At 39.5% G+C, this 107,135-nt stretch overlaps 7 protein-coding genes and 1 long non-coding RNA gene across 12 annotated transcripts; 5 read left to right on the top strand and 3 right to left on the bottom strand.

Moving 5' to 3' along the window:
- Positions 1–4,384: 4,384 nt before the first annotated feature.
- LOC124261606 (polyunsaturated fatty acid 5-lipoxygenase-like) lies at positions 4,385–28,211 on the top strand. The gene is made up of 13 exons (XM_046695949.1): positions 4,385–4,963; positions 5,955–5,999; positions 6,385–6,503; positions 8,628–8,725; positions 10,385–10,520; positions 14,122–14,217; positions 15,155–15,251; positions 16,281–16,398; positions 20,233–20,324; positions 24,810–24,870; positions 26,651–26,756; positions 27,364–27,455; positions 28,109–28,211. Exons 4-12 carry the CDS (start codon positions 8,691–8,693, stop codon positions 27,409–27,411), a joined length of 789 nt encoding a protein of 262 aa, XP_046551905.1. The 5' UTR covers positions 4,385–4,963; positions 5,955–5,999; positions 6,385–6,503; positions 8,628–8,690; the 3' UTR covers positions 27,412–27,455; positions 28,109–28,211.
- LOC124261712 (allene oxide synthase-lipoxygenase protein-like) lies at positions 4,478–6,507 on the top strand. Its single transcript, XM_046696058.1, has 2 exons — positions 4,478–4,963; positions 6,385–6,507. The coding sequence occupies exons 1-2, from the start codon at positions 4,478–4,480 to the stop codon at positions 6,505–6,507; spliced, it is 609 nt and encodes a 202-aa protein (XP_046552014.1).
- Positions 27,417–31,094, top strand: LOC124261696 (polyunsaturated fatty acid lipoxygenase ALOX12-like). The gene is made up of 4 exons (XM_046696051.1): positions 27,417–27,455; positions 28,109–28,282; positions 29,710–29,876; positions 30,998–31,094. Exons 1-4 carry the CDS (start codon positions 27,417–27,419, stop codon positions 31,092–31,094), a joined length of 477 nt encoding a protein of 158 aa, XP_046552007.1.
- A 4,357-nt stretch (positions 31,095–35,451) lies between these two features.
- LOC124261589 (lateral signaling target protein 2 homolog) lies at positions 35,452–45,693 on the bottom strand. Of its 3 annotated transcripts, none has more exons than XM_046695920.1 (10): positions 44,947–45,693; positions 44,005–44,106; positions 43,017–43,076; positions 41,966–42,028; positions 40,987–41,016; positions 40,119–40,208; positions 38,625–38,702; positions 37,532–37,657; positions 36,982–37,088; positions 35,452–35,854 (listed from the first exon to the last, which is right to left on the bottom strand). In XM_046695920.1, exons 1-10 carry the CDS (start codon positions 45,506–45,508, stop codon positions 35,735–35,737), a joined length of 1,338 nt encoding a protein of 445 aa, XP_046551876.1. In that variant the 5' UTR covers positions 45,509–45,693; the 3' UTR covers positions 35,452–35,734. The 3 variants fall into 3 exon arrangements, with proteins under 3 accessions (XP_046551876.1, XP_046551884.1, XP_046551893.1); XM_046695928.1 differs by having other exon boundaries at positions 36,982–37,082; positions 44,947–45,692; XM_046695937.1 differs by lacking the exon at positions 40,119–40,208.
- Positions 45,694–47,744: 2,051 nt separating this feature from the next.
- On the top strand, positions 47,745–60,130 carry LOC124261617. Of its 3 annotated transcripts, none has more exons than XR_006894378.1 (5): positions 47,745–47,805; positions 54,186–54,309; positions 56,480–56,584; positions 57,896–57,943; positions 59,491–60,125. XR_006894378.1 is itself a non-coding variant. In XM_046695958.1 (3 exons), exons 1-3 carry the CDS (start codon positions 56,557–56,559, stop codon positions 60,045–60,047), a joined length of 633 nt encoding a protein of 210 aa, XP_046551914.1. In that variant the 5' UTR covers positions 56,453–56,556; the 3' UTR covers positions 60,048–60,130. The 3 variants fall into 3 exon arrangements, 1 of the variants encoding a protein (XP_046551914.1); XR_006894377.1 differs by having other exon boundaries at positions 56,450–56,584; XM_046695958.1 differs by lacking the exons at positions 47,745–47,805; positions 54,186–54,309 and having other exon boundaries at positions 56,453–56,584; positions 59,491–60,130.
- A 2,195-nt stretch (positions 60,131–62,325) lies between these two features.
- LOC124261689 lies at positions 62,326–63,918 on the top strand. Its single transcript, XM_046696043.1, has 3 exons — positions 62,326–62,703; positions 62,893–63,372; positions 63,694–63,918. Exons 1-3 carry the CDS (start codon positions 62,341–62,343, stop codon positions 63,916–63,918), a joined length of 1,068 nt encoding a protein of 355 aa, XP_046551999.1. The 5' UTR covers positions 62,326–62,340.
- Positions 63,919–93,503: 29,585 nt separating this feature from the next.
- On the bottom strand, positions 93,504–104,435 carry LOC124261680. The gene is made up of 13 exons (XM_046696031.1): positions 104,423–104,435; positions 102,717–102,839; positions 102,368–102,502; positions 102,137–102,250; positions 100,822–100,929; positions 99,985–100,083; positions 99,488–99,598; positions 98,806–98,925; positions 98,057–98,182; positions 97,362–97,442; positions 95,879–95,974; positions 94,760–94,855; positions 93,504–93,652 (listed from the first exon to the last, which is right to left on the bottom strand). Exons 2-13 carry the CDS (start codon positions 102,805–102,807, stop codon positions 93,504–93,506), a joined length of 1,326 nt encoding a protein of 441 aa, XP_046551987.1. The 5' UTR covers positions 102,808–102,839; positions 104,423–104,435.
- A 43-nt stretch (positions 104,436–104,478) lies between these two features.
- Positions 104,479–106,724, bottom strand: LOC124261752. Its single transcript, XR_006894414.1, has 3 exons — positions 106,622–106,724; positions 104,760–104,831; positions 104,479–104,515 (listed from the first exon to the last, which is right to left on the bottom strand). It is a non-coding gene; the product is annotated as an uncharacterized LOC124261752 (long non-coding RNA).
- Between the last annotated feature and the right edge of the window lie 411 nt (positions 106,725–107,135).

The raw sequence follows: 107,135 nt of genomic DNA, 5'->3' as shown, positions 1-107,135 counted from the left end.
GATGGTGTATTAGTAGATGTTGGATGTCGTGGGGGGTGGTGTTGTGATAGATGGTGTATTGGTAGATGTTGGTGTCGTGGGAGGTTGTGTTGTGGTAGATGGTGTATTGGTAGATGTTGGTGTTGTGATGGTGTCATGGGAGGTGGTGTTGTGGTGGATGGTGTAGTGGTAATGTTGGTGTTGTAATGGTGTCGTGGGTGGTTGCGTTGTGGTATTTAGTGTATTGGTACATGTTGGTGTCGTGGGAGGTGGTGTTGTGATAGATGGTGTATTGGTAGATGTTGTTGTTGTGATGGTGTCGTGGGAGGTTGCGTTGTGGTATTTGGTGTATTGGTACATGTTGGTGTTGTGATGGTGTCGTGGGAGGTTGTGTTGTCATAGATGGTGTATTGGTAGATGTTGGTGTTGTGATGGTGTCGGGGGGTGGTGTTGTGGTATTTGGTGTATTGGTGTAGATGTTGGTGTTGTGATGGTGTCGTGGGAGGTGGTGTTGTGGTAGATGGTGTATTGTTACATGTTGGTGTTGTGATAGATGGTGTATTGGTACATGTTGGTGTTGTGATGGTGTCGTGGGGGGTGGTGTTGTGATAGATGGTGTATTAGTAGATGTTGGTGTCGTGGGAGGTGGAATTGTGATAGATGGTGTATTGGTACATGTTGGTGTTGTGATGGTGTCGTGGGGGGTGGTGTTGTGATAGATGGTGTATTGGTGTAGATGTTGGTGTTGTGATGGTGTCGTGGGAGGTGGTGTTGTGGTAGATGGTGTATTGGTACATGTTGGTGTTGTGATAGATGGTGTATTGGTACATGTTGGTGTTGTGATGGTGTCGTGGGAGGTGGTGTTGTGGTAGATGGTGTATTGGTACATGTTGGTGTTGTGATGGTGTCGTGGGTGGTGGTGTTGTGATAGATGGTGTATTGGTAGATGTTGGTGTTGTGATGGTGTCGTGGGAGGTGGTGTTGTGGTAGATGGTGTATTGGTACATGTTGGTGTTGTGATGGTGTCGTGGGAGGTGGTGTTGTGGATAGATGGTGTATTGGTACATGTTGGTGTTGTGATGGTGTCGTGGGGGTGGTGTTGTGATAGATGGTGTATTGGTGTAGATGTTGGTGTTGTGATGGTGTCATTGGAGGTGGTGTTGTGATAGATGGTGTATTGGTACATGTTGGTGTTGTGATGGTGTCGTGGGAGGTGGTGTTGTGGTAGATGGTGTATTGGTACATGTTGGTGTTGTGATGGTGTCGTGGGGGTGTTGTGATAGATGGTGTATTGGTAGATGTTGGTGTTGTGATGGTGTCGTGGGAGGTGGTGTTGTGGTAGATGGTGTATTGGTACATGTTGGTGTTGTGATGGTGTCGTGGGAAGTGGTGTTGTGATAGATGGTGTATTGGTAGATGTTGGTGTTGTGATGGTGTCGTGGGAAGTGGTGTGGTGGTAGATGGCGTAGTGGTAATGTTGGTGTTGTGATGGTGTCGTGGGAGGTGGTGTTGTGGTAGATGGTGTAGTGGTAATGTTGGTGTTGTGATGGTGTCGTGGGAGGTTGTGTTGTGATGGTGTAGTGGGAGGTGGTGTTGTGGTTGATGAAGACGGCTCATCGACAGGCGGGAGGCTGTCAAGAATAAGATATCGATGATGAAGTGGTAAGGGCTGTAGATGCGGTGTAGTTTGGGTGCAGTTGCTATGTAGTTGGGGTCGTTTTGGTGTAGTCGGCGGTGTTGGAGCGGGAGGAGGTGTTTGAGAGAGAATGACTTCCTCCACATCTGTAAATATAGCAGTTGAAAAAGATATTTCGGATGACAAGCGATTGATCGGTAACAAATACAGAAATAGTGCAATACATTCATCCTTTATAGACATTCTAGTAATGGAGGGATAGCTAATAGTTCCATGAATTGCTAATTATCGCAAACAGTTTCTTTATTCCGCTAATGCTTTTTATCATGCTTTTTCCACTCCCATAGTAGCTGTAACTTTATGTTCATTGTATGACAAAACAAAACAAATCAGAAAATGCAAATCTTTTTACATATATACATGGATGTCAGCCTATATGTATATAAGCTGTGTTGTCGTGTATTTTCGGTGAAATACACTCTTCAAAAGAGAAAACACACGAGATGATGAGAATGCTGATTTTGTTCAGTCGTGTACTGCAATGTTTCTTACATGCTCGTTAACTGGTGTCATAAACAAACGCAAATCTTTGAACGTTTGTAGTTTTATCAAGCAATTTGATAAGAGAAAATGTCATGGAAAGATATGCATGAGCAATTTGTGAGAATCATGTGACAATGACTGAAAGAGATCACTGTGGCGGTGGGGTAGCCTAGTGGTTAAAGCGTTCGCTCGTCACGCAGAAGACCCGGGTTCGATTCCCCACATGGGCACATTTCTGGTGTCCACCGCCGTGATATTGCTGGAATATTTCTACAAGTGGCGAAAAATTACACTCACTCACTCACAGACCCACTCACTCACTCACTCACAGACCCACTCACTCACTCACAGACTCACTAACTCAAACGTCACTGAGCAATTGCCGACTTACTGAAGTGGGAAAATGCCTGTCGTATCATCGCCTGTAAGAATACAGATGTGATACTGTTACTGCGCTGTACAGAGATTCATGGTCCCCTATCTTTATCGTAAGGGGCGACTAAAGTCGTCTTTGTTGAGAGCGTGCCATCGTATTGCAACACCGAAACGTCACATCTATTGCAATACAGATGTCTATCCATCAAAAGTGGTCCTCTCCATCATACCATCTTCTAAATGCCACTTTAAGAAGGTTGGACCGTTGTTTACAATATCAATCACAGGAGTGTCTGCTCCATACTTGACAATGCACATGCTGAGTGGGGCGTTCAAACACACAAAACCAAAATACGAAGTGACAGGAATAACAATGTGTGTATCTTGACGTGACATACGTGAATAACAAATGTGTGTATCTTGACGTGACATACGTGAATAACAATGTGTGTGTCTGGACGTGACATACGTGAATAACAAATGTGTGCATCTTGACGTGACATACGTGAATAACAAATGTGTGCTCCTTGACGTGACATACGTGAATAACAAATGTGTGTATCTTGACGTGGTATACGTGAATAACAAATGTGTGTATCTTGACGTGACATACGTGAATAACAAATAACAAATGTGTATCTTGTGTATCTTGACGTGACATACGTGAATAACAATGTGTGTATCTTGACGTGACATACGTGAATAACAATGTGTGTATCTTGACGTGACATACGTGAATAACAAATGTGTGCTCCTTGACGTGACATACGTGAATAACAAATGTGTGTATCTTGACGTGACATACGTGAATAACAAATGTGTGTATCTTGACGTGACATACGTGAATAACAAATGTGTGTATCTTGACGTGACATACGTGAATAACAAATGTGTGCATCTTGACGTAAATAACAAATGTGTGCATCTTGACGTGACATACATGAATAACAAATGTGTGCATCTTGACGTGACATACGTGAATAACAAATGTGTGCATCTTGACGTGACATACGTGAATAACAAATGTGTGCATCTTGACGTGACATACCTGAATAACAAAACTTAAGTGTTTTTTATAGAACATTCAGTCAACGTGCTTTACAAACAAACAATATGTAAGAACCTCCACGAGGCTCATAGATGTACGCAAACTGAAACACATAAAAACATTGTCGTGCCTAATGGATATCGCCACTCACTAACTCACTTGTTGACAACACAGTTAAGCAATGTAAATGTGTAATGTTAACACAGAATTGATATATTCAGGACCCGCGAAAATCCGGATTAGAATTGATCTCAGCAACCCATGCTTGTAAGAGGCGACTAACGGGAACGTGTGATCAGACGTGGTTGTCATTGTATGCCAATTGCGTAGATCGATGCTCATGCTGTTGATCACTGGATTGTGTGGCCCAGACTCGATTATTTACAGACCGCCGCCATATAGCTGAAATATTGCTGAGTGCAGCATTAAACAACGAACCAAGCAATAGATTCAGAAACCTATTAACATCCCACTTTGAGGACACGTACATACATATGGAAATGTATTCATCAACATTCTAGTATTGATTAACAGTTATACAGTCCGTCAAACGGAGCTATCGCCTGATGAGATCGCCTGATGCAAATATCAGCTTCAACCCCTACGCGTTTGTATTTATGCTTATATTCAACCTTGCAAATTTATTGACAGCGTATTATTCAATTTATTTCACATATACCTACCTCTTGATACATAGTCATTGCTGCCTGTGTGACATTTTAAGAAATAAAATCCATATATTCACCACGCTTAGGTAGCTTCTAACAGCAGGTGAATAGAAGCACAATACCACCGGTCGACAGATGGCAGTAGTCTCCCACCACGCTCCATCACAGCACCAGGAGACTTTGCGAGCTGCGCTGGAGTTGACGTCGGTGTGAGCGCCGTCAAGGAAGATGGGGAACAACCAAGGTAGTCATATCATTGTCACTGCGAAGACCGGGGACAGGAAATGTGCAGGTACAAATGCTTGTGTGTGGTTTGTAGCAAAGGATGAAGAAGGAAATTCTTCGGATGAGGTCAAATTGAATCAGCTCTTCGAATCGAATTTTGATCGCGGAAAAAAGGATGTGTTCGAACTTTCGAAGAGTAAATTCGCGGCCTTGACCTCTCCCGTTGACCGGATCGAGATTTGGCGAGACTACACAGGACTGACAAGTACTTGGTTTCTTGAGACGGTTATTATTGAGGACCCGGATTACAATGTCGAATACACGTTTCCTGTGTTCAGATGGATTCGACCGAGTTATAGATACGTCATACACCAGTATGATACGTCACTTCCGCAAGATGACGTCAATACTGAACAACGGGAGGTGGAACTGGAGGAGACCAGAAGAGCCTACAAATTGTCCACTGCCGACACCACACTGCCCATTCAGGTAAACTACAGGAGAGGCTGGTTTGTGTTCCATTGGTAACTCGGGTTAGAATTCAGCAAGCCATGTGTGTGGTAAGCGGCGACTAACAGGATCGGGTGGTCAGGCTCGCTGACTTGCTTGACACATGTCATTGGATTGTCTGGTCCAGACTCCATTATTTACAGACCGCCGCCATATAGCTGGAATATTGTTGAGTGCGGCGTAAAACTAACCTCACTCACTCACTCACTGTTAGCTAAACACTGATATGCAATGGTACTGAGTCACTTAAGGGCACTGTTACATTATGATGTTGATTATGGAATGGATGGCAATTAGAATAACACCCTATATTTGAAACAAACGTGAATACGTGATAAACATAACATGCATGCATGTTTAGATTTATAAGATGAAGATGATCGTCATCATCATCAATATAACTATGATGAATACAACGGTGACGAAATGACAAATGTGAAAGCTATTATGAAGTAATCGTTATCATGAAGATACTAACAATTGACGTGAGTACTGTGAGATTTGCAATAATGATGATTATGATAATAATGATTCAGGAAAGGCATACTAAATATGCGGACCTCGATTTTGAAATGTCTTGCTTGCATCCCAAGTACACTGTCGTCAGGCTCCCCATTGTTCTCGGTGCCCTTGGTTTGGTACCTCCTGATCTCTTGGCGCAGATCAGGAGTGTCCGGGTTCTCCAACGGGTACACAGCCCTTCTGACACTCTGAGTAATGGAGAAGGCTGCAGTGTTGGGGAGTCTACATATTCTCCGGAAAGTTCTTGGTGGGTTCCATTAGGCAGCGTTTCCTGGGAGAAGTTCATCGCTGTCTGGGCTGCGTGTAAAGGGGGCAAGGGCCCTGATGATGAGCCTTTAAAATACCAGCCTGACTGTGCCAGGATCACCCGACCCCGCTCTGCTGCATATTATCTTTAATCTGTAAAACATAATAATAATGACGATGATGACGACGACGTCCATTACAGGTGGCACAGGTTCCCGATGATGAAGCCTTCCCCGATGATTTCAAGGTGTGTTTATATTATGTAACAGTACAACTGGCACTATACTAACTGTCTAAGCATGCATAATTACCATCTGTCGAGGAGAGTACGATAGTAGTATACATGTCTCTTCAAATAGTCATGATAATCAAGATAATCAAACATGGATAATTCGGTAAATACAAAAACATTTTCTGCTTTCCGAACTAGCTTATCAGTTCGGTATTTAATCAGCTTTCAACAGCTGACTGCATCTATTACTAAGTTATGTTTCCGATTTCGGTAAAGTACTTTCGACAAAAGCCATTTTAGACGATACATTTCATAGATACATGTAAAACAATTCCCTGTTCACATTACAAACACTGTCTTTCGGTCAGTCCACCGATTAAATAAACTTCACTGTATTCAGCGTTGCAGCGTGGTGGAGTTGGTGGAGACACGGGCGCAGCAGCTGAAGAAGGACGAGTGGACGTGCCTGCAGGATATAGGGGGGGGATTTATGCCAGTGAGGAATTCTACATCCCCAAGGTGATACTCCGTCTTGTTACTCCATGTCAGTCTGTGAGGGTTCATGACATGACAAAGGGAGATTACTGGAAATAATTGCTTAGTGTTCATATCTATTGGATGTGTAACAAGTTATATTTGCATAGATCAGTTTTGGTATATGTTCCTGCATTCAAAGCTGCCACAGATGTTTTCAGATATAGTTTTGTATCACTTGGGATGTCCGCAGTAACCAACAGCTGCTCGTAGGACTGCACGGTATTACCGGTATACCGGTATATCGCACTACGCTTTTCAACGATACGTATAATAATTGCAATATTTATTCTGAGAACCGGTATATTGGGTAAAAACGTATATGAAGTTTTTGTGATTATCTTTATGGTTTAAATTAATACTACACAGACATTAATATACAACCAATGTTTTCCTTCATTATTCAATGACAAAACGGCATACTGTAATACTATACTGACTGAATGACTGACTGAGTTTGGTTTTACGCCGCTTTTAGCAATATTCCAGCAACATCACGGCGGGGGACACCAGAAATGGGCTTCACACATTGTACACATGTAATACTTTAAATTGTATAAAAAAGACAATAGTATCCCTGACTATCGAACCTGATTTTGAGAGAACCATAACATATATGTTTAGGTACTTAGAATGTAGAAAATAGGATCAACATGTACAAGTAGTGGCACTCACTGTCAAACACGTAGCTCCCAATAACGCAATACGTATCGCAATACTGGTACCTCATTCGCAATGTTTTGCAATACGTTTATTTGCCAGTACACAGCCCTAGTTGCTCAGAGCTGGAACTGGAAGTAATAGTATTGGTATAATACAACACGAGATCCGACTGTTTCCACAGCTCAGCAGGACCATACATATACATATCATCCTGGGTGTTGTATAACTAAACATTTGTATGAAAGCTTTGAAATTAACTTCCATCGCTGTCAATGATTATGTCTTTACCATAGGACGTACATCAATTGAGAGCACACACGTTGTAACATTATATTCATTTTGCGTTTAACTATAAGCCGAAATGTGAAAGTATAACATATCTGATGAATGTCCTGCTTTGAACTGTCGCTGGAATTATTCACATATAGGAGTTGACAGAGGGAATATGTCCCGTTTATCATGTCACGTCACCCGCTGTTGCCGATCATATATCAACATTTCACTTCAGGCATTCTGCTACAAAACGTTTTCAGCCACACCGCAGGCCATTTGTAATTTGATTCCGCCTTTAAATGAGTCATTTAGAGCTTAAGGACGTGTTTTAAAAAATGTTCAGGCTCAGAAGCATACACATTAGTTTTGCTTTTGACAAAAGAATATGCATATTAGTGCATGTTGTATATCCTAGGAACAGCAACACAAACACACTAGACAACAGTAGCAACATTCACCTACATCGATCGTATGATGCATATTTAAATATTTGTATCAATCATGCTTCGAAACAACCGTTATGGTGCCATGTATTTTCACAGCTGCTATACCACATATTTTCATGTGATGTTACATACACAATTCATTAACAGAAACACACTTGGTTCAATCGTCTGTGGCTGTACCGTTAACGTGCCAGAATTCTTGGAAAGCTTTTTCCGAATTTTAGATTCATTCTGGTTATGATGCTGGGTTATTTTGATTCCCATACCATTGTCCGTGGTGTTGACCAACGTCTAATAACCCGTGAAGATCCGGGTTAGAATTGATCTTCAGTAACCCATGCTTGTCGTGAGAGGCTTCTAAAGGGATCGGGTGGTCAGGCTCGCTGACTTGGTTGACACATGTCATCGGTTCCCAATTGCGCAGATCGATGCTCAAGCTGTTGATCACTGGATTGTGTGGTCCAGACTCGATTATTTACAGACCGCCGCCATACAGCTGGAACATTGCTGAGTGCGGCGTAAACTCACTTACTCAGCAACCAATCCACTGTGTTCACCAAATACTAACAGCCTGCAACTTGTTTCGAGATTCCCTCAGAAAAAAAGGTCACATCGTGAAATGGATGAATCGTATTCCAACAACAGTAAGCTGAAGTCCATTCATTCATTCCATGATCCATCCATTCATCCATAAAATCATTCTTTCTTTGTTCTGTATGGTCTTCAGTGTCAACTGTTCTGGCAAGAAGACTGGTGCTTTGGTTATCAACGACTTAACGGTGTCAACCCGATGCTCATCAAACTCTGCTCGGAAATCCCTAAAAAGTAAGTGTTGTTGTAGTACCTGTGGCGGTGTGTTATATCTGTCATTCACTGAATCCAGGGTGAGGGTAACTGTGCTAGTTCTGTGCCAGTGTATATGCCCACACTTTGAAAATAGAACTGTATCGATATTCTAGACACACACAAGTCTCGTGACCTCGTTCTCCAATAAGGCGAACCTATTCGCCTAATGCACCGCAATTCGCTGTTCGGTCTGAAATGAGCCAAAATGATAATGGGTCCCAGCTGACATAATATACTCATAGAAACGAATAAGTGAACACATGAAAGTACATGTGTTCCTTTATTTATTTCTAGAAGTTCACTCACAGTGCATACCTTGTGAAGAAACCTAGAAAAGAATAAGGTACACTTGTACTTTTATGTGTTCCCTTATTTGTTTCCATGAGTATATATCCAAGATGGTCAGCACCATACAGTCACACTCGTGGCTATCTCCCCAAGCTGTCTTCATGAATGGTTGTTTGTTGTGTAACGACAGACTCAGCAATATTCCAGCTATATGGTGATTATACATGAGTGAGTGAGTATGGTTTTACGCCGCATTCAGCACTATTCCAGCAATAGCACGACGGGTGACACAGGAAATAGTCTTCACACATAGTACCCATGTGGGAAATCGTACCTGAGTCTTCAGCATGAAGAGCGAATGCTATTCCACCGCCCTTCGTGATTTCTGAAATACTGTTCAAAGATGTTAAACCAAACACTAACTCTGTTAATGTGATCGTATAAGATCCACTAAAATTTCTTATCGGCCCCATCATATTATACCAGCATTCTTTCCTTTCCTTTGGGATACATATACAAGGGGTGAATTAAAAGTTTGAGCTTCACTACAAATGATGAGTAGTGCATATTTGCAGTTTTATGTATATTGCCTCCCACCCTTCAGACTGCATGTGCACTAAGGTGTGACTGAGTATACTCAGTTGATGAAAATCGACAAACTGGTTACCCTGTTGTCATCAAGTATCCCCAACACCCGACCAATGATTATATTATGCTGATGGGCGTAGTCAACTGAGAATATCAAGCCCATGGAAAACTCGCCCACTGTGCATGTGTCGCTCTGACAGGATGATACAACCGTGAGGAAGTCTGTTGTATCCGTATCTCCAACAGATGACTCTGGCTTTGAACTCATGCAACATCATCCGTACTCGCTAGATTCGGCATCATCAGTCTCTGACTCTTGTAATTATTATGAGGAGGACTTCAGTTGTGTTCTGGAGGATAACAACCCTATGGCGACATTCTATACACCCAAGCACACATGTCAAAAACTGCATCAACGCAGTCCCACATAGGCTCAGAACTTCAGTCACCCCTCGATAGTCGATATATGTCAAATTGTCCCAAGGATGTAGGTTAATTGAGGTTTATAAATAACGCCTAAACACTAACAATCAACACCAGATGTTAATGACAGAGGAATGGGTGTGCAGATAAAACAGTTTTACATACGTGGTGTTGATTTGGTGACTTTTATTGTGATTGTTTAAATAACACGCCGTTGTAGCTTTCCTTGAACGTATGTCACGTATCTCCAGGTTACTATCTATTATCGGATGTTTTTGTTCTGTTTCCAGATATCAGTTATTATTACTGTATTTTAATTATCATGATTGTTTTCCCCAGATTTGCAGTTTCTGACAGTATGATAAAGCCCTTCCTGGAGGGACAGTCGGTGAAGACGGCTCTCAAGAACAATAAACTGTTCATCTGTGACCTAGAGATCCTGAAGGACCTTGTCATTCCCAATGAAGAGTTGACCGTAAGAACATACGTTGTACTTATACTTTGCTGTGATAGATATTATGAAACATTACATATTATGACATGCGGTGAACAAATCACCGTTTCTTATCAATTGATCCATTAAATCATCTCTGAAGACGCACATAGGTTATAGTCTGTTTGCAGTGAAAACGTACCGATGAATTTCACTTTAAACTAAAATGTAAATCAAATTAAGAAATTAAGTGAAAATTTAGAATAAAATTCTGAGATTTAAATGGTCAGTTGGCAAGGTAAAATTATGAGGATTCGCAATCTTAATTTCATCTTATTCGAGTTACTTTTTTGTTTAATTGACATTCATTGGTACGTTTTCAGTGCAAACAGACTATACTTCAAACCAATTCTCATCCTGACTGCACGTACACCTGGTATCATCACTATTCCACAGCGATGCATACACACATGTTCATTACATAGTGCGAATTTCACAATAGACAATCGAGACTTGTATGAATGTGGAAAGTTTTTGTTGCTTTTATTCAGACGTGTCTGTCTATGTATAATTCTCTGTTATATAGCTATATATAAAATTATAGGTTTTTTTTACATCTATCGATCTAGGAATTTTCCAATCGTTTCATTCATCCGTTGTGTTTGTGCATTTTCTTCACGTTTTTGTGGCCTGTGTTACTATCTATCCTTTTGACAGACATGTCGTTGTATCAACATGTCCATGTTTTAGCAATATGCCTGCAATATTGCTGAGAAGATCAACCTTTTCACTGATCAAATATGTTTTAAAGTGTCGATTCACGATTCAAAAATGTTATAATAATTCATTCAGTTTTGTGATTTTCATGTCAAATTTGCAAATGATCAAAGACATTTGTCAATAGTTGATAAGTCTTTAATTTTTACCGTTATGGCACTAAACAGGGTATCAAGGAAGTATTGTTAATGGTGGGCATGGGTTGCCACATACTGGTCACCACGAACTGTTAACGGTTAGCTGTAACGGTATGTGCGGGTCGTGTTGACATTGAAACAATATTGATACTTATTCATCTCACTCTCACTCCGAACATGTGACAGGTAATTAAAACCAGAGGTATAAACGTTTCCCAAAGCTATTAATATGGATCAATATCATAGTGTGGCTGCATGAAAGGTTTCTGATCAATATATAGAGTGGTCTATATATTTAGATTCATCAAATGACTTAAGTTCGAAGATCTGCATCGCTTGGGGCTTTCCGTCCACATGGAACTGTCAAAGCCTTAGACGATGTGAATGCTGTTGCAGTAACAATTATTGTTAAACCCAACCTACCCACTAAACTAGATAGGCATTTGTAGGCTACGCTGGTGCTGGGTTTGGTTTCTTTGTTTCGCCAGTTATATTCGGGCACTTGGCGTAATTTCCACAGACATACATGTTAGTTTAGTGTAGCATAAATAATTTTCATGAATTTAATTTCCGTAAGATCCAAGTCAAATTTTGCACATTTGTGAGGAATCACCTTACCTACAATCAAATACTTTCTGTTTAATTTTCCGTTGCTTATTTATCGAATGGCAACCATTCACCCAACATATGTACAGTGCCGTGAACTCTTTTAGCATGGCGGCCAATGGGATTATGCATTTGTGGAACCATACTTAAGTTGTTAATTGTGATGTCATCAGTAAAATAGTGGTCTGAAAAGTGAAATGAAATTATGCGTGATTTCACATTTGCCTGTCAAATTTTACAAAGATCCATCCTAAACTCACTTCCTGAAAAATATTTATGCTTCACTGAAATAGTCTATGGAAATTACGTCAAGTGGCCCAATATAACTGGCACGAGTCTGTATATGGCGGCGGTCTGTAAATAATCGAGTCTGGGCCAGACAATCCAGCGACCGACATCACAAGCATCGATCTACGCAATTGGGATACGATGACATGTGTCAAGTCAGCGAGCATGACCACCCGTTCCCGTTAGTCGCCTCTTACGACAAGCATGGGTTGCTGAAGACCAATTCTACCCGGATTTTCACGGGTTCCCTGGTGTAAGACGTATTGCAACAACATTGGCTTCAACCAGGTAGCAGCCTAATCTGGCTTCACGCTAGCCGTCCACATTCCTGTATGCAATTGATTCAAATATTACGGCAGGTACATATTCATGTGTACACATATGTCAACTTGTCACACATGACATTACGGCAACGTCTTGACACACGTGGTCATCGACAACGGGGAAATCATACGAAATATATTGGTAACACGTTTTAACGACAGAAAATAACATTTATTTCTTTATATATAAACTAAATAAATATTCTTTTAATCGGTTATAACATTTTAACATCTATTTGGCCAAAAGGATATTGAAACATATTAAGCTGACTCGTAGATTTTCAACTGCTATATTGTTCAGTACAGATCGATGGTGTTATTTTTGTCAAGCAAGTAATCAACAGCTGGATAGGACATATGTATATAGCTGAAGGTTACACACACAGAGGTTAACAAACAAACACATTGATGGAGATATGGTAGTCTAGCATCCCAGCAATGAAACCTTGGAACGAAATGTGTCATAACAAGATACTGCTTGGTCTATAATCTAAATGCTAATATAAACCATTTACGCTTCATTGAACGTACATTAATAGTATTATGCATGCATGACCGACTCCATACTCTCGGTGTTATGATTTCGTTTCATAAATTCATACTCGACCATTCTCCACAGTTCCCACGTACTTAACCTTCGCAACCAGCTTTCATAATTATTATTCTTTTGACGGATGCGACATATTATAATTACGCCATAACCTATTCATTCTACTCAGTTTTCAAATTCCTGACCACATAATCCATGTATTATCAGATGGTACAGCCGTCTTTGTGCTTGTATTGATCATCGCTGTCCTTAGCTTAGTCATACGGTTTGTATGGTGTTTTGGTCACAACTGGCAATGGTCTCCTATTGTTATCAAATATTCCACATCTGTCATTTCAAAAGAATTGTTATGATAAAGTAGGGATATATGACGGTCACAAACTACACTGAATCCAATTTATTTGCTGGGATCTCTGTAGAAAAGTCTTTAAATTATGGATAATTAGTCATCATGTGTAAGCTAGTAAAGACTCTGTTAACAGAAACCTCGTTAATATGGACCATTTGAGCTTCCCTTGCTTAATTAAACTATACTATGGTTAGCCCTTTCGGTGTCATAAACGGTCACGTCCGGGTTGTTTAAGATTCTTTACGTGTAATGGCAGACTATATATAGCTAAATATTCAGGTAAAAGTTCTCAACCGCAGTCGCTTTTGGACAATCTGCCATAATAGAAACATTTGGTCATCATGTTTGTCAACTCCAGCGAACAACCATTCCCTATTATCCACCAAAATAGATTCTATTCGGCATAAAAGCCAAATTTTAATCAGGAAATTAAATAAGTAGGTCACTAAAAATCATTTATGTCATCAGTTGTAAGAAAAAGGGTAAGCATGTCTTGCCTCACCTGAAGCAATCACACAATTTGCACAGGAAAGTAAGTGTTTGTTTCCGGACTCACGGTCGTAACTGATATAACTGATATCTTTGAGTTAATGTGACTTTCTTTATGTTTTAGATCTGTGCCCCAATAGCGCTGTTCTACCTGGACAAGAGGAACACTCTCGTGCCCATTGCTATCCAGCTGTTCCAAGAACGCAGTGACGATAACCCGGTAAACTGTTTCCACTACCAATAATGATCACATGTTACCTGAAGTTAAATGAGATGTCTACGGTTCTGGACTTCCTCATATATACTCATGCCAATAACGGTTGTCACCCCCTTAAATCTTTTTAATTGGAGAGGGTGTGAGGTGGGGTGGGGTGGGTAGGGGGTGACAACCATTATTGGCATGAGTATATAACATTTATCTGTATCTGGTGTGTTTGTGTGTGTGGGGTGTGTGTGTGTGTGTTGGGTGTGTGTGTGTCATTAAATATGTTTAACATTATGCTTAGAAACTATGGGTTGGGGAGGGGGGTCATTGATTTTGATGAACATCCCCATCTTGCTGATCTGTTTCTTTATGCATGTAAAAAGGAATTTAGTTTTGCAGGGACACAGTTGTAGACACAGTTGTAGACACATTTTGTAGATACACACGTGAAGGTAGACTAAGGTAAACACAGTTTGTTCATAAATATATCAGTAGGTACAAATATGTTAGACACAGTTGACGAAGCACATGAAAACACAGTAGTTACTAGTTTGTATGTATTTACACGCTGCAGAATCACACAGAGTTGTGGAGAGACACAAATATAGGGAAGCTCATATAGATACAGGTACACAACTGAAGACACATATGAATGTAGACACTGTCATTCTGTAGGTACAAGCCATGTCTTTAGATACAGTTCAACTTATGTTCAACAGGACGACTATGGTCCCCGAACTAGTAACCTTGATTTAAAGTTGAATAAATTCCCTGCGTTGAGTGGGCAGTTTGTGATTGGAGTGATGTTTGGGTATGTATGATTACACGGTCATTGATTAGCTTCTGGGATGTACAGTCACCTCGTAGCAAACTGTTTGTTATTATCATTATGACCTCTGTCTGGAGGCTGGAGACTGTTGAGATAACGCGGATTACCTGCATCTTTGTCCAGGTGTTCCTGCCTTCCGATGACCAGTACACCTGGCTGCTGGCCAAACTGTGGTACAACAACGCCGAGGCCAACCACCATCTTGCCGTCACTTACATCGGTACGTCAGCTGCAGCATGTGTAGCATCAGTAACATCATCCCACGTCATCAATTCCAGCACCAGCGTTAAACAATCCCAGCACCATTACCGTTGTTAACACCAATCACCATTCATCAACACCATCACCTTCACCATCACTAACACCATCATTAACAGTAATATCAGCACCAACACCATCATTCATTTCAATAACAAAAAAACTGTATAAATGGGAGCGTCTTTCTCAACAATTGAAGTATTGGTGATAGGTAGTTAAATAAATATAAATCTGAAATAAGGCCATATTTGTTGTATAGTAAGATACCCGTCATTAGGGAAGTAACTTGTGTTTAGTTTTCACCTCAACTATACGTCGATAAATTAGACATGGCGGAGAGCTTGTAACACATCTGTTCCTGTAAGTAATATAACCCTTGGATATCAAATGGGGACACTGGCGTGCATCGATGCGTCTTATTATATTTTAAAAAATAAATATATAATAAACCTCTAAAACAGATTTGTTTCCACAATCACAACAGACTGAACATGGCTTTTCTAGTAACACACCGTCTACCAAAAATCTTTATGGTCTCGTGCTCACCAAAACGTCTGAACAGTTTTCATGTCACAGGAAATGAGTGACAACTGATACAGATTACCAACAGAAGTGCATTAATTGTGTATTCGCCTGTGCCACTGCTTAAACATTTACATCCCGTTTCGAAACACCTTGATCGACCTTGAAATATATATATTTCAGAAGAGCACCAGAAAGGTTTGTTTAAATAATCGTTGCAAACAAATAGCAGCTCAACGTTTCAATACTTAAACTTTTTTTTCCTTTTTGTTTTGTAAACATTAATATTGCGAGTAGGCTTTTGGTTAGAACTGTTTTGTTTGCTTGCTATCAACGTATTGGGATAAAAACAATCTGATATGTTTTCCATTTCAACAAATGTCACTGTCCCGAATCCGTGAAGTATGTGGCCTAACATAAAATGTCCTAGAACGTTGGTGTATTGAATGTATCATGTATTTTCTTTCAGGCACAGCTTGTCTCCTCACTGAGAGTGTTGGTCTGTCCATGCATCGCCATCTGTCCATCTCGCATCCTCTGTTCAAGATGCTGGCGCCATACTTCACCAACATCATGGCTGCAAACAGGTGAGGCGCAAACCTCATACAACATCTTATATATAACCGTGAGCATCATGGCTGCATACAGGTGATGCAAACCTCATACAACATTTTATATATAACCGTGAACATCATGGCTGCAAACAGGTGATGCAAACCTCATACAACATTTTATATATAATCGTGAACATCATGGCTGCATACAGGTGATGCAAACATCATGCTACATTTTATATATAACCGTGAACATCATGGCTGCAAACAGGTGATTCAAACCTCATACAACATTTTATATATAATCGTGAGCATCATGGCTGCATACAGGTGATGCAACATACAACATTTTATATATAATCGTGAACATCATGGCTGCAAACAGGTGAGGCGCAAACCTCATACAACATTTTATATATAATCGTGAGCATCATGGCTGCATACAGGTGATTCAAACCTCATACAACATTTTTATATAATCGTGAGCACCATGGCTGCAAACAGATGATGCAAACCTCATACAACATTTTATATATAATCGTGAGCATCATGGCTGCATACAGGTGATGCAAACCTCATACAACATTTTATATATAATCGTGAGCATCATGGCTGCATACAGGTGATGCAAACCTCATACAACATTTTATATATAATCGTGAGCATCATGGCTGCAAACAGGTGATGCAAACCTCATACAACATTTTAAATATAATCGTGAGCATCATGGCTGCATACAGGTGATGCAAACCTCATACAACATTTTATATATAATCGTGAGCATCATGGCTGCATACAGGTGATGCAAACCTCATACACCATTTTATATATAATTGTGAACATCATGGCTGCATACAGGTGATGCAAACATCATGCTACATTTTATATATAATCGTGAACAGCATGGCTGCATACAGGTGATGCATTCCTCATACAACATTTTATATATAATCGTGAGCATCATGGCTGCATACAGGTGATGCAAACCTCATACAACATTTTATATATAATCGTGAGCATCATGGCTGCATACAGGTGATGCAAACCTCATACACCATTTTATATATAATCGTGAGCATCATGGCTGCATACAGGTGATGCAAACATCATGCTACATTTTATATATAATCGTGAGCATCATGGCTGCATACAGGTGATGCAAACATCATACAACATTTTATATATAATCGTGAGCATCATGGCTGCATACAGGTGATGCAAACCTCATACAACATTTTATATATAATCGTGAGCATCATGGCTGCATACAGGTGATGCAAACCTCATACAACATTTTATATATAATCGTGAGCATCATGGCTGCATACAGGTGATGCAAACATCATGCTACATTTTATATATAATCGTGAGCATCATGGCTGCATACAGGTGATGCAAACATCATACAACATTTTATATATAATCGTGAGCATCATGGCTGCATACAGGTGATGCAAACCTCATACAACATTTTATATGTAATCGTGAGCATCATGGCTGCATACAGGTGATGCAAACCTCATACACCATTTTATATATAATCGTGAGCATCATGGCTGCATACAGGTGATGCAAACATCATGCTACATTTTATATATAATCGTGAGCATCATGGCTGCATACAGGTGATGCAAACCTCATACAACATTTTATATATAATCGTGAGCATCATGGCTGCATACAGGTGATGCAAACCTCATACAACATTTTATATGTAATCGTGAGCATCATGGCTGCAAACAGGTGATACAAACCTCATACAACATTTTACATATAATCGTGAGCATCATGGCTGCATACAGGTGATGCAAACCTCATACAACATTTTACATATAATCGTGAGCATCATGGTTGCATACAGGTGATGCAAACCTCATGTAACATTTTACATATAATCGTGAACATCATGGCTGCAAGCAGGTGATACAAAGCTCATGCAACATCTTATATGTAATGAACATCATACATCGTATTCATAATTAATGTGATCTAAAAATATGGGCTTTCTAGTTTAGATAGTGGTCATATGGGCTTTCACGCCGCTTTTAGCAATATTCCAGCATCAGTGGTCATTAAGGGTGGGTGAGTTAGTTTCACGCCGCTTTAACCACTAGCAATATTCCAACAACATCACGGCGGAATCTGGACATACCAGAAATGGTGATTCTAACAAATCAACAGAATTTCTCAATTCACCAACAACAATTGTACCCATTTTGGGTGGAATCGAACCACACCGAATGTCTTCGAATTCGGCGTGACAAGCGAACGCTTTAACCACTAGACTACCCCCATGATGGCATGTTCGCGTTCGTGTTCAAATTCAGTATAGCTTCCTCTGAAAGCCAGGTAACCTCGTGGTAATATCCATTAAACTCGCCCCATAGTGTCCCCAGAAACAGGATCGAGGACGATGTGGTAGGTGAGTGAGTTTGAATTTTGCAATTTACTTTTTGGGTTTCTCACATATATATCCAAAAAAAAGTCAGTTGTGATGTTGTATAGCCAGCAAAAGTAAATCGTTATGTGTTTCGATCGCATTGTTCACGCATACTGAACGTCTAAATCATCTACATTGTAAAGATAACGAGTCCGATATTTGCGTTATGCATTCGCTTGTCGGTTCGAAACCACCTGTTGCCGGAGAATAATTAAGTGAGACATTGTCTGCCTGGAGGGAATTTTCATAAATGATGATCAATTACTATTATTATTTTTTTTGAAGATAGGAAAATAATGTTTTTATGGTGTTTATCTTAATCGAATTATTAGTAACTTGTCGTAACTTATGTTTGTGTTATCTTGTGCGAATTTATCGATTCGATATTGTGACTTAAAGCGACACAGGCATATTTGTAACTGTGTCGCATGAAGGAAAACTTTTAGCCGCATTTGTATACGTCGGACCGGGTGTTTGTGGGGTGGGTACCGGGTGTTTGTGGGATGGGTACCGGGTGTCGTGTTCTACTGTATGACATGTGCAATGTAAATGTGGTTCCTTAATGCTCAACAGAGACGTCCAGTGAGAGAAGTTTTTATTTAACTACAAGAAATGTCTTCTTTTCTTATGATCATCTCTCTAAACAACAATTAACTGGACACTTCCCCCGTGTAATACTGCCATTCCCGAAGAGTCTACTCTAATGCGACGTTCAGATAATCTGTTACCGATGAATTATCCATGTTAGCAAAAAAACATTTAGTGGTTATTTAGAGAATACTGCACCCGTGAAGGTCCGGGTTAGAATTGATCTTCACTAACCCATGCTTGTCCTAAGAGGCGACTTACGGGATCGGGTGATCAGGCCCGCGGGCTTGGTTGACGGATGTCATCGGTTCCCAGTAGTGCAGATCGATGCTCATGCTGTTTATCACTAGATTATCTGGTCCAGACTTGATTACATACAGACCGCCGCCATATAGCGGGAATATTGCTGAGTGCGGCGTAAAACTAAACTCACTCAGTCGAGAATTGTGTCATACTTGTCATAAAGCAATGTTATGCCACTCTCTAACCAGCGGGGACCTAGGTGACTCAGCTGTCTAAGCCTATTCGCTGTGCAGAGTTACCCCCGTTGGTCAGGCCAGGAACCTATGATCAGGGGCCCGATTACGTTCCTTCGTCTGTCACAATCACAGCATGCTCGTGGGTTTCATCAAAGTAGTAAACAGCTCAGACCTTCTGTACTTCGGGCTTTCTTCCAACAATAAGCAGACACGCTCTCGTGTTACTGGAATACTGCCAAAAGCGGCTTAACCGGTTGGGCTATTTAACAGTTCAGCCCCACCCCACCCCCATCCCCAGTAAAATATGTTCATCCTCCCTCCCCACAATGGATTACGATTATTTGCATCTTTCCTTCACAGTGACATCATGCAGAACCTCCTGGCAGATGAGGGCGTGGTCGACAAGGTGGCAACAATCGGTGCCCGGGGGTCAAGAAGGTCATCAGGAAATCGTGAGTGTTCTGTAGCCATAAAGTTGTCTTGTGTTCTCCACCACTGACCCTGTCGTGTCTATAAGCTGTTCACACATCAGGTCATACGTCTGTGATTGAGTTTGCTCCAGTTTAAATTTATGTGGTTATTACAATTTTTATAATATACCCAAATATTTGTAGTTTGCATTTCACCTGCGGAGCTATTAAACTTTTGTTAAAAACGAAATTTGATGGTTGGCGGAAGTGTCCTGATATTTGGTGAAGAAGGGTTAACACAAGTAAATTTTTAAACGTACAAGATCAGTGTTTGCCCTTACAGGGACGTTTACAGCTTTTAAAGAAAGGGGTACAAAGGGGGTGCACACATCCTTTTCACGCGAGTTTCAATGGTCATTAAATAAATTTTCAGGACAAAAAGGGGGTGCGCACCCATGCACAACCACCACCACACACCCTTTCTAGGTCCCCCTATGCCTAACCCTGAAACGCTGCTGGCCCTGAGGACCCAGAACCATAACAAGTTGTGGGTCTAGATCACAATGTGTAGGCCTATATTTTAGCTGCTGAATCAGTAATTCCCAGCAAACAAAGCCATAAGGACCCGCGGAAAACCACCGACGTTCATTTCGAACGCTGTACACGATTCGAGATTTGATATGTATATCCAGTTGACTTTAAAGTAGAGCTTGAAAGTTGGAATACGGAATGTGTACAACACATCATGTAACGATAGTGAGCGACGTTTGCTTAAATGTAGTTCACTAGGAAGGATAAATAACATTAAGTCAACATACAGTGTAAGTCTGATGCATGTACAATTGTAAAACGCAGTTTAAACAAACTATTTTGTATTGAGTATGTTCAAGAACTCGGAAATGCTTACAATTCAACACGTTAATGTATTTTCAACTCGTTTGAATAATTCCTTTGTTCATACATGAAATAAAGTAACAGCTGTTTTCATAAATTCAAAGCAGGACAATGTTATTCATTGACTAATGCTTTTTAAAATGAATTCATAACTTGTAGTTTTTGTAACAGTAAATTGAAAGTACACATGAGCAAACAAACACTGCTGTTCAATACGTCGACATCTGCGACCGTTCGAGAAACAACGGTTTACACACAAGGTGATGATGCATAAACAGTGAGCTTGTGACACAAAGAGTAATGTGTTATGCCATGTTAGTTTTAGAAGTGACTATTGCTTAACGCTGCGATTTTGCAACTATAAGCGGCGACCATGTTGGTTTTAGTTTCAGCACACTTCGCTGTAAAGAAGACAGAACTATAACTTATCTTAACCTTTGCCATTTTCATCATGTTTGTCAGTAGTGAAAGAATCATACAGACATGCATATACAACATCTATGCATTGTATTAAAACATGGGAAATGTTATTCACCGCTTGGGACTGACATATAATATTCTCATTTTAAACACAAATAAATCATGTATTGTTTTCAGACAAAATTTTGTTCTGCTTTATGGGCACCTTTCTCTTTGATTCCCTATGGAGTCTTTTTTGACAAAGTTGTATCATGTAATATCTTTGACAAACCCTTGTTATAGTACTATCACAAAACAGTTCCTTAACAGTTAGTCATTTAAAAGACAATGGTTCACTGTATTTCCTGACGAAACACTTCTTTTGCAATATGCATTACCCACTATATGATTCCATACAGTGTAATCTGTTCTTAAAGTAATAGCATCATGTAGAATTGTCTGACGAAACACGCACGTTTTTGTTTTATTCAACGCTTATTGCATAATTCTATATAAAACAGATTTTTAACACAAACGTAACGTGTGTTATTTTCTGACGAAGGACATATATTTTTTCAAACCAAAGCGACAAAACCCTTTTTCACAGCCATAAGAAACCTTTGTTAAAAGGAAAGCCGATTGTCCGATTCAGACTATATCATGAGCATCTGATTGCATGTTAAAATGACAGGATCATATCTACCGCAGAATATTGTTTGTATTGACTGCTTAACTGCGTCATACCAAAATCACAATATGATAATGTTAAATGCTCATTTTCCTGAATATGGATTTCGGGGTATCTAAAAACCCTAAAAAGTCTAAACGGTGCCCCGGCTGATAATACTTTTTCAAGGAATACAGTTATAGAATGTATGGGTTAACATTGGTTTAATTTGTTTTGGAAATAATTAACAAACGTAGGGGTATCCCCATGTGCACCGAACATACAGAACATATGTATTTTGATTAAGTCTTTCCTGGATGTAGATACAAATTGTTGTTGTCTAATTGTTTGTCCCCATCTGTTTACCCGTGAAGATCCGTGGTTAGGATTGATCTTCAGTAACCCATGCTTGTCGACTAACGGGATCGGGTTGTCAGGCTCGCTGACTTGGTTGACAAGTGTCATCGTATCCCAATTCCGTAGATCGATGCTCATGATGTTGATCACAGGGTTATGTGGTCCAGACTCAGTTATTTACAACCCGCGTCATATAGCTGGAATATTGCTGAGTGCGGCGTAAACTAAACTCATTCACTCATTCCGCACCTGTTTGGTTATCCGACAATTGCAAATGTTCAGTTGATTGCCCTTCAATACCTCCAGGGGCGGTGGTGTAGCCTAGTGGTTAAGGCGTTCGCTCGTCACGCCGAAGAACCGGGTTCGATTCCCCGCAAGGGTACAATGTGTGAAGCCCATTTTTGTTCCTCGCCGTGATATTGCTGGACTATTGCTAAAAGCGGCGTAAAACCAAACTCACTCCCTTCAATACCTCCATTACATAACTCAGCTAGACATCCAGACTGCATTTCGATTTATCTGTGTCACGCATGGACACAATTATGAATGTGTGATGCGCCTCGTTAAATTCTAACAAAGTTCGAAATCGACAACACGCGCATAAAATCCGTTTGTAAAGAGACGGATGAATTGCAAAAATACTAAACATCAATACGGTAACAAAATCTTTGTTATTTTCATACACATCACTGGAAAATGTTTACACAGACTGAGTATATGTCGTTGTTGGCTGACAAGGTGCGCTATTCAGCTTACGTGGACAAGATGATTTTGAAGGTGTATGATTTCAATCAATGGGAAGGAGAATGAAGGAAACCAATTATGCCACTAACAAATACTTGAACGAACGTCTAAAGTTTTTAATATGTCTTCTAACAAGCTGACATATGCCCGTCACTAGAACTCCAGAAAGCAGGCTAGGCAGGTGGAGAAATTATCAAAACAAAGTAGGGATGAGAAATAAGACGTTTTTCTGAAAAATAATTTAGTCGGGCATGCAGTTCTTTAACTGTATTCAGAAAAAAGTACACGCCACGCTGGCTCTTGAAAGAAATACCTTGAAACTAAATACAGCAAAGCCTTCTATCAAATTAACAAATCAGTGCGCAGCTAAACATATTAATTTACAGCGAATCCTTTAAATATAAAAACATAGGAGGAAAATAGCCCACTGCATTCAGAAAAAAGTAACTTTCACTCTAACTGTTGAAGTAATACCTTGAAACTTTGAAACCAGATACAGCAAATACGCCTGTATATATGAATGTAGGAGGAAAATAGCCTAGTGGATGAAGCGTCCGCACGTAACGCCAATGCCCTAGTTCTGTTCCCACGTCTAGGTGAAATGTATGAACTCAATTCCGAGAGGCCACATTTGCTAAGAACCACAAGAACCACCCCACAAGAACACACTCGAGCTACCTCACAAAAACAGCAGTATTACCAATTATACTATTGTTAATAAATATAACTTCTAAATAACAGGAATAAGTTTCACATTCCCGTCCCGCACATATTAGTTCTCACCAGTCAACATAGTCTGGTGTCCCAGTTTAGAAATTGGGTATGTGTTAATAAATCATAGAAAAAGAATATCTGTGTTCTAATGTTTACAGTTGATTTGATTTCATACATCAGAGAGACTTAACACATGAAACAGTCAGTTCCGTCTCTTGCCTCTGTAACGAATGCAATGGTTTAATTATCACTCTTGGTGATGATGATGATGATGATGATGATGATGATGATGATGATGATTTGAAAATTTTTGTGCACTTTCCTACGTGATGCGTTTGTCGCAATGCTTGTCGTAAAAGGCGACTAACGGGATCGGGTGGTCAGACTCGCTGACGTCGTTGATGAATGTGATCGTATCCCAATTGCGTAGATCGATGTTCATGATGTCAATCACTGGATTGTCTGGTCCAGATTCGATTATTCACAAACCGCTGTTATATAGCTGGAATATTGCTGAGTGTGGTGTTAAACAGAGTGGTGGACTTTGAGAACGTTTTTGTTTGTTTTTAAATTCATTTTATTAGTACTACGTGTTACAATAGAGAAGAAAGTATTGTTTATGTATTATGTTGAAACTTCCCATAGGATACTGCGATTTGGTTGAAAAATGGACGCATTTCATAATATACCCGATCACCAGCTGTTTTCATGTGAAGGAACCCAACGTGACTGTAGTTACATTTCTCTTCCAGACTTGAGTCATGGCGCTTTAATGTCAACAGCTGTCTCCCAGAAGACGTCGTTAAAAGAGGGGTAGGTAGGGCGACCACATAACGATGAAAGTAGCTGACTTAAATAGTCACATCGATGTACATAAGATGATTAATCGATAACATATCTTGTGTTATGTCCACATGTAATGGGTCGCTCTGTCGCCCAGTTTCAGTGTTACATCTTCGATCTTATTGAGAAAGACTGGTTTTACAGTCTGCATCTATTGCGCTTCATATGTGAAACTCCTTGTACGTTACGTGTAAATATCTGTAAATGAAATTTGATGTGATGCACTCAGTGTCGTGGTGTTCGATAAACGCCTGTTCGTTATCGATTTGAATTGTTAGTGGTTCGATAATAAAGCCTTGTAAACAGGGTGTTATAAACGGAGATATATGTAAACGTGTTCGTGAGAAAGGTTGAATGCGGCACTAATCTGAAGTTTGTTCTCTTAACGTTGACAATGACAGTACATGACTGCATTTAAAGCTTGTATTTGTCGTAAATCTACCTTCAAGTACACGAAGTGAATCGGTGTATGGGTTTGTGACTGAATGTGTGGAGGCGTCTTTGTGAGTCAGAGGCTGAGTGTGTGAACTGGTGTGTGAATGTGTGGGGGTGTCTTTGTGAGTCAGAGGCTGAGTGTGGACTGATGTGTGGAGGTGTATTTGTGAGTCATAGGCTGAGTATGTGGACTTGTGTGTGAATGTATGGAGGTGTCAGTGAGTCATAGGGGGGTGGGGTGGACAGGTGTGTGGAGGTGTCTTTGTGAGTCATAGGCTGAGAGTGTGGACTTGTGTGTGGAGGTGTCTTTGTGAGTCATAGGCTTTGTGTGTGGACTTGTGTGTGGAGGTGTATTTGTGAGTCATAGGCTTTGTGTGTGGACTTGTGTGTGGAGGTGTCGGTGAGTCATAGGGGGGTGGGGTGGACAGGTGTGTGGAGGTGTCTTTGTGAGTCATAGGCTGAGTGTGTGGACTGGTGTGTGGTGGTGTCTTTGTGAGTCATAGGCTGAGTGTGTGGACTGGTGTGTGGAGGTGTCTTTGTGAGTCATAGGCTGAGTGTGTGGACTGATTTCCGATGTTAAATTCATACATGATATCAATGATAAAAAAAGTCCTAGATATGTGTTTAATTGAGTATGTGAAATTAATTGGTTATTTACAAAAGCCTGCTTCTCCTAATTTTAATTTTCTAATGGGTAACGCAGCCTTGTGGCTAATGGAGGCACTGGTCCGATTTGCCACTTGGTAAAATTGAAGCCAATATCTCGAGTCTCCGCTATGATGTTGCTGTAATATTGTTGAGAGCGGCATAAAATCATACTCACTCACTCTAACTCCTCCTCCTTAACACATTTCGATCTGACAGGACAGAACAACGCGTCATAAACCGCCATCCATGAGTGTATAGGCATAAATGGAACCACCATTAATACTCTGGCGGTGGTGTGGGGGGGTACGTGGAGGGGAGGGAATTTTATTTGGAGACTATTTGTTAAGGTACAGCGGCAAAACCATTTTCATTTAAAAACATGAGCCTAAATTACAAATTAAAAAGAAATCTAGCATCAGCGTATTGTTTGAGACAGAATTTCTGGGGTTTTGTTCAACAGTCCAAGACATTGACATTTTTTATCAAACATATTCTCGGAAACCCCAAACATTTGTACCCCCTGTCCTTCCTATACAGCTGACCCATCTCTCAGAATATCATATGATCGATCTTCAATATTTTAACTCCAGTTGTAAGAGCCATTGCTGAATTTATGCTGAAATACAGATGCAGGGTGTTGATCTTACTTTGTGTGTACGACCCACAGGTGTCCGACATCCGCGTCCTCCCCAACTACAACTACCGTGACGACGGCATGCTGCTCTACTACGCCATACAGAACTACGTCATCAAGTACACCATGGTATACTACGGTACGATACCGTCACCTCAACGTTAACCACAGCAACCAATGGTGGTCGTAAGAGGCCACCAATAGATCGGGTGATCGGGCAATGTCGTGCCATCGAGTCCTGACGGCGAGGGTCGTTGCTCACAATATCGACCTCTGAATTATCTGGTCCAAGTTCGAATATATTAAACTGCCGTTGTTGAAACAATAAACGATATCATTTTGAGCATCCATTCTCCTTCGAATACGTTCAGAATACTCTCAATGCAGCCAGTATGCAGTAAGAATACTTAGAATGCGGTTAGAATACGCTTCAAATACCGTTCGATATTTTCCCTCTACGAATGTACCTCGAAATTTTTTAACATGTTCAAAACATTCGGGCATGTTACAAGAATTGGCCCGAATAGTTGAAATGCTTTCGGAGTGCAGTAAGAAGTTTTAGAATGAAGTTTGATATTCCAGGAATTCTCATTCTGACAGCATTCCGGCTCATTCCGCGTCAAGTGTAAAGTGGGCAAGTGTAAAGGGACGTAAAGATGCAAAGTATTAAGCTTCTCTTCAATGAGAATAAACGTTTCAGTAAACATGTGTATGTATATGATCAAACTGATCTTTTTCGCTTCCAGCTGACCCCGACAGCATCCAGAACGATACAGAACTACAGAACTGGCTGAAGGAAATGGCCACCTGCAAGGAAGATGGCGGCATGGGGATAGAGGTGAGATATCAAACCGTCAAAGCACGTCAATAGCAATCAGGTGAGGTGTAGAGTACGCGACTGTATCACTTTTCTTCAGCATTCAGTACGATACAGCTCCACATGCTAATGCAGAAACTCGCCATTATGAAGGTCAACAATATACCAATGGCTGGATTAAGTCGCGCACAGCACGAATGTGTAAACAGCACGTTGTCATCAACCTTAGGTTAACGATACAGGAGTTCCTCAAGGTAGTGTTTTACCACCGGTATTGTTCATGCTACATATGGGTGTGACTCCACTGGATCTCATATAATTAAATTCACCCATGACGCTGATATTAACATGACTAATGAGCAGCTCAGAGGGCCACTTTCGGCTTAAGATTCAGACTGGCGCAAAAATAATCATCTGACTATTAATGTTAAGAAAACTAAGTGACGTGTCAACCAAGTCGCCTTAACGCGAATACCTGAAACTAAAAAGTCGCCTTAACACGAATACCCCGCCTGACCACCCGATCCTGTAAAACGTCTATTGCGACAAACTGAACACCAATTCTTACCCGGATCATCACGGATAATTTAATTATGATATATTTTATTACTATACATTTATGTAAATATTGACAAGGTCATATCATCCAATCCAGCATGGTTTGTTGACTGCAGGGTCTACCTGGTGACGGTAGTGTGTGTAAACCGGAACAGCTTCAAGATCTGGTCACGTCAATCATCTTCACGTGCACTGCGCAGCAAGCGGCAGTTGGCGGGGCTATGTATGATTCGTACGGCTTCCCACCCAACTACCCACTGAAGCTAAGCGGCGCACCCCCAGCCGATAAGGTATTGCTTCGGAAGTGTAATATTTTTCTCCCTGTTCATTAATATCATAATGGTACTTAACATGAGTTCAGTCTTTATAGTAATAACCAATCCCATCTAACTAAAGAGGCTGAAGAAAACTGTAGGATTAAGATAAATTATGAAAAAATGTGCATGTGAGAAAACAGAACTTTTACACGAAAAGAACGGGGTTGTTATATAGCGTAATTGGATTTTTTTTTATACTTTTAGAGGATCCATTAACTTCTTTCAACTCTTGATATTCTGTTTTACCATCTGGAGCAAGACATCACTTTTTGAAAGTTGAATCCATTCCTTCCAAGACCTGTTGTTATTCCAGTCACTGTATCACTTAAAACAAGGTTAAATCCTAGTGTTTTGAAACCTTTTACCCAATATTTGATTCGTTTTCCTTTTAACCCCTTTACTGCTCTTAAAGTCGTGTGTTCCATGTGTGTTAAAATGTGTATTTGTATTGGTTTGGGTTAAATCCCCTTCATCTAGTATATGAGTGAGTAGTGAGTGAGTTAAGATTTTAGTCAAATGGGCAGTGTTTCATCACTATTTGAGAGTGATTCATGCTTATCATATGAATTGTACAATGCAGTCAACTATTAGCAGAGATGTCCGATGTTGTTCCCTGTTCAGGCTTGTAAAATGTCTTGTAAGAGGTTTGTTGAGGTTGGCAGTTGACTTGCCTTTGCGTGTGTTTGTTACGAATGTTGCTGCTCCGGCGAGATATGCTCACATTTTCGCGAACGCCTTGTTGTCTTGTGGTTATATATGGACATATGCTTGTGGTAAAGGCCGAAGCCGGATACACGACTCTGCTTTTGGCAAAGATCTCTTATGAAATATGGAACGGATTATGTCGATCATGTTATGCCCTTTGTCGCTTTTATTCATCTTCTGTTGGCATGCGTTGTTGCGCCACACGAGTTCAAATCCCCAGATGTGTATAACGCCTGAAGCCTATTCATGAACGTAAAACCGATGCAACCAGCACAAGATTATTCTCATGTTAGAGCATGTACTTTTTATTGACTTCGTATTTTGCTCAACTAAGCTTTTTTAAGGTTACACAACCGATACCACCACCAAGCTATTGCAGAAATTTCATAGAAGACATACGGTCTATAATTTGCTAAATATTACTCGTTGCTTGTCAGTATGATTCGAGATACTATTCCACTATTCTGAGTTTCACTCTCACTCTCACTTTTGTTATTAACAAAAGTGTGTATGGTGGATGCTTCACATAGAGCAGGACCTGTCGACCCTATTTTCGAACCTCTGGTGTCAGCACACATTTTCAGTGATCCATTTATAGACATTTCATCACTGCCTGTTACTACTGCTGGAATATTGGTTGATGTTGATGTTTCAAAACGTATGCATACATAATTATTATATTGGTCACTTGCTAGACGCCCCATGAGGAGTCGGACGTCTTGAACGCCCTGCAGACCGACACCAACTGGGATCAGGGCGTGGCACTGGCGCAAGTCCTGTCGGACACAGTCAACAAGGGGATTCTGGGAGATAGGGACTCCATGTACTTGTATGACCCACGGGCTGCAGACATACACACAAGGTATTTGACTACTTCGGCGGTCTTTTAATTTTAGTTATGGTCAAGGGGTTATTGGGTACATACGATAACCTCGTTCGTGGTGTCTCAAGGGCATCAACTGTGTGCCGATAGCACCAAGTACCCATCACTCATGGCTGGTTTATTTGCACGACGCATACTGAGACTGATCAAAAGTGGATCAGGAACCAGGGGCGTAGCTACCATGTTTTGTTTTTAAAAAAACGGGCTTACACACGTTGTTTGCTAAAAAAATCTTTTTTCAAATTCTTGCCAAAAATACATACAATCCCGTTATCAGAACAATTTAAAAAATGGTAATCCCTATATGAATCATATTGACTACAATTAATGGCAGACTGCTCTCAGTTCTCCTTATGACTTCAAAATGATAAGAAAACAACATTTGGAAGTGATTAAAATCATTAAACGTCAAACGATAACACTGCAGGTGTTATAAAAAATGAAAGTTGGGCAAGCCCTCAATACTATCTAAACATAAAACTTTGCAACCTATCGGGCCACATTCATGAGACACCGGTTTGAACAAGGACCTGAAGGCTTTCCGAACTTGATGGAGATATTATTTATACGTTCATATATATGTTCTTCCATGAATGTGGCAAACGCCCGATCCTCATATGCCAATCAGAGGTTTCAAAGGAATTTCACTTATGAGTAAAACCTTCGATTTGTAGTAAAGTACTTCTTTCTCAGTCATAGTCGGTAGCCATGTGAACAAAATCATAAGCACAATGAGCTTGCTGTTACAACAATATTTACTAATTAAATTCAAGAATAGGTTTAAACGGTTGCATGGTGCTAAATTTAACATTTGACACCACATGATGATGTGCCTTCGAATTCAGTTGGTTAAAATTACGTTTAGCGCAAACATATACAAAAGCATAAACTAGTACATACCAGACATGAGCTCACATGCTTGTGGTATGTTATGGTCCACGTTGACCGGCATATCTGACAAGGTGTTTATAATGAATACAGTCCCAGGAAGGGCAGTTGTTGTTTGGGGAGATGATGAAAGGGAGACAACTCTGTGTAGTCTTGTAAACAAATCATCTTGTAACCATTATACTTAGTCTAGCATATTTGTCTGTTTACAGATTCGTCGCCGAGCTTGACGAAATCGGAAAAGTAATCAGAGATCGGAATTCATCTCGTGACCACTGCTACCACTATCTGATTCCGTGCACTATCTGATGTGTGCGTAGGTATGTTGGTCTCTGCGCATGCGGGAGAATGAGTTTGATGTGTCACATGATCTAGTGAAAACAACCGAAGGCTGAATACCGAATGGTTATATTAATTCTGGAATATTGCTGTAAGCTTAGAAAGTGACCGTTGTATATAAATTCAGTATCCCATATAAGTAAAGGAATGGATAAACAATTATTACAAGATGATAACAATAAATTAAATGTGTCTCACTATGACTGTGCATATAACATCGGTTACTGGCTATTTCGTCTGACTAATCATATCCATATACATTATTATTCCAAGATAGGAAATTGTGCTATATTTTTACTCTGTATATTGTACATATTTTACAAATAATTGTGATTATACAAATATAGATTTCTAATCTGCTACACTTCAATATCTTTGCACCTTTGTTCTGTTTGAAAATATATTGCATGTTTATAAAGGAAATGGTTTAATTGGGCAATACAAGTCGTTACCTGTGCCCACCAAGTTTACAGAAGTATCATTGGCAACTGATGGAATTTCCAGTGCAGAACAAAGTCTTTTTCGTATTATTGGTGAAAAATAAAGCGATACGAAAGATGCGAGACGAATATGCCTGTTCCGATATCCCCTTACACAAATCCAGAATTCTGGCGATTTCATAATTTCCACGTGATTTTCCACTTAATTCCCGCGAATGAATCTGGTGTATCCATCCGCATTTGTTCTGTCAATTCCGTGTAGATAACGTTTCACTGATACACTCACAAAATTACCACATTGGTATTTATTTTTGTATGTCGTCTTGATCAGCACACAAATTAATACAGTCCCAAGAACTTATTCTTTCAGTCCCCATCGGGCGGTCATGCTCACTGACCTGGTTGACACTTGTCATCGTACCCCAATCGCGGAGAACGATGCTCATGATGTTGATCTCTGGATGTTCTTGTTCAGACTCGATTATTGGCAAACCGCCGCCATATAGCTGTAAAATTGCTGAGTGCGGCGTTAAACAACAAACAAACAAATCTATGGTCTTCATACTGAAATAACATGTCTGTGAAAAAGGGTAAATGATTTGAGATTGAAATAGAAACACTGAACCCCCATCCTATATTTCCCGAACATCTTTCCATATTCCTAGTGTCATTCTGGAGCGGTGGGGTAGCCTAGTGGTTAAAGCGTTGGCTCGTTACGCCAAAGGGACCGGGTTCGATTCCACACATGGGTACAATGTGTGAAACCCATTTCTGGTGTCCCCCGCCGATATTGCTGGAATATTGCTAAAAGCGGCGTAAAACACAACTCACTCACTCACTAGTGTCATTCTATATACAACACAAGCTATGGGATCTCCTTGGAAGATTATATGTCATCGTTCTGATATTTTCTCCGTCATTACCGATATTTTATGAACGTATCACTCTAGAAATCCGTACTTTGTGTTTATTTCCATTCGGTTTCAAGGTTTAATTGTTGATTTTGACCTGTATTGTATCCTGTTTGCGTTCTGTTTACCTAGAGTAATGACTAACATGTTTAATGTATTTTTGTTGCTCAAGTAAATAAATAATTGTTCCGAAACAATCAAGTCCTACTTGTTTTTGTTAGTGTACATTTGACCGGGGTAAGTGCACGCACTTGATGTTTCACAACTGGGGTAACACGGCTGTACAGAGTGGGTGAGTGAGTGGGTTCGACGCCGTAAATGTTTCAGATATATCACCTAGGGATATCTGAATGTAAGACGCAAAGCCAACGGCGGTACACTATTGAAGCCACAGGAGGAGGTATGAGGTAGATAAACCAAGAAACACAATATAATCAGGATTCGAACGCGACTAGACCGACATCTTTCGAGATCATTACTATACTGCCGGGACGTCACGTCACGTCGCAGCGGGAAAATGGCTGCCACACGCTGCTATTCTGCAATGGCCAGCTGTTTCTCTCCATCGAGACAACATTGTGAAGTTGTATGAGGTGAAATTGGGTTTTACGTCGTGCTTGAGAATATTTCGCTCATATGACGACGTGCATGCGTGTGCATGTGTATGTGCGGCTGCTTGTACTAGCCCAGACTTAAGCTGGTTTTATAGTGCTAGCCCACTGAGATACCATGCCGCAGAGAAGCATGAATACCCCACTCAGACACATTATACTGACTCCGAGCCGATCAGTCCTTGTTGTACCCATTAATGCCGAGCGCCAGGCAGGGACCAACAAGTACCATATTTTAACCTCTTTTGGTATATCGCGGTCGGGGATCGAACCCGCGACTCTCCGCTCTCCGGACGCTCTAACCACTACACCACGGAGGCGGTCGAAGTTTTATGAACGAATGGTAGTTGTTGTTCAGTTCAGTAAATTTCAACAACAAACCTTGAGGCAAATGAATTATGGTAAACATAAAACGTCCTGTTGCTGTTAAGAGGAGTTTGATGAACGCTTGAAAGTGCGTAACGTATCTGGTGACATATTTCAAGACACATAATTTGGTATAAAGAAACAAAATACAACACAAAATATGACGTTCAGGGCTACACATAAATATTTATTAGACTGACTGACTGAGTTTAGTTTTACGCCGCTTTTAGCAATATTCCAGCAACATCACGGCGGGGGACACCAGAAATGGGCTTCACACATATTTATTAGAATACTGTGGCAAATTAGAACATTTCAGACAGCTGTAAATAGACAAATTGATCAACAAAAGGTGTACTGACTGAAATACACACTGTCGAAGACAAACGAAAAATCACATAACAGCATTGTGTGGGATTAACAGACGTTTCTTGTACCCTTCCTACGAAGTGATTGTGATATGTTTTTATTTATGTCCACCTTTGTTGTAGTTCCAATGTAACAGAATGTTAAAAGATCGTGTAAATATTTTTATAACTTCACAAAGACGTCAGATGATGTTAATGTGCAAGTTTAGTGGAGAATGAACCATATGTAATGGACAATGTATAAATCAAAACTCTTTTACGGACGCTTCAAACCAGTATTTCGAACATGTGGAGTGCATACCAATTACGAAATTACCCAGTTGCATTAAATATTACATTTCCTTGTTACTAATGCATTTGCTGCTGTATACACCAACCTGATAAAGTTGTTTACATATAATTACTGTGAAACTGAAACGCATACCTAAATCAATGAAAGCGAAGGTGACGGTCACACAATAATAAACAGATATTGAGCATATTTGGAACGGTAAATTGTATTTCATACATTCATACATTCTCAAGAAACATCAGTGATCATTCGAATGTACTACTTACTCTATGCAAGCCATAAGTTGTGCCTCTTGTACACGCATTTGGGAGATTGGCTCCCAACCCGAAACCCAATAAGACCATGCGGTCTGGCCCATCACTTTTTATCTCACTCCCCGAGAGTTTCAAAACAACTAACACACGGAAAAGAAAAGAAGCGTAAGTAAAATGTGAAAAAGAACAGAGATGAGAATGGGAAACAGAACACACCCCCCGATGATATTTATACTGAATATCATTACACATATATATATATACCAAATTAAGATAAACTCATGAGAATATGAATCTTTAACGTTAACTCAAATGTTCCGGAACATGTTAAATTAGTCTTTCACTAATTCTGATCAGATGTCAACAATATCAAAGATTCACTGCTGCTCTGCTGGCAACAGCAGAGTTAACTCGGTGATTGGCGGAGTATAGGTTATTGGTTTTCCATCTCTCATGGTTCGCATAACTTGACAGACTTTCCCATCATCGCTAGGTAGAGCAGTAACTGACAGACAGACAGACAAAATAGTTTATTTTTGTGTCACGTGAATGTACATGTCAAAAAATGGCAACGGTAAAAAGACATAGAAAAATACAGACACCGGGCCAGATGGCCAATGAGACAGTGCACACTAGACAATATGTGCATAAAATGTATAAAATATAAGATTAAAACATTAAGGAGTAACTACAACACCCAGTCTCCACTGATTTCGATGTAGGTTCTTGTCACTAAGAAGAATAACGTCTCCATCTTGGACATTTCTCTCAGGACTTCTCCACTTTCTTCTGGGTTGTAACGTATGCAAATACTCCACTTTCCATTTGTGCCAAAACGCATCAGCTAAAGATTTCACTTGTTGCCACTGAGACTTGTATAAATGTTTCAAGTCATGAACTGGTGTTAGGTTGCCAATACCTGATACTGAGTCAGTCTTGTGAGTTAGAAGAACTGATGGACTGACGATTGTTGGAGATTCTGGATCAGTTGACACGATTGGGCGACTGTTTACAATCGCAGATACTTCTGCCATCAGAGTGGTAAACATGTCATGAGTGAGCCTGTGATGATACATCAAATCTAGAACAATTAAGGATGTATTACAAGAATGGTATACCTTTAGCATTATACATTACTGCAATATTTGCTTTGCCGCTTTGTGTGTGCCGGAGATTAAAGGTCGAGGTCAGCAGGATTTACAAAGAGTGTCAGTCACAAAACTTCTGTGCCTTTTTGTCGGGCATTGTCAGGATATCTTGTATCATGATCACTTTGACCTAATCTGATAGTGGATAGTTCTTGGAAAGATCTGGATACGCGACACAATATCTTGTCCTTCCGATATGTCTGTTGACTTCGGTCTGTATTCAGACAATTCTCAAGTATTCAGTTGACGGTTCCGTGTAGCAAGCCTTACATACCTTCTCCGAATTTTCTGTTGTTAAGCACGTCTTGCACACAACGAAACCGCATTTTCGACAGTGGTGCTGCATTGGGAAAAATGATAAATTACATGTCAAACATTCCAAGAAATATTTTATATTTTAATAAGTCATCATTGGATGGATAAGGACGAAATATGCATACCTGAATTTATTGAGACAGAAATATCATTAAACGGCTGTTTATCGGAACTTGCATGGAGGTAAAAAAGATTGATACAAAATAAAAAATTAATAGTAAATGTTTTCGGGTTAAACAGAACCATGAACTGATCGATCTAATTACAAATCAGTCAGAGGGAAGATGTGATAATGAGTGTAACCCAGCAGCACAGGTTCAAGATGGTGATTACACAACTGCAAATTGGTTGTACTATATCTGCTGAAACACTTTGGGAACGCACTGTTGTTTACAGTAACAACTAATTGGAAGCCTATGTGGAAGTAGGAACACTACTGCAATGATGCATGCCTTCGGGCATCACTACCATATAACAATTCATGTTTTCAGTCAGTTCTCGGAAGATTATTTCACATTGTGTGTTTTTACTGTGCGAGGGCGGTGAGATAGCCTAGTGGTTAAAGCGTTCGCTCGTCACGCTAACGTCCCGGGTTCGATTCCCCACATGGGCACAATGTGTGAAGCCCATTTCTGGTGTCCCCCCGCAGGGATATTGCTGGGATATTGCTAAAAGCAGCGTAAACCTCACTCACTCATTCACTTTTACAGTGGTAAGTATATGCTGATATTTGATCACAGTCATTGTGATTCCAGTTGGGGTGGATGCTAAGGATGAATCAGGTTGAACACACTTTCCAAATCGTGGAGAGAAAACGAAACATATCAGAATGGAGTTTAATGCACACTGACAAAATCCAGTTATTGACTGAAACCTATGATCGTAGTTTGGAAAAGAATCGAATTATATGTATAGGTTTGTCAGCACCACACCACCCTCTAACGTCAAGACCACGAGCAACATATTTACATGAATACTGTCCACAGAAGCGTTAAAATAAACCTATTAATTTATCGACTCACGAACTAACAAACCCACTCGTACAATATATGGCGTGTGGACAGGCTAACGATACTGGCCTGATGGTGAAGAGATTGCTGTTAAATTTGTCTTAATAGCGTTATAAATTTATATGTCAAGATGTGTACTTACTTTTCGTTTAAAAACAGTAAACTTGACGTAACACTGCATGCACCGAGGAGCCTGGTCGTCCGGCACCGATACTGGATCCGTTCTCCTTCTCGTATCCGATTCTGACCCTGGTAGATGAACGCAGTTAGTAAATTAGGAAGCATACAACTTTGAAGATTACACCTTTTTGCTTATAGCCTAGTGGAACGTTTCGGTGTAGATCCTTACACTGTTTCAAGATAAAAGGGACTACAACCAAGTGATGAAGGCGACGAAGCTAAAAAACAGGAGGAATTAAGTAGCAAAAACATGCTGGTTGGGTGCTGTGATAGTTTACAGCTTGGTAAATTCTTCGTAGGCCGTATGTAGTAACCTTGGTCTCTGTTGATCAAGGGCTTGTGGCGGCGAATTTCGAGAACTAGAACTTCACGAAAAGAAACCATTTGAAGTCATCGAAATTCGCCGCCACAAACCCTGTGATCAACAGAGACCTAGGGTACTACATACCATTGCAAATGCGGTTTTGCTGAACATTTAAGATGATATTGTTCGGCGAGTCAGCTGTACGTACTTTTATCTGTATCAGAAGTGTCATCAATCGGTGCATTTTTCTCTTCATCTTCCTTGGTGCTGGACAGCAAACTGTGGATGTCTTTAACACACCGGTTAAGCTCGGCCGTGAACTTGGGATATGAATCTGTTCGATCAATCAATAACGGAGATCTTCAATGATAATCAGTGATAATCAATTGCATTTAATAAGCACTGAGACGGATTACCGGCGTCACATAGCCTTTTTGTATGTGACCCGTGAAGGTCCGGGTTAGAATTGATCTTCAGTAACCCATGCTTGTCGTAAGAGGCGACTAAAGGGACCTGGTGGTCAGGCTCGATGACACATGTCATCGGTTCCCAATTGCGCAGATCGATGCCCATGCTGTTGATCACTGGGTTGTTTAGTCCAGACTCGATTATTTACAGACCGCCGCCATATAGCTGGAATATTGCTGAGTGCGGCATAAAACTAAACTCACTCACTCACCCACCTTTTTGTATGTTATGGCAAGCATTAAAGTTACTCAATAATGACAAATAGAACACTTTCGGGATGCCTGGATGGGGCGGACTTGGTAAGGATTACGACTATTATATGTTATTGAGTTCAAAAGAGTGTATTCTTTCAACTCCATTAGAAAAACGACATCAGTCTCAAATGGATTCCACAGGACGTACAGTCCGTTTGAGTTTTCAATGATGATAGTTTCTTAAACAACTTTTTTGGTAGAGTCCGGAAAATTTTCAAATATAAAAAAAGCTGTTGGGTATTAGTAAATGATAAACATGTGTACTATTTATATTTATGTGGCAATTTTGTACAATGATAAAATTTGCAATTCATCGGTCCGTTTCTGACTCAAACGGACTGTAATAGGCAAACTGGGGACATTTTCTTTCAAGATCAATTGAGATTATTGGCGTTAATGGTTTATGTTTACCTTAGTTTACTAATTTTCTAAATAATTCTTGAAATCAGTTCCGGTTGAAAATATATAAAAATATGGGATATTCCGATTGCAAACTAATTTATCACCCATCACCGAATTGAAGGACAATTTACGTGAAAATATTGGGCCACTGTATATATAAAAACATGACATACGAACTTTCATCTTCAAAGCGGAATGGTAGGTCTTCGTCGACATGATCAGCATCAGCATTGAATGAATCATTGATGGAAGCGTCTGAAATAAGGAGCCTTATTTGATTCAAGTACGGCGGTGGGTAGGCTAGTGGTTAAAGCGTTGGTTAGCAACGCCGAAAACCCTGTTCGATTCCCCACATGGGAACAATATGTGAAGTCCACTTCTGGTTTTGCTGGAATATTGCTAAAAGCGGCGTAAAACCACAATCACTCACTCATTTAAGTAGTCATGACGCTAAAGTGTACATCCAAACTTAAAGGGAAACAAAGAGAAACACGTGTCAGTTTGTCTCTAGGCCTATTTGGTCCACTTATGATATATGTTTTTTCATCCATCGATCGACAGGTGTCGCTTTGCAGTGTGCAGCGACAATAGTCAGAAGACCAATTAGTCGAATTTATAACCCATATTAGGTATATTTAGTGAGTGAGTTTAGTTTTACGCCACGCTCAGCCTAATTCCAGCTTTATGGCGTCAGTCTATAAAAAATCGAGTCTGGACCAGACAATCCAGTGATCAACAGCATGAGCATCGATTTCGGATACGACGATATGTGTCAACCAGGTCAGTGAGCCCAACCATCCGAACCCTTTAGTCGCCTCTTGCGACAAGCATGGGTTGCTGAAGACCAATTCTAACCCGGATCTTCACGGGTTAGGCATATTTAGAATTCTCAAAGAATATATTTCATTATTTTTAGACTTGGAATGTTGTTGACAGTATGGCAGCAGTATGTACTGTTGTCTACTGGGAACAGTGGATGGTAAAAGAATAACATGAATCAAATATTTAATTTTGTAAGATGGAAGACGCAATATTGAATAAATATTGCAATAAAGCTCATACTGAATATGTACATCCAGGACGATTTCTATTATGAAATTTTCCACGTCAGTCCAAGTACAGACATTTTAACCTGAGATAATACCTTTTAAAGTAGTAAAAATGAGACAGTTTGTCAATGTAATGATGGCAGTCATTAACGGAAGGACTTATTTACAAAATGCAATCTGGCATCTTTAATAATCTATTAATCCAAATATTCGAGTTATAACTGCAATGTATTGCCCGTTGTGTTTCTATCAATATAATTTCAGCATACAAATTACTTGTCTAAACTTACCAAGTTACCTTTTGTTTTTTGGTATTGAACATTGAGTGAGTGAGTTTAGTTTTACGCTGCGCTCAGCAATATTTCAGCTATTTATTTGTTTGTTGCTTAACGCTGCAATCTGCAGCTATTTGGTGGCAGTTTGTAAATAATCGAATCTGGACCAGACAATGTAGTGATCAACAGCATGAGCATCGATCTACGCAATTGGGAACCGATGACATGTGTCAACCAAGTCAGCGAGCCTGACCACCCGATCCCCTTAGTCGCCTCTCACGACAAGTATGGGTTACTGAAGATCAATTCTAACCCGAATCTTTACGGGTGGTATTCAACATACGAACCTTTTAAGTCACCACCGTGAGGCCGATCACCCTGTTCATTGGTACCACCCTTACGGATCACGATGTTAGAGGACCCATCACTGAGAGATTCTGAAACATCGACAACGTATAGACATTATTTCAGTTGGTTTAAAGAGGACACTTACACGTCTTTCTGAAAGCAAACTGAAAATATAGTGTTAAATTTTCCAATAATAATAGACCAAACCAGCTGGTGTGATTGGTGTCAATAACACGTGTTATTGTGATATTCACTTCAAATCCAGGGTCAGTGCACAGCGTCTCCCACCATGTTACGCTTCTGCTACATCCGTTCGTTGCCAGCAGCTGAATTTGCCTTTCAGTCCTGCTCAGTGAGATAGCATCAATGAGAATGTAGCTCAAATTGTACAAGTGCATGTAGTCTGTCTCACAGTCCCTGAACCACATTAATTTCCCTACTGCCAAAATAATATATATTCAGAGACTAAGCCTTAGTCTAAAGTGCATGTAGTGAATCCTATTTTCTGCTGTTTTGGATTCTATCTAGAAGCATATAGTTCCCATTTCTCAATCTCGCGGCTGTCCTTATTAGAAACTAAAGTAGCAAAACTTCATTTTCTCTCCAACAGTTCAAAGAGGAAACGTTAAACTTTAGTTGTTATGCAGGGGCGGATCCAGCATTTTGAAGAAGAGGGGGAGAGGAGGATGGGCATGGGGGTGCACTTCCTCTGCTACCAATTGTAGAGGCCCAGGCGGCAGGATATAGGGTTTGTCGTTATCAGTCGTGCGACATTGACAAGGGGAATTAAATCCTGTAAAGAGTGGACGCAGTTGGCATCAATACTGCATTTGTTATTTTAGAATTCTAAAATCATGATTTACTTACCTAACAGGGCGTCCACAAGCCGCTCCTTACCTGAAACATAATTAACATAATACTATTCAGAGTCCTTAATGCGTGCGTTTATTTGCGCTAAATATTATGCCTGATCACATAAAACATGGATGCTTTAACTATATTTATGGAAAATCTAACCTACCTTGGCAGTTTAAGAGTACTAAATCGTAAACAAAAAGCATCCATACAGTTTTATTGAAATTCCAGGTGATTCCATGGCATTTGATTAGCTAACCAAACAACTTATGATATGTTTCCATAAACCCAGATGCATTAGGCGCGCCAACAGCCAACCACTGTGCGAAATAGTTTCCAAATTTTGTTCGCCTGTCGGGCTAGCTATGCCTGGAAGTTACTAGCCCACAAAAAAATTCACTAGCCCAAAAGTTGAATGCAGAAACTAAGCAAAGGATTACACAAATAGATGAGAATAAGATATTGACGGCATGACACGGGTTTCATCATTAAGCTGCTAATATGATGAACATTTTTATCAGGCCATACTCTTGCATGATTTAAAATTGTATTATAATTTAACAAATCGGAGAGAGTGACATATTTGCAAAATGACCCCATGAAAATTCACTAGCCAGTCTGGCCAGTGACTGTGGAGATTTACTGACCCGACTGGATTTTTCCTAACCACAGGCTAGCGGGCCAGTGGCTATTTCGCACACTGCAGCCAACTAGTGAGTTCCGATAAAAGGGTAGGCGGGGTTAGTGTCAACAACTTGTAGATGAACAATGTTACTGAATTCATGATATTGTCAACGATCATTTCTAAATCTTTATAAGTAAATAAATAGTTTTGTAGTTGTGATCTATGCCAAAGTCGTAAGATTTGTTTCAATGTAGAGCTTTATTCCTGCAGCTCAAACGTTCAGTGTTGCACATTTTGAGGAACAGAAATGAAGGTGTATTACATACAACCATTAATTAAAACATTTTGAGATATTTATCTACTCACCCTCGGAGTCGATTGTAGATGTAGGGTTTCTATTGCCTGGTTCATCCGTTTCTTCATCCGTTCCTGGAATAACATACAAAGTGGCTTGATCAAAATCTTCGAAAAGTTCATTCTCGCCCTTTTCATTTAGAAGTGAACTGCTTCGATTTGAAAGCTTCAAACGAAATGCTTCATTGTCAATATCCGTTTAATCTGGAATCGTCGTTTGTTTACAAGCAAAGCAAACAAGGGAGGTAACTCTTGATGGTACGTTCTTACTTGGGACGCGCGTGGTCCAGTTTAACATAGAAAAATAAACCTACAGCACGGGACCGGTTTTGACAAAAGGGTAACCGACATTGCTGTGCAAGTCGAGATAAATGTGTATATAATGAATCCGAGGAATAGGGCTGCACATATATGTACACTAGTGGTCACGGGTGCATCCATTGTACCATGTAAGTAAATATTTCCTGTTTGACATCAGTCCAAGTGCTGCTGTTCTTTGACGAAATCATCAAAACTTCGACAGGAGAATTAAACCTGTAGTTACACATATGCATGATATATGATCATAGGTCGAGTATTATTTAGATTATCATCTACAAGGTAAGAGGAATAAAGAATTTTCTGTCTCAAGTAAATTAATTTAGTAATATCCTGTCATTGCCTCTTGAATTGGACTGACTGACTGACTGAGTGAGTATTGTTTTACGCCGTTTTTAGCAATATTCCAGCAATATCACGGCGGGGGACACCTGAAATGGGCTTCACAAGTTGTACCCATGTGGGGAATCGAACCCGGGCCTTCGGCGTGACGAGCGAAAGCTTTAACCACTATTTAGGCTACCCCACCGCCCCTCTTGAATTGGAACTTCACATAAAACATAACATCGTAACACGGCATGATGATAACGGCATCTTATCATCTGAGACACTGGGGTCATATGACGTCAAGGTTCTATTGGCAACGTCGAACACAATTACAAGGAACTTGCTAATCGTCATGTAGCATATATTATGTGAGAACCACCAAAAGCATGTTCAACTAATCCACAGAATATATACTCACCAATACTTCCAATACAAGAGCAGAGCAGTGTTGCCACATCTTCAGACATCACTTGGTAGACTAAAGAAATAGAACAAATGATTAACCAATTCTGGAAAAAGGAATCGGAGAGCCGTTGCACAAGATATCTCAGGGGTTATAAAATCCCATCGCCCGGTGCCCGGGACAAGTCAGTTTTCATTTCGGGCAATCAAATAATGGTATCTTACTTGTCCGTGGGCTACTAGATAATTTCCATTTATGGTTTCAACCTGCAAATAAACTTGGATTGAATTTCATATCTGCTCAAAATGTAGCTATTAAATTTCACAATGATAGTAAAGTAGAGTTATCGTTCTTTGCTATTTATCACTTTTCAATAAATAGTCCAGTAAACATTAACATCAAATACCATGTTGATTTATTCTTTCATAATTACATCATCATGATTATTTCATAAAATCAGGGCAAGTGGAAAAATAGTCAGGACAAGTTACTGTTTTTAAAAAAAAATTGAAGCCCTGGGCCCCGTTCCACAAAGCGATCGTAGCGCTAAGATAATCGTAACTCCCATACTTTAACATAGACTTACGACTGTCGTAGCGCTACGATCGCTTTGAGGAACGGGGCCTGTATCTTAGCGCTGTGATGATCGTAACTTCCATTGTTTACGCAGGCTTACATGTTGGTTGTTTTGTACAACGTATGTTGTAGTTAAGCAACAAAGAACAGTATGGATATAATCATTGGAAAACAAAATTAATAACCTCACAATAATCAATACTATAAGTCAGCGGCGTTCAATCCTTGTAACGAACGTCTTTATTAATCGCGTCTGCACGAAGCAAACCTAAACTTGCTACCATATAAAATGATCCTTACAGTTTCATCAATACAATGAATGCAATGCATACATTTTGACCACCCAATCCTCAACTTGCCCGTATGAGAAGCATTCGGAGTACGGGTTCCTACCTACGCCGGATCACCAACTACAATTTGCACATACCGTACATGTAGATGACGTTGGTGTTTCCCATGCCGCCCCGGACACTACCGGCGGTGTTGGCAGTGTGTATGTTCCCGCCCGTCACGCCAGTCACGACGTTGTCTGTACACACAGGAATATGTCGCTCAAACATGGTGACAGAAATAAAATTTCATTCAAACGACGTAACTTCAAAAGTTATTTTATGTAGTTTTCAGTGGTTATGGGTAAATAAACGTGCCTCATCAGGGTGCTGGTCCATGAAGGTAATTGACGGCGTCGATATGACGTTACAATGGATACGTCTAATGGATAACTGAACACGGGTGGCTCAATCGTCTAAGACGAAGGAATTCGCTGTGCAATGTCGCGCCACACAGGAAACCTAGGACTCTGGCTTCGAATCCCAGCTCGCTCTATATGTACCCACGGATTATACGTGGTAAACGTCGCAAACATACGCCACTTCGAGTTTTCGCCCACTTTAACTTTACATGTTGTGACATTCCTGGAACACTATTCCCCTAAACCCCACATACCCACTCTAAGGGGTAAGGGGTGTTCTAAGCCACTTTCAGCAGTATTTTAGTAGACTGCCGGCGGACATGCAGGACGGAGGGACGCAAGTACACGTTTACCATATCCCTGATAAATATGTTCACTAATACAGTGTTAATAACATGAAGACCATACGAGGACATATCCCGGATCTGAGCCAATGAAAAGACCATCCTGGCATGACAAAGATACGCAACTCTGCACAGTGAACTTTTAGCGCCACAGACGTCTTGGAAACATTTTTCTCTGACTGCATACCTTTACCTAACTAACAAGCTAAGGAATGTTTGTAAACTCGTTTAAAACTGATTTGAAAATTTATCAATGACCTATTAAACATATGGTTAGGCTAAGGGTAAACATGAATTCTTACCTAAGTGTTAGGTCTAAATGACGAAAGCTTACCTCCTTCAAATGAATTTGTCCGATGGTTTCTTCTTCTTACTACTCTGCCACAAGGTTTGAAAAGTTCCGCATACTTTTTCCTTGCACATATTTGTAGGTCCTGTAAAGTGCTGATATTATCTCGACACAAGCGTTCTTGAAGTCCGGGGTGGAATCCATTATATATTAGGTCTATAGCCTCTGAGGATTCCGGATCCAGCTTATTGGACTGATACAAAAATACCATCTTGTGATGGAGATAGCTTTCCACAGATTCGTCCGGTTCCTGTTGCCTGGCTTCAAGATCTAACCGTAAACGATACGGATCTATCTCAGCTCTAAAGAAGTGGCATCGAAACGCTTGTTTCAATGTTTCAAAGGTTTCAGTCTGTGACGTGCCAAGAGACAGATACCATACTGCAGCTCTCCCTGCCAAACGTTGTCGAAACTGAAGGACTGAGTCACTAACACACCACGTCTTTAGACTGGCGCAAGTCTCGAATTTATTCAACCATAACTCCGGGATTTCATGTCCTCGTCCAGAAAACACTGTCACTGTACCCGGGTCGTCTTCGTCGCTCATGACTTCGTTTCAACACTAAACACATTAAATGGACGAATGGAAGACTGCAGCCCGCTATCATCCGTTCTGAATGATTAAGGTGGGAAATATTCTCTCCACATGGCCATTAAACAACACACGGGGCTTCGCCTTTAACGACGCACAGCCTCATTGTGTTTTCATGGCGGTGTTAAGTGTAAATCGTCCGGGTGAGAAATAGTCCGCCGGGACCTTTTGTCAGCCGTTGATCTCCCTTGAAGGCGGTTAAATAGGGTCTAGTGGGAGTTACCCTCAAGGCTTAATGGTCATTTTAGACGTCAGTTATATATGTGTTATCGTACACTTTGTTTTTGTTAATGGGCAGTGGTCTTTCTCGTTCAAATATTCCTGGCAGACTGGCGAAACTGTGATGATATTTTCCCAAGGTCTACCCCATGTACATTTTGACAAACCGCACAAGCAAATACCATTTTATTACAGTGCGAGTAGGTTAGAAACAGGTTAAGTTAGAAACTAAAGGTTCACTTTGGCCAAGTGCCTATTAGGTTTGTCATCTCACTACGATAGTGTAAATTGTTGTTCATGATATCACTCACTGGTTTCTTTATCTGTAGCGTTAAACAACACCATTCACTCTCCCAACCACCCTGATGGTATTCCTACCTGAGGCGATGTGAAGCCTAACATATTCCCTCCATTGTACAATGAATATTTCTATGCATGCGGGGTGGTGGGGTAGCCTAGTGGTTAAAGCGTTCGCTCGTCACGCCGAAGACCCGGGTTTGATTCCCCACATGGGCATAATGTGTAAAACCGGGGCCATTTCTGGTGTTCGCCGCCGTGATTTTGCTGGAATACTGCTAAAAAGCGTCGTAAAACTAAACTCACTCACTTCTATGCATGCATATTTGTACATATCATACATGTATTCATTTGTCAGCTGATCTTCCCCCATGAACAGTATTCTTTTCCATTGTCATATGTCGTTTCCTTAACATCATAAACAATTGATTTGAAAAAAGTGACGCATGTTCATTTTGAATTTTTCTTCGTATGTTCAAGGCAGGACGTCTTTCACTGCTACCCGTTCAGGACTATTTCTAACCCCGGCTTTTACTCTTGCAACAGCGCCATGTTCTATATTTATACGTATTAGAAAGCCCGCGTTCGGGCTGTGAACACTTGAGGGTATTTGCTTGTTTACCTATAAAACCGCGACGGCTGTTTGCGTGATAGGTGGGGGTTTCCTCCAGTATGACTTGCATACGTCCAGCAGTATAATAATAATAATGAGTTCGTACTTGTATTACACCCCAATTGCATCTTTAAAATTATTTAAATTATAAAAAATTATTTTAGGGACCGTTCATAATTTATGGTTGGGGTGGTGGGGGATGGTGGTGGTGGTGGTGTTTGCGCGTGCGTGCGTGCGTGCGTGCGTGCGCCATACAGGGTGTCACTTACTTTGTAGATAAAGTTTTAGGGTCCATTAAACAACACATTCACTTGGTACATGCTTCTCTATAAAAATCATCAACAACTCCCCCCAAACTCCCAATTTCATGGGCTCAATGACAGCCATTCGGGCTAGCTATGCCTGAAAGTTACTAGCCCACAAAATAATTCACTAGTCCGAAATTTAAATACAGACACGGGTTTCATCATTCAGCTTCCACTTTGATGATAATTGTTATCAGGCCATAATCTTGCATGATTATAAAGTGTTCTATAACTTAACAAGTCGGAGAGAATGATATATTCACAAAATACAGCATGTTATCGTTTCGATGTATATCAATAGAGTAAAAAGTATTATTTTACATATGACTTGATAAATAGTTGTCATTACGTGCGGTATGCATGTATTACAGTTACAGTTCTCTACCTCAAAATGTCTCAACCAAGTCAGCGAGCCTGACCACCCGATCCCGTTAGTCGCCTCTTACGACAAGCATGGGTTACCGAAGATCAATATTCTAACCCGGATCTCAGCGGGTGAAACCGTTTTAAGAAACCGGTTGCGGAGTAATGGACGTAAGCAAATACCTATGCACTACTTTGCGCATTCCAATGTATGAAAGTCCTTGAATGTTCGTGAATAAACTAACGTTATGTCACAATGTGACTTAGTTGCTCTGGGACTATTATAAAGTGTTTAAAAAATCTCGTAAAAATGAATGATCTCGCGTGATTGTAAGAAAGAAGTAGTTCCGGATCAACATGACCTCATGGCGTGACCAATATTATTCAGTCAGAGCGTTCGATGCAGGGGTACACGGATCTACCTTGGTACACACAACACGGGTGCTGTTCGTTAGGTAAGTTTCCATCTGTTCACCGCATGGATTATCGATTAAGAATTAAATTTCTCTTCGAAGGCACATTCCCTTAATAAACTCAAACAAGTAAAAGTTAATTCTGATAACTTTTAACCCCATATTTTGCACCATTTCATGCACATAGTGTGACTCAGAGCACATTCTCGAGGAAAAACCATTGCGCTGTCCTATGAGGTATAGGAAAATTCTCCATCAGGACAATTCCCCACATGACATTTCCCCATCTTGACATTTCCCCACACCTGTTTTAACTCCTAGACGAAGCCTACAATGAATAATTTGACAAAATCGACTTCCCTAATTCAGATCAAATCCAAATGAATATCCTCCTGACTTGGGGGTTACTTTTTCAGTAAATGTTTTTTGGGATTGCATCATTTTGATGTTACTAGGAGGCTACCTGTACTGTACTGTACTACTGAGGTAAAATCTGTTAACATGTAATACTTCACGTACATGCTTAGTTTGACCTTTTTGCATATTTGTGAACAGCATGATGTTAGGGTGAGTGACAAAGGAAACACTGTACTTGTGTACAATGAAACTTTTTGTACTGTACTGTGTACTACCGAGGTAAAATCTGTAAACATGTAACACTTCATATACATGCTTAGGTTTTGACCGTTTTTACATATTTGTGAACAGCATGTTATTTGACAGTGAGATCAAAGAAACACTGTACTTGCATACTAAGAAGTTACCTGTACTGTACTACTGAGGTAAAGTCTGTAAACATAATTCTGGGAATGTTAACATGAAATTTTTTTTTATGTCATTTGCTAAAGCATTCCAAAGGTCTACTGTACTTAGTAAAAATGATATTGAATGAAGGGTAGTTTTTACGCGAATATTTTGTAAATTTCGTTAATTTCTCAATTTGTACGAATTACTGGCCGAAACGTTGTCTGGGACAAGATTACATAAATAAAAAAACATCTGGTGCTTTACCGTTTATCATTTTATGAAAGAGGGTTAAATTTTCTCTCAATAAGGGGTATGAAATTAGTTTCTGCATATAATTTGTTATGACTTGTACCTCTTGTTGCCCCGCAGATTGTCCTGAATGCATCTAGTTGTAATTATCCCAAACATGACTACAATAATCAAATAGCGGTAATATAAAAGACTGATACATAATCTGAAGTGATCTACGTGAAAAACGGTATTTCAAACTTCTCAAGCAATTTATCATAGGTGTAACTCTAGCTAAAATACTATTAATTTGAGCAGCCCAGTTAGCATCCTTTTGAAATATAAGACTGAATAACTCGGGTTTAGGACTAGATAGCAATCCATTTTCTGCTAAATTGAATTGTTTCCGTTTTTTCCGGATTGAACTTCACCTGCCATTTATTTGCCCATATTAATATTCTTTGTGAGTCGTCATTGAGACTGTTTGCTGTAAAAACTGGATCTTCTATTATTACAAACAATGATGTGTCATCAGCAAAAATACGTATGTTACAATCAATATTATCAACGAGGTCATTAATATATATTAAGAACAGCAAAGGTCCTAAAACTGAACCCTGAGGAACACCTTCCAACACAGGATTAAATTCAGAGTTATATCCATTTATAAGTGCCTTCTGAACTCTGTCATGTAGATAACTACCTCGCCATTCTATCAATTTACCACTAATTCCAAAATGACTGTAATTTATTTAAAAGTCCTCTTTGCCATACTATATCAAATGCTTTACTTATGTCACAGAACACTGCTCTTACTTCTTTACCTTTGTCTAAAGCACGTGCAATAAAATTGTACAAATCCATTAACTAATAAGTTGTAGAATCGCCAGAAATGAATCCTGATTGCATTGTACTAATGATATTATTATCTCTAAAATAATTAAACAAATATTTATGAACACACTTTTCGAAAACTTTAGATGCACAACTGGTAAGGGCGACGGTCCTGTAGTTACCACATTCATTTACTCAACCCTTATTATGCAAGGAAATTACTGATGCTTATTTCCATATCTTAGGGAATACAGCTGCGTGAAGCGACTTATTAAAAATCTCAGAGAGGGGCAATGATAATTTAGTAGCACTTAGTTTAAGAAACGTATTTCCAATTCCGTCTGGGCCAGTAGCTTTTCTATTGTTTAAGGAGAGTGATATGTCTTGGACGTCGCGTTGTGATAATTCAATACAATCTAGTTTACTTTCTGTTATCATAGTTGGGGGAAGGAAGGGGTGGTCTGGATCTGGAACTGTCGATTGTCTGACAAAGAAGTCTTTTAAAATATTTGCTACTGATTCTGGATCATCATAGATTTCATTAGCATGTGATACGGGTGGAAATGATACAGATGTTTCCTTTTTTCTAACATAAGATTTTATCAAACACCACCATGTCTTACTATCACAATTTTCATTGATAATATTATCCAATTTAGAAACATATATTTCTTTTGATTTCTTTATAACTGATACCACTTTAATTCGTAAACTTCTAACAGTTCCCAGCCAGTTGACGAATTACGTCGTTTGGCAAGTTTATGTTTGCGATTACATTTACGAATTAGTTTTCGTATTTCAGCTGTCACTCATGGTTTATCTCTGTTTCTAACTGTTACAGTCTTATTTGGGATAAATCTATCGCAAGTATCTAATAAAAATCGGTAAACCTGTTTCACTAATTAAAGACTGACTGACTGACTGACTGAGTTTAGTTTTACGCCGCTTTTAGCAATATTCCAGCAATATCACGGCGGGGGACACCAGAAATGGGCTTAACACATTGTGCCCATGTGGGGAATCGAACCCGGGTCTTCGGCGTGACGAGCCAACGCTTTAACCACTAGGCTACCCCACCGCCCCCACTAATTAAAGAATCAATGTCGGTTATATCCAACATTCTTTCCAATTAACCTGATCAAAATAAGAGAATAATCCTTCTAAGTCTAATACTGAATAATTAAAGCATGTGGTAGGTGGTTTTCAGCTTTTCAAACTGACGAAGACTGGGCAATGGTCACTACATATAGGGTCAGTCACGCCAGAAGAACATACATCATTATAATTTGTGACAAAGATTAAGTCAATTAATGTTCTAGTGTGTTCCGTGATCCTAGTAGGTTCAGTTATGATCTGTCTGAGGCCATAAGTTGCTTGTAAATACTCTATACGCTGTTTATGACAACCGAGATAGTCAATAATAATTATAATCTCCAACAACAATCATATCTAAATCCAAGTCTGCTGCATTACCTATCGACACTTCAATTTTAATCCTAATACGCATTGCTGTAATCAGCAGGATAGAAAGTGCCAACTAAACGATGCTTATTTTTACTTGAAATTTTCACCCAGGGAGCCTCTAGCCCCACTACCGATAAAGTGATCATACGTTTACAAACTCCACCTCTCCTTGTAAATCTTCTCTAAATGGTTTGTTAAAACCTGGTATTAAAATATCATCATCTGAAATACCAGAATTTAACCAGGTTTCTGTAACACAAACTACATCACAGTCTTTGAATTCTATTCCTATAATATCAACCTTATAATATAGAACACACTTTATGGATAACAACTTCTTTTTATTCGTGAGTGCGACGTTTCGATACAGATTCTTGTACCGTTGTCAAGCATAATGGACCATGAAGAAGGGGGAAGTATATATATGCTGGATGATATTATGAAATAATATCAACCTTTTCTCTTAGACTGCGTACATTTAAATGTACTACGTTCAAGTTTGACTGATTGAATATCGAAGGTCCCGGATTTGGGTCAACATCCCCACAACAAATCAAAAACATGATGAACACTTGTATACCCCTTTCACCAAATATAAAGGTGAACATTATAAGTATTTATATCTTATTTGTTCTTTGAGGTGAGGTGAGGTGAGGTGAGGTGAAATTGGGTTTAACGTCGTGCTTGAGAATATTTCGCTCATATGACGACGTGCATGCGTGTGTATGTGTATGTGCGGCTGCTTGTACTAGCCCAGACTTAAGCTGGTTTTATAGTGCTAGCTCACTGAGATACCATGCCGCAGTGAAGCATGAATACCCCACTCAGACACATTATACTGACTCCGAGTCGACCAGTCCTTGTTGTACCCAATAATGCCGAGCGCCAGGCAGGGACCAACAAGTACCATATTTTAACGTCTTTTGGGTAATGGGGCTTTCTTGTAGGAAGGATCCCAAATATACTTATAGAATGGGCCAGAATTACTAAAATGTACAATAAATACAATTTATTAAAATATATTTCACGTTTACATGTCTATGTCGTTGATTTTCCAAAAATGAATTGTATGACAAACACTGCACGGCATACTGAGAAGATACGACGGTAGAACTGCACTGGGTGTCGAAGTTATATTATTGGTAAAGACATGTACTAGTGGCTTTTCGAATGGTCGTGTGGTTGTCAGTGATGAGCTGATAATCTTTGCAGGAATAAACAAATATCCGATCTTAGATCTAAACATTCCGAAATTAGCCAGCTATTACGACTGTCAGTTGCTATGACTACCAAGCGTGGTAGATCACTTGGTACGATCTAGTAAAGTCAAGTAACATATGTTATATTTGGGATTACTCTTTCTCTGTAAAGTACTTATGCTACTGCTCTTGTTAGGTTGAGTCCCGTCCGGGATTCGAACCAACAATCTTAGAGTCAGCCACTTAATCAGCCCTCTAACCCAAGTCTTCCACGTCTAAAGGATGCCTGTATGGAAGTTAAGGTGACAGAAATTAAGAAAAAATGACTCAAAGATCCAAGAAAAAATGTAAAGTTGACAGAAAATGAATGTTGTTTTTCAACTATTTCACAACTATATTCAACTATTTTGGAATTACTTGTGTATATTCCAAATATTCTGCCAATACAGACATGTTTAGAAACAGACATTTCATATTTTGAAAACAATTAACAAGTATAGAACTATTTAACCATTTTATTCAAATGTCATGATTACTCATAAGAAACGAAACATTATTAGCATTTGATAGATGCCTAGCCTGATAGAAAATAATGTGACACTATGGACTGGAATAATTTCAAGGTCACTCATCTAGATTCACACTGCATTATCTGAGAGTCTCAAAATTGTCAAAAGAGGTTCTGCTACACCATGTTGATGACAAGCATTTCCAATTCAAGAATGCGTCCAAAATAAAGTATAGGACTTTAATTCGTTTACAGCTGTATATACTACACATGCGCGTTTCTCTATAGACAATGTATTGATTGACCACCAGATGTTCAAATGAATCTGAAGCTCTGTTACAGTTTGTGTTGCTCTTGATGTCAATGGTAACTGTGGTGATACAGAGATCTACTCGTCCATCTTTCTCCTCTGAGCATGTGAATCTCATCCAACTGCAAAGATTCATAGCACATGGGACAACACATATAATATACTTCTAATGTATTTACAGTCCATTACAATGCTGACATCAAGACATTATTGATAAATGGAGCATGTTTAACTGAACAAATAAACAAATGCTAAATGGGGTTGTAATGATAAAGCTCTTATACAGTCTACATTTATTAGAATCAAACATTGCATGTATAAATAATCATTATTTACAGACTTTCAAATTATTATTGAACATGCTATACATTATTTTTATTAGAATAAAACAAGAACTTTCAATGCACAACGAGTTTTCTTCCAAGTAATTCAAAATTCCAAGATACTAATTTTTGTTTACACAAACCCCAATAAAATGTGTTTGCACAACTTAGAAGTATTTACAAGCACGTCACGAAAGAGCCAACATGTGCATACATGTGTTTTGTCCAATCTCCTTTGGTAACAGTATTTGTTTTTACATTGATGATTAATATACTGAAAGGGTTCAGGGTGAACTGAATGGATATTTGCTATGATGAATAACGTAAGTGATCATACATTTATTCACAACTGCAAAATCCTCTTTCCCCTTTTTACTATGAAATATCAAATAGAATTTAACGATTCATGCATCCAAGTCCAAGTTTTTTGTAGCCTGTTACATGTAATGGTTGACATCAGGACATTCCCCATGTCACACTGCTATCGCCTTTGCCGTTGTTTGTCACTAGGAGTAGTAAACAACGTAAGGTCTCGCGTTGTCCGGTGACCTACTTACAGGCCACATTACCATGCTGACATGTATTTCCCGACGACATTGTATTCTCGAGGAAACGACAGCTTTACGTTGCACACAATGGCTCGCCTGACGCATGTCGGCATGTAGATAAGAAAAGAGCTATTTGTATCATTGACTGATATGGTGTGTTTTGAATGATCATGTTTCCTATCATTCAAATGGGGCGGTGGGGTAGCCTAGTGGTTAAAGCTCACTCCTATCATTCAACACACTGCATTTACTGATTTTCAGATTAAACATTGACTAGAACACTGGATACGGAATAGACGTTTCTTTTGCTTGATCAACCCATAAACAACTATCAACACGCTGGATTCTGTATCAAAGAAGGCAGGCATACCGGTGAAGGCGCTAGGTAAGAGCACGGGGCGATACTACAAATCATAAGTGAAGAATGATGATAATTTTATGGATTTCACAACCTCATTATTCTGTGAAAGACGACGCTTTAACATTGATTCTAAAGCAAAGCAAGTGATACATGAGAACAAATTTGAGAGAATATACATGAGTTGTTATTAGGATAGATTGGGGATGAGTTGTATATCCAATAGATGAGGTTGGTGTACACGTACAAAGCTTGTATAAGAGATGGAGTAGGTTGATAGGAAGCCAGTTAGGTGACGTACAACGATAGAGTTAGAACAACAAGGAGAGTTGTATGGATATACACCTTCTTTAATATGATATGAGCGACGTTTCGGTGTAGCTACTAACACCGTTATCAAGCAAATGATGTACAATACTACATGCAAGGTATATTTATATACATAGTAAAGTTGAACAGTAAGTGATGATGTTTACACAATTAATGAGGTAGATGTACAAGGTGGTGGATGTTTACACAAGAGGCCAATAGTTACACAAACATAGTAAGCTATGGGGGATTAAGGGGGGAAGCCAGTGATATGACAGACAGCAGAATAATAGGATTAAGATTGCTTGGTGATGAGTTGGTTGTCGGCAGTGGGGATGTAATATCCTTGGTCTCTGTTCATGCCCGGTTGGAGTCTCTTGATGTGAATGGCTTCTAGTAGCTTTCTGATCTTGTAGTGGGTGTGATTGCTGGTGAGTACATCTAGTATTGTACATCATTTGCTTGATAACGGTGTAAGTAGCTACACCGAAACGTCGCTCATATCATATTAAAGAAGGTGTATATCCATACAACACTCCTTGTTGTTCATCACACCACCTTCTAAATGCCACTTAAACAAGTGATAGAGTTAGAGATTAACCAAATGATTGGAATCCAGTTGAATGTTTGTACAATAGATGAGGTTGATGTACACAGTTGATGTAACAAGTTAAGTATGGTTGGTTGAAGGCAGAGCACATGATGTACACAAGAAAAGTTAATTATAAATTATTGATAACACAATTTTCATGTGATGGTGGGCATTAGGAATGTTAGTATCCTTCATCTCTGTTGAGGGTGGGCCTATCTTCTTCATATGTGCTGCTTCCAAAAGTTTGAGTTGTGTAGTCTGCCTGGTTCTTTTCTATGTTGGTGTTGTCCCAGTTGTGATTTGGTTGGGCTTTGGTGTGGTCGGCAATGGCTGATTTGGAATCGTTCCTCCTAACTGAAGCCTGGTGTTCCTTGTTCCTGAGTGTGATCGGTCAACATAGGAATCGCAGAAGTCACATTCTATGTGACTGAGGGGTCTGGCTTCTGGGACAATCTAGGTCTTCCTGTGGACTGTGCAATTTTCGAAGGTTACAAAAACAAGCGAAAATCTTAGGGAAGAAAATGCATCACTATCAGAACATACCTACATCTTGCCTGACTATATGGCGTAACGTACATATCATTTGAAAATCGAAGGTTCAGCATGGTTAACAGTTTGATGTGAAATTATAACAACTGTCTCCAAAAACAGGTACTGATTATTTCATAATTAACTGATTAGGTTTCTGTTGGATATATAGCTTTTGATTAGCATTGGGTGTGTTGATAACTGTGATCTAATTTCTGTCATAATTCTAAACGTCAACCTTTATTTACCTGGAGACATCGATATCAGTCATTGAGTGCAAAGGTTGCCTCCACCAGTTTTGAACGATTGTACAGGAAGTCCTTGTCTTGTGGGCAAGTTAAGGTATACATTCAGAGGAGTCAAGTCAAAACCACCTATCAAATTCTTGAGACAACATGTTTTTTTCGGACTAAAAGGTTTACTTGATTCTCGATATGCTATCGGTTCCACATCGAGGTGGCATCGAATAAACATTGACGGAAACTTGGAAACTACGGAACTTTGCCCACCCACAGGAACTCTGTCCACCACAATCTTTACAGGGGAGGAAGGCAAAAATGTATATTGTGGGCAAAAGTCCAACAGCCCCCGACCCACCCAATTAAAATTGTGATGGGCAGAATTCCTGTGGGCAAAGTTCCGTAATTTCCAAGTTTCCTGAATTCCACCTAGTTTGACAACTCATCTATTGTTCGGCACACCAAAATAATTTCAATTTAGTGTTTATCTGTATTTCAGGAACAAATTGCAAGAATGCAAGTGTTCCAGCGGCCCTACACTTGCAGTGTGGACAAACAGGTGGAGTTTCTGAACGTTCGAACGTCGCAGCAGACAACCTAGGAAATATGGTTAGCAGTAACCAAACACTACAAGGTATGCATTGCGTCACTAAATCATCAGGGCTTGGGATATATTGGAGATAAACATATACAAATACATGAAAGTATTCTTATAAGTTGGTGTAGTAATACAATACAAATCTCATGGATAACAACTTCTTTATTCGTTTCTCACGACGTTTCTGACCTTGTTAGTGAACAATAAGGTATAGAAACATATATACCAAGCCATATATTTGATTTGCATGCATGTAACGGATGTATTTTATGCATTCCAGCTTCTACACCTGTTGAAATGCATCGCGGTACAATGACTACTGTCGTATCGATACTATCTGTGTTTGTATGTGTGCATTTCAAAGGTTACAAAAACAAATGGAAATCGTATGGAAGAAAATGCATCAGTATCAGTATCATTTAAAAAGTCTATGGCTTTTGATTAGCATTGGGTGTGTTGATAACTTGAATCTGATCTCTGTCATATTTCTGAACGTCAGCGTTTATTTACTTGACAGTTATCCATGAATATGATTCAAATTTTTTGTGAATTCGGAATCTCATTATTACTTACTGATGGAATAAAATTGTTAAAATAGCACACCAATGGAAGGTTGTCCGACTCGGGGCGTTGCCAAACTTTCATATCTACAATATTATCTAATTGCCATTGCTCGTAGGGGTCTAATCTATTTTTAAGGCCGATTTATGTTACACGCGACCCATATGACGGCGCTTTGTAAATAAGACCAGACATCTCAGTGATTAACCATGTGAATACCTATCCACGCAGCCTGGGTACGACTGCACGCAATCAGCTTGTCACTGTACCTTTCCACACTGTCCTTTTGGTGAAATGTTGCGACGGGTAAAGGATACTGCGCAGTAAATGTATCCCAGAATATATATGAAGTCTGCTGTATGTAAACTTTGCATGTTTGTCATACTCAGCAATATTCCATCCATGTGGTGGCGGTCTGGAAGCAATCGAGTCTGGACTAGACAATCCAGTGATCAACATCATGAGCATCTTTCTACGCAGTTGGGATACAATGACATGTGTCAGCCAAGTCAGCGAGCCTGACCGCCCGATCCAGTTAGTCGCCTCTTACGATAAGCACGGGTTACTGAAGACCAATTATAGCCTGAACCCGTTAGTTGCCACGTACGGCAAGCATGGGTTGCTGAAGATCAATTCTAACCCGGATCTTCACGGGGCGCATGCATTGTGGAATCTTATATTGTTACCCATCAGTAGCGGCAAACAAACTTGTGTATGTATGTATAGTGTGTGACATGACATATGTTTCATTTGCATGCCTCTAATGGATTATTTTATGCATTCCAGATTATAAAGAGTTTAACTTCAATTTCTATCCCAAGGAGACAGTATCAGGTATGTACACACGATGCCGCCATCTACCAAAGTGACACTGATTACCTTGCTAGAACATTCAGACTGAATGTAGTTAGGAATATTCAACACGTTGTCTCAAATCGCATGGTAAATGTGATAGTTATACTCTAAATGATTAATGCCATAGTTAGTGTTTATAGTTACAACAGTGGTGAAATATGACATTTTTTCAATGACTAATGTCGTATCGCTACTATCTTTATTAAGAAAAATAGTTTTTGTGTGCAAATCAAAATTTACAAAAACAAACGAGAATCTCATGGACGAAAATGCATCAGTATCAGAACATACGTATGTCTTAAATGTCTCTATGGCGTTACTTAATATCGTTTCTAAGATGCCTAGCGGTTAGAACAATCGAAAAAAAAATACATTATCAGACAATAAAGGTATAGTTTTTTGATGACGTAACAATTGAATGACGTTATCCCGTCACTGCGCCATTCTAGTGTGCCCCCCTCGTAATCGAACCATTTTACATTACGTCACAATGTAAGCGACGTCACGATGCATGTCAGTTGTCATCGCCTCGTACGGCCTCCTACAGTAAACTACACCGTTGCATCCAGTTTCTTGGTTTGCTGTTGCTTCACGCAGCTAACATCACTGGTGGAAACATTACGTTTATGTTTTACGACGGTTAAAATGTGTCATTTCGACTCACAAGTTTTCAGCGACACGGTAACGTTCGTAATGTTTACATTCCCACAATGCAATTGTGGAATGTCGCTTGACTACTCAACTTCCTCTGGATGTACTGATCTAAACTTACGCTGGTAGTAGAAATGCAACGTTCATATTGCCCCATATGGTTTACGTTAATGACAGATGTAATTAAAATAATTCAGAGAAGATATTTAATCCGAAAGTAAACCGTCATCAAACTGTTATCATTTGTTTTTTTCTGGTAACGTTCGTCTTAACGTAGGGGGCAGACACATCAATAGAACAGCGCGCCAGTTAGCCCTGTGCGAGGATTCTTAATTTAGGTCACCGACACCGTCGTTTGTTTTCTGCCTTAAAATTAATCGTAATTATCTTTAGAAAGTATTAAATTTGGCATCTTAGAAAAGAAATACACTTCGCCCTACCACCATGTATAGTGTAATAAAACACACTTTCGCCCTGAACTATTATAACGTTAAAGCACTCGGACGCAAGCGTCCTCGTGCTTTAACTATAATAGTTCAGGGCAAAAGTGTGTTTTATTACACTATACATGGTGGTAGAGCGAAGTGTATTTCTTAATTAAAAGTCTGTTTTGCAAATCGAGGGTTCAGCATAGTAAATGAATGATTAAGGGTCTGGTGCATTGTGTGTGTATAATTATTTTTGACACAGTTTGATATGAAATTATATGACCAAACACTCTTTCCAAACAGGCCTTGATTATTTTATGATCGACCGATTAGGTGTCTGTTATATAGGTATATTATATATAGCATTGGATTAGCATTGACTGTGTAGATAACTTTAATCTGATTTCTGTCATATCTCTGAACGTCAACCCTTATTTACCTTGACAGTTGACAGAAGAGAGCAAGACATACCACCTGATGACAGATGTCTTGGTCCAAACGAAACCGTATGTGGGCATATGGCAACGCCTCGGGATTCAGATAGCTTTCCAAGTACTGGAACACTTGAACCTACGGTTCAGGAAGTTACTGAAAAGATCGATCGCATGTCATGTGAGGATATAAACCTACAGGAAAACAATCGCCTGAAAATACAATTGATCGACATCGGAATGCCTTACCGAATGAAAGCTAAACATAATATTGAAATAATTGTGTTAATTGCTGAAAAAATTCCATTGGAAATTTATAAAATTCATTCCTTTCTGCACATGAAACTTGACAACATTCCAAATTTTATCGCTCCTTGTGATAAACCAGTAAAATACATAATTTCCCATGCTGCAAACCCACTCTCTGTTGACGTTGATCTGTCAAAATTAGACAACTTGAATGCATCACTTCGGTTATTAACAAAGCAGTCCGTTGACTATATTGTATACATAGCCATATGTCAACCAGAAACAATGGTGGACATATCCAAATTTCTGTTAGGTTACCTTTGAAGTTTACAGACAGATAACTGTTACTTAGAAACTAAAGTTTAGGATAATTCCCAGTTAACACAAAACAGTTTCGAAACATTTTCATAAGGTTTCAAAATAGTTTTTCAAAAACAAAATGTTTTTGGAACGATATAAAAATGTTTCACAACAAATCATAATGTTATTGAAATGTTTTCAAAATGTTATTCAAAAACGTGAAACGTGAAACTATTTCATAACATGTCATTGAAATATTTTTAAAACATTGCAGAAATGTTGTGCACGAACATGTTTGATGAAATATTGTCATCACGTTTTAAAACCATTGTGCACACATTTATGCCATATCATACAAATAATGTCTAAATCTCTGAAAAATACTGAAAATGTTTTTTGAAATGTTTTCAAAATGTTGTTCAAAAACGTCATGCTACAACGTGTTTGAAACTATTTCACAACATATTAGTGAGATGTTTTTAAAACGCTGCAGGAATGTTATGCAAGAACATGTTTAATGAAATATTGTCATCACGTTTTAAAAACATTGTGCACACATTTATGCCATATCATACAAACAGTGTGCGAAATAGCCACTGGCCCGGTAGCCCATGGCTAGTTAAAATCCAGTCGGGCTAGTAAATCTCCACAGTCACTGGCCCGACTGGCAAGTGAATTTTCATGGGATCAGAAAGCCAGGCGCCGTGCTGAGAGAGCCTGGAGACGCTTCCATCTTGAAATCCACAGGCAAATTTACGGTGTTGCGAGAAATAAAGTGACGTCTTTGATAAGGCAGGCCAAACAGATGTCACTGAACTCTCAAATCCAGGATTCAATGTCTGACACAAGATCACTGTACAGACTCATGTCCCGCCTTCTTGGTAAGGAGTTCACTTCACCACTGCCGAAAACAGACTCTCCCGAGGTGTTGCCTAACCGGTTCCAACAATGGGGTTCGCCGCCTAACTAATCCGCTTCCAGGGGGCGCGGGTGTACTATCGGTTATTGTGGCGCTGATCTTGTACTGGTTCATTATGGCCTATGCGCTGCGCCAACGTTGCGCCAGTCACCGTGCAGAACTCAGAGGAATCGAGAGCGGAAACCAAGCTCGGTTACTACTGACGCGATATGGCTGCAACTTACGAAGCGCTCACAGTTCAGAAGTTAAAGCAGGAGCTGATCAGGAGACAGGCAGCAACCACTGGCAGAAAAGACTGATCTTGTCGAAAGGTATTTATTTGCTTTGAAAGTGTAACAACAATACAACAGACCTAGAAAGCGTTTCTTATTCCATTTGTGTCTCACTGCTGACTTGTCAATGTCGGCCGTCGTATATCATGTCTTCCACTCAGATTTTTGTACGCTAGATCATATATGTAACGGTGATATTTGTATGTGTTTGATAGATACAGACCTAATACATTGGCGAATTTTTCGAACATAGTTGCATTGTCACACATTACTGCCATATCACTCAAACGGTAGGGTGTGTGCACTGTACAACCTTGGCACTTGTCACTTTGAACACGGGGCAAAGGTAGAGAAATGTCCTTATTCATTGTATGAAACATATATTTTCAACGACTCATTGTCTTAGGTCAATACATCACGGAATCAATTTCAGAAAACCGATAACTCAATATTATTCGTATTGTGGGTAATGAATATTCTTTTTCATCGATAGCTTGACACACTGTGAGAATGTTTGTTGATGTGGAGCCATGCAGGGTCTTTTAAAAGCTTTCTGATTGGTCGACGTTTTGTTGTCAGCCAATCACGAAGCCGTTCACAATCCATATTGAGATGAAACTGTCATTTCTGCACCTCGTCTTTAATGTACGAGAATAACATCATTTTTGCTTTCCTACGCATTGAGCCACATTGAACACAATCCATCGTTTACATAAACATGAATAGTCGAAAACTCCTCAGTAAATTACTTTGTATTGTTTAAACTAATACCAATTTAAAAATATTTGTGGAAAGTAATATCCCATGCAGTTTCAGCATTTATAAAAGCTATTTCTTAGTCCTAGCTGAATTCCAGAATAAACAAACTTTTGAAAGAGATAATCAACAATAAAAACCTTCTTGTAATCCATGTAATTTAATTTTCTGCACAAGTTACTAGTTATATATATATGTTTCACTTGTATAAATATTTTCATATTTCTCATATTGATCACAATAGTACTACGAGGCTTAATTTGTATTTGTATGTATCTAAACATCTTCATTCAATAATTAAATGAAATATTGTTCTGTCAGACAATATTATTTCATCAGTAGTTTGATTGATGCAGTGACATCATCAATCATGATAAACTTTTTCTACAACACAAGATATTTGTTTTGTAGACTGAAGGCATATGCTCGGAATGATGATTTCCGTGGCACTGTCATCCATCTTCCTGAGCCACTTGATGCAAGGTGGCCATCATCAGGATTTAGGCAGCTTCTCCCTAAGCATCAAAACAACCTACCTCCAATCTCCAAGGAGCTGACAGAGGGATACTTTGTTTTCCGCATGGCTGAAGATAATCAGGCTGTCAGTGACTTAAAGTCTATGGAGAAGGGGGCAAGGATGTTCTCAGCCAACAGGGTCCTCGCTTGCAGCGTGTATTTTGAGGGATCATCCACTTACTTCAGTGGAATTGTTGGTGCTTCTATGAAGAATAAGGTAATTATTTTCCACATTACTAAAAACCTCCAATATAAAAGTGTAACTCCACAGTGAATGTCTAAGCATAAATTTATAAATAGAGATCAACTTTTGATCAAAGCTATTTTGTTATTAAGTATCTAACTATCACCATTATTAATCCTAAATCATCTTTGTCACCGCTCCCTAAAACTTGTTTTTTGCAAGGTCAGCTACAACTATAAAATAAAGGTGGACAAGACAGGTGCTCCCGTTATCTCCCACTGTGAGTGTCCTGCAGGGAAGGGTCCCCATGCTACTTGCAAGCACATAGCAGCAGTCCTGATCATGGCAGAGCACTTTGTTGCAACAGGCAGTCTTCATGTGGAGAAGAGCTGCACAGAGAATCTTCAGACTTTCCACAAACCAAAATCCACTTACAAAGGTTCTCCAGTGAAAGCAGAGTCTCTACCTTCAAAGCGGAAGTGGTCAGACAAGATGTTGGAAGACCCGCGTCCACCAAAATACAGAAGGATGGCTGGCTTTGATGACCATGTTCGTAATATGATGGTAAACTTTTGCTCAGCAACTTCTGAAGACCTTGCACTGAAATATTTACATCCAAAGGCTGACCTACAGACTGCAGTGAAGGACCATGACTATCTGGACAAGCCCTTTTCAGAGTACTGGGTTGATAGGGCATTGCAGGTAAACATAACACTTGTAACCAACAGTAATTACTCCAGACATGATCAGAAACTGGAATTAGCACTGATAAAGTTCATTTTTTTGTAAATTGAATGTCAACCAGATTAAATTTGAGAATGTTATTTCGCATTTAAAGCCACTATCATGCTAACTGAAAACTTAAATAGTTTATGTTTGCACAAGCAGCAGCATGTTATAAAGCTACTAAGTGATGTGAACTTTGATGGTAATCATAAGTAACTGATATAGCCTTAAACTGTATGAAGCTATCTTTACAACTTTAACAATAGTGTTTACTAAATTGATTTTATGTTTCTTCAGGTCACAGAAGATGATGCTGTCCAGATAGAGAAGAGTACCAGGGACCAAGGCAATAATCAAAGATGGCATAGGGAGAGGAAGTGGCGACTAACAGCATCACGGTTCGGAGAAGTCACCAAAATGACAAGTAGAAGAAATAAAAAGAAACTATGTCATTCACTTTTATATGGCCAAACATGTACAAGACCTATGATACATGGTAAACAGTATGAAAAAAGCTATTAAACATTTTGAAAAATTGCATGGGATAAAGACTAAGAAAGCTGGATTTTATATTGATAGAGACATACCTTTCTTGGGTGCAACTCCAGATGCAATCATAGATGACAATTGTTTGGTTGAAGTGAAATGTCCTTATGCTGGGCGTGATGATATGATCAAACCAGGCAAGAAATTTCCATATCTTTTGTATGATTCCACAGGGAAGATTTGTTTGAATCAAAGAAGTAATTATTATCATCAGATTCAAGGACAATTGTACATTGCCAAACGAAAATGTTGTTTTTTTGTTGTGTACACTTTCTGTGATATGTTTGTTGAAAAGATTGATCTTGACCATGACTATTTTCAGCTTTCTATGCTCCCAAAACTAGAACTTTTTTACCAACAGCATCTTAGACCTTACATTGCATCTGTCTTGTAAAATCCTGTATCCACACACGTTTTGATACACTGCTGGTGTCATAAAACAAAAACAAATAATCTTGGTCATTCTGTATTATTGACTTTATTGACATGCTCTTGACATGATATCTCTATTTACACAGTTAAGTATAGTAGTTCAGACTTAAGGATCTTAACAAACAATATTTATTCAGTAACTGCACAAAGTCTACATTAAGTGTTGCACTTCATTACATTTTGTTGTATAAATACATGATTTTACATGTAAATTTCCCAAGTTTGAACACATACTTACAAAACTTAACACTGACAGATTCAGTAGTAACAGAGTAGATTGTGCCTCTGACATACTTCAGGTCCATAACCTATCCAGGATTTACTGGATGCAGATTCCTGCATCCTATGAGCATAAAAATGACAAAGGATGCAAAGAAAATTAATATTGCTTCCAAGGGGAAGCAGAAAGAGTCCTAATACTTTTTGTAAAATTTCAATCAAGTAGCAAGAAGTTATTACAGAGTCTGCTACTAGCCGGGTTATGTATTATTTGCAATTTAATGTACTGTAACAATGTGATGACCAAGATGCACAATGCAATAACAGTAACTGAATTACAACAATATTACAACATTAATAATAGCATTAATAATAATATTTAGGTGTCTGGTACCCCCATTTTGTTGTCCAGGACCCCTGAAAATTTAAGAGTATGACTACCAGGGACCTTCAAATACAGGGCGGTGTTCTCTTTTTGCATGCACATATTGTTTAGGGATGAAAATTACTGGATTAAAATTACTAACCCTTACAACACTTGGGATTAAAGCTATAGTCTGTAGTAGAAATGCAAGTATGCCAGCAATTGCAGGTAAACAGTAACGTTTATCACATCTTGTTTAATGCATATGGCCATACACAAATTTTACTGATATTGCATGTAACATCATATGCATACACAATATTGCATTTATACAAATATTTGAAAATGAATTATCTGACAAATATGATGAAATTTTTAATCAGCAATTTACATTTCATATACAAATATGAGTCTTTTGAAAATACGGTGACATAGATGTCACACCAGAAATAGATATTTTGTGCACTGAGCAGTATACGTAAATATATACCATTGTATAATTTGTTTCATACGACAATAACCACACTCAGTCACAATCCCACCTGATGAGAAACGTCATGACCATAAACAACTGGTGAGATGGTACCAGTTAAGACTCTAAACTTGCATACTTAACTCTGGGCACCCCAGGAATTGGGAACAAAGTGAACATGTGCCTGTCATTGTAGAATGACTTCTGGTAAACTAAATTGCTGTTTTATAACCCAATGCCACATGTCATATTTGATTACTTTTAATGACTGCGTTAACTAATCATTATAAACTGTGTTCAGTGTGGTGGGTTAGTGAGCCTGGAGGTCAGTGGGAAGTGAACTCCACTTACTTGAACAGACTCTGATTGTGCAGGCACTAGACTGTTAATCCTAATCTGCTTATAGCCAATTAAAGTGCAGGCAGACAGAGAATACACCAATACAGGACTGAAGGAAAATCCCTGCCTATGATAGGTGAGGATCATGATCGCATGCAATAAAAAAATCTAACATAAATCTGTATCATTAATGCTACCATGATGCCTCATTTTGAAGTTGATATGTTCACAATATCACAATCCTTTCTTTGAAGTTATCACTTGTTCAAGTTTTACTTATTAAACTGGTCAGTGGCACCATATTGGTGGTAATATTGGGGGCGGGATTCACAATTGCATGTCATCATGCTCCATACCTGGATTATTGGTGTAAGTAAATATTGTAATAAAGTCGTCTTATATTTTTATCAATTTCGTTGTGGTTTTGTTTCAGTTATCTGAAAAAGGAAGGCATCAATTATTTGTCCTACTTTTCAATGATGTGATCATAGTGATATATGATATACATTTATACATGAATCTCCAGATATTTGATATATCTCTAACAACAGAGTTTTCAGTTTTCAACAGCACTGCCATTTCAAATGGTCCTTCATAAATATGGTCATGAAAAGGTATATTTTTCGTCACATTACTAATGCAATGTTTATACAAATCAAACTAAGCAGACTCATTTACAATGGAATTTCTGAAATTTGAAATGGCAAAGCAGACATACACAATTCTAGACACAAGCATTACTTTACTAGGTGGACGATTTACTTTCAGAATCTTGAAAGTTTTGCTGAGACCAATTATTCTTTCAACATGAATTCTTTTAGATGCAATTCTGCGATCTTTCACAATCTCATGAGGCTCAAGTTGGGATCTACCTTTAAGTGTTGTGGGTGTATTGACATGTACATCCTGAGCTGCAAAAAGATCTTGGACCAATATACCCCTATCTGCCATTATGCTATCTTTCTTATCAAACATGCCTACCGAGGGGTCTAGTAAGGGAGATTTTTCAATTATTTGACGGTCACTTGACGAGCCCCCAAATGAATCACTTATGAAGGAAACAGCACCTCTAGGTGTACAACCTATCATAGTCTTAATGGTATTATGGTGCTTATAGCTAGACCATGTTACACTCTGAGCATCTACATGAGATGGTTTTTTGGATAGGGTTTTCAGTGGCATCTAATATTACTCTTGTAGTACCAAACTTTTTACCAAAATCTTCAGGCATATGGTGATCAACAGTCTCTCTTGATGGCCATATTTTAACTTCTTTTAATTGAAAATACAAAAAATTTATCCATGTGATAACAACTTGTGATACTGTGGACTCTGATATATTGAAAAACAAACTCAATTCTACATCTTCCTTTGCCTGACGCAACTTCATCAAAGTTAAAAACAGTTGGTCTTTAGGTGACAAAGATACACATTGATAATTGAGCTCATAAGCAGCTGGCCCAAGTGAGTGAAAAAAAGTACATGAAATGATCATAGTTCTGAAAACCAGTATAATAATGGACAGCCTTAGAATTATTTATATACATGTCAATGCTATATTTACCCAAAAGGTTACACTGAACTTGCTCATCCTGAAATGTATTACCACAAAGGTCACTGTCACACAATGGATCATTAGTGGTACTGGTAGAAACATTAGAATCAGATGAGTCCACAACCACTTCCATCTGAACATCTTCCATGGCATCACTGGCTTCTGTCTCCCTCTGCTGGTGTTTCCTCTTGGGTCGACATGATGTCCGCGTCGTGTGAGTGAAGATGGAAGGGACAGCGTCCAGCTTCAACCGTCTCCTCTCTCCTAAAAGATAATTAAAGTGCTGAATTTAATTGTTCCAAGTTCATTGAATGTTAATGAATGATAAACATGTTAAATATTGATTGTCACTTATTGTGTAATAGCATCATTTTGTAAGAAGAAAATCAAACAAAATTGATTGTTTATTTCATTGAAAATACTTGGAAACTGACATTGAATATGGGTTAAAATCATAGGTAATATTTTTGGTTTATTCAGTTAATTTTACTATGAATAAACTGTGTGACATACTAAAAAATCTTCACATCTAAGACTTAAGATATATATATATAAATAATATGAATAAATAATAAAAATGAAGAATTAAATACATGAAAACCATTTACATATCTGTTACTCAAAGCACCTGTGTGTCCACTTTTTGTGTTCTTGGGTCCAGTTCTGGGAAAGAAACTTCCTAAATAAAGAAAAACCAACACATTGCAAAGATAAAAGCTCAATGAAGAACTCATGCAACAACAACAAGACAATGAGAAAATTCAAATTTTAACACTGAAACATTATAACCTTGCAATAAAATTCAGTATCTCATATACATTTCCACAGGCGATTATTGAGAAATAAATTGAACAATTTTTAATAAAATATGTTGCAATTAATATTTGATTGATATATGACTGTAAATTACTTTGCTAAATAATAGTGTCAATAAGTGATTACAATGTATATGCATTTATCTGTTTCGACTCTTTCTCAAATTAATCAAGCAGGATGAAATTGAAATTCTTGTATTTTGATCTACTAAATGTCGGTTTCGAATAATAATATTATAATAAACATCGTTTTCATTTGATCTGAGCATCACGCCAACATCAAAACTTCGGCCAATAAATCCAGCATTTACGCAAATTGGAATGAACTGAAAAAATGAATAACAATAATTGCAATAATTTTCAAATATTCTGCATTTAAATTATTGATCCATACCTAATAATGTCACCGTGAAGTCATCTGCTGTGAAGTGTGACTGACACACAACGTCAGTTTTTCCGGGTTGCCAAAGTTCCTTCGTCTTTGGATCGACTCGCCGCACGGCCACTCGCCACTTCAGTCGTAGATCAGAATCAGATGGGTATCTGTGTCCTCCAGAGTTAGTACAACCAGGTACAGAACAATACTGCGGCATTTTCAATGGAAAAATGTACTAATCTATACAGTGTCAGTGATGTTAAAAGCGTAGCGCTGAGAAGTATTCAACTTCCGGTTTCCCGCCTATAACCGATAGTACACGCACGCCACCTGTTGCAAAAAAATCGCCGGCGAACCCCATTCTTTACAGAGAAGATTGCCAAGATACGTGCTGGCATGATGTCTGCAGATTCTTCTGGCGAATGTGAGACCAGCACGGATACGCCCTCTACTGAACTAACTGATGATTGCTCGGAGAAACTGGTTACTTTCAATGAATTCACCTGTGATGAAGTGTTGAAAATTATCCGGAAGTCCAATCCTACTTCCTGTGACTTGGACCCTGTGCCGACATCCATCATCCTTGATAACATTGATCTTTAAATTCCGACTCTTACAAAAATCATCAACATTAGTCTTGAATATGGAATAGTGCCGTCTTCCTTTAAGTCAGCTCTAGTGAAGCCACTCCTGAAAAGGCCAAACTTAGACTTTGATCTGCTTGGCAACTACCGGCCAGTATCTAATCTCAGTTATCTTTCCAAGTTAGTTGAGCGTGCTGTATGCACACGACTTTCTGAACATCTTGATCAACATGACCTTCATGATCATCTACAGTCCGCCTACCGTAGCCATCATAGCACCGAGACTGCATTGCTGAAAGTGATCAGTGACATTCGGCTTGGCATCAATAACAAGAATCTCGCGGTCTTGGCACTTCTTGACCTAAGCAGTGCATTTGACACCATCGATCACTGCAAACTCCTGGAACGTCTGAGGTTGGAATTTCTCATCGATAAAACAGCCTTAGAGTGGTTTAAATCATACCTGTCCGATAGAAGTCAGTGTGTAATCATTGACAAGTTGTCAACTGACCCATCATATCTTACGTGTGGGGTTCCACAAGGATCCGTCTTATGACCGGTTCTTTTCACCTTGTATATAAAGGAGCTTGGAAGTGTCGTGGAAAGACATGAAGCGGACAGACATTTACACTGCTGATGACTCTCAAGTCTACAGATCCATGGAGTCAAGGCCACTTCAGGCGCACAGGGCTTTGAGTGAATTGAGCACTTGTTGTGAAGACATCAAGGCGTGGATGCATTACAACCAACTAAAACTGAATAGTGACAAGACAAGACTGCCCTAGGGCCACAGAAAAGGAGATCACAGTGTGGTCTTACATGTTTTAGGTTTACAAACATCCAAATCGCTGACAAGGTCAAAGACCTTGGTGTGATTATCGACTCAGATGTGTCACTGGATGATCACGTTTCCCATCTAGTCCAGAGCTGCTTTGCTCAGTTGCGTACTATTGGACATATCCGACCATATCTCACCACCGAATCTGCCACCACTCTTGTCCTGTCTTTAGTTATGAGCAGGATTGATTACTGTAACTCCCTTCTCCTTGGTGCCACTAAGACACAGATAAGGAAACTTCAGCGTGTGCAAAACGCTGCTGCACGTATAGTGACCCAGTCACGTAAATCTGATGACGCTCTGAAACTCCTACATTCTTTACACTGGCTGCCCATTCACTATAGGATTCAATTCAAGCTTCTGTGCCTCACTTTCCGCTGTCTGTCTGGATCTGCCCCTTCGTATCTGGCCCAGTCCCTCACACAGCACCGCCCATGTCGCTCTCTCCGTTCACAGGATAAACGTTTCCTCGTTATCCCCACTGTTAGGACTTCTACGTATGGTGAAAGGTCCTTTTCGTTTGCAGCCTCTACAGCCTGGAATCAACTACCTCAATATCTACGTGACTGTACAGAACTTTCTAATTTTAAATCTTTACTAAAGACGCACTTTTTCAGATTAGCTTATGAGTGTAAACGATAATTCATTGCATTGTTTCCATGTATCTCTCTAATCTTTTATTCTCTCCTATAGTCTGTTTGTATGTACTTCTATGTCTTGCGCTTTGAGCATGTTGTACATGGAAAACAGCGCATTACAAGCATGCTATTATTATACAAATATTTTGTAAATATATCACTCGCTCAGACTTGTTAATTTATAATACACTTTTAAATCATGCAAGATTATGGCCTGATGAAAATGTTCATCATATTAGCAGCTTAATGATGAAAGCCGTGCCATATCATACAAATAATTTGTAAATCTCTCAAGAATACTGAAAATGTTTTTGAAATGTTTTCCAAATGTTATTCAAAAACGTCATGCTATATGTTGTAAGGGGGCTGGAATAGCCCTAAAATGACGTCATCATCGAACACCTGGCTGACCTCATTTCACAGGGGTTTCAATGACCTTGTACTGAGCTGACCTTGGGATAAACCACTGTGGGCAATATTAGGCCCCCGAACAGTCCCCATGTCATTCAGACTTCAGTCGCCAGAGAGAACGCACGCATGCTCTTGACTCTATTGGTTCTGGTAGCCGTTTACCTCGAAGATAGAAAATGGAAGCCGCTCACCGTGATATCCTGAGGAAGAAGCACTCCGGTCTTGTGCAAGCTATACAGTGTGTAGAAGAGGTGGTGGACAAACTGGTACAGTTTGAAGTTCTTACCATCTTCATGAAGGCAGAGATTATCAAAAAAACCACGGACGTCCTTCGATCGGGTCAGAGAACTGCTGTCCATGTTACCTAGACGGGGACCCCAAGCTTACTTTCTCTTCTGCAAAGCGTTGATGGAATGTAGGGAGACACAAGCCATGGCATTGTTTGGGCTAGAGACTGACAAGCAGATGACAGAACTGCAGGATCCCCGTTGTCATTTACATCTGGGGGACAACGTCTTTGTGACGGCCAAGACATGGGATGGTGTACTGAACATTCATGTGAGGAAGTACGAAGTGTACCCGAGTGGCAAGGCCTACCCAACCAAGCGAGGCATCGTGCTTACCTTGAAACACTGGTTAGAAATACCAAGTGTATTTATACAGTTGATGGAAGCTGTCGGGGAAGGAAGAAATCAAGCCTATGTTCACATAGGGGCTAACGTGTATGCCACTTTGGATCCAAATGGTAGCGTGGATCTACGACAGTGGGAGAAAAATGAACAACTGGGAGTGGTACCTACGGCTAAGGGTATCATGTTGTCCAAACAACAATGGCAGAAACTGAGAGACTGTTATGATGTAATGCCAGACTTTGTGCCAGAACTAAAGGACATGCTTCCCTGTATGGCACAAGAAGATCACCAAAACCAGATGGGAACTTTAATGTGTTCCTTCTGCAACCCTAATGACTATGAATGTTGGAGTAACTGACTCTTTTTTATGGAATCAAACCACCGTTCAGCAACTTTCATCCAGCTGTGTTTACTTTAGATGGTGTTACATTTAATTGTGATGAACAATATTACATGTACTCTAAAGCAATCTATTTTGGAGATTTGGACAGTGCAATGTGTATTCTCCAAGAGACTTCTCCCAGCAATCAAAAACGTCTGGGGCGATGTGTGAAAGGCTTTACTCAGAAAGTGTGGGACATTGTCAGTCTTGATGTGATGACTAAGGCATTAATGGCTAAATTTTCCCAGAACAATGATTTGAAACACGTATTGATTCAATCCTACCCTAAGCCGTTAGCTGAAGCTAGCCCATTTGATAAAAGATGGGGAATAGGAATTGATGTATCCCATCCTGATATTGACAAACCCTGGAAATGGCCGGGGGAAAACAAGTTGGGAAAAACGTTAATGTATGTTCGTGAAAAGTTGTTGCTGTTGTAAATGTTGTTCTTGATGTAAATAAAATTCTTATATTGTACTTTTGTCTCGAGTTTTGCTTAAATAGCATGATGCATGTGAGTCATGTACAGTTGTGTTTGAGATGGCACCTTGGGAAGACTACTTGAATAGGATCTATTATGATCCAGAACATCCTGGTAGTTATGCTGGACCCAAGAAATTGTACGATGCCGTGAAAGCAGAGGGTCAGTTTAAAATTGGTTTACATCGAATCAAGAAATGGCTCAAAAGTCAGGAGAACTATACTATGACTCATCAAGTCAGAAGAACGTTTCCAAGAGGGCACTATGTGGTGGAAGGTTTAGACAGTCATTGGCAGTCCGATCTCATGGACATGGTTTCACTGGCAAAGTACAATGATGGGGTCAAATACCTCTTAGTCATCATAGATCTATTTTCACGTTATTTGTGGGTACTTCCACTCATGTCTACAAAGGGTCAAGAAGTGGTGAAAGCATTGACCAACTTATGGAACACCAACACCCGAAAACCTAATCTTTTTCAATCAGACATGGGTTCAGAATTTAAGAATCAGTGGGTAAAAGCCTTTTTGAAAAAACACAAGATAACCCAACTATTTACACTGAATGAAACCAAGGCTCCTTATGCTGAGAGAGTGATTAAAACCATTCAAATGAGACTGTACCGATACATGTTGAAACACTTTAAATACAGATATGTGGATATCTTACCAGATGTAGTCAAGAGTTACAACAGAATGCGAGTGTGACTGAGAAAAATGAAAATGAAGTGAGACTCTCTCAGTATTTGATTAAACTCTCAAAAATGAAACAGAGTAAAAAAAAGTTCACCTTCAAGGTGGGTGATAAAGTCAGAGTGAGTCATCTAAAGAGAACCTTTGACAGAGAGTAGCAAGAGAAATGGTCTGGCGAAATCTTTACAGTAAGAAGAAGATACTGGTCACAAGACAATGACATGTACACGCTGAAAGATTGGGGTGGCGATCCCATCGAAGGTGCTTTTTATTCATCAGAGCTACAAGCAGTGGTAGAAAACCCTGATCGGGTGTATAGAATTCAAGACATTGTCAAAAAGAGGACCAGAAATAAACAAAAAGAAGTCTTAGTGAAATGGCTTCATTGGCCGAAAAAAGTACAATTGTTGGATCCCTGAGGTCAGTGTAAAAGATTATGAGAAGGTATAAATAGAAATCAAACCAGAGATGGACTCATTTTGGTATGGAAGACACCATAGAGGCACAACCTCTCTCACGCAGTAGGTCTGGTGAAAGCTGGACATTACTAAGTCGAAAAGTAGCCAAAACAGAAACAGTCTTTTTCTCTCAAATCATCATTATTTACATTGTAGTCATTACGTGTATTGTCAATTTGACCTTGGACCAAGGAAACTCCAATCTTTGGACCGCACTTCTCAGTTCTAGATTGGGATATCTCCTCCCCAGCCCATAGATTAAATCTAAACATGGATAAGTATTTGACAGTACGAAGTACGGATAGGAGACCTTTTATCCTGATAATAAACCCTATCAGTTTAATGTCAACTTGAATAAACCCCTTCACTTGCACAACCATTGGCTCATAGGACTGACTGACATTACCTTATGTAACTGGACTGCTAAAGAGAAATCAGAATGTCGGGATATCTACATCGTTTCATCCCTCTGTGACACCTCCCATGTAGGTGACTCGGAGTTACCTGTTTTGAGATATGTGTTCACCCGACCTTCTTTCATGACTGGGGTAGATAAAATGTACTTTTTGGAAATGAGACCGACTTCTCAAATCACCACCGATACCAGCCCTGTTGAATTCAATCATTAGTGGTCAGAATATGGATTATACAGACTTGAAACGAACCACCCTGCATGTCACAGCGAAAATTGTGCACACAGATGGCACATCTCTGGCACAGGAGGAACAGCGAACCTATGGCTACAATCCTTGTGGTCTCAAGTATACATCACCCTAAATGGAAAACTGGTGACCTCAGCCACCCATCTGTATCCATATAAAAGCTATTTGAAACTTCCTATGAGAACAGGGACCATAGGGGAAGAAGCTTACTGTACCAGTCAACTTTTCTACAGGGACGTTGAGGATGTCAACAGTACTAATTCATATAGTGGGAACAATGTAGGACTGCTTGCAAGAGGTTCTCATACAGAGCTCAGCAAGTCAGTTGACATGTGTGGACCTCTCTACGAAGATGTCATGGAATGTGACAAGTTTCTCATCAATGGAGTCAATATGCAAATTAAACTCTATCCTAGTAAACCTGAGTTTAATATCATCAGTGCTGTGAGCAATAAGAAATTCAAGATTATACTGGAAGATGTCTATCTCCGACTTTGTAAGATACGACCCACCGCTTCCATCATCACAGGACATGCTGACATCTTGGCCACAGAAAATGCAGTGTACCCCTACATCAAAACAGATCTCCGAGTAGCCTCCATCCCTCAAGGACAACTCGGTTTTACTTGGGACCAAATCTTTCAGAACTGTTGTCCAAACAAAGTGGTGATATGTCTCCTATCCTCAAAGGCACTGAATGGTGACTATGAGCAGAACCCCTTCTTCTTTCAACTTTTTTATCTAACCACTGTAGGACTGTATGTCAATGGAGAATGTCTTCCAGCACAACCTCTAAAAATCACAGATGGACACATTATACCGGCTTTCCAAGGTCTCCTTGACCCCAGACACCCTTCTTCAGCCCCCAACATGACGAGAGATAGGTTCAACTAAGGGTATGCCCTGTTCCAGTTCACCCTGGAACCCTACTATGGAAGAGAATTTCTGGATCAGATAAAACGTGGGAACATACGTCTACAAATTCAGTTCAGTAAACCCCATCCTGAAACAGTGAGCTGTCTCGTGTATGCTGAAGAACCACAGCTGTTGAAGGTGGATCAGGCCCGCAACATTCTGATGGAATCATCATCATGAACATTCACACTAAATGTAGAGAATATATAGCTGTATGTCCATCACTATATGTTCCCCTTAAGGGATCTCGATGTAACCTGTTACCAGTCCAGTTATTAGCATGGTGATATTGTACTTTAAAATAAACCTAAAAAAAACTGAAATTGCGCTAGCCCACAGAAGTCCCCTATCGGAGAAGGACGGTTGGGAGGTATGGCACTGTGTTCTGTTATGAAAACAACAAGATATACAATTTCATTTGTTTAATAGCTCCGTTCACATGAGTAGAACTATAGGTTAGGAGCAAACCATAGTCCACTTTACAAACACATGCATAAATTCATAAAGAAATCCATTTAAATGTCTGTTTAGGGTTCTTGTTTTTCCTCTGTTGAACTGGTATTCCCGGAGGTTTAGACCTCAGTGTCATTTCTGGTGTTTTGGAAATCATGTCCACTTCCAGCCGTTGTCTGTTGCCAATTAGTCCTTGAGGCACATTGATGTCTTTTAAGGCCTGATAGAATTCAGTCCGTCCCTTGGGTTGAAAACGTTTATACAGATACTGGGAGTCCTTGAGTAAGTCTGCAATATGACTCCCTTGAATGACTTGACCCTGGTAGATGAGTACACCTTTCCGATTCCATGACAGTCTTTGGTCTGGATCATTTTGTATGTGTCTCAATAAAGCAGCACCCCTCTGTCTGTAAGGTTTGGGCAGCACACTCAGAATCAAACTGGTATCCATTGGTTCTGATTCATCATCAATGGTGGTAGGATGATTGTCATCTGATGACGTATCCATTTTCCCACCCACTTATTGGATTACACATGATATTTCAAGAGCCGTTTATATATCTATCCATGGGAATGAGCACCTGTTTTTGGATATGCTCCATTACAATGCCTTCAATAAAGGCCCAACAACCTTCAACACTAAACTAATAATAGCCACACTCTTTGACAGTAATTGTTTTTTCTGTGCTTTAGATACTGTTTTATTACCAAGAAAACGAAGTACCTTTCTGTGTTTTCTCAGTGCGTTCAAATTATGCTTTGACAGAGGTACATCTGAATGTAACAGATTATACATAATCTCTGTCAAGGCTGTTAATTGTTCATCAGTCACACTTTGCAACAACAACTTCTTTTGAACAGTGGATGTACTCTCTTGCAAAAAACGTAAGAAATATCCGTTCTGTGTGAGTGTCTTTGACATAATGGCGTTTCAATTAATCTTCACCACTATTTATAGGCACAACTGTCTTGCTCACAGGCGACTCGCTGAATGAACATAGGAATCAAAGTCACTTCTATTTATAATCTTGGCACATACACAACAGGATCTTCCCCTGGAAAAATTCGGGTTCTGAGTCTCAGTTTATCTTCTGCACGTGGAGACATATCCAACACCAGATAGCCATAAGGCTGCTTCATAGCATCTGTGTATGCTTCCACGAGAACCCCTGCACGTCCAGGAAATAACTGTTTTCCAAGGGTCATCATCTGTGAGATATCGCGCACATTCTTGAACAACACCAAGTACCACGTGTTCAGGGCTATAGTTCGTGCTGACTTGCCTTGACCATACAAGTTCCTAGTAATAAATATAACACTAAGGCATCTATGATGACAGCCTTGTGTAAATAACAGTTCCATGTCTTTAGAACTTAACACTTGATGTAAAAGATCATCCAGGATAATGAGTCCATGTCGACCATCAGAGGAAAACTGTTCAATGTCTGATTCTGTGGGTAATCCCTGTTGAAACACGAGGTTTGGCACTGTTCTTTCCATATCATCAAACAGGGATTGGTAGACACCATAACAGTACAAGATTTTCTTGGGTGGGTCCTTTACATACATACCCTTGATGTTCTTTAAAAAATTTATGCACCCAATGAGTCTTTCCTGCCCCTGTTGGTCCAGATACACAAATACTGGAGCAGGGTTCGAAGGGTGTTAAACTTTGTGTTTCCCACCAAGGTTTAGTCGGATCAACCACACTTTCTGGACTCCATGTAATAGCTGACTTGGGTGTAGTGGTTTGAACTTCAGTCATGTGCTCTCTCTTCTTCTTTAGCCAGTGCCTCTTCCCTGGAGTATCTAATTTGTGAACTTTGGATAGATGTAAGGGAAGTCTTAGTAAATGTCGAGCAGAACAACCAGGTACAGGACAGTCTTTCCTTAACCTACCTATCTTACTGAATGCATTTCATGTATGAAACTAATCCTATTTATAGTGTGGCTCCCTATGGCTCCCTGTGGCTGCCTGTGGCTCCCTATGGCACCCTATGTGGCTGTCTATGTGGCTGCCTATGTGGCTGCCCATGTGGCTGCCTGTGGCTCCCAAATGGCTCCCTGTGGCTGCCAAGTGGCTCCCTATGGCTCCCTATGTGGCTCCCTGTGGCTGCCAAGTGGCTCCCAAGTGGTTCCCTGTGGCTGTCTATGTGGCTGCCTATGGCTCCCTATGTGGCTGCCTGTGGCTTCCTATGTGGCTGCCTGTGGCTCCATATGGCTCCCTGTGGCTGCCAAGTGGCTCCCAAGTGGCTGCCTATGGTTCCCTATGTGGCTGCCTGTGGCTGCCTGTGGCTCCCTATGTGGCTCCCTGTGTGACTAGATATACATGGTCTTCATGCGGCCATGACTAAACAGAAATGAGCTACTCAGCTGACCTCAAAACCCATAAGGTACAGTATCTAAATTAGGCTGAATAACACGTTTTGTGTATACCATTCTATACGTTTTGGTTTCTTTTCTGTTGTATATCTTTGCCGAATATTTGTCTCTGGTAATTTTCGAAGGGTTGGTAATGTCCACAGATTGATTTCTGTTGTGAGAAAGCACCATGGCTTTGACCGAATCAAAGTTGATTAATTGTGAGTTGGTATAATTTAGTGTAAACCCTCTGACTTTGCATGTTTCTTTGCCAGATTGTGTTTTGTAGGCATAATTTTTTGGCCCCCCTGAACAAAACATCACAATGGGGTCTCCTTCCAATTCATCGGTGAGTTCCCCCAAATAATCCCCCAAGGGTGGATTGACATCACCAGGCCTAGAGACAAAGATGACAGAGTCAGTGTCATAATACAAGACACGTTCTTGTAGCATGTCCAATACACTGTACAGTTTTAGTCTTGCATAACAGGTGGTAAAAGTGGCAATAAAGATGTTGGTAGTCTCACTCTGAGGGATACATTCAGTATCATGAGTCCACTGAAATTGGGCTACATTGTCATTGAGAATATGAAAATCGTGTAGGGTCTTTTTGGGATCTGTCAAAAATTGATAAAATTCCTCCAGTTTAGATGCAAATACAAATTTTGTCTGTCTCATATTGGGCCTTTGAGCATATTTACCCCAGAATGAATTCAACATTAGTTTTGACAAGGCTCTCAAACCAGGGTTTTTCTCAATGTTGTCATAGTCTAACTGAATGCCTTCATTGTTCAAATAATTGTCAACGTATTGTTGTTTATCTGCTTCTGACTGACACCATGCAGGCCAACCTGAAGATTCTTGCTTGATTTTCAGGAAGGTGTTGATGTAACTGGCAAACAGACCGCCTGATTGGGTCGTTTTGTCATACTGGGTGGTTTCTGCCCAGTGATAAACTTCATACACCTTTTGAACTTCATAGCCTTTCTCCAGAGCTTTGATTAACTCTGGAATGCACCATGTTCCAATGAAACCACGTTCTACATCAGTGTGCTGACATGGTGTTTGTTGCTCTGAATTAGCACAAGTTTGACACAATGCAAATTTGAGTTTCCCATTTGATCTAAAGGGCAAGACTGGATGATACAGTCCACGTGGGGGGGTAAGATCTTGACTTTGGCAATGCCAAAGTACTGCTCTAGAGATTTGAAATCTCTGGTAATGATTTGAGGGTGCCTAACGGGATACTGACCATACTTGTTGACCCAATGGTACAAGGATGTAAAATCCACGTACAAATCTTCCTTCTCTTCAGTTTCATAACACAACTTGGAAGTATTAGTCCGACCACCGAAATATGAATCTCTGGGATCTAATCATTCCTGGAGATCTATGGTGGACATAAATGCTTTCAATTCCTGTTTGGTTTTCAGTTGTTGCTTGAACTCATGTTCCCAGAGGGTCACTAACTCGTAACCCTTCTGCTCGATTTCTCTTCATGGTCAAAGCATACAACTCACTGACAGACTGCTTGGTGTGAGGCAGTACTGCTTTGTCCCGGTCATGAGGATAGCATGTAGGACAACCATGATAGAGACACCCGTCAAACTGGAAGATACCTTATACTTGGTCCCTGGGATCTGATATTCACCTTCATTCAACGCATGTTGAATGTGCTTGTGTTGGGAGTGAATCAACCATTCCAGCCATTGTATGGAAATCAGACTGTATTGGTCTTTGGTGTATCCATCTCCAGGGACCTTGGCAATGGGACTGGGAAGGGTTTTCTTTCTCATGAAGGGTTAGCCAGGACCCGGGTTTGACTTCCACCCAGTGTTGATTTTCATGCTCTTTGATGGGGAGCCATGGAGTGACTGTTCCTTGCTAAAGAAGTATGACATGAGTGTATGCTGTCAAGAACTTGTGTTTGAATACCCCATGACACACTATGTCTTTGTAGTGACAGACAATAATAATTGTCGGAAAGTCATGAGAGCTTCCCTCAAGATTTGGACGTCTGACCGACAATACTCCTCCATTTCTTGAGCAAAGTCAAAGATGTTGTCCTTTTGTTTCGAATACCAAGTTAGGAAGTGACTTCTGTCTTGTGTAGACATGTTGTTGATCCCATAGAATGAAGCATCAGGATAAGGCCCTACATACTGTTGGTTGACAGAGGTGTTGAAGTAATGAGGGAAATAGTCTTTCTTCAACTCTTCCAGATGAAACATCTTGGGAAGATTGGCTAGTTTAGTGTTGAAGAAAGACAAACTGTCCAACAGTCGAATGTTCAAACCCCGGGGAATATGCATATACAAGAGTTTAGACCCGTTGTACACCATGTTGTCAGGGAGGATACTATTCTCTATCAGATAGTCCAACAGGAAATAGCCATCATAACCCTTGAAATTGTGGGCAAACACTGAAAAGTTTTTGTGAGCTTTTGTGAAAAGCCATTTACAGAATAATGTAGCTGTGTTCTTGCCTTTGAACTTGACCTCTCGATGACCACAAGTGTCTGGACAAGGAGGCATCTTGAAACAATTGAATTTCTTATGCCATTTGTTGCATGCATTACAACGAGCACCACAAGAAAAACATTTGGCTTTAGGTGAGAATGGGTGATCTCTACAAATGTCACAGACAGACTGGGCAATGACAAAGTTAGGTTTATGTTCTTGACGCCCACACCAAGATTGGTGACAGTTGTCACACATAGTGTGATGTGTACAATCCTCTTCTTCAGGTCCACATGCGGAACAAGGGGAAGGTAGATAACCTTCTGTACTAGTAGACACCTCATCTTGGGAACATTCAAAACCAAACATGATGAATTTCTTGACTTGGGGTTTGTCATCCACAGGTAATGGCTCGTGAAAACAATTGTGATTTAAGGGCACATGGCTGGCACATGTAAGTGTCACAATCATGTTGACACTCTGAGGGGAGGTCCCCTTTCTTGGACTTTTTAGGCTCCTTATGAGCGATAAAACACGCTTCCGATCAGTACTGCATGTGACAATCAGGACAGATTCTTGCAGCGGCGTTGGTCTGACACGATTTCCTCTTACACACCCTACAGTAATTGTCACACGTATGTTTTTCTTTACTTTGGAAGGGGGTCAGACAATGGCGACATAAATAACTTTGGCTGAAAAAGCCAGAAATGTTGGGGATAGCATGAAAATGGTTGTCATTGACCAAGTATACAAACAACTGCTTTCTGTCATCTTTCATCCCTTTGGTGATGAATTTATTTCCCAGTGATGCATTGATCACTAATATTTGACAACCCAAAACAGCCTCCAATTTAGGTATATCTGTCACACTCGCCATTCTTTCTTTACACAGTCCTGCTTTGTCACAGAGGAGATTGGAAAGAGGGTTTGCTGGGGTTTTTTTTAATCTTTCATGTTTTTGTACAGTGTGGGTGGACATTTCTTATGTTCTAAAGCGAGATGTGTCATATGAGTATTCTTTTGACTGGGGGGAGATCTTAACAGAAACCGGCACTCACACTGATTTAAAGGATGAGCCTTGATGAGATCCTGCCATTCAGCCTTAGATACTTGATGACCTTTAGCAAAACACACAGAGAGAGCTCTTGCCATACATAGGTGTTTTAGTTTAACACTTTCTTGAACATTTGTGATGTTATGATTTACTCCTCCTCCTTTAGGCATATCAATCATACCTACATCGACATCAAAGGAATCGTCCAAGGCCAAATGATGGTGACTTTTTAATACATTTTCCAAATGTCTCAGAATGACATCTGCATTCAAATTTTCCAATGGTCTCAGTGGGACCACAATTGGATTTTCTAACTTTTGATGGTGTAATACGACACGTCCTAAATCAGAATCTTGTAACTGCCCTCTAGCTTGACTTAGCACATCATCAAACATGTCATGCAGCAGACCGTGAAGGTCAGCTAAATTTTGACCTCTCCATTGATCATTAAATCTCACTTTGTACACTTTTTCAACAGCTGCATGTTTAGCAAATGTAGGCTGTTTCCTAAGACTAAACTCATAGGGACGACTGTCATCTTCACCTAGTGCGACTTGGTATACGTATCATCAAAGTCAAAATCTAAATAGTCCTCATAATTGATGTGTAAATCCTGTGTGAAAAGACTGTCCAGTCGAGTTTGTTTACTAGATGGGCCAGGAATGGGGGAATTTGAACGATTTCTACTAGGGGAGTGAGTCACTATATCTGTGACATCTGTATCAGGCATACTGGGACAATCCGCTTCCAAATTTAAATTTTGACACAATTCTTCAAATTACAAAGTGAACAAACGCTGTTGAACGATGGGTAGGTGTTTTACATTATAGTAATTCGCAAACTGGAGCAACTCATCTACAGTTTTGATATGGGGGAGGCACTGGTTTAAGATTTCTTGTTCCATTCTGTGAAAACAAACCGAAACAGTTCTGTTATGAGAGACTATTTAACAAACAGAAAAATATGTCAGTAATATTTCAAGCTACGCAATTAACTTCACAATGTTAATATGTTTCAATGTAATGACTACTGTGCATGCATGAATATATACCCAAATTCCTATGTAGGGCCTGAGGTGTTAAAACATTGAAAAAATTGTGTCTGTTTTATTATAAGAATTAAAAATTTATCCCTTAAAGCTAATATACAAAGGCAATTTCTTCTTTTTTCCAAAAACACTTTAGTTGCCATATGAATTGATCAACTAAACTTTTCAAATTTCTGTCTTAACGGGTTTTCAAAATAGCCGCGCATCGTCATGAAAACACTTAACACGCACCATGCTGTGTTTCGAATTACACACGTGTGAGTAAAGTGCAGATACATCTGTGTTAACAAGCTGTATAATTGAGACTTCAGTTCACTGACACGGATGCAAAAAATGATGTCAAACTGGGTTTAACCACTCAAAGACCGATGTAGCCGGAAATGTAAGTGCAACATTCCATTAGAATGTACAGGCGTCCTCGGAACGTTAAAAACAGATTGATATCATGTTTGTCTCCATGTCAGCGACCTGATGCAATATTATCAAAGAACTTGTATTTCCGTTCCGGAACGTTGGAAAATTAACAGCCCAAACCATTGATCTAGTGCATATATTCTGTTGCCAAGGGAAATGAGGTGACGTTGTACATCTATATGTCATAATGCCCTAAAAACTAATTCCGCTGACTTGAAACACTATTGGATATATGTAGTGTTAGAATTAAGGTTAATATATTCTGGCATACTAAAAACCGATGTTTCATGTACCTTTACACTATTCCAAAAAACATGGCATCGTTCCAGAATAAGGACAAGATCTTTTGGGTGAAGATGATTTGTAAGTATTTTCATATTTCTTGTTACTCTAAAAGTATTAGTGTTATTCTTCACATGTGACAAAAACGCATTTACGAAAATATTCTTGACCACAAGATATTCTGTTTTTTATATTCTACAAGGTATGGTTTTGATCTATACCCAAATCTGGCAGATAAACACAACACGCAATAAGCAAAATTGTAAGAAATGAAAGCTTTATAGATTTTGTATTTTAAAAACGATTCTGTGATTCCTTTTGGAATATTTTTATTTCACTATACTATTTTAAATTATTGACATTAAAATGTTTGTGAATAATGTGTGTATGTGCGTGCGCGTGCATGTGTTATTCCTTATGTATTACCTGTTAGAAACATCTTCATATTTTTTAACTTTTTTTTTAACAGGGACATGGATCTTTTTGATCAGCTAGATAAAGCTGTGGATGTAAGTATCTCTAAATATCTCTATCAAATTGCAAAGCACTACTGACTATAAATATTATGTTGTTTCAGACCTATCTCACTAAAAGTCGGCTACATCAGGTACGTATTTTATTATACGTGTGAGGAAGGCATGAGTAATATGTTTTTGTTTTGTTTTTTGTTTCTATAGTTTTATCTAGCGGAGCAGCAGCAACAACAATGTCAACAACATCATCAACAACAACAGCAACATCAGCAGCAACAACAATGTCAACAACATCAACAACAACAGCAACAGCAGCAGCAACAACAATGTCAACAACATCATCAACAACAACAGCAACATCAGCAGGAACAACAATGTCAACAACATCATCAACAACAGCAACAGCAGCAGCAACAACAATGTCAACAACATCATCAACAACAACAGCAACAGCAGCAGCAGGAACAAGACCTGCTGTGAGTGTGACTTAGTTGATGTATTAAATAATACTTTTGTTTAAAAGAAATATAATTTACATTGAGTGTTAAGTGAGATTGCTTTTGTTATACACAATATGGATTCTAAGGTTTTAATATGTGTTATCTCATGATATATTTTGCATATTGTTTCAGGGATGTCCACATGACACGACCCCTAAAGGTCGTGTCAATGAATGAGAGGTGTGCCCAAATCCGGGCACACCTCCAAGCCATCATGAAATTGCTACCGTATTAAGTAAGTACTTATTTTTTTCCCTCTTTCTTTTGACAGCAATAAAATCTTTTGAGGTTACTGACTGACGGAATGACGAATTGAGTAACTAAAATCATACATGGTTAAATGGAAGTAACTAAAATCATACATGGTTACAATCATTCAACTAGACACTTTGATGTGATTGAAAACTTACTGACTCAATGATAAGCCATTTTGTTCATTGTATCATCATCACCTACATGTGTAAAATAAAAAATTTCTTCTTTTTTTTTCAGAACGACAGACAAAGGCAATATACTGTATTATTATATAAGAATGTAAATTTTTTATGTCAATAAAAATATTTTGTAAAATAAAATAGATAAAGAAAAAAATGGTAGAAAAAAAATACTGTGTATGTTTTTGTGATACCTAAAAGTTTAATAAGGCATCCAATTACATACATAGAATTAATCTACCAACTGATCAACCCAAGAACAAGATAATGTCGCAGGATTTCTCCAAGAGGAACATGGTGGATGTAAGTATGTTGCTTTTTTTTAAATTATAGTTTTATTTGTAAACCTAACAACATCAGTGCGAAATTATATTCAAGACATAAACTGATTCACTAATAAAAAAACAACGGTAATTTAACGGTCACGCGCGTTTGAGTCCTGACAAATTGTGTACACGCGACAGCGTTAACGGATGCGCGCGAATGAACTCCTCGTGTTTAAACCAAGCATTTGACACATGTGTTTCTGTATATAACTTCGACTCCAGGAAATTGGAGCGATTAATGCTGTGTGTGGTGATTCAATGGGCGCACGCTCGTTCAGGAATGTGAGCGATTACTGTGGTGATTCAGCTCTGCCCGCTCTGAGCAATCACACGCGACAGCAAAAAGGTAACTCGGTGTGTAAAATGTAAACATCGTGTGTTTTTTTGCACAACATATAATATATAAACATACAAACCTCTCGTTTGTTGAACTTGTTGAAGACACTCAAGAGCTCAAATGGTTTTGTTGGTCGTGAAGTCACCTCAAAGTGCAGTCGGCAAGTGATGCATGATGTTGAATTAAGGGGTTTTTATAGTTAAAATTGAAACCGGATGAAACTAGTTTGTGGTCAGTGGTCCAGTCAGTCCGATAGTTGTTCTACGCTGATTGGTCTAAATTAATGGGGTGATGTCATGGTGTGATGCTGTGGTGTGTTTCCCACGGGGCGCGCGGTCACACCGGAGTGAGTTTGCTGTATGCTGATTGGTCCATACTGATGGCGTGATGTCATGGTGTGATGCTATGATGTGACGCCGGATCCCACGGTCATTGACATCCCTTTGAAATGAGGTCAGCCAGGTGTTCGATGATGACGTCATTTTAGGGCTATTCCAGCCCCCTTACAACAGCTATAACATGGGTGAAACTATTTCACAACATATTTGTGAAATGTTTTTAAAACGCTGCAGAAATTATGCAAGAACATAATCATACAAATAATGTGTGAAGATCTAAAAAATAATGAAAATGTTTTTGAAATGTTTTCAAAATGTTGTTCAGAAACGTTATGCTGTAACATGGGTGAAACTATTTCAGAACATATGATTAATGAAATGTTTTTAAAACATTGCAGAAAGGTTGTGCAAGAACATGTTTAATTAAATATTGTCATCACGGTTTAAAACACTGTTTCTGTTGTAACGTTGGTGTGACATAAATAGTACATACACTGCAATCACAAACAATATCTCACTCAGCCACGTTCTAATGTATGACTTGTCATTAAAGTGCCTTAAAACGTTCCTGAAATGTTTCAGCCGGATCTGTCATCACATTTAAAATGTGTTTTTTATATCGAGTTGTTCTTAAAAGGTTTTTGAAATGATATCGAACCTACTCGTTTTGATAACATTTTTAAAATGTTGCGACACAATGCCTTATTGTTACCGCGGGAAATGACGTCGGAATGACGTCAGCCTTCATGTCATAATTTTGCACACGCCATCTTAGCTGAAGTTTATTCAGGACCCTACCACCTTGTCATTCGACTCATGGTGCAACAACTGGAACTGGATCATCGATGTGACCTCGGTTGCGGTGAGTTAATTTTACAGTCACTATTTTCATGTTTATGTACATTTTGATATTCACTCGATTTAAATACTGTGTTACTCAAAAGTAGCGAGGTTTTGAGAAACGTGATTCAGTGTTATTAGTATTAGGCTTCCAACAGAGAATCCCGGTGACAAGGGGTTTTCGCCGATGTAAGACAAAAACGTAATTTTATTTTACTAACCTTGAGTGAAAAGGGATATACTATTCATCTATTTCACACAAACAATATCAAGTGTTTCCTACAAAAATAGCGTTGATGATATCATATCGGCGAAACTGTTGCTGATCTCCACATAAATATGGGATTTGTATGTATACTTTTCGCTCTGCCATGCGAGTGACTGTTGTGATCACGTGGCTTCCTGTTTATATCTAGTATATTGCTTGTCACCAGCAGATGACAGATCTTACAGATTTTTTGCTATATTTGGTTATATAGGCAATTGATTTGCATCTGAAGTGGTATTTACGATCTCGGGTAAATAATATTGATATTATTTGCATCTGCCCTACCAGTGAAACTGTTTGTGCACTCCGATCGCGCACGTACTCCCCAAATATAGCGTTAGCAATGTCATCGTCGAAATCACCAGAACCTCGAATTCATCTCGCTTTGGATATATATTATATCGTTGTGAAGAATGTCTAAGAGAGTTTGCACCTAATTAATTTTATGTAACATAAAAGGATAATTAGGCTATCAAGAGCGAGCAATATGTGTTCAAGCAGAGTTCAGTAAGGCGGTTAATACCGCTATTACGTTCGGTTTTCGATCGTAAACGTGTGCACAAGCCAGTGGCCCTTATCGTTGTTAATTTTTTCCATGTTATTTCTGAAAGATATTTTATTAATTTAACATTGCAGCTAATTTTCATTTTTTAAACTATGACAATTTTGCTCGTTTAAGTCGTTGGAAAGTTGCGTCGATTTTATACCACGAAAATGGGGAATCGAAATAAGTTTCGAAATTAGTTTCTGATCCACTTGACTGTGGGATAGTTACTGGCTGTCATAGTGTGTGCATGTTATAAAAAACTAGTACCTAAAAGAAATGACAGACGCATTCTTGTTAATTAACACTGACTAAACTAAATGTTAAATGAGCATCTGCTCGGTTGTCGGATTGTTGTTGGTCCACTATTACCGCATGTTTTCAAGTGTTATACGGAAGCAGAGACGTAAAATAAATAATATTTATTATATGGTCTCTTTTTTAAGGTACTGTGTTTACACTGTGAATTCTTAAATTTTCTCCAGACAAATTAATTGATCAGGTTTGGATAGATGTGTTTCCCTTCTAGACAAGAGAAAGAAATAAACGTGTGGCCCACGCTATAACGGGGCGTTGGCGATGACTAGTCCTCGGCTATGAGTTGTCACTGTATGGCCACTTGCTATACCACAGTGTATCGCCACATTCTATCACAATATATTTTCAGTGAGGTGATCAATGATTGGTGATGATTTACATAAAAATACTGATCTAATTGCTTTTGCAGGAAGGAGATAAACAGTGTCGATGTATGACACCAAGTTGGTATAAATAGCATGTGCTTTTACGTCATTGATAGTATCATAGGCGAGCTATAAAGGTTAATTTCACCTGAAAGCATTAAATAGTGTACATTTATTGTTCTCCTAATCGAAAGATGTTACTTTGCTTTGTGGCAGTGAGTGAGTGAGTGAGTTTAGTTTTACGCCGCACTCAGCAATATTCCAGCTATATGGCGGCGGTCTGTAAATAATCGAGTCTGGACCAGTGATCAACAGCATGAGCATCGATCTGCGCAATTGGGAACCGATGACATGTGTCAACCAACTGACCACCCGATCCCGTTAGTCGCCTCTTACGACAAGATAGAACCCTTTTTATGGCAAGCACATGGGTTGCTGAAGACCTATTCTACCCCGGATCTTCACGGGTCCTTTGTGACAGTGCACATTGTAACTTTATGTATGACGAATAGTACAATTCAGTTGAGATGCTGAAGGTAAGATAGACCTGCTGTAGTTAGTCATAGGCAAACTGTAGCGCAGTTAGGGAGCGGCATTGATATAAGCATGTATTGTGCTTGTTTGCCAATCCCTACATGATTAACTGAATAAATATGTTTAAACCAATTTTAGCAGAAAAATGTTTGCGCTACAGAGAGAAAAATGACCAGTCTTTCTATATGCGAGCGAAGCGAGCAAAGGTTGGCAACGTTCCTCCCTCGCTTCGGTTCGAAAAATAATTTTAAAATCAAAATAGATATCGCCACAATCAACGTAAACATCCATTTCCTCACAGGGTTGTGCTCTCAGATTTCCAACCTCTTATTTAATAATTACTCACATAAAATATATTTGATTCAACATTTTGAGCGCCACTCGCGGCATATCAAATCGTTCTTCGCCTCCATTACCCCTGCCAGCTTCCGGTTCAACGGAGAAATGGTCCAAAATCCGTTCCAGCCTTTTATACCTTCTTCTACTTCCTGGAATGGACAACTCCTCTGTGATGAACATGTTATAATGGGATGGACTGCTAGCCTAATGTTTCTGTGAAAATTCCGTGGGCACATGGTTTAGGGGTAATTGTAATGGAAATCCAACCATTTATTCGTACAATTTTCACTACAATTGTCTGTGGCAATTCAGTTTTTGTAAGGATATTACACATTACCTTCACATTGTTAGTTACTCGGTTGTATTTTGTAGGAAATCCCTAAATACACCACTAACATAATGTGTTGGAAAATGTGTCCAACAGGGTAAATGAGATCAGAAGGGAGGTAACCGCATCGAAGACAAAACAAACATGTTGGAACAATGGAACCGATACTGAATTCAATCGGCCATTTTGCTTTCTTCAAAATGTCTCCGTGTTGATATAACATTTTGAATGTCCATATTCATTCCATTTGCAATTGTCCATGACACTTCATTTTGGGGATATGTATTTTATACATTCTCCCGTGAAGATCAGGGTTAGAATTGTTCGTCTGTAATCATTGGTTGTCGTGAGAGGCGACAAACGGGATCGGGTGACAGGCTCGCTGACTTGGTTGACACATGTCATCGTATCCCAGTTGTATAGATCGATGCTCGTGATCACTGGATTGTCTGGTCAAGACTCGATTATTTACAGACCGCCGCCATATAGCTGCGCCACTAAACAATAAACACAAATGGCATTCATAATGGACATCGTTATAGGCGACTCATCGAATCCCCATAGCTGGAATATTGCTGAGTGCGGCGTTTAACAACAAACAAACGAACGAAATAATAGGACTTGACTTGCGTCTATCTATTTGCCCAATGCGGACGAGATTAGCATCAGAAAACACCAATGTTTTAAGCTTAATTCCTGGAATCAAGAACGGTCTTCAAGACTTTCCTCAGTGACTAAATATACAAAAGATGCAAGAGACGTAGAGATGCAAAACCTAAATTTGAAAACAAAGTATGAGCGAGCTCTCAGACTCATTTACTTATCCCAAATTGTTTTCGAGTAAGGGGGTGGTGGTGTAGTCTAGTGGTTAAAGCGTTGGCTCGTCACGCCGAAGACCAGGGTTCGAATCCCCACATGGGTACAATGAGTGAAGCCCATTTCTGGTGTCCCCGCCGTGATATTGTTGGAATATTGCTGAAAGCGGCGTAAAACCAAACTCAGTCAGTCAGTCAGTTTTCGAGTAAGCTAAAGTACATCTCATATTCGCGCCAAATTGAAAATAACATTACAGTAAATTCATGCACATTAATACCTGATAGTCTGACACAGGACATAATTAACGGTATATTGGGTGCATCCATTAGCCAGAGCGAAATCCAGTCAACCATTAATAGCTTGAATATCATTAGGCTGCTGGGGAAAACATCTAAATCATTTTAACACATTGTATGATAATGAATGAAAAGGTGGTAAAACAACCCGGAAAATTATCACGCTATTTCCCTCTTAAGTATCTTGTGTTACATTAAATGATTTTAAATCTTGCCATGTATGTTGTTTTTACCAACAAACCGCTCAAAGACACTTCATCAAACACAAATCATTAATCATTGAGGTAGTAACATTTTAATCATGTGACGTTTTCAACCTGCTGAACATTTACATGCAACAAGCATGTTACTGATGAAACAAGTCAGAATACTGTTGCCCTAACGCTGCATCATTCTCATTCTGTCATCGTCAGTGTGGGACCGATACAATTCTCTACCATAAACATTTTAACCCCGTAATTAGTCAGATAAGTCAGGACGGTGGCGTAAGATACTCGGTTGCAAACTGCAACTCAGAAGATGGACGGGTTGCCACAGTCCCTTGGTGTCTTGACGCTGACAGAGATCGGGTAAGATGGCAACTACGTGCAGGGTGTTCTCTTCTTGCCTGCAGGTATTGTTTAGGTATTAAAGTCAATGGACCGTACTAATCCTTAGAACAATGGGGATGCAGGCTATAGTCTGTATTAGCAATGCAAGTATGCCAGCAATTAAGGAGAAACCGTTAAGTTTATCACATTTTGTTTATTGCATATAACACCCGCAAACTCAATAAATACACGAATATACATAATTTGACAAATATGGAGACATTTTAAATTTTACTCATATAGCAGGTAACATCAACAAATACACAACCTTTCTTACAGCATCTCCACTGGACATTTCTTCTCAATTTCACTCTAAACTTATAACCATTGAATACTAAACTCTGGCACCCCAAGAATTGGGTACAAATTGAACACGTGTCTTTGTCATTGTTGAATGACTTATAAAACTAAATTGCTGCTTTATAGCCCCCATGCCTCATGTCATATTTGATTACTTTTAATGACTGAGTTCACTAATCATTATGAACTGTGTTCATTGTGGTGAATGAGTGAACTTGGTGGTGACTGAACTCCACTGTCTCTAATGTGCCGCAGTTCACTGGTCGTCATTTGAATACGCGACGTCAGTGGTATCGGTAACAGCATGATAGTTATGACAGACACTTATTACTGCCGAAAATGACACAGAAAAGTGGGCTTTGAAGATTGTTGGAACCTGACTGGGAAAGACGACCAAATTGGCGTTGGACATCACTGTGTCAACACACCCGTGACGTAATTCCTACGTATGTCAATTGAATGACATTTCATTGAATGGCTTCTTGTCGCCCAAACGTCGTTGGGGGTTGGCATTACCATGATTTTGTGTTTTTCAGCACCATTCTCGTGTTTATGGCGTCATGGTCCTTCAGCAAGATGACACGGCCTTTCATGTGGCTGTAACCAAACACACTCATGTTCCATTCTGCTGATGCTATCGTATCCCAATTGCGTAGATCGATGATAATGCTGTTCATCACTGGACCTAATAGCTGGAATATTGCTGAGTGCGGCGTAAAACAACAATCAAACAGTCATGATGTTGTTGGTCAGTTTCTGTCGCGGGAGTCTCTGTCCACAAGGATTCACCAACAATATCTCTCCATGCCCGATTACTGTCAGTATATCTCTTTCCATGCTTCAGAAACCTTACCTGAAAATGTAAAACAGAAAATGTCTTCAGTTGATATTTTTAATTGTATATATTTTAAAATTGGTCTGCAATAGTAGAAATGATATATGCCTAAACACATTAAACAGTTAATCCGGTTTGCTCTTAACCGGCCAGTGGTGAAGTGAATAAAGTTTGGGAGATAGGGTTGGGGACGGGTTGGGAGATTTAGGGGTTCCTTGGCGTCATGTAAAAAGAACGCCTACCTCACGTTCGGCATTATGAGGATAAACCAGCTGGACAGTTCCAAGTTAGTAACCAATATCAGTCTGGTTCCCTGGGTATGCTGCGCTGGTGCTTTAGGAATGCATAATGCCAAATCAGATCCCGTAGTTGAACAAGCACGTTTCGTAGCCTTCAGTGCACACAGAATCATCTGACAGCTGTGATTGGATGATTTTGTTTTGCAACATTGTTTAAAATGTACATACATCCCATAATTAAACCGACCATATATTTGACCATTTTGTGCTGTCTATTTTATAACAGTGACTTACGCTGAATGTGTGCAGAGGTATGTTCAAGTAAGTGACATTTAGTGCTGAACTGGTGTGTTGTACTCTGGAAAACAGTTGGCTATGAGTAACGTGTATGGAAGCGTCAGCAGTGAAGGGCATGCGCAGCATATCCTGGGAACCAGTGTCTCGGTGGAGTAAACAAGATCAGATTGCAGCATGTGACCTCAGTGGGCTAACACACCTCTTTTCTTAGATTCAGGGGTATCCCAGACAGAACATTGATCTAAGTCTATCACTAACGCTCACACTATTACCACTTTATTCGTTAAATAATCACTCGACTGCCCCAGTGTCACTGTGGTGATTCTGGTTGGAATTGTTCCCTAAAATCCTGGCGCCCGAACCACAAAACGCTCGTAGCACTACGTCATTCGTAATCTTATGATCAACTACACAGCTACGATAGCTCGTAAAACTACGAACGCTTTGTGGATCGGAACTCAGGTCGTACGAAGCTATGATCGGGTGATCAGTCAAGGTGACCAGGCGATATGGTGGCACGTAACTGTACCATGGCGGTGTGGATCGCCGGATTGTCTGGTTCATACTTGATTATATACAAGCAGCCATGTAGAGCAGTGTTAAACACCAACAAACGTACAGAAAGAGCTGTGGGAGGTGTATTCCTGACGACAAACGTAGTCCCAGGAGTCTGTACTAGGCGGTTCTAATTGTTCAATGTAGCTGCGTCTTCCACTCGGGCTCATACCTGTTGGAAGTTGAAAAACAATCGTAATTATTCTTATGCCCCAAACTGCAGGTAAAATTTCTATAGAGCATACTTTAAAAAGCAATATATCTACGTGAATACAGACCAGACTATCTAGTTATTGTCATCATGAACTCTCACAGATAAATATATAATTTGTACGACTGCCATACGTAAATAGCTACTGAGGTATAAATAGAAAGCTGTACGTACAGTAGTTTAGGTCCATGTCAAACTGGACCCTGTACACGCCATGTTGGGGGGCAAGGCCTGTGGTTCGGGATTCATCTGGCCGTGTGGTGTGTGCCCGCATCGTTGTAATGATTATACCTACAGAACATTTCATGAAAATGTGTTTGTAAACCTTACATGCAATAAATTATAATGACATTAACATTTTGGAATGGAATCACATCTAGCAAACGTGGTCGTGGCTGTGATGTCACTAAATATTTGCATATGTCCGTGCATCCTGGGTGCCGTTCTACAAAGCGATCTTAGCGCTAAGGTGACCCATACCTTAACGTAGACTTAAGGCAGTCATTGCGCTAAGGTTGCTTTGTACAACAGCACCCCTGTGAACTCGCCTTTCATTCAACGTACATGACAATTTTCCTTGTTACGGTTAAATAATTGCCGTGACACAAGGTTTAAGAATTCCCTTTGAACCAGCAAAATATAACACGGACAAGTCTAAAATATTCAAAAATATATTGAGCAAACAATGAGCAAGCTACAATGAATGACAATACAGATTTCTAATACAATGCAACTGAGCCACAAATCTAAAGTAATGGGTCACAAATATGAACTATTAACTCACCAGAGTCTTGGCATTTACAGTGAGAGTAGATATACTAATTGAAGCTTGTTTACAGTGAGAGCAGTTAGGCAGGCAGTCTTGAATGTAGGTCAGACGATGGCAGACAGATGTACACAACTCCAGTGATGAAAAGCCCCGAGTAATTCCGTGTGTGTGTGTGAACACAATAACCAGCCCTTATATATAGTGACACAGTGTCTAGAAAATTCGAGTAACGCGTGGCTGTATCATTATTCTCTCAGAACTTTCGCGAGTGGCGGAAGTCAAAAGATTGTCAAGGGCAGGTAACTCTGGAGCGCTATCACAAAGGCGTACCGCTAGAAATAGTATTGCCATTGAACATATATGATGCAAATATGACCCACAACTCACACTAAAAACTTTAACCATTGTGACCCATCATAACTATCACCTAATCAGTGCTTACACATAACAAAAAATCGGTGTATAACATGTGTGTAACATGGTTGATTTTGTGTTAAACATGCCACTTCAAATTGACGCTGTCTGACCTTCACGCGTGAATTTATTGGACGTCGTGATTGGCTGATATATTGCTCACTGCCGCATAAATAACCATTCACTCAATAACAGAATATTTCTGTTTCACTCACATGGTGTAGGGTCTTCTGTGCTATCCTGACATATGGAGAGATCGGCAATTGATGCTGGTCCATTAATGCTGTTAGGGATGGCGGTCGCAACTGCATCTAGGGATCAATTAAATGTGTACAGTGAGATTGCATTAAACGAAAACATTGACATTAACATTTTGCATATAGACTGTACATATCTGGCAAATTTTAACGTGGATGTGATGTCATTAAACATCATATGAATATGCAGTGCATTCTCGTGAACGTGACCTCGACACAGTGCAAGAAGATGACTGACTGACTGACTGACTGACTGAGTTTAGTTTTACGACGCTTTTAGCAATATTCCAGCAACATCACGGCGGGGGACACCAGAAATGGGCTTCACACATTTTACCGATGTGGGGATTCGAACCCGGGGCAAGAAGATGAAGCTCCTTGGTGTGGGTGTATCCCCGCAGAGGTCAATTAAGAATATTACCCATGCTGCTCTACCGGTCGTACAGCAGCAAAAGCTCAACCCTAATTTTCACAGATGCATTCATATAATTTTCATAGCTATTTTGCCTTTTACGCCGAGGGGATTCTGTTTCTGCGGATAATCAAGACTGGGTGTTCTCTTGTGTTTCTGACATATATATTTACTGAAGATGTTTTATGTCCCCGGCAAATTAGTCATATTCCAGTACCTATTGCTTGCTACGACGAATCAGTGTACGACTATATCAGTATAGAACAAACTTTATGGATAACAACTTCTTTTTATTCGTGAGTGCGACGTTTCGATACAGATTCTTGTACCGTTGTCAAGCATGACGTTTCGATACAGATTCTTGTACCGTTGTCAAGCATGTTAAACGTCGCACTCACGAATAAAAAGAAGTTGTTATCCATAAAGTTTGTTCTATATTGTACTTCCCACCTTCTAAAATGCCACTCAAAGAAGACTATAACAGTGTGTAACATGGCTGATTTTGTGTTAAACATGCCACTTGTGCTTGGTTCAAAATGACGCTGTCTGACGTTACGTCTGACCTTCACTCGTGTATTTATTGGACGTCGTGATTGGCTGGAACATTCCTCATTACATCATAAGTAACCATTCACTCAATAACAGAATGTTTCTGTTTCACGTACATGGTGAGAGATCTTCTCTGCCATATGGACATATGGAGAAATCATCAGTAGATGCCGGTCCATTGATGCTGTTAGGGTTGGCGGTGGCAACTGCATCTAGGGATCAAATGTGTACAGTGGGACAAGTGCTGTACGGTCAGTCAATGGTCAGTCAGGTGAAACAGGTACTGCTTGGATCAAGAATTGCAGAGATATTTTGTTCTGTGTTTCCGATCTCGCGTTTCCCATTGAAAAAACCCAATGCTTTCTAATCTTCGTTATAAACAGGAAGTATATGCCCCGATGTGCTAAAACATTATACTCTTACCCTTGAACACTCATACACAAAAAGATCAGCTGGATCTTTCCTTATTGAATATTTTTGAAGGAAAAATTTATACCGAAGCAAAGTCTCTTGATTATTTACAACATAAATTAATTTATGGGTGAAAAGTGAAAAAGTGAAAAAGTAAATACTAATAAACTTTCCACTTGTGGGGTATTACCAAGTGAAATAAATTTTAAAAATTCAAAAATTATGCTACAAAATTAGTGAAAAATATTTTATATATTTTCGTCCCCCGCCGCGATTCTTGTTAACGCGATATCTCATGAACTGTTGTACCCAATGTCTTCAAATTTGGTGACGATTACACAGACACCAGTCCATCTGGGTGAACTTGGCCTTATTTTCAAGGTCACGACGACACTTTGCCCACTTTTATACTCTTGTTAACATGATATCTCATGCACTCTGGTACCCAATATCTTCATATTTAGTTACAGCTTACATTGAGGGATTACACAGACACCAGTCGATTTGGGTGACCTTGTCTTCCAGGTCACCATGACACTTTGATCACTTTTCAAACGGACGTAATCGCGATATCTCATTAAACGTTGCACCCAATGTCTTCCATTATGTCGACAGCCTACATTAGGTAATTACGTCGACACCAGTCATTTCAGGGTGACCTTGACCTTATTTACAAGGTCGCGTGACACTTTTCAAAATCTCGCCCGTCTCAATGCCCGGACCCGTTATATCATGTGACTACTAGAACTACTAGATAAAACAAATGTAATATGTTATTCTTTCATGGTTAAAAGGTTGTATTGTCTTTGAAGATTTAGATATAATTTACAGTCATATTGAAACACTCGAAATTTTATCCTCTGGGCTGAAGAATATATTACCATTTCTTACAAATTTGATGACAGGAATTAACATAATGAGTATCAGGCTAGGGTAATGAGGGGTGGGGTCCCCGGGTAGAAAATTTGGACCCGTCCCGGCCCTAATGCTCCCTCATACTGACCGTGGATGTGTGCATCTGGGTATATACATTCAAATCTACTATAATCCTGAAATATCTTCAGAGTTACATACAGGTGGAGGTTTGAGAAGAAAAACTAGTCATATTTACATTGCGGAAAGCCCCTTTCCATATGTAGTTAAGGGCAAATATAGATGCTCTTTATTGTTTTGATAAAGATTACTTACCATGCATGATATAGTCAACATCCGTTTCAATCGGGCGATTTTGGCATATCACTGGGTACTGAATGTTTGAACCGACAATACCTAAAACGTTCAAGGAAATAAGTTACACAGGTACATGGTAGTTCCAGCATGTTGACAGTGGACGAAACCTGGGACTACATCTGTATAACAAAGATTGATCGGAGTGTTCAGTTCAACTATGTCGAAATAGTACCGTTACCGTGGTCAGACTCGCTGGCTTGGTTGACACATGTTATCGGTTCCCAATTGCGCAGAACGATGCTCATGCTGTTGATCACTGGATTGTCTGGCCCAGACTCGATTATTTACAGACCGCCGCCATATAGCTGGAATATTCAGCCGTTCATATTCGGTAACAAAACAATAAATAAACACAAGGCAAAATACTGTTGTAAGATACCCCTGTCTTTTGTTCGTTATACTACAAGTGGTCGGGACTAGAAATACAAATCATTATATCCAACAGTGCGTTATATGCGTAGTTTACTATTTTTTAAACCTAAGGATTAAATCCAAAACATTTTTTTATTCATTAAAAATGGGCCTTGTATCAAACAAGTATTCTCTGTGCGTAGATGTTGGTCAGTTGGGGGAGGTGTTGAACAAAATATCGCTAGTTAAAATTTCACTGGGAAAAAGAGGGAATAGGCGGGGGTGCGGGGTCCTGGACCCACCTGCTCCTGCGGGGCTGTGTGACATTGGCCTCCTACGTGAAGCGTCCTCTAGGACCCCTCCTTGGTCTCTAACGTTGAGGCTGTGGAAACTTGTGTCAGAGTACAGGACAGGCTCGTATAGTGAACCTATAATAGAACGTACGACATAACATGCCCATTTGTTACCTCAAATACTAAAATACAGTCAAATACGGCTGTGTCGAAGTTGAAGGAACCTACATAAATACTTCGAGTTATCCAAGGTTCGACTAAACCCCATATTACAACCGCAAATTGAGACTTTATTATGAATACGCTAGGACCAAGCTTTTTTTCGAGATAACCGTACATTTAATATAGCAAAGTTCGACACAACCGTGGGTGACCGTACCAACAAACCCAGATGCAAAGACACATCTTGCCATATATTCCATTGACAAGGCGAGTGAATGATATAGTTTTATTCAGATTTTAGCACTATTCCCCAAGAACACACAGGGTACCCGGTAATGGATTTTACACATGCATATGGTACCCACGCTAGGCATCAAACCTGCGTCATCAGCGAGACTTTAACCTCTGGAGCACCGCCTCGATGAACGCCTGTGCCGTTGGAATTCGGTAGGTTTAATGGATAAAATTCTTTGACCCACTTTAAGTCTACAAGATGTCCTTAATCTGTTTTGTAATTGACATTATTTTTGCTGACCTAATTCTGTTCTTAATGCGTGGGGGATCGTGAGCCATATAGAAGTATTTTGTTAACGTACATGAACGCTCTGCCTCTACGTGACTAGTGTCTGGGTCGAAGGTTTTCCTGAAGGTCAGACTCTCGCCATGGTCATCATCCGCTTGGCTGCCGATACTGCTGCTGCCATCTACCATCTTACCTGTAGAGGAAATGAAAATCCGGATAAGACACACTTTGCAATACATTTATGACAAAGAAATCGATATATTGAATAATGCATTGCCATTATAGACAAATAATATACTTCAGATCACCTTACTTTGCGTTTCCTTCAATTACGAAATATGACAAGGTGAAAAACCTTTTTATGAGTAAAACGATCATTTGTTTCTGAATCATGCCTCTGTGTCACTTGTGATGCTCCTGACTTTTCGGAATGGTAATACGTTGGTTTAAGCAGTTTAAAAGTATGTTTGCTTGTGTGTCGGGTACAAGAGGAATACTGCATTCTGAACTTACAGATGCATAAAACTAAAACAAGTCAACTATGGTGTGGGGATAAAACAAGGTGGTTCTTCCCTTATTGCTAGTTGTATCCATGTACAAGGACGCACAACATGGCAGCATGGTTTGATATATTAAACTGAACAATTAACTATATTTGATGGTGTCACACACAATTTTCACACACTTTCAACATAGTTTTGACATTTTGACCGTTTTACAAATGATTGTGATGTTCTTTTGTCTTCTAAACTTACGAAAGGTTGTGTCTTCAGCTAAAACATCATCTGTCCTATCGAAAATGGCGACTGTGTCCTCCAAAGAATGAGGAACAAAAGACTTGTTTCCCATACTGTAACACGTTACAGCTGTGGAAGGATGAAAAACAGTGTCAACATGAGAGACCAATACATTTAAATACCCATATAATGGTTCAAACTTTTCCGGGTTAACATTGGTCTTCAGCAACCCATGCTTGTCACAATAGGTGACTAACGCGACGGAGTGATCAGGCTCACTGACTTGGTTGACGCGTGTCATCGTATCTCACGATGTATGCCGTATTGTGTGATCGATGCTCATGATCAAAATGTCAATCACTGGATTGTCCAGTTCAGATTTGATTATCTATTCATACATACATTATGCTTTATATGCTTTACAGTGGGAATATTGCAGAGTGCAGCGTTAAATTTCAAAAGCAAACAAACCGATGTAAATACGTTTGGACCTACAAATGGGTTGACTGACTCACACTCGGGTGGTAGCTCGCTGGTGAAGATGTTGGCAATTCCGATAAGGCTGTTGCTGTTGCTGCTAACGTCTGGATGGGATACGTGAGTCAGACTCACACCTGTTGAATGACATTCTCATGTGGCAGTTGGTGACATTTAATGTTCCATGTACAGGGGTGGACATAACTTTAAAATTGCTAGTGTACTCCGGTACAGTGACACATGTAAAATCACTTGCCCTGATCATTTTTCCACTATACCGGCCATTTTCTTGTTGATTTTTTAAATAAACATAACATTGGAAAGTCAACTGGACACCGGTACAGCGTGATATACAAATTTGCTTGGCCGACAGATAAAAACACGCGACTCGGGCAATGGGTTATTTCCACCCCTGCATTTCACATGCAGTCACATGTGGAATATATAATGGTATAGGCCTTACAGTACTTGATCCAATAAGCGCACGTAACTACATGTAAAGAAAAACGAAAAAAACTTTCCGTAATCATAAGAATCTCAGCTCAAAGCTCAGTCCGGAGTTACTGGACGATTCCAAAGTTACATGAACTGCTTATCGGGGTATCAAACACGTTGGTGTTCTTGAACAATATAAATGCAATATGAACTTTCAAATACACAATCTTACAAATGAGGCATGTAAGCACATGGTTCGACACATCTGGTCTTCAATAATACCTTTGTGTTTATCCTGTACATCCTACAAGTACACTACATTACTTCGAGACATCTAACTGGGTGGGTATTTTTTTTGTCCTGTTTCAACATGTAAAGGTGGAATGCGTGTCCCCACATCATGGTGAATGGGAGGAACGGAGTCTTGAGAATGAACTCACTTTGGGAGAGGTCATCTTTCAGAGACAGCGGACAGGTATAAAGGCTGTTTTGATCGTCAACTGGATGAGTTCGAAGCCAGTTGCCACTGATCCTGGTGTACCTTGCACCTGTTGAACAGACCACAGTGTGTAAGTATTTCCAATATGAAACATTGCTAGTTCCTACTCATGATAACGCATGAAACTAGAGACATTCATACACAGAATACTCCCCCTTGATCATAACCATCGTCATGGAACATGGAAGTAATCTTTCAAGCTATGGGAGTGTAGTTTACACTTTTGTAGTGAGCTATCTCCCTTTCACCAGGAAGACGAATCATGACCGTAACCAATAAAGAGGGTTTGAGATTAACAAAGTGTGTCAAATCCTGGTTCGAATCCCAGATCCAAAACACGTCATCGTATCCCAGTTGCGTAGATCGATGCTGATGATGTTGATCACAAGATTGTGTGATCCAGACTCGACTAAATACAGACCGCTACTATATATCTGGTTTATTGCTACAGTCCGTTTGGCTCAAATGCGGACCGATGAATTGCAATCTAACTCGAAAACTAATAAACATAACATACTCAATGAAACGCTGATCATAATCAAAACATCATACCCACTCTGTGAGGTTTTTGCAGAATTTTTGTCCTAAAAATAATAAAGTTGGTTAACAAACTATCATTAAAATATTGACACAGTTCACTGTTTGTTATGAGGAAGGAGTGCAGAGAAAGGGACAGCCAGGTGTTCGAGAAGAACGTTCACAGACATAGTTATTTTTTCATTTTCCTGTGCTGTGCCGTCTCTATCCGTTCTCGAAAACCTGGCTGTCCCTTTCTCTGCACTCCTCCCTCGTAACAAATAGTGAACTGTGTCAATATTTTAATGATAGATTGTTAAACAACTTTTTTATTTTTAGGACAGAAATTCTGCAAAAGCATCACAGAGTGGGTATGATTTTTTATTATGATTAGCGTTTCATTGAGTATTTTATGTTTATTAGTTTTCGAGTTAGATTGCAATTCATCGGTTCTGTTTTGAGCCAAACGGACTATAAGTGCGGCGTTAAACAACAACAAACAAACAATTATATCTTGATTGTAGACCAGATCACCTTGACTTGGCACCGCAATCGGTTTAAAGTAATGGATGGATGTGACTGGTCAACAGGGGGGATACGGAAGTGTCATAACCCGAGTTGCCTTGTTCAGCAAGAGTGGAACTGGACGTCTAAACGAAGTCAACCCCATTGCCTCCAGAAGAGAAATTCGTATCAGTAGAAAGATGGTCAGATAATTACATAAGCAAAGATTTACTTACTTTCGATGCTGGTAGCCTTCTGTGGATATGTTTCAAGGCTGATCTCTGCACTGGTGTCCTCCTCAGGGTGTGTCACGTGACACTTGCTGAGTTTCTGACTTGTGGCTTCCTCATCTGATAATGCAAAGATACCGATGACAGATTGTTGAGGACAAAGTTGATTTAACTAAAAAGTAACGATTTGTCAATAAAATACAAGATCAAGTTCAGATCAAGATAAACTTAACGTACACGGAGTTAGGTCAATAGTTCTGTGAGATAAAGTCTCGCAAGAATACATCTCGTGAGATACAGCGAGACAAGCACTTATGTCGTCTTCGGGATGAGCGACGAAGCTATTGTCACTGATGCGGGGCTTTACGGTACCTGGAACATATAGAAAACGACATGACAAAGACTTCATGCGATTACATTTAGTCCAACACCCAATCAAATTTACTTTAAGTCGCATTTCTTTTATTTCATATTATGCGTGTAGGCAGGGATAATCTACGTTATATAGTGTCCCTGGTGTAGGTGAGGGCTCTCTCCATTGCGTAGCATGTACGTTACAATAAAAATTATGTCATACAACACCAACATAGAGCTGGGTCCAAGCTCATGGAGGATCTCGAACTGCCATCCGACTGTCTCGAAAGCATGTGACTCTCAATTGTGCAAGGCTCCTCCATGACAAGTGAGGGGTGAAGATGTGTGTGCCGTACTGAAAATTGATAATACGATTGAGATTAACATCCCAATGGGATAAACATTAATGTTTATCTACCTGATTCTGAATTATTATATAACTGTTTTATCTGTTCTGAGAAAAAGCGTTTAATTACATCACTAATGTTTCGATTTCCTATCTCTGTATTCAATGCGAAAGCATATGCTGGGCTGTGATGTGGTAGGCCGAGTACAGTGAAACTGTATGGACCTTCTGAATACACTGACACTTAATCTACTAATGGTCGGTAACTCTACTGCTATGTTGAACATTGTAACTTAAGTGCAGCCGGTAGGTACCTTGACTGCACTATCAACTGCTGTGACACTTGAAGTACAGTGACTCTGTGCCGCACTATTGAATAATGCCTATCGTAACGTACCCTATCCACAGATGACTGTAGCTATATTGCGTCACTGAATATTTACGTACAGTGGATCAGTAACTGAACCGCAATATTGAATACTGGCACACTTAACGTACAGTTGGTAGGTAGCAACACTTAACGTACAGTTGGTAGGTACCAACACTTAACGTACAGCTGGTAGGTAGCAACACTTAACGTACAGCTGGTAGGTACCATCATTTAACGTACAGTTGGTAGGTAGCAACACTTAACGTACAGTTGGTAGGTAGCAACATTTAACGTACAGTTGGTAGGTACCAACATTTAAAGTACAATTGGTAGGTAGCAACACTTAACGTATAGCTGGTAGGTACCAACATTTAACGTACAGCTGGTAGGTACCAACATTTGACGTACAGTTGGTAGGTACCAACACTTAACATACAGTTGGTAGGTAGCAACATTTAACGTACAGTTGGTAGGTACCAACATTTAAAGTACAGTTGGTAGGTAGCAACACTTAACGTACAGTTGGTAGGTACCAACACTTAACGTACAGTTGGTAGGTACCAACATTTAAAGTACAGTTGGTAGGTAGCAACACTTAACGTACAGTTGGTAGGTACCAACACTTAACGTACAGCTGGTAGGTAGCAACATTTAACGTACAGCTGGTAGGTACCAACATTTAACGTACAGCTGGTAGGTACCAACATTTAACGTACAGCTGGTAGGTACCAACACTTAATGTACAGTTGGTAGGTACCAACATTTAACGTACAGTTGGTAGGTACCAACATTTAACGTACAGCTGGTAGGTACCAACACTTAACGTACAGCTGGTAGGTACCAACACTTAACGTATAGCTGGTAGGTACCAACATTTAACGTACAGCTGGTAGGTACCAACATTTAACGTACAGCTGGTAGGTACCAACATTTAACGTACAGCTGGTAGGTACCAACACTTAACGTACAGTTGGTAGGTACCAACATTTAACGTACAGTTGGTAGGTACCAACATTTAACGTACAGCTGGTAGGTACCAACACTTAACGTACAGCTGGTAGGTACCAACACTTAAGGTATAGCTGGTAGGTACCAACATTTAACGTACAGTTGGTAGGTACCAACATTTAACGTACAGTTGGTAGGGTACCAACATTTAACATTACAGCTGATAGGTACCAACATTTAACGTACAGCTGGTAGGTACCAACATTTAACGTACAGTTAGATGGAGGAGTCCTGCAGGCTCTGGACTAGTTCGGTTGGCGTTCCTCGTGTCCCCATGGTTGAAACTCATTCATTAAGTGTGCTATATCTGGGAAAAACAGCGCCATTATATCAGATCACCACACTAACATCTACCAGTAGTCCTGTCAGAAGGAGTGGAATTTTGACGCTTAATATGAAATTTGTACGTTTGGACAATATCAATGTAATAGTTTTAGCCTCGTATTGTGTCAGAAGCTTTAGCTTCACCACGCGGGGTGTTTAGAACACCCTTACCCCGATAATGCACTGCATCTCGGCCTCATCATGTATAAAGTGAGAAGTGTGCCTACCCTCGCCACGGTTCAGAGCCCTCAGACAGGATATAACGACCTCCCCTCGGTCCTCCGATGTCGGCTGGTACACTGAAGTTGTTATCAAGTTTTATGACCACTATATTTGTGTACCAATTTATGAATAAATGTAGCATAGTGTAATAGTGTAACTGCAAGCAATGTATATGTGTGTGAGGACAAAAACACAAACCAGTATGGACACACATGTTTATATATGCACAATCACAAATGTTCATATATACACAATAACAAATGTTCATATATTCCAAATCACAAATTTTCATACATACACAATTACACATGTTCAAACCTAGACAATCACACATATTCATATATACACAATCACACGTATTCATATAAACACTATCACACATGTTCATATATACATCACACATGTTCATATATACAATATCAGACATTTCATATAAACACAATTACACATGTTCAGATAAACACAATCACACGTGTTCATATATACACAATCACACGTTTATATATACACAATCACACGTGTTCACGTATGCACAATCACACGTTTATATATACAATATCACACATGTTCATATATACACAATCCCACATGTTCATATATACACAATCACACGTGTTCATATATACACAATCACACATGTTCATATATACACAATCACACATGTTCATATAAACACAATCACACGTGTTCATATATACACAATCACACGTGTTCATATATACACAATCACATATGCACAATCACACATGTTCATATATGCACAATCACACATGTTCATATATACACAATCACACATGTTCATATATACACAATCACATATGTTCATATATGCACAATCACACATGTTCATATATACACAATCACACATGTTCATATAAACACAATCACACGTGTTCATATATACACAATCCCACATGTTCATATATACACAATCACACGTGTTCATATATACACAATTACATATGTTCATATATGCACAATCACACATGTTCATATATGCACAATCACACGTGTTCGTATATACACAATCACACGTGTTAATATGTACACAGTCACACTTATTAACTCTCTCTATGACACACACCATACACCACACCTCCACCTCCCCTCACACCTGAAAGCAACCGTCGGTTTAGCTGAGTCTATTGTATGGCATTCAGTAAGCTAAATATACCATGCAGATCAGACCAGACTGGGGCGCTATTCATTCGGTAATACACAAATACACTACCGAAACTACTCGTGGGTTGCTTCCGGCTAATTCCATAAGCAAACAGTTCACTGAACGCATTCAGATTGTAAACACTATACAAATGTGTGTCACAAGAGCCACCCAAACATCCAACCAAGTACTTTGAAAGGCTTGCGTGATATTTCTGGGCAACTGGACATGGATTAGCGATTTTGAAAACATTGCAGCTTTCACAAAGATTAATGTGTGAGAACACTTTAGTCGCCTCGTTCAATGCATTTAATCCATTTTCTCATTTGTACATCCAACTCAAATGATGTTTTTTATTCCTCAACAGACGAATTATTCGATGAGTACAGCTATTGTTTGACTGTATTTTCTGTTTTCTTTTTTTAATGAACACCTTAACAAAGCAACCAAAAAAAACCAACAAAAAAACACTTCTTTGTTGTCATGTACTCCGGTAATATAGAGGACTCGCTGTATAGCATTCTTAGGTTGTGGAGACTGAAAGGCTTACTGCGATATATGTTTGTTTCAGACAAGACAAGGTATAGTAACGTCTTTAAAAAATAATATTTATTTGTCATATTTGTGTAAAACATCAGAATGAAATTCAAGTTTGGGTGTTATTATCTGGACCCTTCCCCGCATCAAACAAACGGGAGTACACACGGTTGAAATGCACGTTGGTGTTTCCCATCCCTCCATTGACAGTCGCTGCAGTGTTCGCCGTTCCCACGGTTCCATCTGCCACCCCGACGATGCTGCCTATTGGTAGAAACAGACCACATTGGAAGAGAACAACCACGTCTTGTTACAAACTGATGTTCCGTCATAGAAAGGGGGTTGGGAAGTCCCATCTTTCGGGGGAAAGACTTCTGCTCGTATCCCCCCTTAAATTTCATTCTAGTCAAATCATATCACCTAAATGTATGTATATATTCCTAATCTGATAAGGATGAGTTTTAACAAGTTTCTTTAATTGTATCTAAACATACTGAAATACAAATCCAACTTCTGAAAATGCCACTCTAAGGAATTTTTCCTCATCGTTAAAAGTTAGGGGGATACGGGCGGAAGTCTTACCAAGACGTCAAATGAATACATGGTTAAACCTGGTAATGTTACATAATTCGAAAAATGTAATTACCTGATAAAGCTTTGGTGCATATATACTTGACGAAAT

This window comes from Haliotis rubra, unplaced genomic scaffold (assembly GCF_003918875.1).
Source record: "Haliotis rubra isolate DU_JTF1 unplaced genomic scaffold, ASM391887v1 Scf1197, whole genome shotgun sequence".
In the NCBI taxonomy this organism is placed as follows: Eukaryota; Metazoa; Mollusca; class Gastropoda; order Lepetellida; family Haliotidae; genus Haliotis; species Haliotis rubra.
Note: the sequence above shows the minus strand (reverse complement) of the source record. Positions and strands in the feature narration are given on the sequence as shown.

Excerpts from the sequence above, each read along its gene's own strand:
- LOC124261712 (XM_046696058.1), top strand. The coding sequence starts at position 4,478 with ATGGGGAACAACCAAGGTAGTCATATCATTGTCACTGCGAAGACCGGG. Across the intron at positions 4,964-6,384 it reads ACACCACACTGCCCATTCAG|CGTTGCAGCGTGGTGGAGTT; the intron begins GTAAACTACAGG and ends CACTGTATTCAG.
- LOC124261606 (XM_046695949.1), top strand. The coding sequence starts at position 8,691 with ATGCTCATCAAACTCTGCTCGGAAATCCCTAAAAA. Across the intron at positions 15,252-16,280 it reads TCTTGCCGTCACTTACATCG|GCACAGCTTGTCTCCTCACT; the intron begins GTACGTCAGCTG and ends ATTTTCTTTCAG. Across the intron at positions 16,399-20,232 it reads AACATCATGGCTGCAAACAG|TGACATCATGCAGAACCTCC; the intron begins GTGAGGCGCAAA and ends TTTCCTTCACAG.
- LOC124261696 (XM_046696051.1), top strand. The coding sequence starts at position 27,417 with ATGGCCACCTGCAAGGAAGATGGCGGCATGGGGATAGAG. Across the intron at positions 28,283-29,709 it reads GCGCACCCCCAGCCGATAAG|ACGCCCCATGAGGAGTCGGA; the intron begins GTATTGCTTCGG and ends GTCACTTGCTAG. Across the intron at positions 29,877-30,997 it reads GCTGCAGACATACACACAAG|ATTCGTCGCCGAGCTTGACG; the intron begins GTATTTGACTAC and ends GTCTGTTTACAG.
- LOC124261589 (XM_046695920.1), bottom strand. The coding sequence starts at position 45,508 with ATGAGCGACGAAGACGACCCGGGTACAGTGACAGTGTTTTCTGGACGA. Across the intron at positions 43,077-44,004 it reads CAACGTCATCTACATGTACG|TCTACCAAGTGATGTCTGAA; the intron begins GTATGTGCAAAT and ends CTATTTCTTTAG. Across the intron at positions 42,029-43,016 it reads CTCTTGTATTGGAAGTATTG|GAACGGATGAAGAAACGGAT; the intron begins GTGAGTATATAT and ends ATGTTATTCCAG.
- LOC124261617 (XM_046695958.1), top strand. The coding sequence starts at position 56,557 with ATGGTTAGCAGTAACCAAACACTACAAG. Across the intron at positions 56,585-57,895 it reads CAGTAACCAAACACTACAAG|ATTATAAAGAGTTTAACTTC; the intron begins GTATGCATTGCG and ends TATGCATTCCAG. Across the intron at positions 57,944-59,490 it reads TCCCAAGGAGACAGTATCAG|TTGACAGAAGAGAGCAAGAC; the intron begins GTATGTACACAC and ends TTACCTTGACAG.
- LOC124261689 (XM_046696043.1), top strand. The coding sequence starts at position 62,341 with ATGATAAACTTTTTCTACAACACAAGATATTTGTTTTGTAGACTGAAG. Across the intron at positions 62,704-62,892 it reads GTGCTTCTATGAAGAATAAG|GTCAGCTACAACTATAAAAT; the intron begins GTAATTATTTTC and ends GTTTTTTGCAAG. Across the intron at positions 63,373-63,693 it reads GGGTTGATAGGGCATTGCAG|GTCACAGAAGATGATGCTGT; the intron begins GTAAACATAACA and ends ATGTTTCTTCAG.
- LOC124261680 (XM_046696031.1), bottom strand. The coding sequence starts at position 102,807 with ATGGAGGAGCCTTGCACAATTGAGAGTCACATGCTTTCGAGACAGTCG. Across the intron at positions 98,183-98,805 it reads CGTAGAGGCAGAGCGTTCAT|GTTCACTATACGAGCCTGTC; the intron begins GTACGTTAACAA and ends GTTCTATTATAG. Across the intron at positions 93,653-94,759 it reads CACAGAAGACCCTACACCAT|GTATAATCATTACAACGATG; the intron begins GTGAGTGAAACA and ends AATGTTCTGTAG.